Source organism: Lycorma delicatula, chromosome 3 (genome assembly GCF_047948215.1).
Source record: "Lycorma delicatula isolate Av1 chromosome 3, ASM4794821v1, whole genome shotgun sequence".
NCBI classification, from domain to species: domain Eukaryota; kingdom Metazoa; phylum Arthropoda; class Insecta; order Hemiptera; family Fulgoridae; genus Lycorma; species Lycorma delicatula.
Genome location: NC_134457.1, coordinates 105705038 through 105849216, shown reverse-complemented (window position 1 = coordinate 105849216; position 144179 = coordinate 105705038). Strand labels below are relative to the sequence as shown.

General features: G+C 29.7%; 3 protein-coding genes across 5 annotated transcripts in view; 2 read left to right on the top strand and 1 right to left on the bottom strand.

Moving 5' to 3' along the window:
• LOC142321182 (uncharacterized) overlaps positions 1-14435 on the top strand; it is an 18300-nt gene extending 3865 nt beyond the window's left edge. Inside the window, exons 2-4 of the mRNA XM_075359176.1 lie at positions 577-684; positions 9570-9683; positions 14283-14435. Coding sequence (XP_075215291.1) covers positions 586-684; positions 9570-9683; positions 14283-14435 — 366 coding nt within the window. The 5' untranslated portion in view covers positions 577-585. The remainder of the gene's footprint in view (positions 1-576; positions 685-9569; positions 9684-14282) is intronic.
• Positions 14436-33975: 19540 nt separating this feature from the next.
• Positions 33976-39159, top strand: LOC142320946 (putative salivary secreted peptide). Its single transcript, XM_075358931.1, has 3 exons — positions 33976-34057; positions 37827-38005; positions 38787-39159. The coding sequence occupies exons 2-3, from the start codon at positions 37827-37829 to the stop codon at positions 39082-39084; spliced, it is 477 nt and encodes a 158-aa protein (XP_075215046.1). The 5' UTR covers positions 33976-34057; the 3' UTR covers positions 39085-39159.
• A 3436-nt stretch (positions 39160-42595) lies between these two features.
• Positions 42596-129125, bottom strand: LOC142321844 (uncharacterized). 3 transcript variants are annotated; one of them, XM_075360297.1, is made up of 24 exons: positions 128807-129125; positions 125220-125573; positions 124157-124306; positions 118480-118702; positions 110853-112502; positions 104397-104919; positions 100167-100294; positions 96602-96819; positions 94015-94165; positions 88570-88788; positions 85506-85760; positions 84378-84487; positions 82917-83095; positions 82010-82169; positions 79955-80081; positions 77436-77680; positions 76243-76395; positions 71362-71532; positions 66537-66713; positions 53832-54011; positions 49949-50098; positions 47194-47425; positions 43617-43796; positions 42596-42829 (listed from the first exon to the last, which is right to left on the bottom strand). In XM_075360297.1, exons 1-24 carry the CDS (start codon positions 128879-128881, stop codon positions 42693-42695), a joined length of 6147 nt encoding a protein of 2048 aa, XP_075216412.1. In that variant the 5' UTR covers positions 128882-129125; the 3' UTR covers positions 42596-42692. The 3 variants fall into 3 exon arrangements, with proteins under 3 accessions (XP_075216412.1, XP_075216413.1, XP_075216414.1); XM_075360298.1 differs by lacking the exon at positions 53832-54011; XM_075360299.1 differs by lacking the exon at positions 110853-112502 and having other exon boundaries at positions 128807-129119.
• Between the last annotated feature and the right edge of the window lie 15054 nt (positions 129126-144179).

The window sequence follows — 144179 nt, the reverse complement described above, 5'->3', positions numbered from 1 at the left end:
TTTCCACAGGTGAAACCTCAAAAACTGGTTTGGTAGTTATTTTTTTTTTTTTAATGAAATCTTTGACAAAAAGATTAGTCTGCTTGACATAAAGAATGTCAACTAATTTATTTGTACATATAGAATATGTAATTAGAATATATGTAATTATTAGAATAATTTATAGGACATATAGAATAGAGAAACAATATGATACTACCGCTTCAGCAATAAATTAGAGTAAAAATGGAACTAGACTCGCATATGTTACAGTAACCCATCAACAAACACAATTAAATGGGTCAATTCATAATTCATCAGTGGCACTTTTCAGCAAAAAAGTGGATGACGAATTATTTCGTCAAGGAAATTTTTATCAGGGTAGTTATTTGATGAGTTATTTCATCAAAAACTATGAAGGGGTTAAATAATTTGTGTCTTCTTTTCTGTCTTTGATGGGTTGAAAGACCTTTTTTTTTAATATTTTTTTTAATTTACAATGGTATATTTAAGTTTGTCAGAATAAAAAAAGATATTTTATTGAATATTAATTAATTTCAACATTTTTGTAAGGTTTTTTTCATCTTATTTTTATAGAAATCTGAGATGTCATTAAATGATGACATTCCACCTCGGATTAATCTTAAAATTAATGATGTACACACTATAAAGGCAGAAGAAGAGAAGGAATTTTATCCATGTCATGTAAGTATTTATAATTATTGGATATTGTAACATACATGATGAGGTTGGACAGAACCCTGAAAAAGAAACTAAATTATGAAATATAGGTAATAGGAGTAACTAAAGTACACATGCATTTGACAATGAAAAATTCATAACTTATTTCTTTGCAATGGCGGCAGAAATATTCAGTAGTGAAGTAGAAGAATAAATCTATCTTTTCCTTGATGAATTTCTTTAATTCACAACTTCACCCATCTTGGGAGTGAAGAAATAATGAATATTTTTAATATCTCAATGTTCAAGGGAGCTAGGGCCTCGGTTAATGGCTTAAAACCTTCTCTGGGGTAACACATATGTATTCTGAAATTTGAAAGTAATCAGTCAGCTTCCTCTCACATGATGCATGAGCAAACAGACAAACTATATATATATTCCCAGTTTGAATTTTCAAAATCGGGTGATTGTTTTCTGATATAAGAGCACCTCCAAAAAAGTGGTCCAGGGACACCCCGTTTGTTAATAGTTCATAGTAATGATTGGGCTAGCCTCCCATGAGGTGTTCGTATACCTCACCATTCTAGCCTCACATGCATACCCCAAGGGAAGGTCATTATTGTTAAACAGAAAGAAATTGTTCAAAATTTAATATTACTCATTATTTTTGTAATATTTTCAGTCGACTGATATGATGCATTCAGTTCAACCTCACCTCACACAGTGATGACTCACAGTTCATTAATGATTGTGCTTCAACCGGAAAATCTCCACTGCTACAGATATATACTCATTTTTTTTTTTTTTGAGATTGAAAACATATCTAAAAACCTTCTCAGTTATGCTGAGAAATGTGGGTAAAAATTTGGTTGAAAGTGATTAAGGAGTTTTTTTGTTTATCCCAAACAAACGAAAACCCTCTGCCTCTTTATATAATAGTATAGATAGAGATAGGAAGTATTATCAGCAAGTACTGCTTTGTTAAAGTGAAGCTTAATTCTAAGAATATATATTAAATTAATTTTAATTTCACCCAAAAAGATTTTTAATTTGAAAAAAATTAACAGATTGCTGGCATGCAGAAATAAGAAAATGAGTGAAAAATCTCATACATAACCCAGCAACCCAGCAGCTGTTTTTAACATATGAATAGATGTTTTTAACATTTTTATGTATTCATTCAGAACAAATAAATTTTGCTGCTTTTGCAAAATAAATTCTAATTTTCTTATCATTAAACTTTAAAATCCAATATCTTCATTGTTTGCATACTATCTAATTCATAAATTATCTACAATGCTAACTTCACTCATCGTAAAGTTCTTGTTCAGCTATTATAATTATTATTACTGTACATCCATTCTCAACATTGAATATTTTCTCGATGTATGGAAAATAGCTGAAACCAATCAAACTAGGTAAACTACCTGATGGTATAACATCATATCGGCCGCTTAGTATGAGAAGTGTGCAGCAGTAACTGACCCGCTAGACACAATCAATGTAATAGATGTCATCTTATTAGAGTCGTGAAATGGACAGTTAAGGCCTGTCACTGTAATCTGTGCAGATGGGTGGTGTCTGCATAATTAGTTCATGTTGGATTTTGGAAATGAAATCTTACTGCTGGTTCATGGCAGTTTAATAATTTTTTGAAGTACTTCGTATATTTTTGCAATTGTCTTTGTTGTTAAGGCCTAATTTTCCATTTTTATTCTCAAGCAAAGGCCGGGTAATTGTATTTGGTAAGTTTTTAAATTTTTGCAAGAGGTAAATTTTTTAATTTATTTATTTATATTTAATTTAATAGAGAGGCATGAGACCGATGAATGCAAAATCATAAGTACATAAAAAAATAGAAACTAGTGTTTTTTTTTTTTGTTTTACATCGGAAGTGGGAAAACATGCCTAAACCAAACGCTCAGTAGCCTGTACATACTGGGTGTGAGGTTCACCGCCTACTGCAGTGGACTCGCTAAAAGCCCATTCCCTCAGGCAATGTGGTACTGGAACTGCTGTAAAGGCTCAACTTCAGCACTACGTGCATCACATGTACACCTCACATTCATAAAAATATTTACACACTACATTCACATGATATTTACAACTCAATATTTACTATACAAGTAGATTCTTAACTCCACACAGCTATGCTAGCCTTTAATGGCAGGAATGCATTTCATGGGAGCCATTGCTGATGGCAGTGTCGAGGCACACCTGTCACCTGCCCCCAAAGACTGGTGCCCAGCACTACCCTCAACTGACATCTTTGCTGCTCACCTCATCTTCTTCCTTTAGTAGTTTCTGGTGGAGCGCTCCACCAGAAACCACTGTGAACACATGGTCCAACTCTCACCGAACAAGAGCATCAACTGCATGACCCCCCAAGCGAGTCCAAACCATCACATGCCAATTCTTCCTTCCACCTGGGACACTTGAAAATGATGTGCTCCAATGTGTTAGTTTCTTCACAATACTTACATTGATCTGTACACCTCCTTCCAATCCTGCAGACGTAGAACCCAAATAACCCTTGGTCTATTGACCAATACAGCAGCTACTTCTGGGATCAAAATATACCTCTAATGTCCTTTTGGATTCTTCCACCTCCTTTTTTTTTTTTTCTACTATCCCCGATTGGATATCCAATTAAGTATACTCAGTCGGGGAGAGTGTCCTTTTACTCTCAAAGGAGGCGTCCCCCACCCGCCGGCTATACGTCCGGCACGGCAGGTTGGCCTCCCCGGTCTCGGATCTTTTGTTTTACATTGCCTGCCTCTAATCCCTCGCTTTAGAGCCAAGGTCCGGCTATGCCGTCCCCCAGCGCCTCAGCAGGGAACCGGTACTCGGTCTTTACGCCTTTGGCCTCTAATCGACAGCGCTGACCTCACAAAGAGCCTAGGCTCCCGCAGGAACGACCCCGCCGACCGGGACTTGGTCTTTTATTTTAACCCAAACTCAAACTCCCCTGGAGTTCACCCCCTTCTCAGGTACCCGCACACCAAGGCGTACAGGCCCTCCATGGAGTGACTGTCCGCCCTACCCTACTGTTTATACTCCCATTCTTCTGTCTTCATCCTCTTTGGCCCGCAGGACCTCCCCGGCGAACCTGCGGAACCATTCCCAGTTCTCATTGTTGTACCCCAAGCGGTTTATGAGATTTTCTGGTGTAAGACCATTAATTACTATTTGACCTCTGTTAACGGCCTATCTTGGACATATGAACAACGTATGTTCGGCATCGTCGTTCTCTGGACAATAGATGCACTGCGGGGTGGCTCTTTTCCCATCCTATACAGATACTGACCGAAAGAGCCGTGCCCCGACAGTAATTGTGTCATGTAAAAATTGACATCTCCAAGTCTATTGTTATTCCAGGTTTTAATATTAGGGATTAGGCGTCTGGTCCATTCTCCCACTCTGGACCCTGCCCACTCTTCTTGCCATTCTTGTTCTATAATCCCTTCCATCTCTTCTTTCGACATACCGCTGTGTCTGAGGGTTCTGGCTTTTATCTGAAGGTCTATGTGTAGGACCCCGGTCAGTACGCACAGCGCGTAATACGATACCGTACAGTAACTAGCAGCTACACGCAGCAATGCCAGTCTATGGACACTTCTCAACTTCTTTTTATTTCGCTGTATGTTCATTTCCGCCCCCCATATGGGAGCCGCATACAGTACCGCCGAAGTGATAGCCGCGGTTATCAATCTTCGAATAACCATTTTAGGCGAGCCGTGGTTTTGAAATAATCCTCTTAATCCCTTTACAGCAGGAGTAACTCTCCCACAAATCATATCAATATGCTTGCTGAACCTTAAACGTTTGTCCAGAAGTACCCCCAAGTATTTTGTTTCTTTTACTTCATCGATTCTCTGTTCTCTGATATTTAGATTCACACTTCTTAATGGTCTTCTACCCGAGAGGACCAGGTAACAGGATTTATTAGGAGCTATTTCTAATTTGTTATCCTCCATCCATTCATCTATTGTTCTAAGGGCTTGGTTTGCCTTGTTCTCCAGTTCATTTATATCTCTGTCTTCTACTAATATTGAGATATCATCCGCGTATCCTACTATCGATACCCCTTCGGGGTAGTTCAGCCTGAAGATTTTATCATAGAAAACATTCCATAAGGTTGGGCCAAGGACAGATCCCTGCGGCACCCCTCTGAATACCTGAAATATGGCTTTCCTTTCTAGGGTTTTGACCTCTATGAACCTATTTTGCAGATATTGATCTATCTGATTTACTAAGTATTTACTTATTCGCATGGCTTGAAGCGCCTCAATGATGGCTGTCCAGGGGACCGTACCAAATGCGTTTCTAACATCAAGCATTATGATCATGGGGATTTTTCTAGTCCTCCATGTACCGCTTCTGCAATTTAATGCCCAGTTTTTTACCTTCTCGACTGCGGTCACCGTGGACCATCCCTTTCTAAATCCGTATTGTTCCGGATGTAGACATTGTTTTTCCTCTATTTCCTCTCTAAGTCTATTTTCTAACAACCTTTCAACTACTTTTCCCATATTATTTATGAGCGTAATCGGTCTATATGCTGTGTTCTCTTGAATTTGTCCTGCCTTTGGGAGGAAGACTGTTCTTGCTTCCTTCCAGCATTCAGGGAAGCTTCTATTTTGTAGGCCGTAGCTGGCTACATCGACTATTTCCTAAGGTACGATTCTAGCTATTATCTTAATGATGGCCGCTTGGATGCCATCTGGGCCGGGGCTTTTCTTATTTTTTAATTTATTTATAGCTTCCATGACCTCTTTTTGTGTAAATCTTCCTCCCTGGCATTCTATCACCTCTCTATTATATTGCTCCTCCGTTCTGGGGAATAACTTTCTGATCTGCAACGCAGCTGTTTTGTTCATTCAGTGTCGGAGCTTGTCTCCCAAGCCGCTAGGTTACAATTTTGAAAGCCTTTCCCCACGGATCAGCATTCAACTCCTCGCATAGTTCTAACCATTTCCTTCTTTTGGCTTGCTTTATGAGGAAGTTAAGCGTCTTTCTCGCTTGCCTATATTGCTCTGTCGCAATGTTACATCCTATTTCCGAACCAACTCTAGCTCGCAACCTCTGGGCCGTCCTCTTGTGTCTTTGCATAATTCTACGCTGTTCCTCTATCTCCCTGGACCACCAGTAGACCATATTATGTTTAATATTATTTCTCCTCGGTATGTTCGCCATCTCTTCTTTAACTATATTTTGGAATATTTCAGGTGTTATCTGAGTACTATTTCTAATTCTATTTGCCGCATTATTAGCCACTCTATATATCTGTTGATCAGACAGTCTGATATTGTTATTTATCTGTCTTATTTCTGGCCGTTGCTCTCTGAAGTTAACAAAGATGGCTCTGTGATCGCTGGCTGTTTCGTCATTAAGAACCATGAAATCAGCTGCATCAGTGCGCATCCTTCCATCAATTATAACTAAATCCAGGACCGATTGATGCCCTCTTGCTTGGTAGGTGGCTGTTCCGTCATTAATACATGTCATTCCTGTCGCTGCCAGCAATTCCTCCAGGAGTTTTCCTCTAGCGTTCGAGGAGACCGCTCCAGCTAGAACAGTCCTGCAGTTAAAGTCTCCAAGGACTACAATTCTCTTCCGAGCTCGTATAATGACTTGTTGGAGGTCAAGGAGTCTGTTCTTAAGAGATTCCCTGCTGCAGTTAGGGCTGATATATACACCTATTATAATCTTATCGCTTACTTCAACAGCAATGAGTCCGTCACCTCTACCATACAGATCATAATCCACATTTCCAACGATCTTTCTAATTGCCACATCACCATTCCCATCGGTCAGCCACTGTTCTCTGGCCGCCGAATACACATTAGGTTCGGTGGCCACCAGGAAGTCCGCTTCATATCTAGCTGCTATTTCTATGCTCAAATGACTAGAGAGTAGGCTCCTGTTATTATTAACTAGTATTACTTTAGTCATGACCTTTGTTACAGCACGGGTTGCCGGTCCTATGTGAAGTGGCTCCACAGTCCAGGCATATGGTCGCCTCCTTGCAATCTTTAATTACATGGCCGGGTTTACCACAGTTGAAGCAGAGGTTTGAACGGTCCTGGCCTCTGCACTCTTCTGCTGTGACCGACATCCCAACATCGATAACATTTCTCTATATCCGTCCGGATGTAGGCCCTGCAACTCACCCACCCTACTCTCAGCCTTGCTGCAATTAATTTCGTTGCATTCCTTTGACTTGTGACCACCGTGGCATTTTTTGTGTTTCCAAATGCCTCCCTTAGTGATGTGACTTGAAAGTTTTCTCCTTGTCCTAGTACCTTCTCTACCGCTTCCCTGACCTCTCGCTCAGTAGTGTCGCCTAGCATGTCTTTTACATGAACGACTGTTCTGCGGTCTCCTTTTGTTCTTATATCCACCTGGAGATCCTCTGCTCTGTTCTTCAGCAGGGAGGAAAACTCCCCCGCCTTCTGCGCCCCACTAATTCAGACCTCTAGTTGTTGATCCCTTCCCTGTTTAATTGACAGTATTTCGCCAGCCTCCTCAACCTTAACCTTTTCTTTCATGGTTTTCAACAGATTGGCATAAGATTTACCGGGGGCCCTTACTACGACCGTTTTACTTCCAACGACCAGGGGGGTTCCCTTTCTTGTTGATACCGACCTCGACCTTGCCCTCCCTTGTTCGCTCAGGCTGGGGAGTAACATCCTCAGCAAGGTCTTACCCTTCCTCATCATGTATATTACTATTTTTCTCACTATGATGCCCGCTACACCACTGGGAACCACAAAGACAGCTGACTCCAGCTTACCTACAGCTCTTGGTAAGGCCTTTATAATATGAGATTATAATATCTCCTTCTCTAGAGTCATAGATTACCGTGTACCTAATTCCGGTATTTGTGATCTTTCCATCTTCGAGGATGGTGCAGTCTTGTAAGATCATTGCCCCAGGTGCCGTCCCAGCATACCGGCTGGATGGCTTTAATCCATTCAAATCGATGAAAAAACAGCTGTCATCTCCTGGTCTTAGATCTTTCTCCTGGGTCAGCCTGTTCATTGCCCAGGTTGACCATCGTGTGGGTAATCTGTCTATCAGTTGTTCATCTGTCATCTCTACATCTAGAATATAGAATATCTGACATCTCGTTCCTGCCATGACTTTCGGTTTGCGTACTTTGGTCAACTGTGTCTGGAGTCTCATCATTTATTCGTTGTAAATCTTTATAAATTTCTGTCAGCTCCCTCTCATGAGCCTTGATTGCCGTTACACTGGCCTTGCCAGTTAGTTGCCTAAGCTGTAATAGTGCATTACCCAGCCTGTACGTAACCTCCTTCAAATTAAGGGGGGCCTCCTCTTCTTCTGATGAGCCTGCTCTAGGCCGCTTGGCGGTTCTCCCCTCTACTGTCTTCCACTTTGCTTTTCCTTGATTTAATCCTGTAATGTCCTCTGGAGAGGCCTTATCTTCTATTGGAAGCGAGCTTCGGATTCGAAATCAGGGGTTGATTCCGAGTCCTATGATACCCCACGCGGGCGGGTGCCCCCAAAAAAATTTGGGGGGGAAGTAAAATGTATGTGTCCAAATCCGGGGTCAAAAATTTTGGGGGGGGGGTCAAAATATGAGGGGCGGTCAAAATATGAGGGGCGGTCAGAAGGTCAGAAATCTTTGGTTTCGGATAGATATTTGGGAATTTTGGTTCTATGGTAAAAACTATAGGAGATATGGAGGATAGGAGTTTGCCCGTGTAAAGTATCGCAAACACTTAGAAAAATTTCTACTAGTACACAGTAAAACTTCTGAAAATTTTACAAGTCCTTGTTTACTTGTATTTCAATGACGTCACGAACAAGCCAGAGCTTGTCGCTTGATTTGCAAAATTTGTCTCTATGTAAGTTAAATGTATATACTTAAACACTTAAAAAAGAAAAACTTATTCAAAGTACTTTTTAACTCACTCTGTCCGTGTAGTTGCATTTACTTACAATCCCACACCCCTTCGGTTCTTAACCGTTGTCCAAAAGGGCTGTAGCACTAAAAGTTCTCTACACTTTCCTCAAAATTTTGTATTTTCAAAAAAAAAAAAAAACCGAAACTCAAAAAACTTTGCACTTGTGTCCATTAACCATACCACTATAATTTCCGATGTCCGTATCCAGTAAAAAATCAAAAAAACCCAATCAAAAAGTAAAATATCGCGGAGCTAACAAACACGTCTGCACTCGGTGCCGTCCACAACTCTACTCTACTTCTTCCACCTCCTGCTATTCAATAAACATACGGGTCCTTGCCTTCTGTGATCCTATCCCTTTTTTCCTTGGCTATGAGGTCAAATGGTGGCATTGACGCCACCACTAGTGAAGCATCCAAGGAAACTGTCCTATATAATTGGGCTACCCTGATTGGCAACCTCCTATACTTGCTGTTCAGTCTGAAGGCCTCCCACCTTACCGCCATCACATACAATATTGTATGTGATAGCAGTAGTATCGGCTATGTATCCAACACCACCGTAGACGCTAATATCCTGCGCTTAGATGCCCTGGGACCTGCAAAATTGGCCAATAGCCTCATCAGTGTTGAGAACATTCGCTCCGCCTTCGTGGCCACCTAAAATAGATTTATCATTGTTTTTGTTAGCTTATTTTAAAAACCTTTGGAATCATTAGATAAAGATTCGTCAACCTTAACAGTATAATTAAAAAATAAATCTTGACTAAGAGTATTACAAATATTTTGTTCTTAAATATATCTTAATAATAAGGTAGATCTATGTTGTTTTTGAAGCTTATGGAAGTTTTTCTCAATAATTGTGTAAATTCTCAGTAGAGAACTGCTTCAAAAATTACATTTTTTATAAATATTTTTGGTACATGAGTATCAACAATATTGTTAATATGTTTCATTTTTTTGTTTTTTATTACAGCAAGTAGATTTACTACAGATGAAAGAGGAACTACTTTATATCGAAAAAGATCATTTAGCAATTGAAGACACCAACTTGAATAAGACAGAAAATTTAGAAGTTAAAAATGAAGTGGTAAGTAAGGATATTAGATTCTGCATACAGTGAAAACACCAATTGTCCAGATGAACCTTTGCAAGGCCAGATCTGGATAATTGGGTAAAAATTTACTTTAATAAGTTTTAATACATATATGTTTTTGCTAAATGAATTGAAAAAAGTTAAATTAAAAAAAACAGTATAATTAAGATCGATAAAAAAAAAATCCCTATTGAAGTGAAGATTTATTTGAAAAAATTGAAATTATAAGTTAAACACAGAGAGAGAATTAGAGGATCTTCTCGTGATTTGTGAACTCGTATATATTAATTATTTAGCAGGTTAAACTTTTTATAGTCCATTTTTTTCTCTCTGTACATAAATGTCTATATGTACGATATAATATTCTTTCAGCCTCTGTAAAGCACGGAATTAGAGAAACACTCTTGCCTCTAATTTCTTACTTCAATTTGCTTTCAGGCCTATGCTCATTCTCAGTGATAACTTTTATAAATTCTTTAACTATTCACAATTTATATAATAACCATTAGCTTTTTACATTGTGTAAAAATTGTTTGTTTAAAATAAAAATTAATAAAACAAATTTTAAACTTCTAAAAATATTCAAAATGTTTTTATGGATTTTTTATTTTTAACAAATATTTGTTCAGTCAATAATGAAAACGTATTACAATAATTATTAATTTATCATATCTTATCTTTGGATACAAACTTAATTTTAATAAAAGTGTCTCAATCAAATTCTGTTTGCAGATTTATAAGGCTGAATTCACGTTTTTGAATATATATATATATATATATATATTCAAAAAAAAAAAAATATATATATATAATTTTTTCAACTATTTCCAAATTATCTTCTAAACTAAATAATAGTTTAAAACTAAATAATATCCAAAATTATTATAAAATTGTCAGCAACATTCGAGAAACCTATTCGAGAAAATTCTATTTTTAAATGATTTAAAATCTTCATTAAATCTATCTTTAAATGATTATTTGTTTTTTATATCTTTTCTTTTACTTCCTCTTTTTTCTATTACTTCCTCCTCCCAAATCTTAAGAAATGGCTCATTGGACAAAGATTCATTTCTAATTATGCAAAGGTGAGGGAACTGCTTATTTCGCAGAGTTGGACAAATCACATCATACTGATAATATAAAAAGAGTTTGAAAATCTGGGTAAATGAATCAAATTGCAAGAGAATTAAGTTGAAAGTTAAAAAAAAATTCTTCAAAACCTTCCTGAACAACCGCCATATTTGTTTTAAATTGACTTATAAAATCAGTTTTCTCAGAATTAAATTTGTGATTAATGTGTTTGCAATTTTGTAATTTTTTGCAACATACACTTTGAGAAAATAAAGTGTATAATATATATATATATAAATAACAATTGTAGTATTCTATTAATAGTAAATTCATATAAAAATAAAATTAAATCAGTTTTGTTCTTTTTTGGCCTAATTTTGTCATATAATATTTGGATTTTTCTAAAATTTTTAGCAAGATAGATTTTAATGGTATTTACTACCAAAAATATTTATTTTTAGGATATGTGATTTGTATATAAGTGGTATTATTACTAAGTTCCAGTCAGAAACAAAAAAAAAAAAAAAACATTTATTGGAAATTAATTAGTTTGTAATATGATTTCTTTATCTTTTTTTTAAAGGAATCTGAGATCTTATTGAATGATGTTTCACCACTGGTTAATCTTAATATGAAAAGCAATGAACTTCGAATAAAAGATTTTCACACAGTGAAGACAAAAGATGGGATGGTATTTTATCCATGTCGTGTAAGTATTAGCTATTGTAACTATTGGCTATTGTAACAAACATGATTTGTTAATTTCATTACTGTCTATATATTTCAATGTGTTCGTTTTAAAAAAAAATGTTTGTAACTGTATTTAGTTCATTTTAATTAATATCGATTTATTGAGATGTTTGTGAATGATAAATGGTCAATGTGTGAGAGCAAAGTGTGTTTTTGAAATTCATTGATGACTGAAATATGTGAATTTTAACCTGTTGATGGAGTTGACATTTTAGTAAGCTTTGGGTGATTTGTTGTTAATTGTATTCAGTGTTCATGTTTTAATATTTATCAGGTAGGCAGTTTAAAGTGGACCTGGTACAGACTAAACATGGTTGTGACATAAAATCTGTAAATGAAAAGAAAATAATATAAAATCTAATTTTGTGATTACATTAGGAAGACTTAACATATCTACCATATTTTGACAAAAGATATCCGAAGTGATCACCCTGCACAGCTGATGCATCAATGCTAAAGTAATATTATTGAGAGTCACCTGATGCAAACTGTTGTCAATGACTTCAGTTTTTTATTATGAACATTTGCCTCCAGTTATTGATAGTGTAGGACTTGCAACTAGACAAATCGTCTTGTCAGAATTGCACTAGACAAATCGTGTTGACAAGGAAAACCACTGTTCTCGAAAATTATTGCACTGAAGCATGAATAGTTTACAACAGACAATAATAGATTAGAGCAGTAATATACACCTCCAATAATAGTGCTAATAGGAGCAGTGTAAAAGATAACACTCAAATACCTGTAGTTCAAGCTCTCTCAGTTTGGTTTTTAAGTTTCTTGCCCTGTGTGGAAATATATATATATAATAGTGTTTCTTGCATGCGCACCACTTCATCAGATTTATTTACAAGTTTTTTTAAATGTTTTTAATATATTGTTATAAGAGGACGCGAATTTAGAAGAATTAAAAAAATTATATATTTTTATTTTGTTTATTATAAAATTATACATTATAAATCATGTTTTCCAGTTTGATCATATATATATATATATATATATATATATATATATATATATATATATATATGTTGTATTTTTTTAATAAAAAATTCAACTTGAACAACCCAAGTACAGAATTATAAAGTAAATGAAATGACACTTACCTTATTTTTTATTCCAAAAGCACCTTTACAGGATCCTGCATCATCAGCTGTATATAATATATTTATATAAAATTACATATCAAACATAATAAAAAATTAAAATATTGTAAATAGTTAATTTTAATATTAAAATTTCAATGTAGTGAAAAAATCAAGAAATTAAATTTAAACAATACTAGGCAAAGTTTGGACATTTTTTTAGAGATTTTAAACATATAAATACAAAAGATTCCAACTTGATCAACTTTCAGACAGAATATTAAGATGACAATTATAAAGGCAGCAACAGATGGCAGCACATTTTTATATAAAAAAAAGAAATAATCATAATTTTTATAAATATCGTGATTTAAATCCACTCAGTAATGTAAATTGGCTTTCCAGGTTACATAGCGTAAATTTATTCTATTTATTATTTTTTTTAAACTTAAGTTGTTATTTATTGTAGAAGTAGTTATTTTATTTAACTAACTTGTTAAATAAATGTTTTTATTATATGATGTTTTTTATATATGATTGTAGTTTTAATTTTTTATTATGTTGGATATGTAATTTTATTTAATTGTATTATATAAAACTGATATGCAGGATCCCGCAAAAGTGCTTAGAATAAAAAATAAAATGTTATTTCATTTACTTTGTAATTCTTTACTTGGGTTGTTGATGTTGGTTTTTTATTATAAAAATACCATATATTGGTACAGAAGAATATGACGTTTTACTATAATCTACAGAGTGTCCAGTCTAAAAGTACAGCTTAAAATTAAGAGAACCAGTTAACATAACTTGGCAACTTTTTTTTAAATAAACATCAACTCTCGCAATGTTTTAATGTAAATTTGTCTACTTCAGTGTATGCACCTTTTGTTGCACTTCAGATGCCTGGAAAATAATCTAACTCCTGCCAGGTGTTTAAGAGCATCAGCTTCATTATTAGACCTACACCTTCAATTTTTTTATTTTAAATCGTCCAAATCTCAAACTTTCTTTTGTTACAACTTTTAATGAAATTTCAAGCAAAAAAGTTAGAGGAGTGATATCTGAGAGATCTAGCTGGCCATGCAGTCCGTACTTCATCAGATCTTACATCTGGGGAAGTGTTGTTCAGGAACATGGTAACATCTCAATATAATTGTGGTGGAGCACCATTTTGTTGGAAATGAATCTGGCAGGATCTGAGGAACCGGAAAATTCTGAAACAGGTCGACGTAAATCTGCCCTGTCACAGTGGGCTCCATGAAAATGATCAGTCTGATTACACCATTTTTTTTTCATCATAACTAGACATTGACTATGGGTGTGTCCCTTTCATTTTTGATTACTGCATGGGGTTTTAAGTACATTAAATTTGACAGAGTGTCTTTAACTATCCTGCACAAATGAAAAGTTGTCTCACCACTAAATAAGATATCTAACTATAAATAAGAGTTGTAACTTGTATTCTTGCAAACTGAGTGCTTATGGTAATGTTTTGAACAGTAGAAAGAGATATTTGCAGTCCATAACTAGGTCGCCTAATAAAGTTAATGGGACGGGCAGTGAATGCGTAGCTTACTTGATCCATAGCCTCATCACAACTGTAACCTTTGATGATTTCTGTCTCTTAAAGTCCCTGTACCTTTGAGGACGTTAAACTTTGACATAAAAGAATTGATATTCCATTCAGTTTGTACAAGCTGTTAAACATATGTACATGATTGAAACTCCATTAACTAAAGCATGCACTGAATGGTTTTTGTGGGATCCACATATTGATGGACTACAATCGCATTGGAGTCAGCTTGTCTGCACATCATACGCATATTCTACTGACTATTAAAAGTACCCTGAACAATTCTTGGAGATTTATGCTATCATTTGAGTACTAAGAAGTTAGGACTTATTTCCTAAATATAGGCCATTTGTTTTGGATACCTTTAGCCCAGACAATCTGTAAAGTTTCAGCTATGTGTATAGATATGCAGTAGGATAAGTAAAGTTTGTTATTACATTAAACTTTACTTGTGAATCATTAAAAAATATTCCAAACGATGTTTATTTTGAATATATGTTTAAAATATTCAGTTTTTTATCCATATTTTGCAACTTTTTACAAAATAGAATAATGTTATTGTAATGGAAATAATTTTGTATTAATTCATAATTACCTTTTAATTGTTGGTTTAATTTTACAGGTTATTATTGAAAAATTAACCATCAAAAGAAGTACCAAGAATAATTGTAAGAGTAGTGTAAATAATTCTAACTTTTGTCAAAAGTCTGTTATTCCAGAAAATAATTTAAAAACACAACTTATTAAGCATAACGAAGAGAAGAATTATGTTTGTACCATTTGTCCGAAGACTTTTAATCAAAGTTCTGAATTAAAATCACATTTAAACGTTCATACGAAAGAGAAAATTTATTATGTTTGCAAAATCTGCCATAAGGTTTTTAACAGTAATTTTAATTTAAAGCAACATCTTAACATTCATACAAAAGAGAAGAATTATATTTGTACATTTTGTCAAAAGTCATTTAATCACAAAAGCAGTTTAAAAAAACATCTTAATATTCATACAAAAGAGAAGAATTATATTTGTACATTTTGTCAAAAGTCATTTAATGACAAAAGCAGTTTAAAAAAACATCTTAATATTCATACAAAAGAGAAGAATTATATTTGTAACTTTTGTCAAAAGTCATTTAATCGCAAAAGCAATTTAGAAATACATCTTAATATTCATACAAAAGAGAAGAATTATATTTGTACATTTTGTCAAAAGTCATTTAATGACAAAAGCAGTTTAAAATTACATCTTAATATTCATACAAAAGAGAATAATTATATTTGTAACTTTTGTCAAAAGTCATTTAATCGGAAAGGCAGTTTAAAATTACATCTTAATATTCATACAAAAGAGAAGAATTATGTTTGTAACTTTTGTCAAAACTCATTTAATCGCAAATACAGTTTAAAATTACATCTTAATATTCATACAAAAGAGGAGAATTATGTTTGTAACTTTTGTCAAAAGTCATTTACTCGCAAAAGCAATTTAACAAAACATCTTAATATTCATACAAATGAGAAGAATTATATTTGTAACTTTTGTCAAAAGTCATTTAATCGCAAAAGCAATTTAGAAATACATCTTAATATTCATACAAAAGAGAATAATTATATTTGTAACTTTTGTCAAAAGTCATTTAATCAGAAAGCCAGTTTAAAATTACATCTTAATATTCATACAAAAGAGAAGAATTATATTTGTAACTTTTGTCAAAATTCATTTAATCAGAAAAGCAGTTTAAAATTACATCTTAATATTCATACAAAAGAGAATAATTATATTTGTAACTTTTGTCAAAAGTCATTTAAATACAAAACCAGTTTAAAAATGCATCTTAATATTCATACAAAAGAGAATAATTATGTTTGTAACTTTTGTCAAAATTCATTTAATCAGAAAAGCAGTTTAAAATTACATCTTAATATTCATACAAAAGAGAAGAATTATATTTGTAACTTTTGTCAAAAGTCATTTAATCGCAAAGACAGTTTAAAATTACATCTTAATATTCATACAAAAGAGAAAAATTAGTTTTGTAAATTCTGCGAAAAGGATTTTTATTGCCTTTCTAGTTTAAAGCGACATCTTAATATTCATAACTAATTTCAACTAATTCTTATGATGTTATTTGTACTTGCATACATGGTCTCACACTCACTACAGACGTTGTGATGTTTGTTGTAATTGATTGATGGGCACATATGACATCGCCTGTGTTTTTTCTGTAGCAATTCAGGTTCGATTTTTCCTTTTTTAATTTTTAATACATTTCTTATATTAAAGTCAGCGATGTTGGAAGTCTGGATTCTACAAGTCGTCGTCTCATATGAGTTAAGGCAAATGATTTCCTTAAATATGTGTCCATATTTTCAGGGCTTATTTTTCATGAACATTCAAAATGTGCATAGATCCTGAAAACTGATAAGCATCTTGTCTACAATTAGATACTTGGTGGGAGAATAATTCGACCGGCAATTTGAGATTAACATTTTAATTAATTTGAAAATATGAGCGGTTTTGTCACCATCTAGTATACTGGAGTGTACTTTAGTGCCGTTAAAACTAACAGAAATAAAAACCGCTGAAGGGACATGGTTTCCCTGAATATAACACTTCCAGTTCCATCACTTTCTGTAGATCCCTCACATCTTCTTTACTAGAATTAAATATACCAAATAAATACAGTAGTCCATTAAAGCTTTTAATTCAATATTATCAGTGTGATTAACAAAGGAAGTTGCGGAGCAGTAGTTTTAGTGATAATTTAGTAATTTTATGTTCTAATTAAAACAGTAATTCCCAATAATAAATTGAATTAATAGAGATGCAAGTTTTTAGCAGTTTCTTTTATTTGAGAAAGATGAGTCCTATTAACATTAGTTCAGTACTCCATTTATAACAATTTTTTTCATAGACAGACTTTCGTCTAATTTCCTTTTCAACAATTCATCTGATACACTCATCGCGTTTTTGTTTTTAATTTCACATACATTGTCAGGACTTTCTATGTCACATTCACTATCGCTATCATATTCACTAAATATAGATTTACTGTCCTACAGATCATCAGTTCATTAAGATATCTTCAATTTCATTTTCATTCAAGCTTTTACTACATTCACAAGAGGTACTTATACTCAGTAAACTCATAATTTGTTAAAAATGTAAAAAATACAATGACGATTTTATTACAAAAAAAAAGTAACATTGTTACTATCATCGGTTTGATTGTGAACTCTCGTAAAAAATAAACTAATAAGTTTTCATTGTACATGGCACTATAGCTGGCCTTGAAACACCCTTGAATAGAGTGGACAATGAAATCAGGGAAGTAGCAACTGTCATTGCAACATAGCCAACAAAAATATACCTCTCAGGTTAAAAATGACCAGATGACAGCAATGAGTTAAATGTGTATAAATTTGCAATTATTTTGAATTTATGCTTGTAAATTTACCAAAATATTTTTCAAAATATATAATATCAGAAAATGTAAAAAAAATTACATTTTTTTTTAACACCTAAAAAAATTAAGAATCTTTAAGATTAGATCATACTTTGTTGCTACTGGTATATTCTGATACATTCTTTAAGAAATTTTTTGATATATAATTTAAGAAATATATTTCAGCAATTACATTTAGCATTTCTATTTGAATCTTGCCCGATCTTTTGTAAAGGCAAAAAAATCTCTTCTTTACTATTTATTTTTTACACACAGAATCTTCCCTTTCTAACCCACCCTGATATATTTCCCAATTTGTTTATTGATGTGCTCTTCTCTTCTTTGTATTCTCTACAAGTTTTATAACATTTTAAAGGTTACTGAAAGGAGAGACATTGCACTGTAAATTTTGTGTCAAGGATGAATTGGGGCAGAGTGGCCATTCTGGCAGGATTTTTTTTGTCTTCCAAATATTGTCTGTAATAGATCATTGATTAATTAGCTAATAATCATAATTTAAAAAATTACACAGGTATTGGGTCCTCACCCGAATGCTTTATTATTTTTTTGAGATCAGATTATTCTTTATTTCTTGTTTATTCAGGGGACTTGAGTTTTCTAGTTTAGTTACTGGTTACAAATAGTTGAGCTTTTTTCTGGATTTTTTAGCAGATTCAACAGTTTTTCAAAATTATTGACTAAAATTTTACTATCGCAAAATAATATTTTTTATTAAATTTTATGTGTTCAATTTTTTATAAAATAAATTTCTTTATGAAATAGAGTATTTTATTGTAATAAAAAAATTAGTTTATTATATTTCAGTTTTAGAACTGATTATAATGTATAAATTGCGATTATTATGTGATGTTAAGAAATAATATTTTGTTCACAAAGTAAAAGATTTCAGAATTATATAGTCTGATTTTATAATATGTCTGTGAAATGAAAACTTTCACATCCACTTAAATATTTAAGTGGATTAAACTATATTTATATACTCTTATTATTTAAAAATTGTGTTTTTGAATATTTTCATATGTACATTCAAAGTTATTTATTTTTTTAATCAAATAAAGTTCTACAAAAAACGGATTGCTTTTTTATTTAAAATGTACATGATTCCTTTTCGTAAGAACAGTTGGTTGTATTATATTATGACCAGATGCATTTATCCTGTACCAGTTAGATAATTAAAACTAAATTAAAGCTATCCTCTTTGCCTGATCTACATTGTGAATCTGCATAGTCTTAACTTTTCCGTTTAATTTTTTTAGTGTCCCAGCCATGGGGGTTTAAATGTGGTGGCCTCACATCAAAAAGTAGATTATTATGAGGTTGTTTCATTTATAAAAATCTCATTTTTCTACATTTAATGGTATGTCATTGTTATAATGTTAGGCAATATGGACAATGTTAATGATAATTTTTTGCAGCATTTTTTTTTTTTTTTGTTTTAACTGATTTTCTCTCTCTCTTCTCCAGTCTATTTCTTTCCAGACCATCTTCTTTTTCTATTTTCCAACTCGTGATTGAAAATTAACTTTCTAAACAGATCTTGTTTTAAAAATGTTTCAACATGTCCTACGTCTTAGAGAACCTTTTTAATCGCTTCAGTCTAATTAATTTATTTTGTTTTTCTTTCTGCAGAAATCTATTATTTTTTTTAGTATTCTATTATTACTTTTTAAAAAGATGAGACAAAAGAAACAGTTGTGTACCCTTTTTAATTAAATTTTACTCTGGTTGGGTTTTTTTATAACTTTACTTGTTCCTATTCGGGTTAAGTTGTTTCGACTTTCTTTTACCTCTTTGTTTTTTACTCTAAATTACAGCCTCTCCTAGTTTAGATCCTTCTAGGTTCTTGTTTAAATCCTAACTAGGGTTTTTATAAAAGAACTCTTTACTGTTGTCTTCTTTATGGTGCTTTTGTGTACCCTTTTTAATTAAATTTTACTCTGTTAGATTTTCGTACAACTTTACTTGTTAAAAGTTCCTCTTCGGTTAAAATTGATTTTACTTTCTTCAACCTCTTTGTTTTTTACACTTAACGAGTTTTCTTTACCATGTAGTTTTTATTTTTTTTTTTACATATATATATAAACACACTTTACCACCAAATATCTGTAAGAAATCCAAAACAAATGTGTGTTATAAAGAAATCATAGTTAAACTCCCAATTAGATATTAAGAAAATTAACATACTTCCCCGAAAAATTTTGAAGTCTATTTCTAAGCATTTTATGAAAGAAATCCGTAAATTTCAAGGTAAGTTTTAGAGAGATTTAATAACAAAGCTACCCATTGTATTGGGTACCATGATTTTTCTTTCGGAAAATTTCGACACATCCGTCAGTTCCCAAAACCATCATCAGTTCAAAACTTTATATATATATTTCACTTCCTTGTGGACACATTAACTACCGGAATTTTGTGCCAGTCACTTTCAAATTGATTCATAAAATACAGGATGTCCCATATAAAACGCAACCCATCAATCACTCATCAATGAAATTTCAAAAGTCAAGCTTACTCCCTTACTCGTTACTGAAATGGACTCGTCCAACCTATGAACATCGCGGCGATGCAGTAGAACACTACCGATAGTAACAACAATGCAATCATAACGTTCAGTGTATTGCTAGAGACAAGATGGCACTCTTGGAAGAGGAAGACAAACACTGTTGGCTACAACATGACGGTGCGACATCGCACTACGCAGGTTCAACTTCTGATTTCGTCGTGGAATTCTTTGGTAATCGTGTTATCGGTCGAGGCTTGTGGCCACCATGATTTCCAGATTTGACTGCGGCGGATTTTTTTCTACGGGGTTACCTCAAAGAAAAAGCCTACAGCAACAAACCACGAACACTTGAACGATTGAAAGTCAATATCGAACAAGCTGTATTAAATATCCAGCCACAAACTTTGAAAAAAGTTGCAAGAAACGCCGTATAAAGAATTGAAGCTGGTATTCAAGAAGATTCGAATATTTATTCTAAATATAAGGTAATGGATGGTAATAATAAAAATTACATTTACATTTACACATGCCTTTTTATTATTTCAATACCTACCAAAATAAGGTTGGGTTGCGTTTTATACGGGACACTCTGTATATTGTAGACTGGCTTAACCGTGAAATACGGTGGTCGGGTAGATATGAAATTTAGAAATAACACTAATCATTACCTCCTTACGTACCATTCGTGGTTTCTATAATTTGCATCATAAAAGATGTGGCTCTGTTATTTTCTTTAGAACTGATGACTATTGAAGCCATCAGAGACTGCGCTATTATAAATTTTCCAGATCCTAACCGGGTATCGAATCCGGAACTTTTATTGTAGCAGGTAAGCAGCTGCTTCTCTAATAGCGTGGAGGTCATGCTGCATCTAAAAAAAAAATAATTTTATTTCTTTTTAATCCCTGATTTAATATTTAAACTAATATAATAATACTTAATAACAAGATTTTATGTGCGTGCGTGTCCGGGTCTGCATTTACATGTATTGTATGTTGAGCTTGATTACGTAATAAGTTGATTATTAGGTGTAATTAAATAAGCGTAAATTTTGTTATAGCTTTCTTGTATAGGTTAAATGGAAATTTATTCTCGTTCATATTTAATGTAATTATAAGTTCCGCAAGATTGATAATAACTTATTTGATATTAGACAACGTTTGATAAATGGACAACGTATAAAGCGAAAAAAATTTAAATGGAATAATATTGTTGTTTAAAAGTAACGGTAAAGATGTCGTGACATTCGTTGCCATAGTGGGGGATGACAGAGAAATATGTGTGTCCCGCAGTTGTGCTGTATAAGTGTACGGGAAAGTGTAGTACGTGTGTTCGTAGACTCAATTTGTAAGACTGTTACTGACTCGAGGGAACTTCATCCAGTTTACTTCTTTTTGTCGAGATATTACTGATTAAGGTGAGTTTTAATTACTTTTTTTTATTTTATTACAATTTTTGAAACAATAATTTGCAGATGTTTTTTTTCTTTTTATGTATGTATTCAAATAATTTATTAATTTAAAAATGTTACAACCCAGTTTACACTCATTAATTTTAAAAAAATAAATAAATAATTATTTATTGTGTTTAAATTTTCTTCGTAACATTTAAAAAAATATTTACCGTTAATTTTTTTAATTGAATTTTTCTGTTTTAAAATTTATTATGAGGCACAAAAAATCACGTTGACTGTATCAAACAACCTACTAACATGACGGTTCTGGTTTGACTCTACATGTAGAAGCAATTCTTACCGACCGTGATTTATTTGATTATTTATGCTTTTAAGAAGGAATTATGCATCACAAATATACACGAAAATTTTTTTTTCATTTTTAGACATTCGAAGCGCATTGATTTTGTAGAAAAACTGGCAGAAGAGTAGTATTTTAAATAGAATAGAATGTAACGAAATTCTCATTGGTCTTTCACTCAGGAAGACATTTTTAAACAATGAAGGGTTATTTGAGATCGGCCCATTAGATCCTGAGATTATCCATGATAAACTAGCTGTCTCTTCATATAACCTACATAATAGTGTAAATGAAATATAGATCGACAATTAATATGTAGACTGAAATCTTTTTTTATTATAAATTTTTCTTATGATTTTTAAATAATCTAACAGAAAAAATCACATTGGTAGTCGGTTCTATAACGATCGACTGTTGTACTGAAGATCCTGTGTTCGATTCAGAAATCGAGTTCGGCATGTTTAAATGATTATCATTTCATTTCGTTCATTACGTGCAACTCTAACGGCGCGAAATAAAGAAATTCCAAAAAAACTTTCTTGTGATCAACGGATCTTCGAAATTTTTTAAAAATTTAAGTAATATAATTCAACTACGTACTCGTTTTTTCAAGATAAAATTTTATATTCTTAATTGTTTATAAAACTAAAAACGATTTTTTCCCTTTAAATGAATTCTAAACGAAAAGGATACAGCGGTATTATTTCATTCGGTGGAACAACCGACTAGTATATTGAAGGTGCTCGGTGCTCTTGCACTGCAACCGCTGATTTCGTACTGAAGTACGACTCAACAGTGAAAACACGTTCATGTAGCGAAAACACCATCTTGTCTCTAGCAATACACTGAACGTTATGATTGCATTGTTGTTACTATCGGTAGTGTTCTACTGCATCGCCGCAATGTTCATAGGTTGGACGAGTCCATTTCAGTAACGAGTAAGGGAGTAAGCTTGACTTTTGAAATTTCATTGATGAGTGATTGATGGGTTGCGTTTTATATGGGACATCCTGTATTTTATGAATCAATTTGAAAGTGACTGGCACAAAATTCCGGTAGTTAATGTGTCCACAAGGAAGTGAAATATATATATAAAGTTTTGAACTGATGATGGTTTTGGGAACTGACGGATGTGTCGAAATTTTCCGAAAGAAAAATCATGGTACCCAATACAATGGGTAGCTTTGTTATTAAATCTCTCTAAAACTTACCTTGAAATTTACGGATTTCTTTCATAAAATGCTTAGAAATAGACTTCAAAATTTTTCGGGGAAATATGTTAATTTTCTTAATATCTAATTGGGAGTTTAACTATGATTTCTTTATAACACACATTTGTTTTGGATTTCTTACAGATATTTGGTGGTAAAGTGTGTTTATATATATATGTAAAAAAAAAATAAAAACTACATGGTAAAGAAAACTCGTTAAGTGTAAAAAACAAAGAGGTTGAAGAAAGTAAAAACAATTTTAACCGAAGAGGAACTTTTAACAAGTAAAGTTGTACGAAAATCTAACAGAGTAAAATTTAATTAAAAAGGGTACACAAAAGCACCATAAAGAAGACAACAGTAAAGAGTTCTTTTATAAAAACCCTAGTAGGATTTAAACAAGAACCTAGAAGGATCTAAACTAGGAGAGGCTGTAATTTAGAGTAAAAAACAAAGAGGTAAAAGAAAGTCGAAACAACTTAACCCGAATAGGAACAAGTAAAGTTATAAAAAAACCCAACCAGAGTAAAATTTAATTAAAAAGGGTACACAACTGTTTCTTTTGTCTCATCTTTTTAAAAAGTAATAATAGAATACTAAAAAAAATAATAGATTTCTGCAGAAAGAAAAACAAAATAAATTAATTAGACTGAAGCGATTAAAAAGGTTCTCTAAGACGTAGGACATGTTGAAACATTTTTAAAACAAGATCTGTTTAGAAAGTTAATTTTCAATCACGAGTTGGAAAATAGAAAAAGAAGATGGTCTGGAAAGAAATAGACTGGAGAAGAGAGAGAGAAAATCAGTTAAAACAAAAAAAAAAAAAAAATGCTGCAAAAAATTATCATTAACATTGTCCATATTGCCTAACATTATAACAATGACATACCATTAAATGTAGAAAAATGAGATTTTTATAAATGAAACAACCTCATAATAATCTACTTTTTGATGTGAGGCCACCACATTTAAACCCCCATGGCTGGGACACTAAAAAAATTAAACGGAAAAGTTAAGACTATGCAGATTGACAATGTAGATCAGGCAAAGAGGATAGCTTTAATTTAGTTTTAATTATCTAACTGGTACAGGATAAATGCATCTGGTCATAATATAATACAACCAACTGTTCTTACGAAAAGGAATCATGTACATTTTAAATAAAAAAGCAATCCGTTTTTTGTAGAACTTTATTTGATTAAAAAAATAAATAACTTTGAATGTACACATGAAAATATTCAAAAACACAATTTTTAAATAATAAGAGTATATAAATATAGTTTAATCCACTTAAATATTTAAGTGGATGTGAAAGTTTTCATTTCACAGACATATTATAAAATCAGACTATATAATTCTGAAATCTTTTACTTTGTGAACAAAATATTATTTCTTAACATCACATAATAATCGCAATTTATATATTATAATCCGTTCTAAAACTGAAATATAATAAACTAATTTTTTTATTACAATAAAATACTCTATTTCATAAAGAAATTTATTTTATAAAAAATTGAACACATATAAAATTTAATAAAAAATATTATTTTGGAAATAAAGAATAATCTGATCTCAAAAAAATAATAAAGCATCCGGGTGAGGACCCAATACCTGTGTAATTTTTTAAATTATGATTATTAGCTAATTAATCAATGATCTATTACAGACAATATTTGGAAGACAAAAAAAATCCTGCCAGAATGGCCACTCTGCCCCAATTCATCCTTGACACAAAATTTACAGTGCAATGTCTCTCCTTTCAGTAACCTTTAAAATGTTATAAAACTTGTAGAGAATACAAAGAAGAGAAGAGCACATCAATAAACAAATTGGGAAATATATCAGGGTGGGTTAGAAAGGGAAGATTCTGTGTGGAAAAAATAAATAGTAAAGAAGAGATTTTTTTGCCTTTACAAAAGATCGGGCAAGATTCAAATAGAAATGCTAAATGTAATTGCTGAAATATATTTCTTAAATTATATATCACAAAATTTCTTAAAGAATGTATCAGAATATACCAGTAGCAACAAAGTATGATCTAATCTTAAAGATTCTTAATTTTTTTAGGTGTTAAAAAAAAATGTAATTTTTTTTACATTTTCTGATATTATATATTTTGAAAAATATTTTGGTAAATTTACAAGCATAAATTCAAAATAATTGCAAATTTATACACATTTAACTCATTGCTGTCATCTGGTCATTTTTAACCTGAGAGGTATATTTTTGTTGGCTATGTTGCAATGACAGTTGCTACTTCCCTGATTTCATTGTCCACTCTATTCAAGGGTGTTTCAAGGCCAGCTATAGTGCCATGTACAATGAAAACTTATTAGTTTATTTTTTACGAGAGTTCACAATCAAACCGATGATAGTAACAATGTTACTTTTTTTTTGTAATAAAATCGTCATTGTATTTTTTACATTTTTAACAAATTATGAGTTTACTGAGTATAAGTACCTCTTGTGAATGTAGTAAAAGCTTGAATGAAAATGAAATTGAAGATATCTTAATGAACTGATGATCTGTAGGACAGTGAATCTATATTTAGTGAATATGATAGCGATAGTGAATGTGACATAGAAAGTCCTGACAATGTATGTGAAATTAAAAACAAAAACGCGATGAGTGTATCAGATGAATTGTTGAAAAGGAAATTAGACGAAAGTCTGTCTATGAAAAAAATTGTTATAAATGGAGTACTGAACTAATGTTATTAGGACTCATCTTTCTCAAATAAAAGAAACTGCTAAAAACTTGCATCTCTATTAATTCAATTTATTATTGGGAATTACTGTTTTAATTAGAACATAAAATTACTAAATTATCACTAAAACTACTGCTCCGCAACTTCCTTTGTTAATCACACTGATAATATTGAATTAAAAGCTTTAATGGACTACTGTATTTATTTGGTATATTTAATTCTAGTAAAGAAGATGTGAGGGATCTACAGAAAGTGATGGAACTGGAAGTGTTATATTCAGGGAAACCATGTCCCTTCAGCGGTTTTTATTTCTGTTAGTTTTAACGGCACTAAAGTACACTCCAGTATACTAGATGGTGACAAAACCGCTCATATTTTCAAATTAATTAAAATGTTAATCTCAAATTGCCGGTCGAATTATTCTCCCACCAAGTATCTAATTGTAGACAAGATGCTTATCAGTTTTCAGGATCTATGCACATTTTGAATGTTCATGAAAAATAAGCCCTGAAAATATGGACACATATTTAAGGAAATCATTTGCCTTAACTCATATGAGACGACGACTTGTAGAATCCAGACTTCCAACATCGCTGACTTTAATATAAGAAATGTATTAAAAATTAAAAAAGGAAAAATCGAACCTGAATTGCTACAGAAAAAACACAGGCGATGTCATATGTGCCCATCAATCAATTACAACAAACATCACAACGTCTGTAGTGAGTGTGAGACCATGTATGCAAGTACAAATAACATCATAAGAAATAGTTGAAATTAGTTATGAATATTAAGATATCGCTTTAAACTAGAAAGGCAATAAAAATCCTTTTCGCAGAATTTACAAAACTAATTTTTCTCTTTTGTATGAATATTAAGATGTAATTTTAAACTGTCTTTGCGATTAAATGACTTTTGACAAAAGTTACAAATATAATTCTTCTCTTTTGTATGAATATTAAGATGTAATTTTAAACTGCTTTTCTGATTAAATGAATTTTGACAAAAGTTACAAACATAATTATTCTCTTTTGTATGAATATTAAGATGCATTTTTAAACTGGTTTTGTAATTAAATGACTTTTGACAAAAGTTACAAATATAATTATTCTCTTTTGTATGAATATTAAGATGTATTTCTAAATTGCTTTTGCGATTAAATGACTTTTGACAAAAGTTACAAATATAATTATTCTCTTTTGTATGAATATTAAGATGTATTTCTAAATTGCTTTTGCGATTAAATGACTTTTGACAAAAGTTACAAATATAATTATTCTCTTTTGTATGAATATTAAGATGTATTTCTAAATTGCTTTTGCGATTAAATGACTTTTGACAAAAGTTACAAATATAATTCTTCTCTTTTGTATGAATATTAAGATGCATTTTTAAACTGGTTTTCTGATTAAATGACTTTTGACAAAAGTTACAAATATAATTATTCTCTTTTGTATGAATATTAAGATGTAATTTTAAACTGGCTTTCTGATTAAATGACTTTTGACAAAAGTTACAAATATAATTATTCTCTTTTGTATGAATATTAAGATGTATTTCTAAATTGCTTTTGCGATTAAATGACTTTTGACAAAAGTTACAAATATAATTCTTCTCTTTTGTATGAATATTAAGATGTTTTTTTAAACTGCTTTTGTGATTAAATGACTTTTGACAAAATGTACAAATATAATTCTTCTCTTTTGTATAAATGTTAAGATGTTGCTTTAAATTAAAATTACAGTTAAAAACCTTATGGCAGATTTTGCAAACATAATAAATTTTCTCTTTCGTATGAACGTTTAAATGTGATTTTAATTCAGAACTTTGATTAAAAGTCTTCTGACAAATGGTACAAACATAATTCTTCTCTTCGTTATGCTTAATAAGTTGTGTTTTTAAATTATTTTCTGGAATAACAGACTTTTGACAAAAGTTAGAATTATTTACACTACTCTTACAATTATTCTTGGTACTTCTTTTGATGGTTAATTTTTCAATAATAACCTGTAAAATTAAACCAACAATTAAAAGGTAATTATGAATTAATACAAAATTATTTCCATTACAATAACATTATTCTATTTTGTAAAAAGTCGCATAATATGGATAAAAAACTGAATATTTTAAACATATATTCAAAATAAACATCGTTTGGAATATTTTTTAATGATTCACAAGTAAAGTTTAATGTAATAACAAACTTTACTTATCCTATTGCATATCTATACACATAGCTGAAACTTTACAGATTGTCTGGGCTAAAGGTATCCAAAACAAATGGCCTATATTTAGGAAATAAGTCCTAACTTCTTAGTAGACTCAAATGATAGCATAAATCTCCAAGAATTGTTCAGGGTACTTTTAATAGTCAGCAGAATATGCGTATGATGTGCAGACAAGCTGACTCCAATGCGATTGTAGTCCATCAATATATGGATCCCACAAAAACCATTCAGTGCATGCTTTAGTTAATGGAGTTTCAATCATGTACATATGTTTAACAGCTTGTACAAACTGAATGGAATATCAATGGGCTGTGTTAATAGATTACTCATTTTAAAACTCTTGGCTTTGTATTTTGTTATTAATTATTTTTGAAAAACAGACACCTTATCAAGTAACGTCATTTCTTGGTAGCGATTACTGCAATTAAAAAAAAAAAATCTTTGTTGATTATTAATCTGAGTAACTGTGTATACTTATATGTATACTTATACATACTTATACTTAACTGTGTATACTTATACATACTTATATGTATGTTACGTTTTATCCTAAACAAGTACCTTGTGACAATTTGAAGTGTATTAAATTACTGTATATTACGTCAACACATAAATTTGTAAATTTGCTGTTTTCGTTTTTATTTTACGATACAGACTATCATATATCACTTTCAAACTGTTTCCTAAAAATAACTCGACCCAAAATCTCGGTCGAATTTGTTAACGGTCAAAATCAGATCATGAGGGTGGAAATGGGGTGGCTTTTTCGAAAAAAACAAAATTTCGCTATAACCTTCTTATTAAGTAAAATATCTATTAAGAGAAAGGCATAAAACCTCTCTAAGTAAAGTTTTTTGATATCACCAACCATTGGTTCAGGGGGGGGGGGGGGTGGAAAAATGGAGTTTTAAAGACTCCTCTAAACATTACCTAAAACTTTTGTCTGAAACAATTTTTGATACGACCAACCGTTACGGCAAGGGAAGACAAAAATGTTGCTGGACTTTTAAGATCGGGCTTGTTGTATGCTAAAACTTTTTCACATGCAACCATTGTCGTATTGAGTAAATTTCAAGTGTTTCTTAACTTTAAGATTCAATTTTTGTTATCCTCTACTTAGCACCGATGAAATCTACCTCCGCCTTCTGGCGTGCCGAAAGGGACTTTTTTGTTCGCTAGCAACGAAACCCATCAATAAAAATTTAAAAAACTTTTATCGAAGTAGTTGCAGTTTTTTTTTTATTGAAGCAAACAAGCGTTCATTCTTTGATAATACATTCAACATATTGTCGCCGTGTTCGTGGTTCGACAAGGATACTGAGAGACTAACAAACGTAAAAATGTCTTATAAATACAGTTAATTGCACTAAAAATATATAAAATAAAATAAATAACTGTAATAATAACAACAATAATAATAGATGTAATAATAATAATAATAATAAATATATATAACATACAAGATAGTAATTCAAATAAAAAGACAGAATTGATTTTATGATAATTATATTATAAATAAGTGTCATTAAATCATCTGATTGTGATCATTACACATCATGATGAAGTACAATGAAATGCGATAAATTGTATAACTTACGTTTTTTGGGAAGATCTTTAAATATTTTATATATACCAGTAATGATAATACTTCATTAAACGATTTTTAAAATAATACTTTGTAATAAAAATATGAATTAAAAAAATTAAACAAATAATTAATTATTAAAATATATCTAAGATATGGTGATTAACTTTGATTTTCCCATAGCATATATAAATAAATGTGATTTATGTATAATATATATATTTTGTTAAACTTATTCCGCTCTAATTACGATAAATTATTCGTATCAAAGCGATACGAATAATTTAATTTGCTAACACCGCTGAAGTTACATTTGTTGACACCGCACAGTCATTTGTGTTACTCATTGTTTTGCTGATCCCTTCAATAGGGAATTCAGGTACAATATAAGCTTAAATTTCACGATCGTTGGTACTGAGCTCTTCGGTCTATCTAGACTTTAATCATCCTAAGCAAAATTTTTTTTGTCTTCTCAAGTATAACACTCAAATAGAGGCACCGACCAAGAAAAAAGTCTGTGTGTGTATGCTTTTGCGTATATATATATATATTTACTGAAATTAATCTTTTTAAGATTCAGTAGATTAAATGTTATTTAAATCTTTACATTTAAAAATGTTAAGTTCGTTTTTGTACGCATCAAAAAATCAAAATGTTCTGCACCGATTGAGTTCAAATTTTAGCACGATATATAACCCACATCAAAGATTGTTTTTATCTATTTTTAGGATTCGAACTCGGAACCACCGGATTAAAGTCCGAGACTTTACCACTCGCGCCACGGAGGCCGGCAAACATATTCGTTAGGAGCCGAATAAAAACACGACTTACCAATATGGCGTTTTGTGTCAAACCAATTTTATACGGACTATAATTACTTTTAATACGCGAAACCCTTTGCAATGATTGAACATTAACTTAAACCTCTTCAAAAATTATTCCTTTTGAACTAAGCCACATTTTGATATCATTGTTTTTCTATAACACGGCTGGAATTCTTTTCGTTTAATGATAAGAAGCGACGTCGAAGACAATAAGACAATAACCGAATTCTCTTCCAAAGGACATAATACACCGCTATACTATTTCTAAATATTTCAAATTCGTGTAATTTTTTTACGAATCGCGTTTTTATCAACATTTCACCTTTTTCTCAATTGACCTGTGAGGTATTGTTTTCTTTGGAGAACGTAATTCATTAGTAGATTCATACTCGAGAATCACGTTGTACACTGAAGCAGCACAACTTCTACTTACGTTAGCAGTTTATTAATATCTGAAATCAACGCCGTTTGATTATTCTGTAATTTGTAAGCATTAATCTGCTTTTGTAAGCATTTAAAATGATGTGTTTTTTCGCACGACTTAAGGGCTTTTTTTCTTTCGCAGTCCACAAATCCTTATATATAAAAATGTTAAGTTCGATTGTGTACGCTTCAAAAACTCAAAATGTTCTGCACCGATTGAGCTCAATTTTAGCACAATATATAACCCGCACAAAAGATATTTTTCACATCAGTCACATACCCGCAACCGCGAAAACAGTTTTTTTAACGGTCAGCTGTGTACCAGTGACCGCGTCATCTGCCGGAAGCGAGGGGAACAATCGCCATACTAGCTAACGACAACCGCAGTCACATGTAAAACAATATCTATTCCCAATTACATTGTTTATTAACAAAAAAAAAAACGTATCCACTTGCATCTGATTCAGATTATTATGCAATCTGAATTAAATATTCACTTTAATCCAGGTACTTCTGTGAGATCGTGTCGTGATTGAGCTGCGCCTTTCACCAAATCGTAAGTAGAGGTTATGTTTTATATGAGAGAAGGTCAGAAAAAATATTAATTTTTTATAATTATTATTTAACTTTTTCATTTAACTAATATTTTACTTATTTATTTAAATTCATGTATTTAGTTAATATTATTAATTTTTAGCCACTTTTCAATACTGTCTGTCCTGTGTCTCATTGTTGTCGAGCTGCAGCTATGAGAACCATGAGAGAAAGGTGAAAAAAGTTTAAATAAATTTTTTTGGCCTTTTCAAAATGAAAGTTTTTCGTTATTAAACTTTTTGTTCTTTCTGTAATGCTGTGAGAGCCATAAGAGGTTATAATCGTATCCCTTCCTTGTATTCCAGTGAAAGCCTAAATAATGCCTTGCAGAAAATCGAATTTGGGCCGCCGCACTCGCCACACAGAAGGATCAAGAAGACGGCTTTCAAATATGACTGAGGAAGAGCGGGCATCCGTACGAGAGAGGAACAGACTAAGCACCATCCAGATACGTAACGTGGAACCGGCAGAAAGACAAGCAGCCAGGCTTGAGGATGCACGATTGCGAGCACGTCAGTCGTGTTCTGCAGCAACAGATTTGGTTCGTTCTCAACGGAATGAACGCGACAGGGTGAGGATAGCTGAAACACGAACCCAAAGAACAGCTGATCTGAATCTGCAATACAATCATCTTGCGTTCCAGTCCAATCCAGTTGTTGATTATAGTTCAAGTCGGCATGTTGTCATTGGCCAGATGAGTCATGTCTGTACCTAATGCCAGGTAGGCCACCACCAGAGCCATTGAAAACTCTACTTGTTGGATCTACCGCTGAATCGAAGTATTTCCTGTCGAACATCAGGAAATATAACTCTAGCTTCCAAATGACGTCATTTGGTGCGGAAATCGTGACGACTCAATTCATGCCAACTTTAAAAATCAAAGGGAAAATATATCACAAAGCGGGATATAATCCATTTCTAAAGAAATGTCAATATTATAAAAACTGGTGTAAAAGCCCGCAATTAAATAACATTATGTTTAGACATAATATTGGGAAGTAACGGATTTACTGTTTTATTTTTATTGGTACCATTCAGAAATCTTGCTGACCTTCTTATAAGATCCATTTCAATTCTAACTATGAATTTCAGGTTCATAACCGTTACGGACATTATGAATTTATGAAAGGAAAAAAGATGTTCCCTTAATAAAACAGATTATTGTTAAGGCCAGCAGGACGTAATACGGTATGAACAAGTCGATGCACACCTGAAGCTGTCCATTGCGGCGGCCCGCCTTGGAGGTTACAGATAAGCAAAGAAAAACCTTAATAATAATTGTTCGAAAATGATTATAATTAATTATTGCGAAATTATCCGATTATAAGAAGGAAGCAGCAATACAGGAGGTTATGACCACTCAAAAGCTACTTCGAAGCCAGAAAAATTGTGTCAGCCGATCACCGAAGTTTACATCCTATGTTCAGGTTGCTACGGCTCCTGCAGCTTCTTTTAAGTCAATGAACACTGCAGCCAAAGTACAGATTGAAAAAATCCCAGCTCAGGGATCTGTGAAAACAGAAATAATGATTTTGGAAAAGGAAGATTTAGGAAAAGCAACAATGGAGCCTCCGAAATCACGGAAGCCTTTAGGTGAGAGGGCAAGTAGTTCGGCCGTCCCACATGTTCTAGCAGTGAGTGCATCCAGTCTCAACTGTGATGTACTTCTGATCGCGTCATTTGATGTTGACAGCAAGATTTCCTCCACGATTTACGGTGAAGGATCTGAAGATTCCATCTACCTGGATTCAGATACTTTGGAATTAAACATCGAGACCTTCAGGATGATGGTAAAACGGAAGAAGAAAGGATAAACGGAATGGCCTAACGGATAACCTAGGCGATAATGGCAGAGAATTTTTTAAGAATTTTGATCAAAGGAGAATTTTTATTTCTTTTGTTTGATAGTGAATTTAGTTTTACAGGATCGATAACATTTTGTAAGAAATGGTTTGAAAGCTTAAGTGTATTTTAAGCGTTTTCAAAAAGTGTCAATTTTATACGGTTTTAAGTAACAAGGACCCTTTACACCCTTGTCATGTTGTCTTTCTTTTGGGGTTTTTATTACTCCCTGACAACTCTATTTCTGGGTGATCTATAATGACAAGACTAGCCTACTACTATGTCGCTCGTGCTATTAACGGAGAAGTAAAAGGATTTTTCTTTTTCTTCTTGATTTAGAAAGGGGCTAATGACCACAGCAGTCGATGCCCCTAAAACTTCGAAAAAAAAATTCACATATTTTCACATATCTTGAATGTTTTATTCAATTATAGATAATTAGGGTACTTTACGCGCGCTTTAAGATTTTTTTTGTGAATGAGATCATCATATAGACAGACAACATACGAGCAAGTTGGTTATTTCTTCAAATTTTTTATTTCAGTTAAAGTACTTGTAATTTAAGTAAAATAATAGTCTTATCTAATGTAATTAAAGTAATTCCGTAAATAATTTATTTTCCAAAGATAAAATTAATCATTTATAAACCGGGCATTAATAATTAAATTCACTTTACCACGGCAAACATACGACTAAGAAATAATTATTTCTCAAAACAGTTTTCCGGAACTTTTAATACACATTAAGGTAAAAATTATAATTTTTCATATGATAGCTTAAAAATTGCTGAAGTTAAGAATTAAAAGTAATTATTATTATTTTATTAATCATTCCAGTTGTATATGAAATAAAAGTTGGTTGATTACCTTTATTTTTTCAATCAAAATGATTTCTAATTTTATTTTAGCGATAAAATAAATAAATTTAACAAAATAATTTTATTTGATAACATATACGAAAGTAAAAATTATAATAACCCACCGGGTTGGTCTAGTGTTAAACTTGTCGTCAAAAATCAGCCGATTTCGAAGTTAAAGTTCTCAGGTTCAAATTCTAACAAGAGTAAGGCAAGCTTTAGGTGCTTTCATTCGCATTTGAACACTAGATCGTGGATACCGGTGTTCTTTGGCGGTTGGATTTCAATTAATCACACGTCTAGGGAATGGTTGGCCTGAAACTGTTCAAGACTGCACATTTAACGGTATAGTTACAATGTTGATGCGACTATTAATAAAAGTAAAAAAAAAGATTATAATAAATTTTTTTATAATCTTTTTTTTTACTTCAGTAAATTTTATTACTCATAATTAAAACTTTACTTTGCTCTTTACACAGAAGGAAAATGATTACTGAAAAGTGTGACTAGCTGAAAAATGAAAGAAAAAAACCTCTTTTTTCTTTCTTTTCTCTTTAGCCTCCGGAACCATCGAAAGGTATTACTTCAGAGGAAGAATGAGGATGATATGTATGAATGAAAATGAAATATAGTCTTGTACAGTTTCAGGTCAACCGATCTTGAGACGTGTGGTTAATTGATACCCAACCACCAAAGAACGACGAGTATTCAAATCCGTATAAAAGTAACTGACTGCCTTTACTAGGATTTGAAACATAGAACTCTTGACTTCGAAATCAGCTGTTTGCGCTGACGCAAACACTACTAGACCAACCCGGTAGGTTGAAAAAAAAACCTGAAACCAATTAATTTATCTAAACCAAATACCATAAAATTCAGATAAATAAATTTTATTTCTTTTTGACTGGAATTGTAGAAATCTTTTATATTTATGAAATTTTGAATTATTATTACATATAAATAATAGTCTGGCTCCAGTAATATACATAATCATTATTATTTTTTATTTGGAAAGTTGTCTACAAACATAAGAAGAAATTTTTTTGAGTGATTTTAGTAAATAAAATCTCTTCACTTGTGTGAAATTAAAAACATACTATTAAAGTATAGGACTGAAATGGTATAATACTTTAATTGCAACTAGTTATTGTTTAACCAACTGTTTTAAACCCGTAATAACATTTGCACTTCTCTCTAAAATAATATAAACAAAATCAGTAACCAAATTAACCGATGTCATCTTCAAAAAAAGCAGTTTTCAATTTCCAAATTCAGTCAATTTAAACACGTACATATATAAAAACACAAAATACTCAGATCAAAATAAGTCACTACAAAAAATAATAAAAATAAATATAAATACGCAGATAAAATATTTAGATCACAAATATACCATATTATGATTCTTCAGGTAAAAACAACTATTTTACCATATTATGATATTATTACTAAAAATAAATCAAAATACAAAACAATAACACACGTTTCGCCTTCAATGCGACGCTTTATCAAGATTATACATATATATTATATATTATAAATTAAATTTATATATAAATATTGCAAATATTATATAAAGTAGTTTCCTTTTAAATACAAAAGGAAAAAATAGTTACAACATAACTGACGAAACATAACACCAATCTCCGTAAAAGAACTATCACAACCACCAAAATGAATAGCTTGTTTTCCTTCTACAACTCATGTAAAGTTCGATAAATTTTAAAGATATTCTCTAATTCCTTCTAACATCCTTAAAAGTATTGAATGAAACGCTTATTTAATATCCAGAAAAATATTCTTACAACTCTTTCTAAGATTTAGTCGAGTACGGCCAATATGTCAACAGTCAAAACAGCGCGCAGTGATCGAATTTTTAACAGCAGAAAATCTAAATCCTACGAATATTTTTCAACGATTAAAAGCGGTTTACAGTAGTGAAACTGTTGACAGGGTACTGTAAATAGGTGGGCGTTGAAATTTCGCGAATGTGAAGCTGGTAAAGTGGCAATTGAGGACGACCTCGCAGCGAACGACCAGTTTCTGTGACTGACGAGAAACATCGAAAGTGGTGGACGATTTGCTTCAAAGTGACTGGCGAATCACCCAGCAACGCATCGATATTCAGTAAGGCATATCTAAAGAACGAGTTGGCTATATTATTGAGCAACTGGGTTTCCGTAAAATCTGTAAACGATGGTACCGTGCAAACTCTCCAATGGCTCTCCCCCCAGGATGACATATTCTGATATGGCATACATACACTGATGATGGCATACTCGCCGGATTTGGCTCCGTTCGACTTCCACTTCTTCCCTCAATTCAAGAAGGATCTCAAAGGTAATCATTACACCACCGACAATGAGGTGAAAGACGGTGTGGGTGCTTTGATCTGAGAATGGCCGCAGAATTTTTCGGTGACGGGAGTCAAAAACTTGTCACACGTTGGGGAAAGTGTACATAGGGATTATATTTAAAAATAAATACTGCATTTTGTAGCTAAGGTATTGTAATTTTATTCATATTTTATTTCATTCCAATATCTCTTTTTCATTCCCATGCTATGCATATATATGTCAAATTTATTAGCCGAACCTCGTGCAAAATTATTTTTCAACCAATAATAGTACACTGAATGTAAATTTAGTATTTTATTTACCGTCGAAAAAGATATTTACCGTCGATGATATATATGTTTACGCCTTGCATGAAAAAAATAGTGCTAAATACAAATGCTCTAAGCTATATTTTTAGAAATTTATCCAGGATGTAAAATTTTTTTCTGATTTATTTTAAACTTTATTACGAGAATTTAAAATAAGTGAAAATGTTTAAAATTATATAATTGTATTCTCATTCAAAAATTAAATTAATGAAAGAAACACATATACACCACAGCAAAGAATTAAAAAAAATATATATATATATTCAAATGAACTATATTATACAAAAGCATTGTCAATTTTAACTCAAACCGACAAAACTAATGGAAAGAATTGAGTCTCGCAGTTAACTGCAACATACTTATAAAAAATGGAGAAAAATAAAGAGACTTGTTTTAAAAAATGTCGATGACACTACGATGGCGGCACACAAAACTACACTTAATGCGTCGTATATGTGCAGATAAACGCTCTTGTTTGTTAAGAAAATATGCCAGACTTATTTTTTTACCAAACTTTAACGTAGAATATGAGTATGATTCCATTATTTCTAATTAATAATGGAAAAAAGGATAAACTTTGAGTTAAAATTAAAAAAAAAAAATATTTTTTTATCGTTAGCTGTAAATAAAATTTGTGAAGCCAGTTGTTGGATGAAAGTAAAAATATCATTGCGACTTTTATTTGATTAGAAACAAAGGTTTAAGAATTAATTGAAATGAAAATATTGATGTTTAAACAAAATTACTGTTATATGGCTGCAAATTTACTATTCTCCTTAAGACTTCCATTCTTACGGCAGCAGAAGCTCAAACCGATTGAATTCTTACTGATTTTTGGTTTAATTTAACTTTGTTAAATTCATTATAAATAAAACTGTTTTAAAATCGGTTGGACATACCTGTGTAAACAAAATGGAAAAGGTATCCATATAAAAAAAAAAAAAGTAATACAATTTAAGTATTGTATATATGTGTAATTGCAATTTTTATTTCAGATGGAGTTCACCAAAGCGATGACAGCAAACATAATACTTTTAATCGGATTTGCGGTAATGATTCCTTTGGCATTCGGTGAATATAAATTTCATCCCAAATTCCATCACCAACTCAGAGAAAATGGAAGCATAAATGGTACACATGATCTTTTTATCGGAAATCTAACCGAAGGAGATGTGTAAGTACAGGTGTTATCAACTTTGAAATATTTTCAAATCCTATAATATAAATAAAAGTTAAGAATTCTTTTTAGATACAATTAGAAATGCGTTTTCGATGCATGAGTTATCTCATCAGTTAAACTAATAATAAAACATTTGAAAACAATATTTAAAAAATTGTAATAACTTACTTTTCTAACAAAAATTTTTATTCATCATTAGTCATTCATCAGAAAAATTCCACTAACATTTAAAAAGTTTGTTTTTATTGCTTTTTTTAAGCAGTTATTACTACTCCCTCAATCTCCATGGAGCAGTTGTAACGTCTCTTCATATCATTTGAACTTACCTGGATTGATTCCGTATAAGGCATGGCATTTTTCAGGCTTTTAAATTTAATTTTCATCCATCAGCAACTATTATTATGCATCAGACTGTTGGTTTCTGTATAAATAAATATTTTAATTAACATTATTTATTATATTAACTGATGGGGACGCATAAAATGAACTTTTCGTGTTGTATTAAGTTTGTTGTGTAATTTTAAAGATAGATAATTACAAACATAAATAAATATGTATATAATTTGTGTGTGTGTGTGTGTGTGAGTTTGTGTTTGTGTGTAAAACATGCTGAATCCAAATAAGAAATGTGAAAGACATCTATAACGCTATAAAAAAGAAAACAATTACTTTTAAAATGAAATACATTTTATAGAAAAATTACTGTTTATGAACAATAACAATAATAGAATTAAAACCATATTAGAATTAAATATTTTTAACTTGTGTTTTCTAGATTACTATACCATAGTGGAATTGCTGCAGCTGAAAAAGGGAATGAAAGTTTTACTTATGATTTCCAATATCCGGCATACGGTTACAACAATTTAACAATTAGTTATTTAAAGGTCATCGATTTATTAGGCGAAGGTAGAAATGGATATCCGTCTTTGAAGGAAGGAGGAGTTGGATACAACTACACCGTCATCAGTTTTAAGTCAAACCGCAGTTATGGACTCAATTTTAATTTAACAATCTACGGAAATGTTAACCAGTTTAATAGAACGGTTCATCAAATTATTAGAAAACATTAACAACAAACAAGTCAAGTAAAAATGTATCGATTAGTAAAAATAATTTCATGAATAAATTTTGATGATATATACAAACATGTTTTCATTTCACTTATATTATTTTCTTACTAGAAACTACTTAATCTCTTTTTCCCAATCGAACTATAGTAACGTCCAGATTATCATATTGCCTCAGTAGAGTCAAATACTTCAATATAGATAGCACATATAATACATGGTTCCCCAAAGAAGGGTATATAATTTTTTGCATTTCATTCTAATAAAGTGTTTTTTGTTTTTTAAATTAATAGAAAACAACTAATGTTTTCTATTTAAAAGAATGAGTAAATTCATACTTTTCTTATTCATTAAATGAATAAGAAAATATATGCAACAATGAAAAAAAAATTAAGTTAAAAATTTATAAAATAAATATAAGATATAGTATTTTGACTTGGTTTGGGTGATTTTCTAGTAAATAGATATCGCCAAAAAATTTGATTTTCAGATTTCAATGAAAATATCGATTTTGGCAATCCCTGAATCCATTTTAACTAGTTTCGTTGTGATATATGTATGTAAATATGTACCTTGCATAACTCAAAACGATTTGATGTAGGATGTTGAAATTTTAGATTTAGGACTGTTGTAACAGCTAGTTGTGCACCTTCCTTTTTGATTGTAAAATCCAAAAATATTTGGAATTTTTTATTTTTTATTTACTGCAGTAACAAGCCCTCATTGAGAGTTTTTTTAACGATATATCATAAGTGGTACTTATTTTCATTGGTTCCAGAGTTATAGACAAATGAAATTATAATTAATGAAATATTTGGATCTTACAAGGGGAGGCACATTGGTTTGAATCTAACTCCATCAACTTTTTTAATTTAACTTTCTTTCTAATTTAAATATATTGACTGATTAATAATTATTAACATGTGATATTAAAAAAAAAAATTACAATAAATAATAATATTTAAATAACAATAAAAAAAGAAGAATATCAGACGTTATTTATGAAATAAAATTTTATGTACTTTTCATTTAAAAAAAAATGTGTATATGCAATTTAAACAGGAGTCAATTTTTACAAGGAAGTCATGTGATGTCCACAGCAGATTTTTTTGAAAAGTTAAGTAAATGTAAAAATCCATTTTGTTTGATAAATGTAAATTTTATATCCTCTATTATTAAGAATTTCTTTTATATTACAATGAAAATTAACATAAATTTTTAAATCAAGAAATATGCTTAATAAAATTTTTTTTTTACTTCATTGTAAAATAACCTTTAAACTTCATATTTAAATGGAGACAATATGAGCTATAAAATATGTGTTATGTGCTATAAGCAAATCAATTTTATAGATATTAAAAAAAAATCTATCTTACTATTTCATTATTCATTCCTGAATGAGATATTAAATTCTTCACTGTTCAGACAGTGATGACAATATATAATAAAATCTATCTTTAATAAGGTATACTATCTAAGGTACCGATAGCAAGCACCTAATTGACTAAAATTAGCCATTTTAACCTCAAATTAAATTTGTAATAAAAAAATTTATTACGGTTAACTTTTTTAAATAAATTAAGGGTCCAGCAGTTTCTAATCAAATTATAGGAACTGTTGATAAAATAATTAGAATTGCATGCTAATTACGTGAGATCCTTTCTTATGTGAGAATTTCTTGTTATTAACCATATATGAATCAATTTGTTTTAACACCACAAATTTATTTAAAAAATAAACTGAGTATTAACTTAAGTATAATGGCACCATTTAGAAGAACTTGAGTCACAATGCAATTGTTGAAATTTCATTTGAAAAGGAATTATTGTTTTCTAAATATAAATCTGTTTAAAAGCAACTACTTGTGCCACAGCAATTTCATTTTTTTAATAGACAGAGGTTCTGTTACATTAATAATATATATAAAATGACACTATTGTGCAAGAGAGATCTTGATAGTTGCATAAAGTGGTGCCTCTTTGTACTGCACTATTAAGTAGTGCCCTTTAAGTGGAGCACTCCCCTGTTTAGCCTTCGGGAATCACCGTCAGTTATTACTTCAGAGGATGAATGAGGATGGTATGTATGAGTGCAAGTGAAGTGTAGTCTTGTACAGTCTCAGATCGACCATTTCTGAGATATGATGTTAATTGAAACCCAACAATCAAAGAACACTGGTATCAACGATCTAGTATTCAAATCCATATAAAAGAAACTGCCTTTACTAGAATTTGAACGTTGGAACTCTCGACTTTGAAATCAGCTGATTTTCGAAGACGTGTTTACCACTAGACCAACCCAGAGGGTTAACTGGTACACCCCTACCACCATATAAGTTAACAAACCTGTAACTTGTTTAAAAAAATAAGGTTGTTAAAAAATGAAGAGAACAGTGCCTTAACAGATAAAAAACAAGTTAATTTGGTATGAGTTTGATTTTACATGCATTTTGAAGGTGTTCTAATTGCGATAATTACCTGGATCCTCAATTTATTTGAGGATCACAATATATTAATAAATGATCACAATTTATTAATAATTAAAAAGAAACTTATTATGATACTAGATAGATCTTGATGACTATTCTAATTTAAACTATTTTAAGAAGTCCTACCAATTTCATATCAAATAAGTTACTTGAAAAACTGAATTATTGTAAACTTTTTAATTTTGTGTTATTACAGTTAATTTTACAGCTAATTAACTGTTAAACAATTTCATTTTTAAACAGGAATTTTCAAAGTGGTTATACCAACTTTATATACACATATTTTTAAAGGAATAACTGCTATTTTCTTTAATTCCTTCCATTTCAATAACTGACCACAAAAAAAATGGCCAATTATCATGGTTGAGAGGACTATTACATGAAAATACAGCAGTGGTGTGTCATTTTATACAGAAACTGTTCTATAAAAAAGTGACACAAAATAAAAACTAACTTATTGATCATTCAAACTTCAGAATTAATAACTACTGAGATGCATAGAGATGTGATTGAACTAATACAAGTACATAAATAAATAATATCGCAAAACACATAAATAATGTATACTCACATATCACAAAGTTGTTTTGTTATTATGTAGGAATTAAAACCATAAATAATTAGACCATTTAATTTACTTAATAAAAAAATATTTATTAACTATTTATCTGTAAAATACAGTTACTATTCTATCTGTAAAAATACAAATGAAATAAACACAAGAAAATTTATGAAATATTTAAAAAAAATAGAAACATAACATCTGTTATATTGACATAAAAAATGTGAGAAAATCTCCACCAAAAGTGCTGGAAATTAAGAAGCATCATGATCAATACACAAAATCAGTTTCTAATTAAGTAATAGACTTCCACACATTAATTCATAAATACATGAAGTAGTAAGGATAATAGAAAAAAAACATGTTACAATGTTTTATAACAATGTTATCTTATAAGTTAGATAATGTACAGTGACAAAGTAGTGTAAGAAATATGGTGTGAAATTTTATTAAAATGAACAATGCTTTAATATATGAATATATTTATAAATCACAGGAGAAATCAATTAACAGATAAAATTAGGGATAGAAGAAACTCAGTAAACTAAATTATAAATAAAATTACTGGCCACTCATTGAATCATGAATTTTGTGTTTTAACCAGTCATTATACCGGGCAACTTTAGTATATACTCCTGGTTTATTTGTTCTGCCACAACCATGTCCCCAGCTTGTTATGCCCAATAATGTAAAACGATCTGTAAAAAAAAGATGATGCATTATGATATAAGCAATTTAATATTAAACTTTATATCGGGCTACAATCCAAATTACAAATAATTATTTGATAAAATATGTTTTGGAAAAAATTATTTTTTTGCTGGTTTAAAAAATATTTTTGAAGGAAATAAAATTCCTCCACTATCTCCATCAAATATTTATGTTTACAAATAGAAAATAACTACATCATGTCATCTCTACAAGATCATTAGGAGTTAGCATAAACTGTAGGCTTAGTGTATAAGACACCTGTACACCTCAGAAAATTGTAATGAAGTGAGATAAAAGTGAAAGTATTTTCAGTAAACATTTTTAGGCCAAGAAAAGTCATGCAATTAAATTAGAAGAGAATCACTAGACACAAATTGAAATAAGTACATGGCAAACAGTTGTATGAAATCAGAATAATAATAATACGTGATACAAAGCACTTTGTATACAAGATTTGTTTTTGTTAAAAAATGTCAGCCAGACAGCAGATTTTTTTTAGCTTTTACTTCTTTATGAAGCTGAAGAATTAGGTTAAAAATAATAAACTCTGAAACCAGGTGTCTTACTTTGTTAGCTAAACTAAAATCACAACTATTCTATTATTATAAGCTAAATTTAAATGAATTAAAATTTGCATCTGCATTAATTTAAATTCAATCATGATGAATAAAAAAAAAATTATAAATGTTCTTTATCAAAAAATTTATTTATTTAAACTTCTTCTTGAAGAATAACTGAAAAAACTCACAATAATAAAAAAGTGTTCTAGACTACCTTTAATGTTACAGATAAAAGGTCCTCCAGAATCTCCTTGACAGGAATCTGCTCCACCTTCAAGACTACCAGCACAAAACATTCCATTACTAATAGCATTTTTCCCATAAGTATAATCAGCTGAGCATTCATCAAGAGACAAAATTGGTACCCATGTAGCATGTAACTTTCGAGAGTATCCTGTTACCAATGACCATTCATCAATTTTGTTAGCATTTTAATAATTAAAGAAAAAATTAAACTACATGAATATTTAATAACAAAAACTAAATACAACTGGTAATATTCTGTTCAACAACTCCTAGACAATTGTTTATATGAAGAATGAATAAGCAGATAGTTTCTAGGAAATAATATCAAAGTCCCCATTTTTTTAGGAAGTTTGCTCTATATCTAATTCTCTTTCAATTATTTCTACTTTCATTATTTTTTAAAAGTATAAACTTTTGCAATGCCAAACTAAAACACAATTTGTAATAAATGTTTTTAATAAATTACTACAAAAATATTTTAGACATTGATAATTAGTTTATTATTAACATTGACAACAACTTTGGTATTCTACATATACAAAAGAATATCCCATATTAATGTACTTGAACATTATAAAATAAATAAATGCACAAAAGCATGTTATATATCAACCTAAGAGACAAAATTCAAATTCAATACATTTTTTTACTGCATCTTAAATATCTGTCTACTTAAGTAAAAAATTACCTGCTCATTACTGCTCCAGGGTGAGCAGCATCAGTTTCTGAAAATCTTAAAAAGAAAGTTATTAAAACTGTTTATTATAAAATTAGTTCAGTTTGTTGTAACAGTTTTTATTTTAAAATTATCATTGATGACTGTCATGGATAAAAAATTGGAATTTTTTTATTTTTGTCAGCCAGTAATTAATAAGAGTATTAATCAATAATTAAAAGTGGTTATTTGTTTTTTTTTAGAACCAATATTATTGCGAGGGAGTATACTTGAGGCCAGGCCTGAAGATTTCCATATGTCTCGGGAATGGTTGACCTGAGACTGTACAAGACAACACTTCATTTACATTCATACGTATCATCCTCATTTATCTTCTAAAGTAATACTTTATGGTGGTTCCAGAAGCTAAACAAAAAAGAATGAAGAAGACCTAAAGATTTACTAAAAGAAATCATAATATTCTTTAAAGAGGAGAAATCAATGAAGGATAAACAAAATATGATTTTTTTTTAGGATTCACCTGGTGCACATTTCTTGCAGTCTAATTTATTGTGAACATAGTTTCAGATTATGCTATGTAAAATATTAAATTTTCTTCTAAATATTTTAATGATACATGGTCACTGAATAAATCATTCTTCAATTGCAGCTATGAAGCTGCTAATGTGGAGGGAGGGATACTTGTGTCTTCTTTTACACTAAATTAGATTTATTTCATTATTTTCACACACACACAGTAGATTCATCATGTTTGGGACATAAACAAATTAGAGTTTAATTTCACTTTCATTTGGTGTCATTACTTTTGTCTTCATTGCACCTAATCTTAAATAAATATACTGTGTCATTGTTGAACTGCTTACATAAGAAGAGAGATGTAGCTTGGAATCAATCAGTGATTCTAACCTGTAATCATTGTCTGAAATATACATAAAGTCGAAAATCATTTTGCTCATGAATAAATAGTAAATTTTGATGAATATTAAAACTAGGAATTGATTATCCCAGTATTCCGATTTTCTCTTATAAAATAAGTAATTCCTTTTTATTATTCCCATGTGGCCTGTTTTTATTTGGTAGGAAGTAATAGTCTCATGTACATCTTAATTACTAATAATTTAGGTCTATTGAGAAAAATAAATGTTTTACCGAATGGGATTGCAAAATTAGTCCCTTTCCAGGCACTAAATGTTCTTGGCACATTGTTTGCAAACGTATACAGTACTGCTTAAAAATATTTTTATGTATGCTTCATTCTTTCTTTTTTCATTTTTAGCATCATTTATATTTATCTTTATTTTTCAAACACATTTTAATAAATAATCGTAATTAAAAATATCACATAACAAAAGATAATAATAAGAGTGCTCACCAATTAATCTGAAGTTGAGTTTCAATAAAATCTTAAACTTTTCATGAACTGTTATAATCTGCTATTAAATTACTTAAATTAAAAGAACTATTTTAAAACATTTTCAAAATCATAAGTTTTAAATTCATAGTTTTGATTTCATAAAAATAAAATTAAATATGCTATCTATTTAACAGTATTGTTATTGATTTAATTAACAATAAGCATTGTCATTTATCATCACTCATCATATTTTAGCTAAAACATTTTTAAACTATTATTCATGTAACTATTAAATTATTACTTCAATTTGTTGTGTTTATTTGTCTTTTTATTTCATTTTTTTGTCTGCCTTTAGATGGATTGAACATTTTTTTCTATTATCAGTGAATTTAAATGCATTTTGAACATAAATTAGTCCAGTGAAAGAAATATTAGCTGGAGAATGCTTTTTTTAGGATTCGCAACTGTACTAATTTTTGAAGAATTACTCAAATTCTTGCATTTATTAAAAAAAATGGATTATATTATTCATTACTTATATAAATGTTTCATAAGTTTTAATGATGACAATGATATTGTGTGATACATTTGTATTTTTGGAGAGATTATGAGGCTTAGCTTCCACCAAAAAGCATTTAATCATTAGTTTTATTCTGCAATAAACATAAAATAGAGTTCTTAGATTGGTCCAAATGCAGCCCCCCACACATATCTCATTAAAAAAACACGGACTTTACAAATCTTTGCATCAACAATGATCCACCAGGGTCTTGACTTCCAACCATAATGAACAAGAAGGGATCAATCAAGAGTAAGGAAGAAGAATAGATAGTAAGAAAGGGTAATCTATCTCAGCGTACGTCAAATAACCCATCAAGAGGAAACTCTTAAGATAACTTGCATACACTTTATGTCCATTCTGTTCATAGTTCCTTGGAATATTTTTATCTAAGATATTAGCAGTACCTTTACTAATCAACGTTTTTGAATTGACCAGCACAAATATAATTTTTTTTAAGTTATCAATTCTGCAACTTTAATTCAGATATGTAACAGCCACCTGAGATCATATTCAAGCCTAAAGGGACAATCTCACCTATCCCTAAATCTACACAGTGTGTAGAGATATCCAACTGATTTCCAGGGTATAAAGGGCTCAATAATGTTGATCATTGAACCAGACTCTTTGCATTGTTTTGTAAAGGTTGTCCACAATGATTTTAATGAACATTGTAGATCAGGTTGTATTGTTAATGTGGCATGCAGCTGTAAAATATTTAGATAGATAAAAAGATAAGATAAAATAGATAAAAAGTTACATCCAAAATGAGAGTTCTGAGGAAAATCAGTTATTTGTCATTTTTTCATACATAATTTTCTATGCATTTTTTAATTACTGTAGTAATAGGTGCTTTCTCAACACATATAAATTAGATAAAAAATATAGTCTTATACAATATAACAATGAAATACAATTACACTACTCATACAAAAATATGAGTAAGTATAATTTACCTGAACCAGGAGCACCATTTGATCCCCATCCAGATATTGTACAGTTGAGACCTGGGTTGTATAACGTTAAACTCGATGGTAGACATATAGGACGTACCCATGTATTCAACTTAAGTCCTTGGCCTTTTAATTTTATCAATGCTATATCATTATTTAAATGTGGTCCTTGATCAAACTCCTCGTGAACATATATTTCTTCTATATCAACTTCTTGCTCAGTCCCTTCAGAAGTCTGCACATATTGTTATAACATTTAAAATTATATCAAAATTAAAATATTATAAATTAATTATAATATATAATATACATTATATTAATGTTATAATTAATACATGGTATTAAATATTACATTATTTGTAAAATTAAATTTTTGATTTTTCTTTGACGTTTATGTGCTTTTGCAGAGATTTCTGTATCAGAGGTTTTTATATACATTTTTGATTAAAAACAAAAATCAAAATATCAAAATTATAAAGAGGTATTTTATCATTTATAGTTGTTGAAATTAAATGAACTGTTCAAGTGCTACTACAATTTATTGTCATATAATGAATGACTGTGTTTAGTGCAATAATTTGAATACATATTTTAAATATAAATTTCAATCACCTCATCGTCATACAGTTATCTGCTCTAAGGCAGGTCTGTTGGACCATGCCTGTCTGCTTTTTCAGTTTTACTGAAAACCTTTTAACTCCCAATTCCTTTTGGATCACTTATAATCAACCCCTTTTTTGCACCTTTTAGAACTTGATTTTAACACAATTTTAATAAATCCTTCTCTCATGATATGTCACAATCAGTTAGAGTTCCTATTCTGATTCACACTCCTTATTACTTCTTCATGTTTCACTTGTCCATTTAATCTTTTCCAATCTCTTGATGCCAACACTTCAATTGTCTCCAGCCTTTCTTTTTTTTTTCTCTCAGTATCCATGTTTCACATCTAACAGAAGTACACTTCAAATGAAACATTTCACAAGACACTTCTTCAAGTCTACCTCCATCTTACTACACAGTAACTTCATTCTGTTAATTGTTTCCTTAGCCATTGTTTTTTTTTTTGTTTTCTTTGGCTTTCATCTTTGCAATTTTTTACTAATTTTTAAATTAAATCTAGCCTATTGTTTCTTTATCCAATCATCAACATGTTCAGGTATTGCTTGCTCATGGCTATTTTTTATTATGAGTATTTTCTCAAACGTAAAAGTTTTAAATATGTTGCTCCTGATTTCTAATATTTGCACATTGTCTATGCTTGAAAATTATTATTTATTTTCCCTAATGCGGCCCCACTGTAGTTACATTTTAAAAATTATACTTATATATTCACAAATGTTCCTGAAAGCATTTTTTTAACTATTTAAAATCAGTTGTACAATTTTTTAATCCACAATATATTTTATTAACAACAATTATTATAAAAATTAGAATTAGATTTTTTAATTATTTTTTTAACCTTTTACTGTCTATTTTAAAAGCAATTTATTGGTTTTATATTAAGTGTTATATGTATTTTGAAAAAATGTATACATTTGTCCTCATGATCTTAAATAATATACGTATTATTTTTTATTTTGCATCTTTTATTGTTAATATATTTATGTTATTTATATTTAAATTGGCATTTATTAGTGCCTTATAATATAAATCATATATTTCCAGTTGCTATTTATGTTATTAAATTAAACACTTCTTTTAAATCAGCATTATCTGTCATATAACTTTTTGTAGTATTATCATAGTACAGTAAGTTGCATTTTTTGTTGTACAGATGTATTGATTTATTACTATTACCTAACTATTTTAAATTTATAAAAACTAAATGAAAATATGAAGACAGTAACAAAGTTTAATTACAAAGATAATTAAGATAAGACTCCTTCGGTGGCAAAGCAGGTGTGTCCCTTGCCTGCTTCATCTAAGGTTCTGTATTTATTTATGATTTAGAAATGGGGGAAAAATTGAAATAAACATTAAATAAAGAAACAATGACACTTAATAATTTTTAAAAGTTTCCATTACATAATAATAGTATAATAATCCTGGGTCATTCACATATTATAACAAAATGTATCAGTTATATACTAAATCTCCTTTTAGCCTAGATTTTGGTGTAATGTTGGAGGTGAAAATCAATATTTATTGATATTGCACATTTGTAGAAGTGTTGAGTGAAAATAAACTGTACTCTAAAAAACTGGATGACCAAGTCTTACAATTGAATATGGTTAAATGGATTTTATGGTGTTGGGAACTATAAAGTGAAGGTATTCATTAATGGAATGCTTTCAAAACTTGCCATACCATTTAGAACTGGTTATAATAGTACTGATGTCAAAAATTGTTCTCATTCATGACAGTATGTGCTCAAGCACTCTTCCTTCAAATGTAGAGTATTCAACAATTCCAAATAAAAATTTGTATTACTCTCTTAAATCCCAGACCATGCACTTAATGACTCATTTTCCCTTATCTCAAGAAGATACTAGATCTCAATGTTTAAAGAGTGTGAAGGATTGAAACTGACAAAACTGAACCAGGTGAAATATTAGTCGATTTTTGTAAAGAGATTATAAAAAAAAATTGTTTCTTATCAGAAAAAATTGTAACACTAAGCAAAAATTGGATTTGCAAATTTTTTTCTTCTTGTTTTGTATAATGTTCAACTAGATCTTATTTTTGAAATAAAAATTATTTTTACAAAAATAAAATGTAACTTCTTTCCACTAAAAAAATAAAAAGAATACATTACCTCTGAATCATGATCTCCAGCTCTAACAAAGTAAACATCTTTATTATAATCAACTACACAATGACCAGCAGAAAGGATGTGTAAAGATGAAATAACAACAGCACCACACCAATGAACAGATTTTATAGATGTTCTGATTCTTATACTTGCCTAATTACAACAAAGTATTATTTAATAGAACTGCTTGAAAAAAAAAATTGATTTATGAAGTATAATAAAAGTTAAAGACAAAATAATAAGTCCTAGATTTAAATAGCATAACAATCAGTTTCACTGTTATTTCATGAACAAGAAATGCAATTTATTACAGAAGGAAAAATCATTTTTATTCCAAAACTTGATAAAGTAAATGATTCAAACAAATACTATGGCATTTCATGCAATTTCTCGATCAATTTTAACTCTAGTAGTTGCATGTAAACTGTAACAGTAAATCAGAAAGCAATTATTGGGTTGATTTCTCTTTTTTCTGTAGCTATAAATACTGATAAATTCAAATAATTCAGGTATTATGAATTAATTCAGTATATAATTGAAACTACACATTTAGAGCATGAGTATACACGATACATTCATTCAATTTTCATATGAAAACTCATAGATCAGTTACAGAGCACCTTTCAGTGACACTTTTTTTACAATTACTTAATTTATTTTATCATACAATCAGTTTTATCATCATATCACAGTTTATATGTTATCACAGCAGTCTATTCTTTTTTAGTATAAATTTAAAAAAAAAATTGTAAAGAACAAAACCACATCATACGACTATGAAGTAGGTCCCCTCCAGAGATGAATTTGATGAGAAGATGAAGATGATAGACAGATGTGGTAGAGAAAAAGGTTGATGCAGACAGTGAAAAGAATTAAAAGATGATTTAGTTCAAACAACTGCATTGGTTGTGGTTGAAAAGATTAGACAAATTAAATGGTACAAGAATTGTTCATCTAATAAATCAGTAGATTTAGTAAGAAATGTGTAATAACGGTTTTTATACCTGGGTTATTCACGAAAAATCTTTACTGTTTCTAATTTGGTTACTTTCTTTTAGTTTTTTTTTTTTTTTTTTTTTTTTATAAATAACTGTTTCTGATTGTATAGAATACAATTTAGTTTATCTTTATGTTAATTATTTTTAATACAAATTTCTTATGAATTTACTTCAAAGTTACATATTTTGTATTTAACTGAAATATTATTAATTTATAACACTTTTTATAACTGTGATTTTTGTTTATACCTCTTTACACTAAATTAAATTGCTCATACATACAGTAAATAAAAAGCAAATTTTTCTAAGTTTTACACCATCTTTAAAAATAATTTTTTATTCCATGAAAATTATAAAAGATATTAATCGAACAGAAAATAATATGAAAATAAATATTAATAAAAAATTGATAGAAAATAATCTATTTTTATATTAATTAAAAAGGCAAAATAATAATAGCATTTTTATTGTTGGATGGACTGTGAATCCGATGTGACTATTACTCATGTGGTAGTCAGGTAACTGAAAGCTTAGTGACTGAAGTGTTAAGATTTTAAAATGATTATTAAACAAGTGTACAATGCATGGTATTTTATAAAAAATTCTTTTTTATACAATAAAAATGTTAATCAATCTGAGATATTCTGTGATGCACTATATATCTACAGGACTGAAGAATCAGTTTCTTTCTAGGATAGTTAAAAAAATTGTTAGATATTAAAGAGCATTTGTTAACTCCTCCTGTGAGCAGCTTAAGTTTGACTTAGATTCTACCACTCTTAAGTGGTTGAAGTATATAACTTAGTACAATCAATTTGGAGTTTAGGTAAAAGTTTCAATGGTCAGAGGAATACTTCAGAATGTCATTATTGCTTTTTGGAACTTTTTCATAAATACATCCTTCATTTAGGCTAGTTTACATATACGTCATTTAGGCTAGTTTTTATATTATATGTCAAATAAGGAATGGGGATATACATTACTAGATGGGCAACAAAAGTAATTTCTGAAATATTTACATAGAAGGATCAAGGAAAACTATGTAACAATCTTGTTCTGAGTAATATGGTAAATATAAATTTAATAAATAAAATGGAGAAACAATTATAGTCTACATTACAACATAATAATTAAAATTATATAAAGTAATATTAATGCAATTATTTGAAAATAATAAAAAATTAAATCAGAATAGAATAAAATAATAATTTTAAAGGTGGTATGTAAAAAAAAATATTTGATTGTATTATTTAAGTGCATGTTAAGTGAGGATGCAGAAAATTTAGATTTATTTAGTTATTGTTACTAACCACTCATCAATAGACGAATATTTTTCTTTTTTTGTAGAATGAAATCTTTAATTAAATTATAGATAAATTAATAATCTACCAACCAAGCAAATTAGTCATCAATTTATGGTAAGTAGTCTATGGGTACTAACTAAATAAAACCTACGCCTGATATCTCATGCATTCATATTAAATAAATGATCAAGTTACCTTCAAATGGTTTTTAAACATAAAAAAAACTCTGAGATTGTATATAAGCAGAGCCTACATTTGTCAATACTCATAACATGCTTATTTTAAACTTAATATCATTCTAAGTTGTTTATAAGATTTATATGTACTCTTATGAACTTATCTTTACTATTTTAATCCTAATTAATATTGCCAAATCCTGTTCTAATAGTTCTTAGAATAACAATTTTAACTTTGCTCATTTTGTACTGAATTTAAAAAATTGAGTTTTACAATAAAATTAAATTATGCAGTGAAAACTGAAGAAAGGATAAGACAGAATTATCTATTGCACTTTTTTTTTTGGAAGGTTTAGCGTGCTAAATTTACCTTATGTATTAGCAATATTGAAAACACTATTTTCAATAGTGTTAATTTTCAATAGTTAAAAAATATATTTTATCTATTCACAAAGTACAGATTCTATATTTTTATAATGTTTAAAAAACACATTTTAAATACCACTGCCTTTTTATCTAATATTTTAAAATAAATACATCAAAGGAGTGAGAATTGTCTAACCTTTTTATTTATTTTTCTGCTTTTCAGGAAGATTACAGTTTCAGGGTTTTACTCTATCGTCAGTTCCTTTTATTTACCAATATTCATTTACATTTTTTAAATCTGCTACATAAACATTTTTTTTTATATAAAACATTCTTGTAATATTTTTATTAATCATAACATATCAACTGGAGTCACTAACTCATTCATTGACCAACTATAAATACTTGTAATAGATACCAGTTAATAAGGATAACAAAATAGGTAGTGGTTATGATGGAAACAAATATCTTACTTGATGCACTGTAACAGTGTATCAATTTCCATCTCGATACGGTCAATCTGAGATTGAATTACATCTTACTGGATTAACTCTAAATTGGGTTTATAGCTAGCTTATTGTGTAGTAGTACAAGATCTAAAATGTTATTCATTAAAACTGTATTACTGGTTATCTCATAATAAAGTAGCTTGGATTCATTGGTTGAATCTTTCTTTAATATAATCAATTTGTAGAAATCTAAAATTCATTTATCCTGAATAGGATGGTTGTTTGTCTCATTAATATATGCTTGTAAGTAAAGATTTGGTTGAATCATTATGAAATATTGTGTTGATTAATTAAAGTTAATAAAATTATGTAAAACAGACAATTTTGTATCCTAAAAAAATTATACTACATTATATTACAGTATCTCAAAATAGCTGTAGCCCAATTACACTTTAGAATTTATTCGTGCTCTCTCAGTTTGAACAGTCCTGATACAATGATATTTACTGAACAGATCAACTTATTTTCACTTGTAACATTAGCATAATATCAAATAGAGAAAAACAAATTAGAATTATTAAAAGTAAACTTACCTGCCAAGGATAAGTGCCCTTCTGAATGTTATATCCTGCAACTACTTTAGCAGTAAAATCCAAACTTAAGAGGTCTAAATTTTCATCTAATGCTCCACAATCTTGAGGTAGATAATCATCAACTAAAGAGTTAGTATCCGAATGATGAGGAACAGGTTTGATTACTTTTATTTGCTGTTGCTGTTAAAGAAAGTTAGTAAAGCTTCTATATCAGTGTTTAGAGAATGAAATAATTTTCTATAAATGTATATACTTATTTGCTTCTCTAACTAAATATTTTGTGGCTAGATAGTGGAAAAAGTTAAGCATTGTAAAGGTTAACGGTGAATATGTTATAACTTTCATTTTGTGTTACTTAAGAGTTTTAAAAAAAATGGTACATAAATATCAGTAAATACTCATATAAAGAACCAATATAAAAATATATACTTTTAAGGTAAGGTTCCAAATGATACACAATCAAGTTAAGAATTCAATGTGATCAATCCAATAAACTAAGCAAGTGATGTGCACTGAGCAGTAATGAAAGCCAGACAATAACTAAGCTGAGTCAAGTGATGCAGTGATGCATTGCTGTAGGGGCAAGTGCAGTAAACTAGTGATTATAAACAGTGATTTAGTTGGAAAAATATTTACCAGAACTCACCTTATCAATTTAGCAGTACGGATTTGTACTGGGTGTCAACATTGTACACCCAATACAATGTTTTTCTGGCATATTGTTTCATCAGCTGAACATCTCCCCTTTCGCAGCCGTAACTTCACATATGAAACTAGATTAAACATACACATAGGAGGTCCAACACTGCTGAATGAAAGTAAGTCACTTGACCTTGAAATCATTAACAAATTTCTCTTTCCAGTGTGGATTTCATTGTATTGAAAGCTTGTTCACTTTTTGCTGCTGAGATGGGGATGGTTTGAACAGTCTTGATTAAACAATTTCTCTGGTCTCTATATATTCTAAAAGCATGTATGTATGTTGTTTAAATTATTCACAGGACTCCTGAAGAATTGTTTACTTTCAGTTTTTACAACTTTCTTATATTCATGCTTTTTTATGGTACTCCCCTGGCACTGAGTTGTACATAGATTCAAATATTTTGATTGTATGCTTGGTTGCGTTTGATCCTCCATCACGCTTGCATTTCTATTCTATAAGTATAATGATAAATCAGTTACTTTATAAAGAGCTTCTTATATCGCTCCAAGGTTTACCAATAATTCTATGGAACTTAACATATTTTCAAGACCTTGAAATTTTGTTTGTTCTTTGCTGTCTCTCTATTTGTCCTCTTTAATTTCACTAAAATGTTTGTTTACTGCACTGTATTTTTCTCAGACAGCTTTAACAGTTCTTTGAAATGATGCTACCCACCTATCGTAAATACTTTCCCAATTTTCTTAATTCTTCCAGTGAGGCAGCACAAATGTTTGATTTTTGAGAGATAATTAGTACAAAGAATACATTTTTTCTGTCGGAATCTGCCAATTCCAAACGATGGTTTAAAGAATGCTGAATTATTAAGTCGGGCGGTAGTTCTAAAAATTGTGCTGCCGCTCCAATTTTGTCTATTTATCATTGAGGAGGATCAAACCACGTTAAACCAACATGATACATGCTAATCCTCATTCATCCTGTTAGAGTTAAGATTTAGCAGAATTTCATCTGTAATAACATCTGCTGTAGTTGCATAAAGTTCCACCAAATCCCAAAAAAGGAAAACAACTTTATAAACATCTAAAAGGGTACATCATCTCAAACATATTACTAAAACACTAACTGCATATTTTACACTAACTGTGGTTGATTTGTCAATAATAATGCTGGATTTCCTTTCATTTTTTATTATTGTTTGTGCTATCTTATTTCTCATTTCATGTTAGATATAGTTAATAATATTAGCACAGCTAAATTTTGTATGCAGTATTCAATCCATATCATATCATTTAATTTTTGGAGTTTTAATCTGCTAGTAAATTTACAAAGGGTCAATCATTTTTGTAATTTTTGGAAATATTTTTTTTTGTAATTGTTCAAAATACTCGAACAGTTGTTTCTAAGTGTTTGGTATTCATGTTGTCCAATGAAATTTCAAAATGTTTTTTATTCAATCTTGATTTGACTGATACAACCTTTTTGTGAAATTTAGAATTTCTGTGTTCAACAATTCTTTTCTATAGACTCGTTTGGTGTTGAATATTATTTCCATTAGGAAGAATCCTATATCTACTCATTTACTAACTTAATTCCTGACCTTTATAAGATCTCAGGTATAATTTACTTTCCAACTTACATATATTGCAGCCTAATGCTTTGTGTTTAGCAAATAATCAACCGTTTTCTGATAAAAATACTGATACTGAGACTCATTCCAACAATCAGGAAAATCTTGCTTTTGGGGCCTGAACCTGTGATTTTCGTACTGCTGGTATAAGGCAAAGAATCACATGATCTATATTCTTTAATAAATCACTAATTAGGCTTGGCAGATATCATTAACTTTTTCCTCAGATTCTGTCCATGCTGCATTTATGGCTTCAACATATGGTATCTTCTGTAGTCTATTTCATCTGCTTTCCACTTGAATTATCAATACTTTTTATTACTTTCCTATATTCATCTTCAACTACATCTAAAACATGTTTGTTTGAATTAGCCATTTAAATAAACTCACGGTTCATCACTGGAAAATGATCACAAAATTACTTATAATTAACTGTTCAAAAACTGCTATAATGTACACAGCTCACATTACAATAACCACACAATCTGGTACTTTACCTTGGATGCACAGAGCAGGAATGCAGTATATGTGCTCATAGTGTATGATTGAGAAGAGGGTGGGATGATGTTATGTTGCTACTGGGTTGCCACATGTCAACCTGACTGTGGATAACAGTTCCATACTAATCCATTAGAGAATTCTCATCATAAATGTTAATAGCTTTGTAGCTATGTTTTGATGAAAAGCCAATTGGTTACTGAATGACAGAATAGTTTAGACAAATATTTTCCACAATGGTGTTCTGATGCATTCCGGTCCAACTAAACCACTGATTATAAACAAACCAGTGTTTTAGACAGCGGATTAAATTTAAAAACTCAGAGAATAGTTGTAAATACAAACCATCTGAATCTTTATCATTCAAGAGATTTGTTAATAACAAATGAATGAGTCAAGAAATAAGCTATTAACTAATATTTTACTGATTTTATAAATTCTGTCATAAATAAGAAGACGATGCAATAGTTTACACTATGTTTACGTTTATATCTAAATAAAAAGTAAACTATTGATATTTAATAAATTAACTATTTGCACTCAGTACCTTTTCCTTTTATTGGAAACAAATTCAAATATTCTAATGGTGTCAAAAACAACATATTGAATGAATAAACACATCAATTGAAATACACTATTTTGACCGTAAACTAAATGGGGTTCCTCATCAGTTCATAAGCACCATTAAAAACATCATTATTAAAATCACCAAGATAGGAACTGCATCATTGTTCTGAAGAAATATTCCCAAACCATATTTTCAACCATTTAAAATATGATTATTCTTCAAGTTATTTTAATAGAAAGTTAAACTAGATTTCATCACTTTTATTAATATGAAGTTTAATTATTATTTTATATGAAAAAGCATGACTTATTGATTAATGCAGAATCATATAAGTCTTCTAGAGTAGTTCACTGCACCCTTAGAGAGGAGAAATGAGATTGCAAATTACAACCTAATGGAGCAAAATCATGCATAAACATTACATGTGTTTTATATGAATATCCTGTAATCAGGAAATTGCACTATTCAAGGGTTTATTAACCCTTGTATGAAAAACTAGTACTGCAGATTTGAGTATAGGAAAGAAACTTTGTTGTTATGAGTTTAACACTGCAATCATTTATGCTGCTGAAACTATTGCTGGATCATTGATTAAATACAGAAGTGTTTATTTGTTTATAATCTTAATATATGTAAGAAAGTGAATATAATGTGTTAGTGCTATACCCTAGAAGAGTAAATTGTGTTATGTTTATTGTTTTGTAATTAATAAATACACACTTAAAATTCTGGCAGTTTTACTTATAATAATACTATGAGATTCTAAAACATAGAAAAGTAAACATATTTCTAAACATAGAAATACACACAGCTTTTGTATAAAATAGGAAAATTTAACAGTAGAAAGAAATCTTTCCTTAAGCAATTATGAGCAACTTATTTTTTCTTTTAAGAATATTATAAGATGGATCTGTGATTATTTATGAAAATGAATTATTTTCAGTTTTATTTGTATTTATTGACTGAGATGGTCAGAAGCTGACTGGATCTATAACGAGAGAAACACCATTACTCTGCCAAAGGATTGAGAATGATAATTTTGTATTGGAAGTTGAAAAAGCATAATCACAAATAACAGAAATTATAAAGACTTGTTCTTTTACAACATTAGATATTCTGTGGAATTTACAAACAGGCAAGTATCTATATTTTTTTGCAAATTATTCCAAATAGATCCCCTGGGATAATAATGAATGGGAACACAACTTAAAACTCATGGAACCCAAGTATAACCACATATATAATTTAATGAACCCAGAGGGCAGTGCACATACACAGAAGCCAGAACAATTAAAGAGTTCTGGGGAAGTACAAACTTGTGGAATAATCAGCAGTGAGGTGCAACAAGATACCATTTATTTTGTTTAGTGGTGTTCCATTGTTGGCAGCATATCACACAATCGTTCAACATAGATTCTCTTTGCTATTAAATACTTCTGGCCTTTGTTGATAAATTAATAACAAAAATATATGCCAGAAAATAATTCTGTTAAAATATATAAATTATGAAAGCAATTGTGGAATACTCTTTAAGTAAGCCCACATTAATATATAAATATCAATTTTTTTTTTAAGTAGCAGGGAATTTTCATAATAACTGAAATATTTAATACTGCAACTTTTTATTTAGAATATAGTGAAAGTATAAAAAAAATAAAAAAGTATAAATAAAGTATAAAAAAAAAGAAGATTCTGCATAACAAAAATATATATTTTTCAAAAAAAAAAATGATGAAAAATAATTAAAACAGAAAAAGTTTAAGATGAGATAAACAAAACCTTGAAAAGGTAGAAAGAAACAATAGTTCACAGTATAATGATAAATGAGATAAAGTAGTGAATGAAAATGAAAGAAACAGGAGACTAAAAGTTAATCAATGATAGAAAAAGGGCTTTAGAAAGGCAAAACATTTTTAAATTGCAATATTAAGTAACATATAACAGAAAAGAATAAGATAAAGTAAAAAGAAACTGTAAGGAAGAAATAAAATTTCTAATATTTTTTAAGAAATTAAAATTCAATTAACATTTAAGATATAAAAGGAGTGGAAATAGTCAGAATCATAAAAAGTAAGTAAGATATAAATGTATCAGATCCATTAGGAAATGGTAATCAATAGGTTTATTACCTGTATATGCTAAAAAAACTATCTGAAAATTGAAGGAAAGGTGACTGAAATATTACTGCTCTTCCTAGTCCAGTTTTTGAAATCACTGCATGGAAAGAGAAGTTATAATGCTGAGGTTTCTCAGTAGTAAATAACATACTAGTTCCAGTTTCGTGCCAGAATACTCACACTGCTATTTCAGTACATACCAGCTTATACTGTAGTAGTTTTCTAGTAGTAAATGAGGAATTCAATGATTATTACACTGAAATAAAACTTTAATTTTTTAAAACACTTTTTTATTCCAGAGAATTAAACAAAAAACTTTGTAAATGTATTTTCTATAATGTAAAGTTGAATTACTAACCTCTAATTACTAGTTAATTAAAAATTTTCTGAAAATACTGGAAATAAGTATTTATAAATTTCTCATTCACTTTTTTTTTGACTGTTTAAATGCTTCAAGAATGATTTTGAAAAAAGAGACATGTCTATGAAGGTATTCTGAGAAACAGAAGTAGAAAATCTTGTGCTATTTATACTGAAACAAAGAAATAAGTAAGATTCTACAACTGACTTTCTATTCTAACGGTACAGTAGATCTTGGAGAACTATTGTGCAGATACTTTTGTAGCCATAATGATGGACGACTGGAACAATGCTGTTAAGGGGTAAATATTGATGAAATTCATACTCTTTAGTAAAAACCTTTGACTAATGGAGCATACTACTCCAGTACTCCAGACAACAAGAATAAACTACCAGTAGCAACAGTGCAGCTAAGATGGGAAAGACACAATATTTTCCAAAAAACTCTTATGGGAAAAAAAGGAAAAGGTGGCAATTTATTCTAAAAAAAACATAACATTAAAAAATCTGATGTGAACACCACATGACTTCCTTGTACGCCTATTAAATTACATATATTTTTTACTTTTTTTAAACATATTTTTTTTTTGTTATTATTGAATTATTATTGTAAAAATTTTTTTACAATTGAAGGTTAATAATTATTAATAAATCAATATATTTAAATTAAAAAAAAAAGTAAAAGAAAAAGGAGAGAAATCTGATTCGAACCGATGTGCCTTTGTCCAAGATCCAAATATTTCATTAATCATAATTTTATTTGACTATAACTCTGGAACCAATGAAAATAAGTACCATTTATGATATATTGTTGAAAAGCTCTCAATGAGGGTTTATTACTGCAGTTAAGAAAAAGTAAAAAAATCCAACATTCTATGGCTAACCGTTTTTAAGTTATGCGAGATACATATGTACAGACGTTGCATCAAAACTAGTCAGAATGGACTCAGGGATGATCAAAATGGATATTTCTGATGAAATCTGAAAACCGAAATTTTTTGCGATTACAATACTTCCTTGTGCTTCATACAAAGAAGTAAAAATAAACATTATTTTTTACTTGGGGCCGCTCTTGAGCATGAGGGGAGTTGCTTTGGTGCGGAGAGGCTGTGGACACTCTGCTCTCGGTGCCTGAGGGCATTGCTCATGTTTTAAATGATTATGGCTGACGGTCGTGTGGGTAAGTGATAAGATGGTAAGTAGTTGAGTTGTGTGTGTGTGTGTGTGTGTTTTGTGTACTCTGGGTGAGATTGTGGAAATTTAATTAACTTATGTGTGTATTTTGGTGGATAAATTATGTCTTGTGGCCATGTCTTCTTGATTGTTGTGCGCTTGTCTTGTGTTAGCTTGATTATATGAATGTATAAATGTATGTGGTACATCTTAGTACCTGTAAGGTGTTCTTTTTTTCTGAATGTTTTTCTCTTTAGCTATTTATGGTGTGCAGTGTGTACACACCATACCAGTGGTCTGGTATGAATGATGTTTGCTTATGGAAAGTGAATGTGTGTGGGCGCTTACCCCCCTCCTGAATTGGTGCTTTATTAGTGATTTCCCAGGAGATGGGGTTGCCAGGGGTGGAGGTTTAGTCAATAGTGCGCAGGAATACATATGCATTTTCTGTACAGCTTGTGGAACCTGTTAGCGACTCCGACACTGCTTCGATGCCCATAAATGGGGTTCCTCCATCTCAAAAAAAAGGAGTTCTTGCAGTATACAAACTTCATTTGAATACCTATGTAAATTGTATAATCTTATATACCACGTATTTTAAGGACCATAATCTAAAAGTTATCTGTGATTTTACATAATACTCCTACCACTCGTAAAAATGTCATACCATTCTTAATAACAAAGACACAAACTTATTATTGTGGTCAAGTGGTTTACCACATTGGTAATCATCTTAACCATCTATGGTATTTTCAGTTAAATTATAAACAAAATATTTTCTTGAGTTATGTAATCTACTTAGTGAGTTTTATAGAAACTTTTTGGTTAATATAATAACTGATTACACTTTACCTTTTAATGAGAAATAGAATTTCAACCCTTCCTTGGGAGGGATGGCCCAGGGGTTATAACTCAAAAATTTTAAATGGTAACCCCCTTTGTGTGATTCATCATTTTAAAGGTCTTTAAAACAAGAGAAATGGGAAAAATAACAAGTTTATACCTACCTAAAATGCCAGCAGGATAAAGTTTGGATTTTGAAAAAGAATCGTTGATAATAATTTAAGAAATTTTTATCGCAAATAAAAAAATTAATTTATAAAAATTTGATTAAATGGATATTATCGAATGAATTTATTTAAAAAAAAAATTATTAACATAACTAACATTTACTTATATTTCATTTTAATAAATGCTCGAAATATCCTTCTTCTGTTGTTTGACAAAATGACGTCAGTTGTAAAAGGAAGATACTGTATTATTCAATGATTCTCTAGTGATATTTTGTGCTAATTCTCGAATTCTATTTTGTAAATCATTGATGTCTTGTAATCTAAGATCCGGCAGCTGATTTCTACAAGCATCTGCTTTTTAATATTTAAAATGATTTAAGATTTAAATGAATGATTAATGAATGATTAGTGATTTCCCAGGAGATGGGGTTGCCAGGGGTGGAGGTTTAGTCAATAGTGCGCAGGAATACATATGCATTTTCTGTACAGCTTGTGGAACCTGTTAGCGACTCCGACACTGCTTCGATGCCCATAAATGGGGTTCCTCCATCTCAAAAAAAAGGAGTTCTTGCAGTATACAAACTTCATTTGAATACCTATGTAAATTGTATAATCTTATATACCACGTATTTTAAGGACCATAATCTAAAAGTTATCTGTGATTTTACATAATACTCCTACCACTCGTAAAAATGTCATACCATTCTTAATAACAAAGACACAAACTTATTATTGTGGTCAAGTGGTTTACCACATTGGTAATCATCTTAACCATCTATGGTATTTTCAGTTAAATTATAAACAAAATATTTTCTTGAGTTATGTAATCTACTTAGTGAGTTTTATAGAAACTTTTTGGTTAATATAATAACTGATTACAACTGCCAGCTTTAAAGTTAAATTTTGCTGATTTTCATGGCAGAGTCTCTGTCTCTCTTCTGAAATATTCAGGTTCAAATGCTGATCAGGCCAGTCATTTTTAATGTGCAGAAATTAATTTCTTATAATGAATAAAAAGAATAAAGTATTTAAATTTAAAATTTAAATTTTTATTCAATTCATTTAATTTGAGTAATAATTAATTATTTTAAGACATAATTAAACTCATTACTCAATTAATTTTTATTAAAAGAATATACAGTTATAATCCTATAAGTAGGATATCCCATATACAAAGTAGGTCAAAAGTATGGAATCTCTTCAACAACTTTAAAACTGTTGTTGAGCGGTTTTAAGACCTCTCAACAAAGAGTTAACAGAATACTGAAACTTTTAGGTTAAGGGTTACCTTTTAATGAGAAATAGAATTTCAACCCTTCCTTGGGAGGGATGGCCCAGGGGTTATAACTCAAAAATTTTAAATGGTAACCCCCTTTGTGTGATTCATCATTTTAAAGGTCTTTAAAACAAGAGAAATGGGAAAAATAACAAGTTTATACCTACCTAAAATGCCAGCAGGATAAAGTTTGGATTTTGAAAAAGAATCGTTGATAATAATTTAAGAAATTTTTATCGCAAATAAAAAAATTAATTTATAAAAATTTGATTAAATGGATATTATCGAATGAATTTATTTAAAAAAAAAATTATTAACATAACTAACACTTACTTATATTTCATTTTAATAAATGCTCGAAATATCCTTCTTCTGTTGTTTGACAAAATGACGTCAGTTGTAAAAGGAAGATACTGTATTATTCAATGATTCTCTAGTGATATTTTGTGCTAATTCTCGAATTCTATTTTGTAAATCATTGATGTCTTGTAATCTAAGATCCGGCAGCTGATTTCTACAAGCATCTGCTTTTTAATATTTAAAATGATTTAAGATTTAAATGAATGATTAATGATAATTTAATACATTACTGCCGGGTTGCCTGGGAAAAATTAGCTGCAATTACCTTTAATTAAATATATTGTAATTAATTTATTTTAACGAATAGAAACTATATTTTTTTTTAAGTGAATTAAACGACATTTGAAAGAAAATGATGTGAAGAATGTAAAAAAAAAATTGTTGCCAGCTCTCTAAAAATGTACTAAATTATCATTAATCATTCAATTAAATCGAGTTTCATTTAAAAAAAACAGATACCTGTAGAAATCAGCTGCCAGATATTGTACTATTGAGGGTTGATTATGATAAACAATATTTTTTAAGTGGTGCAAAAGAAAGTAATCCAATGGTGACAAGTCAGGTGATCTCACTGGCAATTCTATTTGATACCATCAGCCAATCCATCTTCCAATAAAAATAAAATTTCAAGTACTTCAAAATTAAAATGAGGTGGGGTACCATCTTTTTCAATAAGTATGGGCTCTATCAATCATCCACCAACAATACCTGCCCATAGGTTTACTTTAAGTGGATACTATGTAAGTGTCTCATGATACCAACATGGATTATATCAGTTCATTATCAACAATTATGGTGATTTACATTGCCATTTAAAAAAAATGTGGCCTCATCACTAAAATCTATGTTGTTTAATAAATTAGGATCTGCACAAATATTGTTCATCATAATTTTGCTTAACTCAAGTCTTTGATCGTAGTCATCTTCATTAAGATCTTGTACCGATGTATTTTAAAGGGTTTGAAATTTTCATATTGTAATATTTGAATCACTTAATTTTGGCTAATGTTATGTTTTCATAGTGCTGTCTGAGTCGAGGAATTATGATTCTCAATAAGTTCTTGCATAATCTCTAACAGTTTATTATTATTTGTGGCAGATTTAGGCCTTCCTGGTTTTCTCCTATTATTAGTGCTATTTCTTCATCGTTTGATGGTTTTTGACACTGTACCTTTTGAAATAGGGTTATGATTATTAATGCTGCATTGAACAATTCACAAACTTTATTATACAACTTAACTCTGTCACCAAAAAGCCTCTTATCATTTAAAGTATGACCCTCTCCTCTTCACTAATGACATGTTGATAGCAATGTTGGCAGGTAGCACAGAAAAAATTAATTCAGTAAAAAACAGTTACAAAAAGGGGGAAAAATATAAATAAAAAAAGTGGCTTACAAATGTGGTAAATGTAAACAAAAAAATTGGCCAACCAATAAATTCTCATTAGAAACTAACCAGTGTAATAATGAAACACTCTAAATGGAATATTATACAACAATGAGAAAGCTTCATTTTTGCAACAACAGTAAGAGACCATCAATGATCAGCTGATCAGCATGATTCGGTGACAATATTTTTGTTATTTACTCATTAAATTGAAAGAAAAACAATTTTTTTATAAAGTTAGATCAAATTCTAGTTTAAATTCTTTTTATTTATTTGAACTTTAGTAATTTTCATTAGCTAAACTTTATCTTGCTGCCATTTTGGATACAGATATTGTACCAACTTTTTATTTATACCACTTTTTCTTGTATTAGAGAGATCTTCAAAATGATGTTATTGCACAAAGGTGTTACCATTTAAAATATTTGAGTTACAACCACTGGGCAACCCCCAAGAAGAGGTTGAAGTTCTATTTATTGTCAAAAGGTAAAATAGGTGACCAATACTTTATCCTGAAAGTTAAAGTATTCTACCTGGAATAGTTTTAAAATTGTTAAGGGGTTTCTATACTTTTGACTTACTCTGTATAATTAAACATACAGAATATACAGTATACATAATATAGGTAGAGGATATAGGATATATCTTCTATTTCCTTATACATAGCATATTATCTTATTTATAGGAGAAGGAAAACTGTACTTGACTGTAAACCTGTAGCTATTGCAATGAATAAATAAATCTATTCATTGCTTTCTTTGAAAGATTTAAAACAGATATTTAAAATTATCTCTTAAATGATTACTTTCCATTAGAGCTATTCGTGTGTCAGATTAATGAAGAGGATTAGTGATTGTCTTCCTTTGTGAAAGATTGACATCCAAGCTAGAAGTTAAATTTAATTCTTAAGGCTTCTTAATTGTCTGTAATGTCTAACACTCTGTTTTTATCTAATTAACAGCACATCCTGGCATGACAATTCAGGAATGTTTCTACTTATAGCATTCAACAGCAAATTTTTTGTTAATAGATGATAACTTTTAAGAGATTTGTAATGGTATTTGTCAATTGATAAAGAAATAGATTTTTTATTTATGAAAATAAACAAATATGATTTTAAACTTTTCTATATAACTTAAGAAACATGTATATCATTACTGTGATTAAAAGGACTCATTTATTTCAGAAAGTTACTGGTTAACAAGTTTTAGCTGCAAATCAATTATCCTCTGAACTTGAATCTTCAGTCAATACACTAAATTAAACATTATTTTTTATTTTACCATTAAAATTCACTTAAAATGTAACATTTGACATTTTTTACATATATAAAGAAACAGAACTATATTTATATTTGATTAAGATAAATTATTAAATAAATATAAAACTAATACAAATTAAATTATGTTTAAAAGCAATCTCTACATACTCATTCATATATTTATATCTAAGATTATGAATTCTCTATTGTAAGTGTATAAGTACAAAATATAATTATACACTAATATAGTTTTACATACTAAATAAAAAAGTACACTAAAGAGAATATTGGTCTTGTAATTACAATAATAAACATGTTTGGTATGGTTATTGTAAGTCAATTAAAATTAATTTTAAATAAATGAAGTAGTCTATTAATAATTGTATTTAACAAATATTTAAACCTTTCTATGCTTAGTGTCCTTTGAACAAATAACAGAAACATCTTCTTCATGTTTGCAATTACTCTGTCCCCATTTCTGATGAAGGCATTTGTCAATTCCCGTTTCACTGCCATTGCAATGAATCTGATCTAACCATATGATACCTTCACCAGGTCCAAATGCAGCTTCTTTTCTTACCTACAAAATGCAGAGAAAATAAAATGAAAACAGAAAATATTTATACTAGAATGTAATTAGTTCTAGATATACACAACTAACTAGTTCATTGAAGAAATTGTAATAAAAAAGAAAAGAAAATTAACATTTGAAATCCATTGTCAATAATTTCATAACCTTCAGTTCAACAATGAACATACAGTCAGCAGCAGTCAAGCATAATTCATCATGAATTTCTTTACCACTTGAAGTTAGATTAACTTTCAACATTCTATAAAATATTTATGCTCAATTAAACATATTTTAACTTTAATAACTCCTTAACAATGTCTCTACTGTCTACCGCTCTGTTTTTTCTAATTAACAATCTTGACATGACAATTCAGGGATCTAACAAATTATGAGTACACTCATTCCATGAATGTTTTTAAAATTTGTACATATTCTATACAGTGCATGATTTCATTTTACCTCATTTTTAATTATAATTTCACAATAAATTAATGAACAGAATATTCAGAGTAAAAATGTAAAATGCAAGCACTTCAGCAGCATAGGGATACACATAGCATCTGGTTAGTAAAAGGGACTATTCAGCTATCATACTACAAGGAATTTTGGAAACAAGGATTAAAAGAAGAAAATATGTTAGAAGCATATTATCTTAAAACTGACCAATACCTTTAAAACATATCTGTATTTATTTGTAATTAACTTAGTTACTTTGGATCTTACTGCATTTGGTATGCCTGGGTTCCCAAGCATAAAAGTTGTGAAAATTGAATTTTGTTTAAAATTTCACTTTCACAATAGTCTTCTCCTACCTACTCTTAATCATCACTCAAAATATCATCATCATACCTTGAGTTTTATTGAGATGAAACATTTTTCCAGCCACAATTTTTTAATTTTTCTAGTCAAAGGGTTATAGTCTGTTCTATGCAAAACACAGACAGGACATAAGTTTATATTTGAATCTCTTCAGCAATTTCTATATGACAGATGTGCATTAAAATGCAGCACACAAACTCCTCTCATTAACATTCCTCACTGCTTATTTTTTGTTGCTCTTTGGGATTTTTCAGGAGGTTGCAGTAAGCATCAGCTATTATTATGTCAGGGTGATAAATGTGATTAAAAACTTTCTTATTTGACACAAAGGAACTATATAACTGAAAACAGCTCACACTTGGCAAGATTTGGAAATTATACATTCTAAACTAACATTTAAAAAATAAGTGTTTTGACTGTGGTCTGGTAAATACTTGTCATATGGATCTAACTGACATAGCGTGTTATGCTATCAAAATGCAGTGAAATACATTCAAATTCAACATTCTTTACTTTGACAGACTACAGAAATATTTCACTGAATATGAATTAAGATTGTTGATATTTTACTTGATTTCACACTCTTCAATTTCCAGAATGCTACTTACAGAGACTTTTCTGGTATTGCAGTAAAATTAGGTAATGACTGATGCAGTTTATCATCTTGGCCAAGATCCTTGAATTTTTATTAGCCTCCTATCTTGACTTTAAAAATGCTCATTAAATTCTATGGTTGTCTGATACACTAAATGTAGGTTGCTAATTTAAGTAGAATAACTTTTTTGATCTTTTGAACTTTCTATACTAATATATAAAACATTTTGCAAAGTTATACATCATGAGTTTTCTAAAATTAAATGCATTGTTTACATATGAAATCATAATAACTGACATTGAAAATACCACTCAAATAAGCACATAGCCTAAGTCAGATGACTTCCAAAAACAAAAAAAAATATGATTTAAAAATAAGAAATACTTTTTTGAATGCTAATACCATTGTTAACAAAAATTTTAGTTTATTCTGGTAGTATGCAGACAGAATAATTTGGTGAATAACCCCCAACTGCTGTCATTATTGTTACACTTACTATTTTAACATTTTTCAGTTTACAAGCCTCAATTTTTGAAAATAACTGTAAAATTACTTTTATGATGATGGCTATTACAATATTTTGAGATAAAGATTATTGTTTTTTTTTTCTAGAAAATATTTTACAATTTATTTGGAAAATTCATATTGTCTAGTACTTATATGTAAAATGTGCAATCAAAGAAATATGTGATTAAACCAAAGAAAATTAATTAACATAAGAAGAAACATAATTAGTAGAAAGAACAAAGAAAACATAAACAAAATTAACAGAAGAAACAGATGTCTGCACAGCAATACTGCTGTAAAGTCACTGCTTGCCACCAAGCAGTGACTTTACTCATGTGGGCATGAACTGGCATAATGAGTATTGAATGCAGTAGGGTCTGCATGATACTCTTTTTTTTGATTACATGTGTGGGCAGATCTGCAATTTCGCTATGAACTGAAAGGTCCATAAGGGATAACATATCAAATTATATATCAAATTCAACAAAACAACACTGAGATCTTGAAATCATCCAACAGGCCAATGGGAATGAAATATGATCAGGGTAGGGTTTTTGAATGGTTTTTGCATTTCAAGAGAAGAATAATATCATTGAAGTTTATGTTCATTATTTTTCTCTAAATTTTCAAATCTGCACAAAACTTTGCAAAAAAATTATCATTAAGAATTCGACTGTTGACGCTGAATTCTGCTGTAGCATTTTCGGGCCCTTGATATTTGGTAGCAAATAATCTAAACTCTAGCATGAGAGAAATTTGGAGATCCAGTATTACTTCTTAGATGGCTTACAAAATGTGTGAGCCTTTTAGCTGCAACATGATGATGACATTCCTTTTACATTCATAGGTTTGGTCTCCCTGTGATTTCTTCTTTCTTATAATAATCTCAAGCTGAAACTGAAAGGTTGCCCTTTAGATATTATTTAGGAGATTTAGTTGTTTAGAGTTGTAGAAGGTTCACATTTAAAGAACAGGGTTTACTTAGAGTATTGAATCAATGGGAAGATTGTTAGGAGTGTTGTACCATTTCACAAAGTGACTACTTTAAAGTGGATGATGCCAAACAGATTTAATCAGGTACTTTTTATAAGAGGCCTATTCAGAATGACTAATTCGCATGATATATTTTGTGATCATGCAGGAATATTAAAGTGGTTGTAAAACTGCATATAATCCAATCTATATGTGAATTACAGTTTAATTAATTTGTTCTATTCTAGTACTGAGTGACTTCATATCACAATTATTTTAAATGAGATCCACAACCAGGCTTTTGAATACACAGTTTATTATATTAAACTTCATAAAACTATTGAATAAACATTTGGGAACAAAAAGTTTATGGATGGACATAAAAATGCCAAAAAATGAACTGATTTTCTATAAAATGTGCAAATGAGGAATGCTCTTTTAGATATTAGTTTATGAAATAACTGGGAGGATTTATTATTCTACCCTGAAGCATCACTAAAAAACATTACAAGAAACACCACCCTGAAATATTTTGGACCTTCCTTTAAGTGGGAGCTGAATAATCTGATAGAATCTGAATAGAAATTGCTTTAGGTGAACCTTTCAGATTGCCATCGTTGTCACCTTTCAGCTTGTGTTTATGTGCAAGTCTGAAGATAATTACTATATTAGCATATTTACAATAGCTATTTAATATAATTTGTAAAAAAAAAATGGTTCTTGTGTTTTGATTTACCTAATTTTATCTTAAATTGCTTGTTTTCAAAATTTTGGTATCGAGGTTGAAACATTCAGTGGCAGCCAGGGGTGATTACAATTTAAATTCTACCCATATGTAGAAGTTAAATTAGGGTATATGTAAATTTATCTTGGTCATGACATTCTACAGAAGTAGAATTTAAAAGTCAATTTGAATATTTTAAGAAAAAATTTCTTAAATTTAGTTAATAATTGATCATTTATTTAATAATTTAATAAACTATGATTGATAAATAATTTTAAACTTTTTAATAGTTTATAAAAAGGGTTTGAATTAATTTTCATTGAAATAATCCTTGTTTTTTGCATTTTAAGATGTTTCTCTAAGACATCAACTTCTATGGCCATTGTTCATTAATAAATAAAAACCAATTGCAAGCAGGGAAATTGTTGATATGAAAAACCAATTTATTCAACATCTTTTAGATTATTTTAATTTTTTCTTCTGAATGTGAAAGAAATATAATTATGGCCAATAATTGTAATGTAAATTACTTTTCAACATTCTCAGTAGAATACAGATTATGACTACAGTAGAATAATAGCCAATTACAACTAGCAGAAGATTGTCAAAGGTAGATTACATTTTTATTTATTTATTGAATTGATTGATACATTGACTATTACTTATATATTACACTTATTTAATATATCTATTTGTTGAAAAAACAGTGAACTTATATTTTCATTTATATTTAGTAAGGATTGAGATTCTAGATGAAAAACAGAATTTGCTTGTTACAACTCAATGGTTCTAAAATACTTGGATGCTTAGAGAGTAGCAGTCTAGAGAGTGAAGAATGTAAAATAAGAATAAAGTGCTGATGACCGACTATTACTTTGGTAAACTGATTCTTTAGGAAAATGTTTGCTCTTGGCTTTATTAGTAACTAACCAACAAAAATCTATTAGCAGCTAACAAGCAAAATGATAAATTAAAAATTTATCTAAAAAATTGTTTTATTTTTGTTAATAAACATTGGAATATTAAAGAACGGAACTTACCTCTGCATCTCCTTTGTAACCAAGAGAATTACACACAACAGCAGCTTCATCAGTACCAAAATCATCATCACATACAGTACCCCAAATACCAAACCTTCTCACTTCAAGTCTTCCAGCTATAGTATTTCCATTGCTTTTTTCATCACCAACTAATCTCACTTCTACATTCATCTTTTATGTAAAACAAAAGCCAATAATAATATTAAATCAATAAAATCCACAAATTAAAAAAAAAAAATGATTGACAAGTTTTTTAAAAACCTTTTCTTAAAATATATAATTCATTTGTCATCATAACTCACCTAAGAAGTTCAATGGATATTCACAAATTTGATATTTCTATTCTACTTGTATCTTAAGTCGTCTTTAATTCAAACTTCAAAACTTCATCAACCAACCTAAGTTCAACATCTTTCTATAACACCACATTTCAAAAAGTATCTGTTCAAAGCTTTTCAGGCTTTCTGCTTCCAGTGTTTTACAACCACTAAACAGTATTCTCTAAACAATTACTTTTAAAATAACTAATTCCTATAAATATAGCCAATCCATTTTGTACAAAAAAAAATTCTCCTTGCTAATATTAAATTGCTTCTGATGCTTTCTTTATTTACATTGATGTCTTAGAATCCTTGTTTGTTGAATAAAATAATTCTTACATATGTATAAGAATGTCTGTGGATGTATTTATGTTCTTCTGTATTATTTAATTTAAAATTTCCTTTCTCCTTGTCTTGTTTCATTGACTTTATTTAAAACTTAATAAAATTAGTAAAAATTTAATTAATTGGGCTTTACTTAAATAAATTTCATTTTTATTCTAGCATTAAATTCATAACATTCAGCATTTCTTTATGATGAAGAAATAATGAAGTTAAAAATAAAAAAATCAACAAATCTTAACCATTTTATTTCTTCTTTAATTATTATTTTTCTTCAAAAGTTTTCCCCAGAATACTCTCATTTTTTTCTTTCTATACTTTCTATAAACAGAGACAGACTACAGTAATATTGTCTCACGTCTCTCTATTTAATAGCTTGTCTCCTTTCTATATAGCAAACTTAAAAAATATGAATTGTTATCATAGCTACTTAATTTTAACAAAATTATAAACAGCTCTTCTTTCTGAAACTGAATTGGTCTTTTAAAAAGCATTTAAATTGGCTAAATATTTCTAGGAGATGTTAAAATGTAGTGAGGTGCAACTATCACACTACATTATAAGATCTCATCCAAATATTTAGACAATTTAGTTTAAGATCAATTTAGTGTATAAGACCAACATCTTACACATATCTGTTCCAGTGTCGCTTGCAATTGCAAATTACTGTATTTTTATTGAAAGCTGAGGAAACAATTTTGTGTAACATGCATACTAAGTTTAATTTTAGTTTAAATTTAACTAAGTTTATTTAACTTTTAGTTAAAAAAATCATTGATAATGCTTTTGATTTTAAAAAAATACCTTAAAGTCAGTATTTATAATCAGTAGAATAGTATGAATGCTATTCGTATTAGAGAAGGAATGAAGTAATTTTGCAATGCATTCTTCATTGAACTAAATGTGGTTGCATTATACTGAAATGCAGCTGGTATTCCAATAAGTGGCACCTTCTGTTTGCCATAGAGACCATTCTGTGGAACCTTTGATGTTATGTAGATATATAGAACATCATTTCTCTTAGAGAATGCAACTCTAACTAGTGCCCTTGTACTTCATATGCTTAACATGCTTCATAGCCACGAAAAAGACTGAGGGTTGATAGTGAAAGCAACAGATTAATGCATTCCTTTATATGAAACAATGATTTATGTAAGCTGCTTTAACTCAACAAAGAAGGTATTAAGGAAAAGATCAAATATTCCCTACAAAATCAAACCAAATTAATGTATACATATGGTATATTTGTTAGTTACACATCGTGTGTTTATATATCTGTTAGATGTAAAACATTTGTTTCATGTTTTGTGTATTTGTTACATGCATGTGTTCTTATCAACATTGACTTTTCATGTCAAGATTTAAAAATAAGACTGATTTCAAACAAGTCAGGCCAATTTTTTACTATTACTGTTAATTAATTTTTTTGTTATCACAATATACCACATTCAATATAGTATAATGATAAGGTTAATATACTATAATGGTAGCTGTACAACATTCAATATAATTTATACTGATATATTGCTTTATTATTCAATATTATTTAAATCAACAAATTCTCATTTAAAAGTAAATATTAAAAATATATTCTCACTTATTTGATTTATTAATTACTAGCAGGTATACTAGGTTTCACTTAAATGATGGTCACGTACAACCATTATTCATAGAAGCACTAAATATTGACCCCAGAAAAATTATTAGCCCAAATTAACACAAAATATAATTTTTATAATGCACAGGAAGATTGTGTGAAAATTAATTGACGATGGAATGCTCCCCCCCCCCCATAAATATTTCACGTTTAAACAAAATTTATTTCAATCATGATTTATGACTAACTTCTCTTGTAAATTCTATTAAAATTGTTGAAAAGTTTGCAAATTTGAATAATGCAGCATTTTAGATTTTAATGAGTAAATCTAGGAGTATGAGAAAGTTTACAGGAGTACAAGTTTAGTTCAAAATTTAACATTTTTTGAAGTAATGATATATACTTCTGGTCCCACAGAATCAGATTCCAAAGTTGATAGATGTGTGTGTGGTTAATGTTTTTCTTATAATCATACTTTATTTTTATCCATACATAATTAATTTATTACCATGAAGGGTAAAAAAGATTGGTTTTATGAGAGCTGATGCAATGACTACATAGCCTATGAACCCAGAAAAGAGTAACCTTTCCCACAATGTTTTAAACTGATATGAATTTTTCATATTGGTTTTGTATTTCTTGAGATTAGACCAGAAAAACAAATAACTCGTGTCTTTATTCAGGGTTTGGCAGAAATAACTCTCCAATTTGAAATGTAAATAAAATAGACATTGCAACAAAATGATTAAAAATTAAAATATTCTGAAAGAACATAGTTTACCATTTATTTTCACGTATTTATTTTATTAATTTTTAAAAATTATGTCGTTCATGTGTCGACCTTCACTATCAATACAGGTCTTTAACCTCTCCCTGAAATTCCGCATTACTTTTCTTGCCATTTGCAATGGTATTGCAGTGATTTGTTGATGAATGGCAGTTTTTAAATGAACTAGGGTTTTGGCTTCTGTTTAAAGATTTCAGCCTTTAGATGTTCCCAGAAAAAAAAATCACATTCTGCAAGATCAGGAGACTGTACAGGCCATAGAATGTCTCCTTGTGAAATAAGATGTCTAGGAAACATTTCTCTGAGGAAATTCATTGATTGCTTTGCTGTATGAGCAGTGGCCGCATCTTTTTGAAACCATAAATTTCATCTTGATTTCAGAATTCATTAAGTCTTGGTGGCAAGAAGCCGTGTAACATTTTTACATAATGTTCAAAAATTACTGTAACTGATTGCCTTTCTTCCTCAAAAACGTATTACCCTATTATTCCAAATTCAGTAACTGCGCACCAAACTAACATGGCCAGAGTGCAGAGAGTGCTTATGAAGTTGTAGGGCATTATTTTTTGCCCAGTATCGAAAGTTTTGTTTGTTAACACAACTCAATAAATGAAAATGGGTTTTGTCACTTGACAGCACAATGGAGTGGAACATTTTCCAGAATAGCCTGGCAAGAAGCAATATAACTAATTCAGTCACAATCATTTAGCTGCTGCATGACCATCTTCTTGTAAGAATGAAGCTTTAAGTTGGTGTGTAAAATTCTCCGAACAGTCCGATCAGAGATTTGTAATGCAGCAGCATATTTAAGAGCTGAGCGATGTGATGACTGTGTAACTGCTTGTCTCACTGCTTCAATATTTTCAGGTATTCAAATGCTTTGTGGACTACCTGGTGGTTTCTTCTTCAAAGGTGAACCAGTAGCTCTAAAATTGGACACTCATAACTGAATTGTCTTTTTATAGGGTACTACAGCGTGTCAATCTAGCTGAAAGCATGGACAAAATAATCATTGCATGTTGATAACAGAACCACCATTTTAAAAATAAGTTTCAATAATGAAAGCACAATCTTCACCACTCCATGCCATGGTTTTAACTGAAATGGCAAGAAATCTGCTACAGAATGGTGTGCCGACACCATGGTGTGTATTATTAGTGGTCCACCAGCAGCAGTGGAAAATCAGCAGTTATTTCTGCTACTTTCTGCTAGTTATTTCTGTACAATAGAATGGATTTTTTAAAGAAGAAAGTTTCATTGATGATACCTCCATAAAAATGGTTTTTCTTTCTAGAAAGCTGAATTTTTTAAAATTACTTTTCATTAAAAAATAATATAATAATTATTTTTTATTTTTATTACAATCATGTAATTTTCAGGTAAAAGTTCAATAATATAAAAATTTTCATGTAAAAGTTCAATATTATATAAGAAGAATTCAAATGAAGGTGTACCTCAGAAAATAGTTCTTAAGAAATTAAAATGTAAAAATATCTTCCCGTTCTTTCCTGCTTAAGGTAAATATTCACTGATTTTAATAAAAAGTAATTTTTAATAATATATTATAACAAGAAGGGTAAATATAAATTACAACTTCAGCAAATTGTAACTCTACAAATCAGACATTCACTTTCAAAGATGTATTTGTTAATAATATTATTAGATTGAGAAAAACTGCAAATACTAGGATTTTTCCTAAATACTCCATTGAATAACTAACCTAACAGTATTTTTATAATCCTAATCTATATCATTGGAGTAGATATCTTATGAATAATTAAATTAAAAAAATGTAGAATAAAAATCACTGGTTTAAATTTACAAAAAAAACATACATTACATCTATGTGAATCCTCATCAACTTTCATACTACAGTCAGGTATTCCATCACAAAGAAAGGCAACAGGAATGCATTCTTTTGAACCTTGACATTGCCAGTAACTAGGTGGACATACTTCCCCAGGCACTTGACATACAACACCTACGACCTGTACAAATGAAAAATTCTTGTATTCAGAATTTATTATTGTATTTAAAAAAATACTAAATATAAACTAGCACTATCAGTTGCAACTTATTGTAAAAAGTTTTATATTGTATACTTAACTATATAAGAAGTTAAATCAATTTTGGAATTCCTGTAGAAATATTTTCAGTTGAAATTATGCTATTCAATAAATTCAGTAAATATATAAGAGATAAACAAATATAACTATTGGTTTTAACACAGATAATGAACTATGCTAAACAATTTTTGAAATTAGGATACAAGATAATGCTCAAAAATCATTTACAAATATTTATATTTAAAAGTTTTAGAAAAGTTTTTTAAATTTAAACCTTAAAAACTAATTGTGAACTGTTTTTTGAGCATAGCCTTTACTTATTTCCCTTCCTTGTAGTTTCAGTGGCCAAACACGCACATGCACACTCACACGCATGTGCACACACACACACACACATACACAAATTCTAGATGAATTTTATGTAGTGTATAGCTAGTCTGAGCACAAGGTAAGGTTCCAATCGGAGATAGTTCCCTGCAGTTTCATAATGTTCTACACTTCCTTTTCCTTATCCTTCATCTCTTCCTCCTTGGTTAGATACAAAGGAAATTGTATCACTCTGCTCCATCTGTGATATCATGGTAGCATCTCTAGAAGTAGCTGCTCTAACAAGGGCAGATACTTCTCTTTTGGGACTCATACTGAAGTAACTAGCTGAGGAATTGCCTGAAGTCTGAGTCTCCTAATTGATGATTATACAGTAAACCAAACTGGTGGCTGAGGTGCTTCTAGGATAAAGCCAGATCTCTTATGCCAACTAAATTGTAAAATTTAGTATATAATTTGTTAAATACATATAGATAACTACTTAAATGTAAATTTTTTTAGTACCAGTAAACTATTAATAGACATCAGGATTTGCTATTATTATCTAAATTAGTACATTATAAATTTAAAATCAATTAACTTGATACTTCTAAAGTCTTACATATCTTTAAGCTATTTGATTCTTTAATAATTACCTCCTCAGGATTGCAGTCATGGACACCCCATCCATTAAAGTCGCACTCTCGAATGGATGTTTCGTTTCCACGACAATGAAGATCATCAACTAGGAATAAAGGAGTGCTGTCAGTACTGTTAGAAAAAAATGCTGAATGCAATTTTACTTCTGATGCTCCAAGAGAAAATCCAGCTTCTCGACATACAACATCTGCATCCCTCATTCCAAACATATCATCACAGATAACTCCCCAGTGCCCAAGTACTAGAAAAAAAGTTATGTAAAATTTTAGTTTTTCAAACCATTTTATGAATTTTAACACTTTTGACAAATAATTAAATAATTACCAAAATAACTAAACAATCTGGGTATTCTAAGACAAAATTCATTTAACAAAAGATAATAGTGAGTCAGTAGTAGAAGTTTTTATTACACTATCTTATTTTCACTGAACTGATGTAATTTATAAAATAAATAATTACATTTATAAAATAAATTATATCAATTACATCTATTAATATGAATAAAACTGAATTATCCTTAAATAAGCAACACTTTTTCTTTGAATATAGATATAGTTACAAATATTAGCACATACATAAATTCACTCCTTACTACAGTAATGAAGTTTATATGAGCATTTAGTGTACAATTTACAGTATTTGTGGTTGAATTAAACTTTTTTTTCATAAAACTTTAACATCATCAAAATTTTGTAAGAAGTGCATCTCTTCTATTAAAAATTGGGATACTAATCTCATTAATGTCCCAGCTCTTTGTCAAAGAAAAGGCTATTATTGTTTATTATTATTATTTATATTTATTAATGGTATTTTCTCCAATGCTTACAGCGTGTAAATGGTGTTTTATACATAACCAGTTACAAAAAAATGTAATCAGTGGAAATCCAACTCTGACATAAGCTTATGACCTTTTACATTTTTTTTTAAATTTACTTTTCAGTTTCAAAGAAATGTAAATAGTGTCTTTTAGTGATTGCAGCAGTTGGTGGTAAAAATTCAGTACAAAGAGAGAACAATGAAAAAATTTTCATATTTGATTAAACTTATGGCTATTGTTTGCTCTTGGCTCACTCAGGAGCTTCCATTGTGATAAGTTGTTCTTTGTTTTTACTGCATAACTCCACACTCAAAATTCATCACCAGTTATGATGTGCTGGAAGAATACTGGGTCATTAATGCCTTATTCATCATTTCCTCAGCAATTTCTAAATAATTTTTGACCATAATTAAAAATTGGGATAAATTTTGTTGTTATTTGTCTCATGTAAAAAAAATTAATGATTCTTTTTTAGTAAATCACACCAACCTTGTTAGTAACAACTGCCCTAAAAATGATTTGATGATCAGCTATGATTTTTTACTTTACATCTGTCATTTTGTTATTGGCCACTGATGTGCTTGATATTCCTAATGTAATCATCATCTTCAACTTATTCATGACCATCACGGAAACATTTATACATTGATAAACTGATTATTAATGAATGCTAGGAAACTTTCTGGAAACCTTTGTGCTGTTTTTCCTACGTTAGAGCTCTTAATGTTATTTTTTGGAGTAAACGAATAAGGTTATTATTCATAAGTCTGATGCCTACACTTTAATTTTTGGTTATATAGTATTACACAATCACCAAACAGAATAAAATACAACTTACTCAATTGGTTGTCGGAGTAAATATATATCTAATTTGGTTTCACTATACATAAATATCAAGTACAGGCACACTCATAAAAAAAGTTTTTCATCTGACACTTCTAAATACGAAAATTATAAAATTGTTTTTATTAGACATTGAATGCTGTTTAATCTCTGTATAATTTGCAGAATATCTTTAATAAAAATAAAATAAATAAAATAAATATAAATAAAAATAATTTATAATTTTATAATTATTTTATATAAATAAAATAAATAAAATTAAATCAGTTTGATTTCCTCTATTAAGTCTAAAACTTGTCAATTATCAGTAGTTTTATGGAACTGTATAAATATAATTAATTATGTAATTAAGACAATAAAATTTATCCTAAATCATAAGAATAAATTCTTGCAGTATTAATATCTTTTATACAAAAAGGTTTTCTTGACAAAAAATTGTATTCAAATGTGAAAGTTAAAGCAAGTTGATTATATATTTTTAAAACTTTCAATTTCTTATCATCAAGTATTAATTCAACAAATTAAAGTAGTTATTTTGTTAAGAGTAAATTTAGGATAGTATATATTTGACTTAATGTTTCATTTGTATAATTTATTTATTTTTTTTATTGTAAGATTTCTTATAGATAAGCATATGTATTAGAGCTAAACAAGTTTTCATAACTATTAAGATATAAAAACTTAACATTAATACAGTATTGTACACAATCAGGACTTAACTGTTCTTTTAACAATTAAGTTGTTGATTTTCTAAATGACATCAAACAAGCACACTTAAGAATTTTTGTTAATGTCACTACTATAAAGATACTCTTGGTAGCAAGTAATATTTAAAAACCCTCTTAATTATAATACCTTTAACTTCAACTCTCCCTTCATTAGGTGTCTTTCCTCCAACAAGTCGTATTTCAAAGCCATCATCAATTGTAACACAGTTTCTTTCATCAGATCGATCTCCGCAATCATTATGTCCATCACAAACCTAAAAATATTTCATATTGGTTGTTATGATCATGTCATTTTTATTTTTAGCTTATAATATTTTAATTATAAGAAATAAGAATACATAAACTATCTCATAGTTTCCATTCCTAGGCTACCCACTGAGATGCAAATTAAAAATTAATCTTTTTGTCATATTACGAGACTGCATTATTTTCTATAAAAAAGCTGTTATTAATGTTTAATATTATACAAAAATGAATGGCAGAAACATTTTTTACAAAAAATTACTGTTCTGGTTTTCACTTGAAAATGGTTAAGCTGTCAATCTAATTCACAAGTAAGTTTTTGATCATCCATAAGTAAAAAATATTTGTGTTTTAACAACAGTAAATATTTGAATTATCTACCTACTTTTACTCACTAAAACAGCTTTAAATATACAATCTAAACCAAAGTTTTATTACCCAGATGAAGAAAAATGATGCAAGCTTCTCCTCAGTGCATAGTGTATTTGAATAACTATTGAAATAGTGTATTGAGAAACAGTGAGTTCAGGAAAGATCACCAATTCAAGTTGTTTTAAACATTCTTTGCCACTTGTTTTATAATAGAAATCTTACAACTTCTAAGAATGGATTTTGTATTTTTACTTAAATATGAGATTAACAAACATATAGAATGAAATTTGAATTAATTGACAGAAAAATGAGCACTGACTAAAATTTCTGTTGTTTGCAGTAAGCCAATACTGTAAATAAATTTGAAATAATTAATTAACTTTCTTAATAAAGTGGTTATAGTGGTTTGACAAAGAAAATATAAAAAGGTTTTTGTGCCAATAAGTAAATTTGGTATTATAAATCTACTACTAACATTCCATATAAAACTGCATATGTAATAACTGCTTACATAAGCAAGTGTTTTGACTTCTTCAAATTTGTAAAATACTGCAAAAGGAAAACAAAAACATTTCATAAAATTATTCATCACTGTTTATTAAGCAGTAAAATATAGAACTATATACAACATGGGTGGTTTCAATAACGTAGAATCAAAGATTCCTTAATATAGTTTAAAATTTCTAGATTACATAGATGTATAAAAAAATGTTTTTGGTCACATTTAATTTCTACACACTTCTAATGCAGTTCTGCTTCAGCAATAGGGATGAATTCTCTGTCTTGATTTTTACCAATGATTTTTCTTTTAGTACATATGTGTAGGTTTTGCATTTTTTGATCAAAATACACTTACAAGCTAATGTGTTGAACTTAATACAAAATCTGATAGTTTAATAAATAATTCTTTTATAATTTAGTTACAAATTAAAACTGTAAAATACATATTCTTAATTTACTTTGAAGTAAAAAATGTTTCATTTATGGTTTTTTAAAAACGAAAAAAAAAATGACAGCCATGTCTTTATTTTAAACATTTAATGAAATAAGAATGAAATACATGAAATATATGGGTCTAATATGTACACATAAATGAAAAAAAAAAGAATCAAAATAATTTTTCAGTAATAATCTTTGGCGTAAAAGTTTTTATTTGTTTAAAAATTATGTTAGTAAAGTAAGAGATTCTTATTTATACATATCTTTTATCAATTTTCAAGTATTACTCATGATTAAAGATACTACATCAAAGATTATTACTGGAAAATTATTTTGATTTTTTTCCATTTATGTGTACATAACAATAAGACTCATATATGTCATGTATATCATCTTTATTTCATTAAATGTTTAAAATAAAAACATGGTTGTCATTGTTTTCAGTTTTTAAAAGAAAAGCATAAATGAAACATTAAACAATCCTTGAAACATTTCAAGGATAACTTCAACCATTAATTCTTAATGAACACCTGGCTATCTGAAACTGTTGGCCTGAGAAGATTAACCAATGGTTGTAATTAGAATTACTGCCCTTTAAAGTAAGAATAATCTCAAAAAAGGTACTCACAAGTGAATTATTAACACATTTGTTATTTTCACATAAGAACATTTTGCTACAGTCAACAGACAAAGCAGTCAGTTCATAATACTCCCAGTCTTTGTTTGCAGTAAGATGTCCAGACTTACCAATATTGCTGTCACTCAATATGCAGCTTTCATTTCTCAAACTGTAAAATGGAAGAGCATCTATTAAATTTCATAAAAAATGAAAATTAACTAAATGAAAAGAAAAATTAATATTAAAAACTAATTAATTAACGGTATAATAGTTTTACTGATATTAAGTTTGTTTATCAGTATGAAAAAATAGTAGTTAGAACATCTTAAAATAGTTTACTTTCAAAATACATGCAATTGTGCTGCAATAAGATATTTTCATAAACAATATGCCTTATTCATCAATGGAGTTGCGTGATATTGTATTTAATGGTATCTTCAGTGAAATAATTAGGAAACCTCTCCAGTGGGTAGTCAAATACCACACTTGATTCTGTTATTTGTCTATTTAATAAACTGTTAAATCCCAACAGATTGAATCCCAGATTGAATGTTCTATTTCATCATATACGAAAAGGTTTTCTAAAAACTTTAAGATAGATGCTATTAACAACAATAATGATACCTGCAACTTCACTGATAAAGAAGTGCACTACTGGCCTCAAAAAAAATCATATCGAAGCACAAATTTACATATTTGCATTTTGAAAGAGTTGTTATTATTATCATTTTAATTTTAATAAATTTGCTTGTGCAATGTTGCTAAATTAATTAGAAACATTACAAAAGTTAAATTTTTTCAGATCTTTATTCTAATATTTTATATTTATTACAATTTTCTTCTAATATTGTCAAAATCAAACAAAACAAAAATACATTTGCTTAAATTTTTTTTAGGAAAATAAAATTTTACTCACTTGAAAGAAAATGAATGGCAGACAAAGCCTTTTGACAATAAACATTTTGATGCACAGTTATCTGCACTCATATGAAGCCATTTTTCACGATCATGACCTTGAAGTTTTGATGAAACATGATGGGTAAATTTTTTCAAACTCTTAGTGCATTTAACTTCATCTAATCCATTTTTACAATCCTATTGATGAAAAATACATTTATTCAGGTTAAAATAAAATTATATTTTTTGAAATTTAGATTAGAAGTATAAAAAAAATTAAATTATGGCAAGATTTAGGACAAAAGAGAATGAAGAAGTCTAACACTGAATAACTCCCTACTTGTTAATTTAAAAAGATAGTAGAAGAAAAAGAAGTTAATCAACAGGCTCCACTACAAAGTTTGAAGGCTATTTTTTAACTGTCAGAAAAGTTTAATATAATCATAAGTGTCCATATTATTGACTGTCAGTTTATTAATGTTTTTTTATTTTTCTCATTTGTTAAAGCATATATAAAAGTAAATATAAAAAACAAGATAGAGACACACTTGCATACATAACAAATTCATTGATGAAACAAGATTCAAAGAAAATGTTTTGTAACTTTAAAGAAGCTGAAGCATTACTCACAATAAGTAGCTTTCAGTACAGAAAAATCATCTTATACATACAGAACACAGTAAAAAAAACAACAAAAAAAACAATGCTTTAAGAGTACATTAACTAACTACAATGATTTCATAAAACTAATATGGACAAACAGGATGCAGCTTATAAAATACAACCCACATAAAAGTAAATCTATAATTTAAATTTGTCAGTCATCTTATGGTAACAAATTAAAAACTTAGCAATGCTAACAATTAACCTAGATTTACAAAAAAAGAAACAAAATTAAGTCTTAATGGTTTTTTACTATTGTAATCAATACAAACAACAAAAACATTGATTCATTAAATATAAAAAAGACAGTTGAAATCAAATGTATAAATTATTCACATTTTAAATATATGTCTTTCTGAGTCAATCAAATGTCAAGAATAACATCTGTTGAAATTACTGTTAGTGTTAATTGTATTGTTACTTTTATAATAGAAGTTATCATTTTTATTTATTTTTAACAATGGTAACCACTTAGGCTAATAAAAGAAAAATTTTTTTAATAAATATAACATCACATTAATATAATTTTATTATTCTATGATTTCTTTGTTACAAAAAGTAAAGAAAATTAGAATTTATCAGCAGGAAAATCTTTGGCTAATGAAGTGTACTAAATCTGAGTTACTACTATGATATCTTCAAAATAAAGAAGTTTCACTGTATTAACAGTAAAGTAAATGTCTTTAAAAATTATTGAATGATTCGTAATTAAAAAAATCAATCTGTAAATAAATTTTACAGTTTAAAAATAATCTACTGAAAAATAAGCATTAGGGCTACAGATAAAAGAAACTAAGAATAGTACTGATAAACTTACAGTCTGTCCATCACACACCCAGGAAGATGGAATACATTCATTCAAACCACACGTGAAGTGGTTTTCATCACATTTAAAAACATCTTCATTAATTGATTTTCCAATATTACCTAAATATAAAATACATTATTAGAATACAAAAATAAAAAGAAAACCTGAATTATCTGAATTTGATAAACTTATACTTAAATATATTTTCCTAATGTGTACGTTGCAATCTGTTCAACTAGTGAACAATAAGCAATCCCTGCACAATCTAATGAGATAAGAGTGATATGTATGACATGTAAATGAGGTGTAGACTTGTATAAACTCAGGCTGACCATTCCTGATACGTGTGGTGAATTGAACCTCAACCATCAAAATAAACTGATATTCAGTGACTAGTATTCAAAAAAAGCAACTAACTTTTACTAGGGTTATACTGAGCACATAAATATGTGCTCAAATAATTTTCATCAGCGTCTTCTGAATTGTAATCTATTTTGTAGTTATTTGTTATATTTTGAATCTTCATGAATTTACTTCAACATTATTTTATATATTTATATTTAAAATAATTAATGTGGGCTCAATTGCATTTATCACTCACATTTTTTATTTTATAATTAATTGTGTACTTTGTGATGCTCTTTATTTAATATCAATTTGTTATTATAGTACTTGGACATCCGTAGAGTTAGTGGCAATAATAAATTTTTATCTAGCAAATATATCATCAGTATATTTCATTGCATTATCCTGACTGTTGTGTACTGTCATGCACAATTTTTTTAAAAAGTTTTGAAAATAATGTCAGAATACCGACTAAACTGTAATTACTTCCTCCATGTAATTTCTCCTTTCTGGTCTTCCTTCCAGATTTACGTAATCTGAAACCTAACTATTTTTTTTTTTTTTTTTTAATTTCTTAGGTCGTAGCCACTTTTTTATTATAGCCAATCATCCTACAAAAAATTTTGATCTGATGTGTATTATGTTGGAGAAGAATATGATTTACCATAACAAACAAATACACACAGCATGACCATTACAATTCATGTGTCATCACCAGAAGAAAACAAAACTTCTTTCTATATGTTGCAAAAATTATTACATGTGATAAAAAAAAAAAAAAAAAATTATTACCTGAACAAAGAGGAATGTCACAGTACTCTTTCTTTATTCCAGTAGCAGTACGTACGAAACACCATGGTTTACTATCTGTTCCATCAACATTACGACAATAATTATGTTTAGTTAATAAGTTCTTTCTTTGTGATTCTGAAATTCTAAACTGCAAAGCAGGTAAAACAATATCATTATCCCAACCAAGGCATGCTGTTCCTGTTTCTGTGACATTAGCTGGTCCGGTGTAGGTCTCTCCACTATTTATTATACAACCTATGATTAAAAAAAAAATAAAATAAATAGATAAAAATTACATTAATTAAGGTACAGATAATAAATAATCAGAAATTAGAATTTAGCAATTCATTAACTATTAAACTAAGACAACATTAAAAAAATATAGATAAGTGACTAAGAGAGAATGCCATTCTAGGAAACTAAGGATGTCATGAATAAAAATAATTTTTAAGTGTTATGTTTCATCATGCTGTTCAATGAATAAGAATAATTATTATAAATGCACAATTATTTTAATATAGAAAAGCTATCTGAAATCAGTACTGTAAAGAAATAAAGAACAGTTGCAGAAATGTATTCATACGAAGAAAAGTAATTTAACCATTAGCTTGTTTCTACATGAATAAGTAGATAAATATCTCTGCTAAAGAGCTGCTAACCAGCAGCAGCAGCAGTGATGAATATCTGCTAAAGAGCTGCTGATGATAGAGCTAAGTCATGTGAAGTAGAAATTAAAATACTGCCCTATAAGTAACTACAGTATTATAAGTGGTACTCAATTCCAATAATTAATGAAAAATAATGACCATGATTTAAAAGAATATAAAAAATAAATGAAATGGCTAAAAAATGAAAAAAAACTGCAAACCTTGTTTACAAAAAAATATATAAATAAAGAATTATAAATATATATTTTGCATTTTGAATTTTAAACATAATCATTAGTAGATAAAAACTGGAAAGAGTAAAACATAACATGTAACACAAAAACGAGTATAACATAAAAATGTAAAGTACATAACTATAGTACAGAAAAATTTAAATAAAAGCATAAAAAATGTGTTTGTATATGTATCTAGATGCCAAAACCATAATGGTTGTAGTGATTTGCATGAGTCACAAACCATTTTAAAAAAACAGACAGCTATCCTCAAAAATAACATGCATATGTCTTCTTCACTGGACCAAACAGGCAGCTGCATGTCAGCTAGCCAAACTTAACAAGTGTGGGTGATATCCAGATTTATATGTAACACATTTAATCGGTTGACCTCAGGGGCTGAATGTAGTGTGAATATCAATACTTTCAGAAGAAGCATTCTGATTGGAGAATTGTACCTTGTGTGCTTTACATGAGTCACAGCTTTAAGAAAAGTTGGGATCGGTAAGTTTATGTGCTCTTTACATAGTGAGACAATGTATTATACAGAGTATTCTGGGACATATTCGCCGAACTTCAAGTACTAATTCAGGACACCAAAATGAGCAAAAAAGTTTCACATCCAAATTTTGCAAAAGTCCAATTTTGCTTTGTTTTCCTTCTGGATGCCATTTCATGATTTTCAATAAAAAAATTATTTCTCAGGAATGGTAAACCTACTTTAAATAAATTTGGCAAATATAAGACTAGTGTCTTGTTCTACAAAATAAAAACATTTTCAAAATGTCATCTTCAAAAATTTTAAAATGGCAGCCATTTTAATTTTTTATTCTTCAATATCCTTGTAATTATTTGTTTGATCAAATTTTTACTTATTGCAAAATCTATTAAGCATTCTATTTTGAACAAAATGACACCTCATTTGTAAAAATCTGTTGACAAATCAAATTACTGCAGACACTTAACCCGGCACTACGCTTGCACACTGTAGTGCAAAGTGATAATTTTTATTAATTACTATTATTATTAATAATTTTTATTACATTTACTGGAATAATAAAAACAGGCAAAAAATTATCAGCTTGCATTATGGTGCACAAGCGTAGTGCCAGGTTAATTGTCTACAACCCATCGACTTGGTCTAGTGGTGAACGGCTTCTTTCCAAATCAGCTGATTTGGTGGTCAAGAGTACCAGCGTTCTAGTGAAGTCAGCTATTTTTACACGAATTTGAATATTAGATCGTGGATACCAGTGTTCTTTGGTGGTTGGATACCACATTTCAGGAATTGTTGAACTGAGACTGTACAAGACTACACTTCATTTACTCTCATACATATCATCCTCTGAAAGGTAATTACTGGATGCTAAACAGGAAAAAGAAAGGTTAAATGTCTGCAATAACTCGATTGTTTGTCAATGGATATTTAAAAATGAGGTGTCATTTGTTCGAAATAAAATGCTTAATAATCTTTATAATAAGTAAGATTTTGATCAAACAAATAATTAAAAGATATTGAAGGCTAAAAAATTAAGATGGTTGCCATTTGGAATTTTGAAGGTGACGTTTTCAAAATTTTTTATTTTGTATAATAAGAACTAGTCATAGATCTGCCAAATTTAATTAAAGTAAGTTTACCTGTTTCTGAGAAATAACGTTTTTGTTAAAAATCACAAAAAGCTCTTAGTGCTCTCTTCTTTTAGATTTTCTTTAGAGCTCTGTTCTAATTGTGGGTGAACAGTACTTATAAACACATTTATGTATGTTAGTGTATAGGATAAGAGAAAAGTATAACAGAAACTTCCTGAAACACTCTATATACTAGACACAAGAATTTGTAGGTGAAAATATTGTAGGCTTATTCATTATTATAAACACACTTTATTCTTTACTAATGTTAATCAGCTGTTCTTTTGTTTCGATAAAATGCTATTTTCCTATGATGTACAATTTTAGATTCAATAAGCAATAGTATTGAAATCTATTATCTAAACTATCTATGAACACTGTTTAACTAACTTTCTCTGGTCTTCCACAAGGATTTTCACAACTTAATTAAGTATAACTTTTAGATATGAAATGAAAATGAAAAATAAACTAAAATGTGAAATTACTGTCTTCATATTTTCATAAATAAAAATTTAACGGCATCTGTAATTTATGATTCGTAAGAGAGAAATGTACCTATTTTATCAGCTTTCCTTTCACACACATAAGGATGTTTACTGCTCATTATGCCACAATCTTCAGCATCCCAGAAGAAATATTCAGCATCACATAGTGAAGTTTCTTTGTTATCTTTCTGATCTGATGAACCAGGACATGGAAACTGATGTTTTGCAACTATACAAAGACCTCTACCGGTCTGAGTTTTAGGAGGATGCCCTTTTATCTGGCCCCATCCTGAAGATATTTAACAAAAAAGAAGAAAACAATTAAATATATGCACTTGCTACATAAAGAAATTATTTTATAAACTAATTATTTACTTATATGTAAATAAGTCAGGAATATTTGATGTAACAAATTTAAATAAAAGTATTTATGTGGTAAATGCCTTAAATTTTATTGCTTATGAAATACATATAATCAATGAACAACTGGAGCAGTTATGTTAGAAATATACTTAGTTTAGTTTCTGATGAAATACTAGTTTTCACCTCTCCATTTTTCCTCTAATTTTATTAGATGAAAAATACTTGGCTTTTCTCTGACCAATTTTTATTGAGTAAGGGTATACTTCATAGTTGAATGCTGAATAAAAAAATATGTATAATGTGATCAATGTCTTTTTTCTTCAGCCTATATTTTAATTTATTACAATCAATATTCCCTGGACAACCAACTCCATGTCCATGCAAGTTACATCTACGCACACATCCATGTGGGCTACACATGGTACTCGTACTTCGGTACTTTCACTTATATTGGCTTATGCGGCAATGGTATTGCTCAGGAGCTCACCTTGTGGAGTATAGTTAGTGATGGTCCCAAGCTGTCTAGCTGGTCGCAGTTGTGTCACTTGGTTTTGCTGTTTGCAGCAGGAGCAGGAGGTATGACTGTGATCAGATTTTGCCGACTTTGAGCTGAATGAGGAGGGGGAGTATTTAAGCCCCTTCTGGTACAGTGGAAACTGGATTGGGGCTAGGCAGATATGTTCTTGCTCTGCCGAAGTTTTGCACCATTCAACGTGAGTCAGTCACTTCAGCTCTTGGCAGGATATCCCATGGGTAAGAGTATTGGAGCCCTTATTCTTACTTGTGAAACCTGGGATATCGGTATAGTGGGTCAGGCAGTAATTGACTTCCAGGTCCAAAACTTACAGGTTAAATCTGTGGAAGGCAGTTGACTAATGGATTCTAGGCAGGATCAGTGATCCAGGGTATTCCCAACTGCTTCTTTACCCGCACCTTATGAAATCTTGACAGGCTTTTTTTTAATATGTGGAATTTTCTAAATCTACATATTCTGTAACAGACCAAAATTTTACCAAAGAGTAGAGTAATGATGCCAAAATTCTTAGTTATAAAGAGGTGTGGAGGGATTCACTAAGATCAGTCTTTCATTATAACTTAAGGGATCCCGGGAAGCTACAGAAGGACCAGTAAATGAGGCAAAAATATCTGATATGGACAACAAATGACTTTCTTGTACGCCTATTAAATTACGTTTACACAATTTTAAAAAGAAAAGTACATAAAATTTTACTTCATTAAAAACTTTTGATATTTTTTCTTTCTTTTGTTATTATTGAATTATTATTAATAGTAACATTTTTTTACAATGAGAAGTTAACAGTTATTAATAAATCAATATATTTATTAATAAATCAATGTATTTAAATTTAAAAAAAAGTAAAAAAAAAGGAGTGAAATCTGATTCGAACTGATGTGCCTTCCTCTAAGATTCAAATATTTCATTTATTAAAATTTTATTTGGTTATAACTCTGGAACCAATGAAAATAAGTACTACTTATGATATATCACTGAAAAGCTCTCAATGAGGGCTTATTACTGCAGTTAAGAAAAAGCCCAAAATATAGATTATTTTGGATTTTGGGCACTTTTGGTTCAGTCAAAATGGGAGGTGCACAACTAGATGTTACAACAATCCTAAATCCAAAATTTCAACATTCTACGGCTAATCGTTTTAGAGTTATGTGAGATACATACATATGTACAGATGTTGAGCCGAAACTAGTCAAAATGGATTCGGGGAAGGTCAAATGGATATTTCCATTGAAATCTGGAAACTAAAATTTTTTGTGATCACAATACTTCCTCTACTTCATACAAGGAAGTAAAAAGACTGCTGAAGTTCACTTATGCATGATTTACAAATGGTAGCTATATGCATACCACCCAGTCATCATCACCTAAGAAATATGTACCTGCCTGAGTTTAATTGGAGAGAGGAATATTTATTTAATCTAATAGGGCAACTGCCTGCTTCTGTCATCTGTATAGGAGATTTCAATACTCATAGTCACCTTTGGGGCTCTAGGTATTTAGACCACAGAAGCAAATCAGTTGAAGGTTTCCTAACAAACTAAGGTCTAGTATTGTAGTACTGAATATTGGTTCAAGAACTTCTTTAACACCAGGGATGGTTCTTCATTCTCCACTGATTTAGATTTTGCCAGCATTGCCATAATGCATAAATTAGATTGGAAAGTTGTTGAAAATTTACATAGAAGTGATCACTTTCCAATTGCGGTGCCATTAAATACACCCATCAAATTGTATCCCATAAATAAGAGATAGGTTCTTGGCAAAGCTGACCAGAATAACTTCACTAATAATGCAAGTACCCAGAATTTAATTGGTTGATATCAAAAGCGTTGTTGAATGTGTGACAAATGTCATAGCTGCTGCAGTATCAAGATACATTCCTCAAACCTCAGGGATGATGTAGTGACTGCCTGTTCCTTGGTGGACTGATGCAAAGGTATGAAGAAGAAGAAGAAGAAGAAGAAAAGGGCTTTTAAAATCTTCACGAAAAGTCCAACACAAGAAAATCTAATTAAATTTAAAAAATGCAAGGCTATTGCCAGAAGAATAATTTTGATTGAAAAAAGGAACCACCTGGCAGAGTTGTATTTCCTCAACAGCAAGACAGCCTGCTTTGGCAGATGTATGGAACAAGGTAAAAGTGATAGCCGGTGGATGATCCTACCATCAGGTTACCTTTGTGAAGGATGGGGAAAAGCTTCTTGACGTGCCTTTGGACGTAGGTGAAAAGTTTGCGAGTCAATATGAAGTTGTCAGTACGATGGAAAAATTATCTTGATGATTTCATAAACAATAAAGCTGAAACCGAAAATTATATTGATTTACACTCAATAGTTACTGCTCAGGAAGTTGGAAAATGGTATACCTCAAGGATACCACAAAAGGACCTTTTTCACAATTACAGTGAACAAGCTAATTTCCACTATACCATCTGATACTGGAAGAAGTTTATATATGGATGACCTAACAATTATCTAAGCTAGCAGTCAACTTGCAATGGTTAAATACAAGCTACAGATGGTGATTAACAAGCTCGTTGAAATACAAAGTATGATGGATTCTCATTCTCAATTGAGAAAATATGTTGTGTGCATTTTGGAAGAAAAGATTAGATTTGATTTAGGTACTAGACTCACTTCATCTTATATGCTAATAAAATAACAGAGACCAATATGTGGAAGTTGTGACATACCTCACACTGAAAGATATAATAGAAAAATGCACATTGTACAGAGATCTCAGAATGAGACTAAAGTTACTGGAAATTTGGCAAGCAAGATATTTTATAGTGATAAAAGAGTAAAGAAAGTTCTTGAGTTTTTAAAGCTAAGTGGTCTGTTAGAGTGACTATGATATTAACAACTATATGTTAATGTCAAAAGGTCTAATCATTGAATCATTTTGTGTGTTCTGAATTTTTTTTAAAGGACTAATGAACTTATTTTAAGGAAGTGTTCTTAACAATTGTGGGGTTCTACAAGTAAGGATGCTTGTTTTGACATTTCTTTAGAAATAAATGTTTTTAACTGGCTGTGGTCCTTACACATTTGTCAACTTGTGCTCTATTGGGGTTTTTAATGTTCTACGATAAAGTCTGTTTTCAGGATAGTCTGTTTAACAAGCCTGGTCTTTTGACCTGGTAGCTTTTTTAATCAGGTTAGGAAAATTTTAGCTTGCGACAAGGGCTAATAAAAGTCAATGCCTGGTATAAAAAAAAAAGAATAATAAAAATTATTACTAAAGAAGAAATATGTAGAACCTAATAATGTTATTTTTCTAATTTAGATTAAAGAATAAACATTATTTTTAACTTATTATTGTTTATTAGTATTATTAATATTTTTATATCAAAATTTGTAAAAAAAGATTTTCTAGTGTTCATTATACATCCAGCTCCTTTGGAAAACAGAATGTAAGGCTGAATATAACTTTCATTTCATTGGGCTAGGTGTACTGATATAAACTATATCTAGTTCAGCGAAAAGAAAAAAAAAACATTGGAAAACTTATTCACTCCTAATATGATTTAGTAGAACTGACATGAGTATTGGTTATTTTTGGGAATGCCAAGCCATTTTTAGGGTTGACTTTAACTTGTGACAGATTTTCTATCATGGTTAAGGTAACATATGTACATGTCAACATATGCAAATGAATGAGATATTAATGTAACCTAAAGACATGTGAATAACTTACCTGAAAAGTGCAGCAACAAAGAAAAATGATAAGTTTCACAGGTCAAAGCATTTCGATGGAAAACTATTTTGAAACTTAATTCCCAGAACTAATTGCACTACAAGTAAATTATTTGTTTTCCTTAAAATCTCTCATTCAGCACAAATCTTTTCTGGGTCAAGTACTTCTGTTAAAATAATTGAACTTTAGTAATTTAAAATATGTTAATATCAATATTAAGTGCTATCACTTAGTTAAGCTCTTGTCTAAAAAAATATTACTTATAATTCCATGCAAATAACATTCCATTCAAAGCAATGTTACAAATGCCTGTTACTGAGTTTATGTCTTAATTATTGTTAAAGTTCAAAGATATATGGAATAAGAATCTTCTAAATATTAATGACATATACCTTGTTAAAGTTACTGAAACAGTGGTTACATTAATGTAGTACTACTACAACTTTCTTAAAATATCGCATGAAAAAAAGAGCGAGAGAATGTTATAATATTTTTTTGAAAAGTTGTAATATTTTAAATATTGTACTTTTGTTAAAGCTGTCAGTGAATGCTTATAGTAAACTTAGTGAAATCTGTTCCATGGATCTTTAAGTTAGTGGACCACGGCGATTACCATATCTGCCCGACAGGTTTCATTAAGCATTAAAATGAAACAATGACCCTTATAGAAATATGATAAATTGTTTTACATTGGATATTCTATTTCACTATAAAATATTGATTTTTTGCATGAGAATATAGAATTTAATTTTTGTATTATATAGAAACCTGCAAGTCTGACTGGAATTAATATCTTATTATGATTATTTTATATAAATATATTATTTACAATAATACAAACATGTGCACACACATACACAACACAAAGATTCACATTCACCTACAGCAACTGAATTACATACTAAAGAAAAAAATACCCACCGGGCCACCAGTTATGATACTGCAATGAATCAGCAGATCCTTCCCAAAACCATAAAGATCTTCCAAGTAGAGACACACCAACACCAGCAGTCATGACACTGGATGCTATTTTTTGGCTTAATAACCATTCTGATATAAAATCATTTTCTTTCTATCAGTAGAAAAAAGTAGATAAAAAGACAATACTAAATTAAAAATACAAAAGTTAATAATTTAATTAAAATTGAGAAATATTAAACCAGCTACTTCAAAATTAATCAAGATTTTTCCTCCAGAGGCCTTCGTAAGTTAGTTATCTTTATAATTTGGCATATTGGCCTTTGGAAAAAAGTCATTAATCTGAAAGTGAGTCATTAATAAAAATGTTATCATGTTGTCATATTGATGTTTAACTAATTTAATCAAAACTGTATGTTAGATAATAGAGCAAGCAATTCTGAAATAAACTGTAGTCAGATTAGTTAATTGGACTACATCTAATTATTCTCTAGAAATTTGAGTAATTATTTAAATTTAATATTTTTAACAGGAGCCAGGCAAAAAGATTTTCAACAGATATGGTGTAATCCTAGACTGTACTGACCAATTTAATTTTTTCATTTTAAAAATTTAAAATTACTCATCTTCAATGTGGAAATATGTGCGTAGATCTTTTCAGAGCTCTTACATATGTCCTTCATCTGTTTTTCTTTTTTTTAGTTTCCTCCTTTATTGATCGAGCTACTATTGGCAACTCCAATTATGGAACCATTTATAATAGCTCTAAAAATATCTTAAAGAACAATTTTGTATTTTTGAAAGTAAATCTTTTAGAAAACATTATTTTATCTCAGAATTATAATTTGTACAAACATTTCTTCTGTTGGCGTAATAAATTATCAGATAAAATAAGTTTATTTTACATCTTACTTATTCCTAAAGCTAAGATTTTAACAGTACACAAATAATTTTTTATAAAATATTTCTGAAAAAAATAATTTTTTTAATCAAACAATTAAATGTAAATATCAGTAAGTGATAAAAGTAAGTTGTTCTCATTATTTTATTAAAAATTCTTTTCTATTTTGTAAAATATTACTAATCCTTTCCAATCATTCTTTATTATGTTCCATCTATTATAAAAAAAACTTTTTTTTTAAATTCTACATAAGATGGTGAATTGGTTTATTTAGAATGTGATGGTTCCATTCACTGGGAACATTTCAAGGGGCAGTGCTATGTAAATTGAAATATGTAACGATAAAATGGGAAAAACCAAAACCATACTTAATAAACTATTTCCTGTAGATAAATGTCATTAAATAATTTTGGCTGTCAATCAATTAATATTTTTTAATGACTAATTATATTCATTTAAAATTGAAATTGTTTTTTTATGTAAAAAAAAAAACAAAACTGATGTCAGTGTCTTCTGTAAAAGCCAATTTATCCTAGTAGCCCTGATGACCTGACCAGTACGTTTCATTATGTTGGTTGAAGGAAAATTTATTAATGAGAAAAGTATGTTTTTGTTCCTGCATTGGTGCAAATTAGATATAATGTTATATCAATACATGATAAGATATCAAAACTGAGAGTGATAAGAAAATTTGTACAGACATGATCCATTAACCATAGGTAACCAATTCATGATACTCATGAATCCAGAAACAGTAAGAGATATCAAGGACTTATTGATTGCTTCAGAACTGATTGCTCAGAAGTAAATAAAGCATTTATTAGCTGAAATTAATGTGCAAGATATAAAATTCATCTGGCCTTAAAAGTGGTTAACTTTTTTTCTTACTGAATAAAAATTAGAATATGCATTAGGTTCCTAACTGAAAAAGGAAATTATAATAATTATATATAATTATTAATTATATAAGGAAATTATTGTAACTTTAAACATTCTGATTTTAATAATAAATTTTTACTATTTAACATTAAGCTTTTTTTAATATTATAATCAGTAATTATCAATAACAATTTATAAGAAAAGTTAGAATTGCTATATTGAAAGTTTGTTTATTATAAACGTATATTTATTTGATTAATAAAGTTTTAGTGTAAAACTAAAATTGAAATATTGCATCATAAAAACAAAAAAATTCATAAATAGTGTTGTACACATTTATTTACCTAACTTACTGGAATTAGATTTCATTACCTTTCATTGTAAGAGATAAGTGAATACTTGTTAATTTATTTTATTAAGTAATATTATTTCAAGAAACATTAGACAATTCTTTAGAATTAGGTTGTGATTATATCACTGTAATGTTTACTTATATATTTTACTGTTAATATTGACAGTATAGTTGGCTGTATTTAAAAAGTATGCTTATCTTTACAATTGACAGATTGTTCATTCTAATGTACGGACAATTAACAAATAATGGTAATTTGTGGTGGATTATCTGGAATTAAGGCGAGCTTTATCTTTGAAGATAATAATGAAGTAAAATAGAAAAAAAATTGTCCAGCAAAGTTTATGAAGCACACTAATATGAAGATACTTAATAAGGTAATAAATAGTATGGTGTAATATAATAAGCAATAAAGTTATAAACATAGTAGTAGTTTTTACTTAACCATTGATAATTACCTGTGAATTGATATCGAATAAATGTCCACCTTTTATTTGGCAATGAGCAAGTGCTTCTCCTTGACTAAAACCAATTGAATCATCTTTTCTATCTTCTTTTGGTACGACTAATGCATAACATTTACCATCAAAAGATGCTTCACCCGGATGGCAGTATGATAATCTATTACTATAGCAACGGATCCATACACTATTCCGTTCTGGATCACAGGTATTGTCTATAAATTCAGATCCACTTATGAAGAAATGTTATGTTACAATAAAAATGACATAATCTAAATGGAAAAAAAAATTTAAATACTAATCTAGTGTAGCTAAAATTTTGTTTTTTTGATATGAATTTTGTTTTTCATGCAATATAATAAATTATATAGTTATTTATAGTAGAATTATATGAGGATAACAAGATCTCTATTGCATTTCAGTCAACATGCTAATGAATGAATTATGGAAGCTCAGTGATTATGAAAAATGTGTTTTTTGTGAATATCTTTTAATTTATGAATGACACTGTTATGAATAAACATAAAAAAGAAATATATAAAATAATCATACTTCTTCATAGCAAATAACATAATACTATTACAGTGTTAACATCATGAAGTAACTTCACTAATATATGGTCAAAGAAATTACTTGGAAACTCATTGTTTTGGTGGTAATGGGGTTTGAGATATCGAGTAAATTTAATCAGTTGGAATAATATTTCAGACCGATAGTGTACACTGAACCAGTCAATCAGGAGTCTTCCATCACTACACTCCACAAACTTCAAATAAAACCAAATGCCATGAAAAAATAAGAAAAAGAAGATAAAGGAGAAAACTCTCAATTGAGAGGAGTTCACCTGTTTTATCATGTCTGACTGCTCTTGATTTATGCCAACTATGAGCAAGCTAAGGTGTCTCATTTTAGAATCACTTAAAAGGTTGAACTTTCTACTTCAGTCTGGCTTTTTATTCTAGCTGACAAGGATGTGGATATGAATTGAACCTGGTATGGTAAGGATAGAGCTTCAGCTTAATGAGTTGATATTCCATCCATCAAGATCTACAGAAAGAGAATAGCCATTTCCAGGTACAGCATGTTTAGTTATGATGGTTGCTGGGATACTGTTGATATTATTCCTGATAAATGATAAAGAATCTACCTACAGGGAATATAAGATAAATTAGCAGTATCATAAAGAAAAAAGATTATTAGCTTGTAGATAAGATAGAACCTACAATAATGGCAATTTAAATTATCATATGATGAAGTTTTGTGGGCCATGATGAACTCTGGCTATATTTATTTATCTTTGGCTTGAATAAGAGACTGATTGCCCAAATTAGTAGTGTAGCTAATTATTAAGACCATTTTTTTTTAATGAAGTAATTTTGAGTAGATATGTGTTAGAGAGAAGCAGGCTTTTGAGATGAATATATTGGCACTGGAAGCAAAAAGCAACTGCAAGCTGAGTTATTCAGATTTCTGAAGGTGATTACTTGGAGATAATGAGAATTTTCCATGACTTTCTAGAAAGAAAACATATCCTGTCATCTATTGAAAAAGGTAAGCATTAGTGTTCCTTTTCTGTGAAGTAATGCAGTGCTTAATGGTGGTTCTGTCGGGTTGAAGCAAACAAAGGTTGCTGGTATTTTATTGTAATATGGAATATGCAGACTTCCTGCTATTCAGCAGGATGTCAACCTACCTCATATGGCTAACCCAGTAATTCACTGCAAAATGACTTCTTTCTGGGATAATAATATTCAAGGTGTCCCTTTCTTTCCATAAAACCAATAGCAAAACAATTTTATGTCTAATTTATTTGTCCATGGTTACATATAAACAGAGTTTTATTACGATTTATGTACCACCATGAGACATACAAGTAGACTATTTTTTTTTGCTGCTGTGGTTATAAGTGGAGATCTAGAGAGTGCTCAGAAAAAAAATGCTGAAAACATTTATTGATTTTGGAACATAAGGTGTATTTTAGAACAGATAGGATTTTAACGGGTGCAACTATTAGATTATACCAGTAAAGATGGCAGAAGGATTTAAACTGCTGAATTTACAAAAAAAAAGAAGTTATACGTAAAAATTAAAATATCTATGGGTGGATTGTAATTTAATAGTTAATTATTAATAATTTATTATTTTATTTATCAATTATTTACTTCCTGTTTTAGAAAAAGTACAATAATGCAAATATCATATTAATTTCTGCAATTATTTCTGAGTGAAACAGATAAAGTATCTCTTATTTATCGTCATTACTTTAACAGCATAGAAAATGAGAAATCTGATTTAATGATTTCTGTTTGGAAAGATAAAATTTAAATTTTTATACAAACCAAGAGTGGATAAAAATTTGAAACTTGGTATACTTATTTATAAAAGAATCCTTTAACACATGAAAAAATTTTAAATTTGATTTTTTAAAATCATCCAGCATATTTTGTGTAACAAAAATGAGCTTCAGTTTCAATGAGTACTTTTCAAAAAGAAAAAGTCTTTATAAATCTTTGGATCAATGATAATTTGTCTATAATATTAAGAAATTGTCACTCTGGAAATTTATAAATTTTTTCATTATTATGACAAATGAAAATTTAATCTCATATTAAAAATTCATTCACAGCTGCAATACAGTTTTTACTAAATGTTATGGATCATCAGCTGTAGGCTTGTATGGTAGAATGTACGGCAACATAACTCTTTTCATAATGTGGCTTTGCATTAATCACTGTCTTCTCTTGATCGTTTAAGATATTTGATAAATTTTAAGTAGTCTTAAATAGATGTTACAAGAAGTTCATTCACTGAACTTAATAGAAGTTCAGTGAAGTTTAGTAATAGAAGTTCATTCACTTCTACAACTAAAGTAGAAATTATAAAAAATTACTTGACTTTTCAAATTAAAAAACTGTCATCTGTTTTTTATGATAGTACTTACAAATGAGGATGAAAAAAGTTACTTTATGGATAGTTTAATCAGAAATAGTTTCAGCTTCCCACAATGTCTTCATCTTCATAGGCATGTCCTTTCTTATATAGGCATTATCGTTCATGCACAAGTTTGATTTCCATTGGTATTCAACAAAACAGTAAATTTATAAATCTGTAAAATTACATTTTTTCCAAAAGAAAATTATATGGCATAGTATGTGGAATTAAAAAACTGAATTTTAAAAAGAAAAATTCTAATCTATCAGGTGATCTTTTGGCATTATTTTCAACTGACAAAATATAGAGTTGTCCATTTTCGGAGTCTTCATCAAATAAGAAACAAAAAAGTCTGTCTTGAGAACAATAAATATCACAGTGCTAAATCTATTGTCAAAATAGAATTTAAAACAACCTTTTAAATAATTAGCCAAATTTCAGGAAAAAAGGGGAAGCTTTCATCTCCTATTACGCAGTGAGGTAAGTATAATTCTGGATATCACTTTTAACAAAGTGATGTCCTTAAAAATTTTGTGATAAAAAGAGAGAAAATGTGATGATTATAGCCAAACTATATTCAAAGGATTAAGATCATTAAAAAAGAAAAATGATTCTCTGCAATAAATTTTACCTTTTTCAATCTGGCAATCAATTAGAGAATGCTCTTTTCCAGTACAAGTTACTTTATCTGCAGCAATTGATTTTAAGGCAACAATGTCACCTTCAGAAGGTCGGCCCTGCCATGTTAGTTCAGCACCTCTATGAAAAGTAAAATTAACTATTACAAAATAATTTGAACACAAAAAAGCAGTATCATGTTATGTAACAGTTTGAAAATTAAAACATTAAATTCAATCTCTCCATGAATATGGCTTTTCTTAGATACTAGTTAAATTGTATTTATATACACATACATGTACTGCATAAATATACACCAACTAATATTGGTATCAAGTTATTTGTGCTAAATATTGTAAGATCAATTGTTACAAAACTGCAACTTTAGGAGTACAATTACCGTATTTATTCGAGTACCCCCCGCCCCCGAATAAGCTCCGCACCACGATTTTCCGGACTGAAAATCTAAAAATAAAAATTGAGTATATACCGTATTTTAAAGTGCAACAGATATGATAAAAAAATACGTAAATATGAAAGTATTAAGAAAGTAAAGCATTTAATTCGTTCATTTAAATAACAATATTAATATTAAATTAATAATTAATTACCGTAGGTACTAGTTTAGTTCAGAATCAGTAGGCCAATAAAATGAAAAGAAAGTATCATGTAGAAAAGGATAATTTCAATACGCTTTTTAATGTGGGATTTTATTTTTAATTAATCACTGTCACTGTCAATGTCTGTAGAAGAGTTACCAGTAGTCTCCACGTCGCTCTGCCAAAGGTGATCGTCTTCACTACCATCAAGTTCATTAGATATTCTGCATTTTTTTAAACTTTTCGTTACTGATTCCGTGGAAATACCTTCCCAAGCATCTTTTATCCAAACACAAATCTGGTTAAAATCTGGGCGTTTGATTCTTCCTGTAGGCGTGAGAAAGAAATTTTCATCAGCCATCCATTTACTGTACAGTTGTTTTAATGCAGATTTGAACGGTTTATTAATGCAGACATCTAGTGGTTGCAATAAAAATGTGAATCCGCCTGGAATTATTACTTGGTCTGTCATACCCTTTTTTAAAATTTCTTTCACTTTATCAGTAGTATGCCCCCGATAGTAATAGATAGTTCCATTACTAGCATACCGGTATTTTTTTATTAAGTAAATCTAATGATCGCTTTTGCCATACACACCTGATCCAATCTAAAATTAAGGTTTCGTCCATCCTACCTGATTCCTGTGTTCTGATAATAACTCCATTCATCTGTACGGAGGAAGACTTTTTCTTTTAAAAACAATGGATGGAGGTAATTTTGATCCATCAGAAGTAATGAAAAGTATAACACTACACCTTTGTTTTTCATTACCACTATTGCGAATCGTAACACTTTTTTCACCTTTTTTGTTTACGATTTTGTCAAATGGCATTTCAAAATACACGGGGGTTTGATCAGCATTTCCTATTTGAGAAGGCAAATAGCCTTTATATTTTCTGAGATTTGTTATATATTTGTGAAAATGTAATATTTTTTGTTCATAAGCGTCTGGAAGTCGTTGATAAACGGTCGTCTTTTGTCTTATTGACAAATCATTTAGTGCAAAAAATCGTGTTATCCATCCACGGCTTGCTTTAAAATCAACTTTAGTCAGTGATTTAGCGATTTCATGAGCATATGATTGACACATTTCTGTCGTGACAGCACAACCGCATTTCCTTTTTTCCCCAACAAAGTCAAACAATTTTTTTTCTATGTCTGTGTATTTTGGTTTTAAGCCACGAAAAGCCCTTTTATTACCAGTGCCTTTCACCAGAAGTTGTTTCTTCTTACGCCAGTCTCGAATGTAGCTTTCATCTACGTCAAATTTTCTTCCTGCCGCCCGATTTCCAATTTTTTCAGCCTCTTCTATAACGCGCAGTTTTTCATTTACTGTAAAAGATCGTAGACGCTGTCCTTTTTTACTCAATTTAATGCCGTAATTAAAATAAATCACCGTATTAAACTTTACAATATAAACTAATGAGATAAAATGCACATAACCGTTCACATATACAAACAGTACAATGACAATGGCGAATTCACAAGACGACGATGGGTAACTGATACTATAACTGCAGTGTCATTAGAACCGGATGCAGCCTATACAGAATGAATCAGTTTTATAAAAATACCGTAACTTCGTTCCTATCGATAATATGAACAGGATGGAATAATTAAAGATGTATTCTGTACAAGCGGCATCCGGTATTGATAAACGAAAGCCTAATGTAACTATATTTATGTGATTGAATTTAGGTACTTCTAATGAAACGTTTACTTTACATAAATTATCCAGGCTAAAGGCTATGTTTCAAGTAAGCCCCGCCCCTTATTTATTCTCTCCAATTTCAAGAAAAAAAGTGCGGGGGTACTTGAATAAATACAGTATATTTATTAATAAATTAATCAATCATCAAATGGAAAATTACACAAAACTCACCAGTTAAGAAAGATGTCAACTTGAGTTTTTTTTTGTAATTTTCATGTTATTACTGAATTAATAATGTATGAAAGTATGATTAAAAATTTGACTGATATTATTCTCCGGACTGAAAGGCATCTCTCTACTAGATATTAGAAGGATTGAAGAATTCTCTTCAATCCCTTTATTTTTTGATTCATTTATTAGTGATAATTATTGATATTATTGATACATATATATATATATATTTTTTTTTTTAATAGTGCATTAAAATTTGGCTAACTTGTGAACAGTAAGCAACCTTATTACCAATGAATTGAGGATGATTTGTATAACAAAGCTGATATGCAATGACAAAATTATCTCTATACCTACCCAGTAGGTATAAATACATTAATATTTTATATATATATATATATATATAATTAAACATGTTGTTCAGTATGTTCCTGTTTAAAAGTGCTAACAAAAATCACCAATGAATGGACCAAAATTGCAAGCTTAATAAAAACTTCCTAATTACATATTGAAAACATTTTTAAAAAATTTGTTAATCATAGCTACATATAACATTTTTAAACTAAGTGTAACACAGCTTATTTTTAAATAAGTAATATTTAAGTTTTTATTTTATGCACACTTAGTTTATTGTAAATGGTGCTGAAGTTGGATTTATTTCTATAAATTATATTATGTTTCATTTTATTTTCATATGTTTTTGCTTATAATCTTCTAAGCTGACTGGGCGTTCTTAATTTTGTTTTGTTTTAGGTTACTTAAATAATGCCATGCATGAATGTTTTGATATGACAATCTGCAATAAGCCATATTTCATTACCAATTATGGTGAAGCAAAAAAAATTCTTTCTTTCTCTTTTTTTGGCATTCAAAAATGCACATAGAGAATAACAGAAACTTTTGATTTTCTGTCTATCACTCAAAAATTTCTAGGACCTAACACCCATTTTATGGTAGTCTACAATTCTGTGCATGTTCTATGTCCAATATCTGGAAATTCTATGAATTGAATATTTTTCATGAATCTCTGATTTTTGGAACTACATAGTATTCACTTGCTCACAATAAACTCATCTGTCTTCCATTTCTATTTTTTTTTTCAATAATGTTTGTGCAGTATTCATTGAAGTTACAATGGTGTTGACTTCCCTTTTTTCACTCTTTAATGTAGGCTCATAATTTGACAGTATATAATCCTTTTGGTCTAAGAAACTGAATCAGGGGTTGGATTGTTTATATCATTCACAGTTGTGGAAAAGCAACCCACAAGGTTGGTATAGTAGTAAACTCGTCAAATCAGCTTGAAGTTGAGAGTTCTAAGGTTTGAATCTAGTAAAAGATAGTTACTTTTATATGGATCTGAATATTAGATTATGGATATTGGTGTTCTTTGGTGGTTGGGTTTCAATTAACCATACATCTCAGGAGTGGTCAACCTGAGACTGTACAAGACTACACTTCACTCACATTCATAGATATCATCCTCTGAAGTAATACTTTACGATGGTTCTGGAGGCTAAACAGAAAAAAAGTCATGGAAAATCAAAGAATAACCATTGCTAAGTAGTCGATAACTTATATATAAACTATAACCATTGTGTATGCATCTTCTAATTTATTGTGTTCAATAATGTTTTATTTGTCACCATTCTTTAATTTTGATAAAATTAATTAATTAATTACTGTCTGTATATTTTGTACAAAATTATTATGTAAAAGATTATAACAAAAAAAAAAAAAAAAACTAATGTATGAAACTTACCTCTCATAACCAAGCTGTTTACACACAACATTAGCTTCTTGAATAGACCAGCTATTTTCTTTATCACAAACAATACCCCAGCCAGGTGAAGTAGTTTGTAATTCTAAAAATCCTTCATGTGGCTTTGTACCTCCCCTAAGTCTAACATACTGTCTGCTAACAGGAGCTTTTGTAATTGGCATATGTCCAATGTATGAGAGAGATGTAAGTTTTGACTGTACTGATTCTAGTGAATCAACTTCTCCTATTCCTTCTTCATCAAGTGGAGTAGGAGTAGTTGTTGTAGTTGTGGTAGTAGTAGTTGTAATATTATTAACTATATAGTGTCCTGGTAAACGAGGATGCCTGAAATTTGGACCCCTTGATTTTGTGTCGCCTGAATGATTATAAACTGGTTGAAATGATTTTGTATCCTCTGCATCTGAATCACCAGGTAAATGTTTATTTTGAAATGATTTTTGTTCCCTAGTTAAATCTATGTTCTCTACTAGAGAGTCTGGGCCAACAGTTGAACTACTAGTACCTGAAAGAGACAGAAAACATAAGATAAAATATAGAAAAGTAATATTTAATAATTTTCTCTTATAAATTAATTTATGCAAATTAAAAACCTAAATAAAAATCAGATTTTTTGTTTTTATCCAACTATTCCTCATTAAAACATTTTAATCCTTGATATTGGTTCTATTTAACTTATTGTTGAGCTACTAATTGATGTTATTGCTGTACTATTTAACTGATGTCGGCAGATAATTATTTCAGTGACAGTAATCTCCTGTCACTGAACTTATAGAGTGTATAATCACTCTATTATACAGAGTGATTCATACGAAACTTAGGATTTTCTTAATTAATTCATTAGAACAGCTGTCCATTTGGAAATGTTTCATTTATATACCAAGCTGGCAAATAAACAAACTACTTGTTATTTATTGATTGCAACCATGTTATCATTGTTTCAGAACAATAATTGATAACATGATTTAAGGTTACTTTGTAATTTGCATTTTTTTCAAGAAATTATGCCTACCAGGATATCCCAATTTAATCTCACCTAAGTTTTCTTTCAAAATTAATGCTCCATCAAATGGTCAGGAACATGGAAGATGTTTTCAAGTGTCTTGAAATGGACATTTTCAGCATTTGATGCAAAGGTAATCTTCCATTCATACTGTATATTTCAAAACCAGCTAAATGTTTGTAGCATCCATCATTTTTAAAGTAGAGTAAGGAAATTTTGAATGAGTTTTATATGAACCAACCAGTAGAATTAGTAAGTTTGTATTTTCACTTATGTTAATTGTTGAGTGGTGTACTAACTATGTTACTGAACTGATATATTTATTTAAAGATCTCTTAGTTCTATTTCTCAGTCATTCTTCCGATAGGTACTAACTAGTCTTCTGATTTTATCTTCCTTAGCCAAACTTTAAAGTAAAAGAAACTGTGATTCTTGGGTGTAGTCATGTTTTTATTCTGTTGATAATAATTACATTTAGTTTTTTGTTGTGTGAGTGATTTATTATCACTGAAATTTTACAAGAGAGAAAACTGTTTTATTTATATCTGATATAATTTCTTTAAAGCTTGGGAACATAAAATTAGATTTGATCCTGCCAGAAAATCTGTCTTTTATAAAGATATTCAAGAAAACAAAATAGCAGATGGAAGATGGAATAATGTCTGAATTATTTAACAAAAAAAAAAAAAAAAAACAAAAATAAGAATTTGTCTGTATCTTTTTGTAAATCCATGTATCAACTTCATACATCATACATAAAAAAAAATATATATTTTCTACCACTAGAAAAATAATTATTTTACTATCACTCAAAAGAATCACAACTGTTGTAAAATGTTTATTTTAAAATTATTTTTATAATTTGAATAGTGGTACCATAGATTCTTTTGATCAGACATAAAATTTGAAAACATTTTTTTGCATTATCAACATATGTAATTTTGTTTGGATTAATTTAGTGTATGTGTAAATCTTATATCACCTAGATGTTTTGAATTCATGAATTTTATGAGCTGTGGAAAAATTTCCATTGCCTTAAATATCTTTCTACATGTATCCTATTTTTATGAAATGATTTGCAAAGGTTAATTCAGTTTTTTTACCAGCATGACAAATATGTTATCTTTATGATCTCATTATAAAATTTTAATTTGTTTTGTCAATACAATCATGTTTAATTATGATATTCAATAAATTTAATGTGGAAAGAAAATTCTAGACAAAGAACTTGTCTCTTGTCTTAAAAATGGATGGCATTAACAAAACAATGCCATCTCTGAAGAAGGAACTAAATGAATAATTAACTCCAAAATGCCTTTTAAAAGAACAATTTACAGATAATTTGAAAGTGAATTATTAATAATTTGGAATATTGATTCTGATGCATTATGTAAAAAATACTGTAGGCATTGAGTCTAATCACTGTAATAGTTTTACCTTTTCTAAATTAATATAAATATATAATTTTTTATGAAGTGCTCCTGTGTATTATATAAAGCTTTTCATTAAGCAAACCTTTCTGAAATTGTTCTCCAGGATCAAATTTAATCGAACTCTTTTATTAAATTCTGATATGTAAGCACATGTGTTACCCACTTTTAGTTTCTTTATTTTTTTTTAATTCTGTATTGTTTATTTATAAGATATCTTCAATTATTTTGAATAGTAACTGAGTGTGAATTTATAAAATCGGTTTTTGTGTCAACATTTTTTAAGAAAGAAACTTTACTACAAAGAAATTTTCCTGAACTTTCTTCTCGAAAAACATTACTTGGCATGATTTATTTGGTTCATTATTGGTAAACCTTATTATCATTAATTTTATTCATGTATAAACCACTAAAAAATGTTTAAAAAAAAAGAAAAAACAACTAGCAGTGTGGTCAAGCAGTAGAACTGCTGCTTAAACTGAACTGTTTTTCAAAACTGTTGTAGAACTGTTTTTCTAACTATTTAGGATAAATGCTAATAACAGTAATTATATCTTCAATAATGATGAATTATAATATTATAATCTCTAATCATATTAGAGATTGATTTTTTTTTGTCTTCAGTCATTTGATTGGTTTAATGCAGCTCTCCAAGATTCCCTATCTAGTGCTAGTCGTTTCATTTCAGTATACCCCCTACATCCTACATCCCTAACAATTTGTTTTACATATTCCAAACATTGCCTGCCTGCACAATTTTTTCCTTCTACCTGTCCCTCCAGAATTAAAGTGACTATTCCCGGATGCCTTAATATGTGGCCTCTAAGTCTGCCTCTTCTTTTAACTATATTTTTCCAAATGGTTCTTTCTTCATCAATTTGCCACAACACATCTTCATTTGTCACTTTATCCACCCACTTGATTTTTAACATTCTCCTATAGTACCACATTTCAAAAGCTTCTAATCTTTTCTTCTTAGGTGCTCCGATCGTACAAGTTTCACTTCCATATAAAGCTACGCTCCAAACATATACTTTCAAAAATCTTTTCCTGACATTTAAATTAATTTTTGATGTAAAGAAATTATATTTCTGACTGAAGGCTCGTTTCACTTGTGCTATTCAGCATTTTATATTGCTCCTATTTCGTCCATATTTAGTAATCCTACTTCCCAAATAACAAAATTCTTCTACCTATGGAGGTAGAAAGGATTATGGAATCTTTTCTCTTCCTAATTTTACATTCAGTGGTACATCTTCGTTATTTCTATTACATTTCATTACTTTCGTTTTGTACTTGTTTATTTTCATGCGTAGGACTTCATCCACGCCGTTCATTGTTTCTTTTAAATCTTTTTTACTCTCAGCTAGAATTACTATATTATCAGCAAATCATAGCATCTTTATGTTTTCACCTTGTTCTGTTATACTCCGGATCTAAATTGTTCTTTAACATCATTAACTGCTAGTCCTATGTAAAGATTAAAAAGTAACCGGGGTAGGGAACATCCTTGACAGACTCCCTTTTTTATTATGGCTTTTTTTCTTACGTTCTTCAATTATTACTGTTGCTGTTTGGTTCCTGTAAATGTTAGCAATTGTTCTTCTATATCTGTATTTGAACCATAATTTTTTTAAATTGGTGAACATTTTATTCCAGTCTACGTTATCAAATTCCTTTTCTCGGTATATAAATGCCAAGTATGTTGGTTTGTTTTTCTTTAATCTTTCTTCTACTATTAATCTGAGTCCTAAAATTGCTTCCCTTGTCCCTATCCTTTTTCTGAAACCAAATTGGTCTTCTCCTAAAACTTCTTCCACTCTCCTTTTAATTCTTCTGTACAGAATTCTAGTTAAGACTTTTGATGCATGACTAATTACGCTAATTGTTTTGTATTCTTCACATTTATCTGCTCCTGCTTTCTTTGATATCATGATTATAACACACTTTTTGAAGTCTGATGGAACTTCCCCTTTTTTGTAAATATTACACACCAGTTTGTATAATCTATCAATCGCTATTCTATAGGTATTCCATCTATTCCAGGAGCTTTTCTCCCATTCAAATCTTTTAATGCTCTCTTCAATTCAGACCTCAGTATTGTTTCTCCCCTTTCATCCTCTTCGACTTCCTCTTCTTCCTCTATTACACCATTTTCTAATTTATATCCTTCGTATTACTTTTCAATGTATTCCACCCACCTATCGACTTTACCTTTCGTATTATAAATTGGTGTACCATCTTTGTTTAACAAATTGGATTTTAAATTATGTACCCCAAAATTTTCCTTAACTTTCCTGTATGCTCCGTCTATTTTACCAATGTTCATTTCTCTTTCCACTTCTGAACACTTTTCTTTTATCCACTCTTCTTTTGCTAGGTTGCACTTATTGTTTATAGTATTTCTTAATTGTTGATAGTTCCTTTTACTTCCTTCATCACTAGCATTCTTATATTTTCTACTTCATCCATTAGCTGCAATATATCCTTTGACATCCAAGGTTTTCTACCAGTTCTCTTTGTTCCACCTAGTTTGCTTCTGCTGATTTAAGAATTTTCTTTTTAACATTCTTCCATTCTTCTTCTACATTTTCTACCTTATCTTTTTTACTCAGACCTCTTGTGATGTCCTCCTCAAAATTTTCTTTATCTCCTCTTCCTCAAGCTTCTTTAAATTCCACCGATTCATCTGCCACCTTTTCTTCAGGATTTTAAACCCCAATCTACATTTCATTATCACTAAATTATGGTTGCTATCAATGTCTGCACCAGGGTAAGCTTTGCAGCTGACGAATTGATTTCTAAATCTTTGATTAACCATGTTATAATCTATCTGATACCTTGCAGTATCATCTGGCTTTTTCCATATGTATATTCTTCTATTATGATTTTTAAAGTGGGTGTTTTCATCCAGTATTATTAAGTTTTCATCCCTTTTACATGTTAAATTGCTTTGTCAATTTTTTTATATACACTCTACCTTATCATCATCATGGGTGCTTGTAGGCATATAGACGTTAATAGTCGTTGATTTAGGTTTTGATTTTATCCTTATTACAATGAATCTATCGCTATGAATTTTGAAATATTTTACTTTCTTCCCTGTCTTCTAGTTCATTATGAAACGTAGTCCTGCCTGCCCATTTTTTGAAGCTGAGTTAATTATTCTATAATCACATGACCAAAAGTCGTTTTCCTCTTCCCACCGAACCTCTCTAATTCCTACATCTACATTTATTCCATTTCCCTCTTTAAATTTTCTAACACACCAACCTTTTTTAGGCTTTTAACATTACACACTCCGACTTGTAGAATGTTATTTTTTAATTTTCTGGTGATCCCTTTCTTAGTAGTCCCCACCCAGAGATCCGAACGGAGGGACTAGTTTACCTGTATTTTACCAAGGAAAATGCAGAGAGCTACATTTTCTTGGAAAAAAGCAACTGTAGTTTTCCATTGTTTTCAGCTGCAGAAAACAAGTACGCAGAGGATTGAGTGATGTTGACATGGCCATTTAAGTCGCTCTGACCTACGCCCTTAACAACTACTGAAAGAACTGTTACCCTCTTTCAGGAATCATTCCTTACTCTGGCTCTCAGCAGATATCTCCGATATGGTTGCACCTTTGGTCCAGCTACTCTGTATTACTAAGCACTGATGGTAAGTCCCCTTACCATCAGCAAGGTCTCATGATTCATAGTGGGAGATTGATTGAATTATATATAGTATTAAAAAAATAATGTGAAAGTATATTTCCTAGCATTTAGAAAGTGAGTTGTAGTTTTTATTATATTGTAAATTATAAACATTGTAACATTATTTTGTTGCTGTTGTATTAATCTGATGTTTATATGTAACTTACAATGATGGAGTGATGTAATGGTTTCAGTATAAATGTATTTAATTAAAAAAATGTAATGTATAACTTGATGAATACAAATAAATTTGTCAAAAATATGAAGAGTACAACACATTTACAAGTAATGATGAATAGAATTTACTCACTTATTATCCAGGTAGGCCAATTCTGAGTTTCTTGTCTTGTTTGGTCCTCCCTTTCATCATGGTGATAACTGCCTTCATTATCATTCTTATTGTGATCACCACTGAAACCACTTTGAGTACAGTCTACTGCAGAAGGCCAATCACATGTTGAAATAGCTGGGTTAAACAATGTTCCTGGTCCACAATTTTGAATAAATGTTCTTCCATGGTCACAATTTAAAAATTTTTCACAGAATTCAGGATGGGGTAATAATCCACTAAATTCAGATGGGCACTTAATAACTTTGCGATTATTTATTTCTGTGGGTTGATTAAACAAATCAGGGTTTTGAGGAGGATATCCATTAGGATTTTGTTCTTGTGAAGGATTTAAAAATTGATTATAATTGGGAGCAGTATTTGTGTTACCACCAACTTGTCTAGGATTCTGATTTGTAGTGATTTGAAAATTATTTTGATCATATGCTTGTGGATTATTTGAAGGTGGGCTATAGTTAGGATTGTATTGATTAATGGAAGGGTATCCTTTATTAGGATTTTGCCCTGGTGGAGGTTTTAAAAAGTGATTATAATTGGGAGTATTTGTGTTGGGAAAGACCTGTCTAGGATTTTCATTAGTAGAAGGTCCTTGAAAGTATTTATTTTCATTATATACTGGTGGATTGTTTGAAGGTGGGTTGTAATTAGGATAATGCTGATTAATAGGGCTATAAGAGTTCACTCCTCTAAGATTATTATTTTGATTTTGAAAGTAAGTTAAATTTATTTGTTGTTTTGGAGGAAAATGGTTACTCAAGGAATAGGGGTTGTAACTGCTTTGAAAATATGGTACGTTAGGTGATGATTGAACAGTAGGATTTATGTTAGTATGAGAATGGATGTTTGTATTACTTGGTAGCTGCTGACTTGGCTGATAAACTGGTTCAAAATTAGTGCTTACAGTAATGTGAGGATCAGCTGGCTGAATCAAAGGAGGTAAAGTATGATTGTAACCTGAAAAAGAATTTACATTTGATTCTGAAACATATGGCCTGTTAATGGGTGTATGTATTTGAGAATTAAATCCCTGTAGATCAGTTTTATTGAAACAAACTATTTTCTTAAAATTATTTTGTATGGAAATTGTTTGATGCTGAGGACTTTGACTGTTTTGAAATTGGTTAACTGGATTGTTGTTACTACTTTGAGGGTTTTGATAATGATGATTGTGATTGTGAGGAAGGTGTTGATGATAACTTTGAGGTTGATCCTGATGGTGGTAATGATGTTGATGTTGGTGGTGTTGATGGTGGGAATTATGATGATTTGGAGGACTGAAATCAGTTTGGTAATTATCATGAATATTTTGATTATTAGTGTTTGTTTGATAAGGAGAAGGGGAAGGATTATTAATTAATTGTGGATTTTCTTCATGAACTTCCATACAAATAATATCTTGTGTAGAATAATTTGGAGGTGGTTGAACGACTGAAGATTGAGGGTAAGTTGGAATGTTCTGATTGATACCACCATTAAATGGAGGTTGCACACCTGCATGATTAGGACTATAAAGAGTCCTTGAATCTGTAGTTTGTCCCCGATATTGTTCAAAATACTGCCTTGGTTTATCTGATCTTTTTATATTTCCTGGTTTACCACTCTGATTTCCATCTGCCACAAATGAAAACTTTGTAAAATTAAGCAATTAAAAATCATAAATAAATATTATTTTTCTCCTAAGTATAAAGTAGATAAATATATTGAAAGTATTCATTAAACGTAATGCATAAGTTTACAACAAATATTTACAGTAAATAATATAGTTTATAGGAAATTATAAATTAAAAAAATAAAAGGCATTGTAGAAAATGTTGGAGTTAGGGCTATAGAATTTCATAACAAAAGAACAGTAAAATTACACTGGTATACAAAATTTGATTTATTTTTTGTCCCAGAAGTGAAAATGAGTCAATCTAATAGCATATTTATGCACTGAATTCAAATATGGTTTTAGAATTGGTCTATTACGTAAGGATTTTTAGAGACTAATATTTTAACATCTCTCTTTACGGTCCAGCAATAGTCAGCTAGAATGCTTGGACCCCATTTGACCTTTTTTAAAATTTGCTTTTCTATATCTGAAATATCCTGATGGAACTGTTCACCATTTTCATCGCTGACTGCTCCTAGATTCGGTGGGAATTCTTCCCACTGAATGCAAACCCAAGAAATGAATCTTCAGTGACATGTTGCATCCCATGATTTTATAAAATTTTAAAAGATCATCCACTATTTCTTTGTAATTTTCAGATTTATGGTTTCCTAAGAAGTTCTGGCAAATACTCTTAAAAACTTCCATGCAGCTTTCTCCAGCTCATTTAACTACTATCAAAGTTGTCATCTTTAAATAAATCTCTAATTTGAGGTCCTACAAAGATTCCTTCTTTGAGTTTTGCTTCACTGAATTTTGGACAATTATTTTTTAAGAAAGTGAATCCAAGCCTACTTCAATCCATTGCTTTCATGAAATTTTGCATAAGCTCCAGCTTTATGCAAATAAACTTTATAAGGTAAATAAAATTTTTTTGATACAAGTGGTGCATTAATAACATTATTCTTTCCTGGAGTTAATGCTATTTGGTTTGGTCACTCTTTCTGTATGTAATGATTTTTTCGACCTCTGCTGTCCAACTTGCAAAAAAAACAACATTTGGTGAAACCAAGTTGAAGACCTAGCAACAGATCAATTAGTTTCAAGTCACCACAGATATTCTACTGAAATTCTTCATACTTTATTTTACCTAGCAGAAGTTTCATGTTCATGTAAGTTTCTTTCAGATCTATAGTCTAGGCTAGTGGTACTAATGGAAACTCATTCCTAATGTGCAGAAGTACAGTTTTCAGACTAGCTTTAGACGAATCAATAAACAAATGCCAATCCTCTGTTATGTATTCATGATCAAATGATTCCATTACAGACAAAACATTATTACAAAAAAGTTCATCTTTAAATACAAAGAAATTCTTGAAATCATTATGCCTATTTCTAAAAACACATACTTTTGTTTTGTGGTGTAGGAGGTTCCAACCTTTAATCGTAAGTCTAAAAGTTCTGCCTCCTTTTTTGATAAATTCAGATCTCGTACAATGACCTCAAGGTAACTGAGGTCCCCTTGTGCTAGTAAATATGATTCACCAGACGAACACACAAAGCTTCATAGTTTGGATCAACCTTTACATCAACATTATTTTCTACCAAATCTTTGTGTTGTTGATCATCACTAAGATGATATTTTCTGGTGGTTTAGGCACAGGCAGTTCTTCACTATGAGCCAGACCTTAGGGTATGAAATAGTATGCTTTGATTTTGAACTAATACCTGCAATATTAGTCGGACAAAAGTAACAATTGGTGGCATCTTTTCCTGCCAAATCATTGGAACAGCAAAATTCATTTGGCGAGAACCCTTTGAGCAGCTTGTAATGAGTCTGTCACAAGTAGCACAACCAATGTGAAGGGCCCAGTGTTTGTCTTGGTCACCAATTGCAGCAGCCAAAATAAAACTCATAGTATTTTTTGATGAGAGGAGTAAAACTGTATTTCTGAAATTGAAATATTATGTTACCTCACCATAAATGTAGCAAAATCTGTCCAGGGAGCTTTACACAGTTTCAAGGCATTTTGCAAAATCACACAATATACATACATTATAAAAAATATTCACTACATGTCTTGAATTCAAAAGATGAAATGCAAATTTAGAATATGTTGTAACAGAAACGTTTATAATGAACTTTATTATATCAGCACATACACATGAAAGATATCAACAGAATGAATACTGAACACAGACTGCCTATGGCTTGAACCAGTAACTCAGAAGTAATCAAAACAGATGTTGCTTGTGATATCACTTTGACAAACAATGATGACTAAGTCTGTAAAAAACAGTTTTCTAACTCATTTTAGAATTGCATCATCCAGCAGTTATGACTAATTGTATTGCTCTATGCCAACAAACTACAGATACAACTTCTGAATGTAAGTTAATGCCATCTGGAATGTAAAAATATGTACAATATTACTTTTTCAATTCACACTTTTCAACATACATAGTTTGTCCAACGGAAAAGGTGACTGACTGAGTCTTTGTGTAACTAGCACAAAGACTCAGTAAGAGTCTTACTATTACTGAATAATGAAAAAATTCATTCTCTGAATGAATATGTTCGTTATATAAAATGACATATTTGAACTTTTTACCACAAAAAATGTAAAGGCGCTAGCATCTTTTGTTTAGTTGTAATGACATAACATGTAATGTTACTTTTTGAGTGTCAGATGAAAAAACAACAATGGAACAATGTGCTAACATTAAATTTTGTTGTAAGTTTGGTAAAAGTGCTACAGAAACTTTTGAAGTGATTCAGACTGTCTATGGTAGTCAGGCAATAAGCTGTAAGAGCATTTTCAAGTGGTTTGCAAGATTTTGTGACAGCAGAAACAGCATTGGAAATGATCCATAATCAGGTCCATCAATAACAGTTCAAATTGAAAAAACATTTAAAAGTGAAATTCTTTGAACTAATCATTGTGTATCTGTGGGACTCATTGAAGAACTCACTGGTGTTCTGAAATCCACTGTCCATCTTATTTAAAAAAAAAAAAAATTAGGAAAACGAAAGGTCTGTGCTCACTTTGTACCATACAAACTGACTGTTGATTAAAATGATTACAGATTGGAGCACTGCAAAGATATGAAAAGAATGGCTGATATGGGTCCAGACGTCATGTCAAGAATCGTAACTGGTTAAGAAACATGGTGCTTTCAATATGAGACATTCACAAAGCATCAGAGCTCGGAATCGAAGAGTCCACTAGAACCCAAACCGAAGAAAATGTGAATTCAGAAGAGCCGAATCAAGACTTTACTCACCGTTTTCTTTGATTCCAAAGGAATTAATCAAGCAACTGTACCAGAATTCAAGAATTTGTATCAGAAGGTCACATGGTGAATGGTAACTATTACTTCGGCATTATGAATTGTATATGGACCAGGATTCTTTGAGTTTGATCCAAATACCAGGAGCAAGGGACATTGTCTTTTTTGCATGACAATGCACTGAACTCAAGTGCAAGATTGTACATGATTTTTTGGCTAAAAAAAGTATTGTGGTGCTTGATCATCTCCCATATACATGTGATTTGGCTCCATGCAACTTCTGGCTATTCCCGAAACTAAAATTGGCAGTGAAAGGAAGGAATTTCGACACAATTTCAGATATTCAGAAGGCTTCGACTGTGATTTTGAAGGCGATTACTATGAATGAATATCATAATTGCTTCAAACAATTTTATAATCGTTTCCATAATTGTACTGACTCACAAGGAATCTATTTAGAATAAAAAATAATGAAAATTAAAAATAAATCATGTCTTTTTATTTCGCATCAGCTACCTTTTAACACTGGACAGACTGTGTATTATTTTGAATTTCTGTGAAAAATACTTTAATATGAGAATGATATATCAGGCTAAATATATTTATGTAGGCTGATACGAGTATCATCTTGCTATAAAAATCCAATGCTAGTTAACAATGACAAAAGCCACTATCAAACTGAAATAACAAAAAGGAATGGTCAAAATTAATCTCTTTTGCTAAGAAGATAAGGCTCATAGATAAAGAATTATAAATTATAAAATTATAAAAAGTTATAAAATAAAGTTTAAAGTTGTTAAAAATGTAATCTACTTTTAAGGTGATGGATTGTGGTTTTTTTTATATCAGGCAATAAAAAGTCCAAAATGATTAAATTCAACTGATAAATATAAATAAAAAAAAAATGTTAGTATAATGAAAAAAAATTGTTTCTTTGATTAGATTTTGAAACATGTTTACAATAACTAAACTAATTCTATTTAATCATTTCAAAAAAGAAAACATATTATTATCAAGTAATTATTTTTTTGAATCAATGAATAAGAAATTCTTAGGTATTTAGAAATGTATTCAAAAAGATACAGTCCAAGAAGTAATGCTTTTCTTATTGCATTATTTCACAAATATTATTACTTATTACAATATAACATTATTAAGTTTATTTTGTAGATTTATGAATTTTATTAGGTGCTCTGGCACATAAGATGTATTTTACTTTCCCGTCTAGAGCTATAGCTCTAGAAGGAAAAGTATTATTATCGGTTCAATTTGGTCATGTGTGGTTTTTGTCGTATCTTGATGTTTTGACAGCAAAGGAACCCAAAAAATTGGATGGAAATTTTCCAGAAGTTTGTACAGTATGTAAGTGTGTGTGTTTTCAGTGTCTCACTCTAAATCACCTTACATCCCAATTGAGATGGGCCAATTTTGACTAAACTTGGTTAGATTACTTCAATGGACGCTGATGCCAATAAATATTCAAATCAACAGGTCAAGGGGGTGAGGGTGTAGAGCAAAGTCACTCTCAGTATCTTGAGATTTTGGCTAATTAAAGTCATATTTTTCTTAGGCACTTTTGTTAACGATTAAAAAATAACAATATTTGCAAAAATAATAATTTTTGCAAAATCACACCTCCACCCCAAAAACTTCTGCTGTGTGATATGCTATGCTCTGACGTCACAGGTGAGCAGTAGAATTAACTAAATTAATAGTATTTAAAGTGTAAAAAGGTAACATGGTCTGGCTGAGTTTCTGAAATTACATTAGTTTGGTTAGTGCAGACTGTTACCGATAGTATCGCCACACCTGTGCAAATTAAGTATGGTATGTGTGAGCACTTTAGTTAGAATGATTGAATTAAATAAACGTAAAAATATTTTATCTAAATAAAATGATATATATTTTTAATTAAGTTGTGTGTGTAAGCCGTGCATCAAAAACAACCCACTCACATGATAGGAAAGTCCTTTGTGTTGTCAGATTTTTTAATATATTTTTGTATTCCCTTATACACACTGTAAAAATCTTGTTAAAAATGATCTGCTTGTTTTTCTTGTATGGCATTGGTAATAATTTATTTTATAAATACCAGTTTTATTACAATTACCATTTACAGCTTACTATTATTAGGTATTAAATATTTTATAACATAGCTGTTAGGTTTACATGCCATATTTATACGTATATTTAATATGTCTTTATTACGTATATTTCTTACTAATTTTTTTGTTTTATTAATGTATTTAAGTTTTAAGTATTTTTTTTTCATTTTAAAATTGTTTTATTAATTTTATATTCATATTATGTATAATGAATATAAATTAATTGTAACAATTTTGTTTGCTACTTGTTATATCTGCTGCGTTTCTACATTCAGATATATTTGCTTTATGAATTAACTGTGTTGTGATATGTTCCTTCTTTTTTGGGACCATGAGAAGTAAAATATATTTATATATATATATTACAAATTTGATACTTTTTAATTGCATTCACCATTACAAGGATGAAACTCAAAATAGTGACATAATAAAAAAGTGATATGTAAGTAGCAGGTAGGCTATCTTCTGATAGTCCATATAAAAAAATTGGATCTAGAACCTACAGAAAATCAGTCAACTTCTCTACCAACTGCTCAATAAAAACTTATATTTTTAATATAAATAACACAAATACAGTTGACAACATAACTCATAATACTACCTGAAAGGTTAGGAGCATTATTGTTGATTACAGGAACCGGACTGTAGTTTCCAGTTGATTCTAGACACTTTACTTTATCTGGGAAATCACACTGTAATGTTTCAGGATTGAATAAAGTTCCTGGGGAACATACTTGGAGAATACCTCGACCTTTCCAGCAGTTGTAAAACCGTCTGCAGTCTCCAAGGTATGGAAATTGCCCAGTTGCTTTGTTTGGACATGGCTGAAAAAATTATAAAATTATTTGCAATAAAAATAAAACAGAGTATATATGACTCATGTGCATTTTTATTTATGCTATATTTATGTAATTTTTATTTTGTGCTAAAATATTCAGTAATTAAAATTAGTATTCTGATACTTAAAATTTAGGAACAATTTATTTCTGAACCTTTAATTCAAAACTGATAAATTTGTTTCAAATTTTGTAGTATACATTCTACCAATTTTTTCATCTCTTATTTCCTTTGACATCTTACCAGTGTGCTTTGATGCTCACCAGATGTTTGATGCTTTAGTTTAAACAACATATGATTTTTATGAAATCATTAGAATTGTTTATAATAAGATGTTTATCAGAAGTACTTAATACATGGATATTAACTTTACCAGTTATCTACTGCAACTGCAGTAGTACGTTCTATATAATCCAAAATTAAATTTATTTTGATAGTTTGAAATTAACAACATTTTGCAGTTTATCTGTGAGCTATTCACATTAACCAGCTAGTTCATAGAAATCAGCACTGCTTAAGAAAAGAAAACTCAAGAAAAAATGTTCTTTAACTTGCCTAGTTTTGATCTTGTTTTATTTATCAAAATCAGAAGATCCTGAAATTCTATAAATCTTGAGTTCTTAAACATTCTATTTTGATGAGTATTAAAATATACTTCTATTTCTCTTACTGAATCTTTTAAAAATTTAAAGTTCTAGTCTAACAAAACTAATTATAATAATTATTAAACCAATATTTAATAAATTTGGAATCTTATTAATTCAAACTTATTACAATACCTCATAATTTATTGTCAGCCTCATTTAAATATAAATTCACTCTCATTTAAATATAAAATGAAAAAGTAGCTTTTATCTATGAGTAAATCTGACTGTCTGCATAGATAATAATAAATATTTACACATTGTATAAAGTACATTTTATTGCAATTGAACCGTAAAAACTTTTTTAAATGTGTTTCCTTTTTAAAAAAAGCTTTTTTGTAATGGTCTATATATTTTTTCTCTGCTCTCACTTCTAAGTAATTATATTTAATTTATATAAGAATAATTAAACTTAAAGTTGGAATTTGGAAGTAATTTCACTTTCTAATTAGATAAAACATATGAAATACTTCTTTTGAGTGGTTAATTGATTTTGGTTTACTTATATTTGTTTTGATCCTTTTCTTTGTTTCTACATTAAAGAATAATTCATTTTAAAATTGGAATTTGGGGCTAATTTAATTTTATTAAGTATAGATAATTATACTTTATTTTATAGAACTTAATTTTGCTAAGAACTGTATTTTTATTACATTTAATGTTGATTTAATCATACATCAAACACGAAAAAGAATACAGTCCTCAATAATGTAATTTTTTATTACTTCAACAAAACCTCTTGTTTAAAATACAAGTATTAATTTAATGTTTAAATGCTATAATTTAATTATAAATGTTTAAATTAATACATGTTGTTAGAAATAGCATCACTGTCAAATCAGTAAAATAAATAAGTTGTTCAGCAATCAAATAGATAGATAGAAATATCTGTTTTAATATTACTTCTTGTTATTTGTAGTTGCTAATTTCATCATGATGTAATTGTTTTCTTGTATGAATATTAAGTGTAAATACATTATATTTGTGTTCTAACAGTATCTTGTTTCACTTATAATTTTAAATTTACAAACCTGGCAGGAATGTGTTAGCACCTATTAGTATATCAATATCAATACAGTCCATATTTTATTGAATTTTTACACCAACCTCAAACACATGTATTAATTCATGTTTGAGATGGTAAAAAAGAATTATATTCTTTGATGCTATATAATAGAGGCTAGGTACTTATAATAACAGTTTTATTTAGTTGTATGTAAAAATATGTATATCCAAAGGTTATTGATTACCAATCCCAGCTTGATTGATTTTATATGAGTGCTTGATAACACTTTAAGAGCAGAGTGGTTGAAGGCATACAAAATCACACAATGCAATGGAAGAAGCAGTAGGAAGAGCTATTTCCTGACTACCTGACCCAAAATGAAAAGTTATTTTATTTTTCAAGAACACAAAACAGTAGTCCCTCTGATCAATTGTCATTAAGGCTTCTACAGGTATAGAAATAAGTTTTTTCTGTATTTATTTATTTAACTATGTATTGTAAAATTGTAAATAAATATTTTTACAATAGAGTTTAAAATGAACTGCATAACTTAACCAATGTAGTCAGGAGGAAAGATATGCAATTAATTGTGTTGGATTTTTTGTTTTTATAAAATAGTTTTATTATCTTACTTGGATCTGAAACAAAATATATCAGTAATGAAATTTGTAATATGTTTTCTCTTTAATTGGACATAATCTACCATAATCTAATGTTTCCTACAGCACAGTAAAATATCTTTAGAAAGAAATGTATGGATTTTGAAGTATACATAATAATCATTTTCCGCATAAAAAAATGTAGGATAATGCAGATGGTCAAATTTAAAAAAGGTATTCATGTCATTCTTCTGCAACTATGATAATTTATGCTAAGTTATAAAAAATTATGGGTGATGAAAGTAATTTTATTTGTAATCAGTATTTTTTCTGATATTTTATATATCTTCATTTCATTTCTGACATTCTCTATCAAAATATTAAAAGAAAACTAAAAAAATGTTGCCTTCTTGATGACTTTATGAACTAACTTGCTTATTTCACATTAAATGCATAAGACAATAACTAATAATCCTGTGTGGGGTTGCCTGTCCCCCCATCAGAAGCATCCCAGGTGGCAGATAGGGGAATGCTTGGTAGATATGCTGGGTTGGTGGGAAAAAAATACCACCCACAGACCAAACAAGGCAGTGCTAGTTTGTGTTTTAGCTGCCTCAAAACATGATAAACTAAGGTAGCACCAATCATGCTAATAGGTGAATGGCTGCACGTTAGAGTTGTGATTCATGGCCTCAGACACCATTACACACCCTATTGTAATTGTATGTCCCAGCTATAGTATGCAAAGGTTCTGCTGCAGTGGTCTGACATTTCCCTGGTACTTGTGGGGTTTAAATGGAAATTAGCAAAGAAACATATCTCAGGTTTGAGGGACAGTTTAAAAACCGATGAGTTTTATTGGCTAGTGAGCACACACTTCAGCGCTAGGAGTGGTACATTCTCAGCCACAGATCTTTCAATCTGCAGTTCAAGCTTCATCCCATGATTATCATGGAAAGCTCCCAGATCTTACTTTCCACTACTAATATCATCAGATAGCCCAAAGAAGAGCTGTATTCCTCGAGGTGTTGGTGTATAGATTGAACTGATTGGTCAGGATTCATTAAATAGCAACATTCTACCATGGACGTCGATGGTAACATGGAAGAAGACATAATGAATTTCACTTCCTACATCACATTTGGTGCAGTGCAGTTCATTCCAAGGGAGGTGGTTGGACACCTAGAATCTTGGTACCACGGTGGAATGCAGAGATCATTGATGCAATAAGTGCAAAAAGAAGATCTCTTAATTGAGATATATATATATATATATATATATAGACCAACTGATTATAATAAAGTTACTTTTAAGTATCTTTGAGCTGCCGCTTTAAAGAAAATATTAGATGCCAAAACTATCAACCTGGGAGAAATACAGTCACAGATGTATGAAGGAAAATCCTAACAATTGCAGGCAAATCAGTTAGTTCCCTTGCATATATAAAACAAAAAGGGGAATTAATCTGCAATGCAGAAGAAATTGCTAATGCTCTAGATATATGTACGCCCACTGGATTCCATACATTGGACATTAGTCCATTTATCCAAACTTCATTGCGGTGCTTTAGATGCAGAGATTTGGACACACTGTGGCACACTGTATGAAGAAACAGTTGTGTGTGTGTGTGTGTGTGTGTGTGTGTGTGTGTGTATGTGTGTGTGAATGAATGATCCATCCCCAAGGCACCAGAATCCTTTGTGTTCAACATTAAGGCCTCTAGGAAGATGGAAAAAAGCAAGAAAGGATGGCCTAAGGGTAAACTTAGGTGATAGAAATTAAGAAGTTAGTCGTTATTTGTGTTTGATATAATTATTGATTTAATGTTTTAATCTATTCTGATATTTTTGACAACATTTTGTTAGAAATGGATTGTATGGTTTAAGCGCTTTTAAGTGGCAAGAACCCTTTACACCCTTATGTTTCTTTGGTGTTTCTAAAACCTTTGATAAGTGTATTTATTTGATGATCTATTTTGAAAAAATTCATCTTCTGATTACATTGTTAGTGTAATGCTTTTATCAAAGAAGTACTTTCTTTCTTTTGTTTGACTGCAAAGGGGCTAATCTAATGACCACACTAGTTGATGTTCCTAAAAAAAAAAGAAATAATTTGTTTGGATAAAAGATAGTGCACAGTTACAACGTGATAAAGCACCTCTGGAAAGCAATTTCTGGTATGGTGTTTAGGTCCTTCAGCGATTCTGTCTTTATCTTTTCAATGTTGGCAAAACAGCTTAGGAAATAGGAAGAAGTCACAGTGGGCCATGTCCGGCGAATATGGAGGCTGAGGCATCATAATGGTGTTGTTTTTGGCTAAAAATTCATGAACAAGCAGTAAGCGTGAGCAGGTGCATTATCGTGATGAAATTGCCATGAATTATTTCACCACAAATCCTCGTGTTTCCTTTGGATTGCTTCATGCAAATGGCGTGAAGCAGGTAGTAATCCTTGTCAACTCTCTGGTAGTAATTCGATGATTGTCATTAAATATTTTCTTTACTTATTCGATGTCATTGGTTGTTGATGTGCTTGACATCCAGGGCCTCATCATCTTCAACATCTTCTAGGCCCTCTTGGAAATGTTTGTACCATTTGTAAACATTTCTTTTATTTGTAGAAGAATCGCCAAAAGCAACATTCAACATTTCCAATGTAATGCTGCACTTTATTCCATTTTTAAAGGAAAATTTAATGCAATTTCTTTAATCCATTTTTCCACAAGTTAAAAATCTCCAACATACCAAAACACGTGTAACTTTTTCTACAGCCAGCAATAAACTAAGCATCCAATATGGCTACCAATGTAAACATATGTTAGGGACAAGTGTACCAACACAACAAAAAAAAAATCGACAATTGGACTTATACAGCCTGGGAAATTAAAAAAATTCTGTGTATTTTTTTTATCAAACCTTTTATTATATATATATTTTTTTAGTAAAGAAGTGTTCATATTATCTAGTGCTGTCTTGATGCAACATCATACTGTAAAGAACATTATAGTAAAGTTAAAAGAAATAAATCGAATGATTAAAAGTAATTTTACATTCTTATAAACAATAATGAGCCCTAACATGTGAATGCTATGTACTGCTTATGATTGATCAAGATAATAATATTTAAATTAGTTGTCATATTTACTCAAATAATTATATTATACTTAATGAATAAAACAAATAATTTTGCTTACCTGTGAAGGTATCCATCCATTAGGAGTCCAGTTATTATCTTCAGGATCACTTTCTGGAAAACTCCATATTTTCCGTGAATTTGGATTTGTTTGCTCTAATTTTGCATTAGGAAATGAAGTAGGCTGAGTAACTGTCTTGAAACTTGAGCCCTTTATTCAAGAAGAATGTAATATACTTAAAAACATAAATGACCAAATACATATATTACAAATGTTATATACCATGGGGTCTTTCATAAATTATGTACGCATAGGGTTATGATATTTTTAAACCTTTTCTCCAGTTCATAATATGAGTGTTTACATCAAGAGTAAAATTAAAAGTAAGGAACAAAGAACAATTTTTTCTTTGAATCATTTAAAAATTTGTCATAATATTGTATAACAAATAATAAAATAAATATATTATTAATACATTATAATGAATTTAATATAAGTAATGTATAGATATTTATATTTTTTAGTTAGTTAAAAAAAATACTTATTAATTTTTTTTTGCATTTTTGGAAGTAAATAATTTAGAAGAGAAAATAATTTTTAATTTATTTTTCCATTTTATTTATCCAATTTATTAGGAGTTGTTTTTTTTAAATGTAAAAAAGAAATCTTTTTGAATAAATAATACTCCTGACATGTAGGATTAATATGTTTTTTTAAACCTTTAAAACAGGGAAATCTTAAAATAATAGAAATATTTTTTAATAAAAATACATCTATGTCCTTTATTTGTTTTTAACATAAAAATTGAAATGTAGCAAAGTAAATTTTTTTCTTGATTACACTGGAGTTTATAAATCCCCTAAGAAGAAATTTAATACCTTATCTATTTTTGACAATTTTTAACGAATATGTAATCACTTTGAAATATTGGATACATTTTATCTATCATATAATATTGTTAATTTTAAAGTATTTGGTAAAAAATAGATTTAATGTGATTTTACTTTGATTTGATTTTTACATCTGTGCATGTATTGAACATTAGCTTTCAATTTTTCTGAAGTAATTAAAAATACACTGAGAGTTATGAGTTAAAGGATACAATGTGTTTAATTTTTCTTACTTGTGATTGTATCTCTCTAATAGGCTTCCAGTTGCTATCTTCAGGATTGCTTTCTGGAAAAGTCCATGGTTTCTGTGGAATTGGATTTGTTTGTTCTACGTTTGCATTATGAAGTGAAGAAGGCTGATTAATTGTTTTCACACCTAATCCCTTTACTTGATGATTATTTTTTAAATAAGGTAAAATAGGTATCCTTTGATTGCTTGATCTTTCAACTTTTTCCTGTTCAGTTGGCCATAATAATAATTCTCTTCTCATAGGAGGTTTTGTTACAGCTTGGCTGTTTTCTGTTGGTTGAACCAAAGATTCTTTTTTAGTTGGTGGTTTGGTGACAATTTTACTTGGATCAAATATCTAAAAAAAAGGATACATATATGCATTAATTTTTGTTTGCATTAATTAATTACTATATACCCCTAACATAATAAATGAGTAAAAGAATGTATGATTAGTTTATGAGGTGGGGATACATTTTGTACTGAAATCAAATAATATTGAGTAGAGGGGTTGAGTGCCACAGAAAGGAGAGGAAAAGAAACTGAGAATATTTACAAATTACACCCTATGTAAAATGAATGAGCGAGAAGTAGGATTTCAGTATTTTATACTGGTTATAAACTAATAATTGCAAATTCTTTTTTAAAAATCATAAAAGGAGTTATATGTGGATCAAGCCAGAAGATGTCAGAAAAAAATATACTGGTTATGAGAACTTTTGAAACAAAAAATTTGTGAATTTTTTATTTCCTAGTTATTATTACACATTTCCATTTACAAATAATTAATACATTGATGAGACTAAGTAATAATAATCTAATGAACCAGTTTAAGCTCTTGTATTTATATGATAAGATCATTATTATCAATTTATTGACAAAATCAATTTATATCCCCCCTCCTTATTTGACATATTTTGTACTTAAATCAGAGGCTAGTGAATGATTTCTTCCAGAACAGGAACATGTTTGTAGAGATACATCCCAACATCTTTCCCTTTGGCTATTCTTACTGACACATTTCTATAAATAAAGTAATTTGTCTATAGAATTTAATCCTTTATCAAGTCAAACATTTTTACAGATCCCTAAAACTTATGATAATTTGCATAGTTTTTTGTGATAATAATCCCAACTTTTTAAGATAATTTTTACCATAACTTTATTAGAATATGTGACAGAAAGGAGGGCAACAAGAACATTAATATGAAGGTAGGGGAAAATAAAGTAACAGTAGTTAATATATTTTTTCTTATTTAAGAATAAAAATTATAAAGGGTGGATAAAATAAAGTACATATCAACATTATACATATCTGTTGATGTAGATGTAGATTTTTCCACTTGAGCTTTCACACAGAAAACAAGTCTGTTAGTACCAAATACAAATTTAAGAATTAGGAAGATATTTAAAACAAAAGAAACTGAATGAAGTGTATTGAAGAGTGATGTTACAAAAAAATGTTGAGAATTAGGTGGGTCAATAAATTTCAAAATGAAGGTCTGAAAATGAAGAAATGGAGAGAAATTTGTAGCAGAAACTTGTAAAGTGATGATCGAGGTTGATAGAACATATATCAAGATCTTCGGTTAATGCCTTAATCAGTTAATTTTTTAATAGTGGGAGATAAGTAGAAGTTAAAAAACTGTAGAGAAAGGCAAGGAGTGGAATGTGTAACATATTAAAAAAAGATACATATTAATATTTTTTTTTTCAATAATATATTATACATTTTTACATATTATTATTTGTTTGTTTGTCTATCTGTCTGTCTGTATATAATTACATCATGTGAGAATCAACCAGTTGATTGCTTTCAAATTTGCAAGTTACATTTGTATTATCACAGGTAAGGTTTTAAGCCATAGTCTGGAGTCCCCCCCCCCTTGAGGATGAAGTCAATTAAAGATATTCATTAAACAAGAAAATAAAATAGTAGTAAAAAGAAGAAAAATAGTAGTATTTACTACTATTCTGTCTTTTATGATTTATTTTCTTTTTCAGGTTTCTTTAAAATCTGAATACTTTAATTATTATTTATTAGTATTATGCTCACAATCATGAGTGTAATGAACACCCCTTACAAGGAAAACGTTCACTTCACTTACCCTGACCAGCTGGTGTGTGTATATATAATAGAATCATAGACTCTTAATGTTAGAAATTAACTGGAATTATAAAAACTATTAAAAAATTAATATTGTAAACAATTAGTTCCATTTTCAATGTAAAATTAACTTGTAATGAGTTAAGAGATAATAAATTATAAAGTAAGTGAAGAGCAAGATACTAAAAATTTTAATTTACAATAACAATGTGTAGTCAAAAATATTAAACCATCAACAAAACATTTTTCATACTTCAAATGAAATTTGTAATAACTTTGTATGTATATGTCACATTTTGGAGTGACTTATATATAACTCATATGTCAGGTTCCTCAGAACTTCATGGTTATGATGCTTGACATATACAATGGTCCTAAAAGTTGTTAAAGCTGTAGTTTTATATTTTATTTTATTCTTTATGACACCATCTTTGGTATAGTATGATTCCTGAACAACCAATATTTCAGAATGAACACTATTTTTTTATATACATTAGTCTTATTTTGCTGAATAATATTTGCTTTTTAAGATCTAAACCATTAAATTTTTTGACAACTTAGTTACCTTTCTAAGCAATTACTATTATACAATTTATTCCTTAAATATTAAATACGGACTAAAGTGAATATGTTGTATAAAACACTAGCATATAAATTCAGTTAATATAACTTAATATGAACTATTTGCAAAAATTACAAATTGAAGAAAGTATATATGACGTTATTACAAGAACATTATGAATTGGAAGCAAAAAATATATTGTTAGAACAGTTATATTACAGCAGTTGGGTAACATTTTAGGTTGTTAAGGCAGCTACAGATAACATAAAACAATATTCAAAATATTTGGGTGTAACCTCAAAAACTGAATTTTGTATTTTATATATATATATATATATATATATATATATATATAATATATGATTCTAAAATTTTAGAATTCTGAAATGGAATTACACCAATATTTTGGGTCAAGGTATATGAAAGTGGTATGTCTTACCTTATTGTTTTGGTGAATTATTTTGAAATAATATATTTTTTTATATACATGTTGTTCATTTTGAATTCTACCCTTTTCTCTTTTTTTGTAATTAGAAACCCATGAATCTTATTTGACCTTAAGAATTTATACTAAAAAGGGTAACTACCATAACTATATTTTGGTTAGGATTAACATAAAAATAAATCAACTATTAGTGCTTGTATAAAAATAAAATTAATGACATTGATCATAAGTGCAATTAAACAATTTACCTTTTACCATATTTGAGAAATTTTGAAATTTCATTTTACTGAATAATTATGATTAACTTTTGTACTCTGGTATTTCTAAGCATTGTACAACTGACATTATTTGTAATAATTAAAACTATGTTTTGCTAAGTACTTAAAACATTAACTATATACCAGGTATTAAACTGCTACAATAATAGTAATAATAATAAGATAATAAATTATTTATTAAATTTGTAAACATACTTACAGCTAAGTAGTTGGGTAAATTCACTAAAAAAATTAATAAAATAAAAGTAAAACAAAATGAATTCATAATAAACATTTTCACTAACTTATGTGTTTTTTAAAATTCACAATAGACTCTTTCAGATATTTTCTTTACATTATTATAACATAATAGATGTTTCTAACACAAAACTCCACAAATAAGAAAACTTTGGTACAAAAAGATGTAATGTGATGTTTCTTTTCACTGATTACAATTTTTATTTAGATCACACATCATAAGCTGCGTAACAATGTTATCTTAGTTCAAGGAATACTGAGTTTAAAGTTCATATAATTCAAACATATTATTATCCTCATATTTTATTGTGGTTTTAATTAAGTAATTAAAGTACTTATAGATTTAACATGAATTAGTTAAATGAAAGGTTTCTTTCTTAGTAAAGAACTTTATACAAAAAAAAAAAAAATCAAGAACAGCTAATGAGAACATAAAATTTCATGCGCTAATCTTTATGTTGTTAAAATACTAATCTACTCAGCCAACTCTTAAACTGCATCAAGAAGAGGATGCAGCTTCTAAATAAATTGATCTTGAACTCAATTTAAAGCAATTCATTTATAAATGAGTCACAAGTTATGATTTAAAGTATAAAGAAATAATATAATTCTGAAGTATATGATGATGCAATGATGAATAGTATCATTTTAATTAAAAACTTCAAATTATTATCAAATTTTATGCTGTCTGGGTTTTTTTTTGGATTATACGATTTGTTTTTGTTAATTACTGGCCAAAATTCTCAGTATTGCATGAATAATCAGTTTTTATATATTTTCAAGTAAACAATTTCTGTAATAAATGTAATAATTAACCAGAAAAGAAATTTTTTTCATATTTTAAGTCATGAAGTTATTATAATATAGATTTTTTTTTTAAATTTTGCTGTAGTTTTTATAAATAATTAATGTAACTAATTTCCCAGACTACTGGCATGTAAAATTTTATGTAAAATATTAAAAAGGCTGATGGTCTGTCAAATTAATCAATTAAACTAAACTAATTAAAAACTTTGCAATATATGTTCAGCTTCCTTTTGTAAAACAACATTCCAAAGGCATCTATTTATTCTTTTCCTTTCTACTTTTCCTATTACTCATGTTCAGTTATAATAAAGTGCTGCAATTTACAAACAGTTTGAAAATAATCTTTTTAATTCCTAGATGTTTGATACTAGCAATCATTTTTCTGCATAAGAAAGCTCTCCTTGATTGTGCCTATCTGCTTTTGATCTATATCTTATTTATTAGTCTTTTGTTAGCTTACTTCCTAGGAAACAAAAGTCTGTAAATTCTAGTATATTATGTTTTAATTGTCCTATTGCCCATTGTCTTATTACTTGTCACATTTCATTACCTTTGTTTCAGTTTTATTGATTTTCAAAATGAATTTCTCTTCTAGTAGCAAAAAAACCATGCCCTTTAGAATTTTTTTATTTACTTTCAGTTTCTGCTAAAGAATGTCATTGATGAATCTTTAATATCTCTATTTTATCTTTCAGATACTTACTAAATTTATCCATAAGTTGTTTGTTATATCTGTTTATTTATATGCAAGTTCAAAACCAATGGAGACATTCTTTTCATTCTCAATCGAACCTAGTCTGGTTTCATCTTTTACTCTTTATCACGACTACCTGTTTTGTACATATTCCCTAAAAGCCTTCTTCCCCTACATTTCAGCTCAATTTTTCTTGAAATTTTACATATTTTCCATTCTACTTAAATGGCTTCTGCAGATGCATCAATGCCATTCATAAATATTCTTGAGCCTGCCTTCTAAGATTATTGTGAGGGCCAGAATGGACTGCTTTGTGTCTATACTTTTTCTGAAACTCAACTTATCTTTATCTATTATACTTTCTACTGTACTTGTAAACTACCTTAGTGAGAATATTTGATGCACAAGTTGTAAGACTGAAGTGAAGTGGTTCTTACATTCATCTGTTACTTTCTTTGGCATAATAACAATTACACCACTTTCAAAATCTGTAGATTCTTCTCCAGTTTCATAAGCTTACACAATTAAGCTATGGTCAATTCACTTATTCTTCACAAAAATATTCTGTTATTATATCAACCAATCCTCATTCCAGTTCAAGTCTTTTAGAGCTCTTTCAAACTATAATCTTATAATAAATAGGATCTCTGAAATCTCCATCAAATTTGTTTTTCTTATTCAAAATCTCCTCTGATACTTTTTCCCTCTATATGTTTCTAGTAAATATTAGCTCATTCTGATCTCCCTCACAATTGATTTCTATCTGCATCTCTTGTACTAATACAGCTTCATTTTTCCAAAATTATTTCTTAATTTTCAAAACCTACCTTTCCAGTAATACTTTTTTTTACTTTATTATTTCTCAACATCAACAAATTTTCCTTCGATGTTCTATTAATTTTATTTAAATAGAACCTATACCTAGTAGTTTTATGCAGTCATCAAAAAATTGTTATACTTTTTACTGATACATTTACCATCAAGTCTAATACACATCTTGATGTCAATGGTTTTCCACTTTTCTTTGTAAAGTATTTTTCCCTACATTAAATTTCCCTAACTTAAATTATTCCTTGATGTTTTTAAATTTATTCATTAATTATCAACTGAATATAATTCCACTTTTACTGATTAAAACAGTCATATGTTTCATTAATACCAAAATAAAGTAGCATTAGGCTGAGTTGTTTAAAATTTAATTTCTCATTATTCACTTTTAGTATATGAGGCAACCAACCCATCCTAGAGCTTATGGAAGTTAGATTCCTTATATTAATCAATGTTAGCTCCAGTAAAAGGATTTCTTTAAAAAATTTGTTTGGCTGAAATAAAATTTAAATTTAATTTTACGTTTTTACCCCATTCAAGAAAGAAAAATTGAATGTTGATGCGATATCATTAGGTTTTCAATCACTCTTTTTTCAAGTTAAAGTTTTTTAATTTATAATTTCTTTCTTCTGAAAATTCCAAGCTGTTTTATTTAATTATTGTAAAGTGGAATTAAAAGGATGAAAGATGATTTAGAATACTGAATTCATCTCGTAAAAACTAAGACATTAGAAATCTTTCTTACCTTTGTAAAATGCCTCTTCTGAGCATCTGGATACTCTTTGTTATTGTAAGCCAGGGTTTTCAAAAATTTTATGCTTACTTTTTTTTGAATGTGTAATGAACAATGATTATATTCTAGAAGACGACTCCACTCCACTTTCTCCACCGTTTTATCGATCTAATGTTTTCTTTTGAAAATCTATTCCATTAAAAAACCAATGCATATGAATAATTTTATCACTAATTATAACAAAAATAACAATAAACAAAACTACTCATTTAATATTTTTCACTAGTTTTAGTTTTAGTGATGACTAGATATTGAAGCTTTAGTTTTATTTTTTGTTTAGAAGAAATCCTATTGTGCTATGTTGGTTTTATATTTATTGGTTATAATCCTAGAATATGATAGTAATTTTTGATTTTCGGTTGATATTGGATTCGAAACCTAAGTAAAAAATTTGAGTTCATTAGAGAAAATCAAGAAAAACAACTTTTTATTCTTTTTTATGTTATGTTTTACTCATTCCTAGAAATATGACTGTCTTAAATAATTTGATCAGTATTTAATTATAATTTTTAGACCATAAACTTATAACAACTTATAATGTAGTGATAAAAATGTTCGCATATAAAGAAAGGAACAGATGTCTTGAAAAAATTACATTTTCCCTATTTTTTTGGAAACTGTGTTAAAAATATTACAAACTGTTATAAAATATTTTATAGTGAAAATAATGATAAAGTGTTGTTAAAATTTTGAATAAATTATGAAAATATTCAAAATTTCTACGGAGTAATTACAACGTATATGAATTTTAAACTTACTTCGAGATGATAAACCAATAAAATAAAATCCATTATGACACCTGAAAAACTGCTAAGATAACTTTCCTAATCTCATTCTGACGATGATAAATTGTTCTTTAACATCAACTATAGCTAAGCGTTTAACTGTATTAGAAGCGTAGCATCCTTTAACCGCTTAACTTATTTTATAAAAAATAAAAATTTGTATTTAATAAATAAGAAGAATCTCTTTAGAAGAATCTAAACAAATTAAGAATTTTTTTATTACATTCAAAGAAAGCATTTCGGGCCGTTTTACCAGCCGTGTGAAAGGTAACTGTGAAGTTAAACATCGGTCATTGACCTCCCAATGGTCTCGCCACCTCTAAAGGCAATGCTTTTACCTATTCACCAGTCACAGTAAATCATTTTATTAAGTGCAATCAGAGCAGCCTAACAAAAGTTTTTGTTAGCCTCAAAATAATGTAAGTTCTGTTTGTTGATTGATTATTTTTTAATAGTTGTGACAGCCATCCCTCAGGTCTACAGTAATTATCTTTAATTAAAGATACATTGATACAATATATTATCATCACTTTATAATAATATATTTAAACGATGAATTAATTGCAGATATTTTCCTGTTATCTGAGGAAACTTCAACTAAAAACCACAGTATGTTTAAAATTTTTCTTATTATTATGAAGGGCGCCTGAAATGTATGTATACCGGGACGTAACGGGAGAATAAAACATCGTACAAAGTAACTGTAATAATATTTTACTGTCGTCTGTTTCTAAAGATGAAACTGTAGATCAAAAATACAATAAGTAGATGGGGAATAAAATTTTGTACTTCAGAAGCTGTTAAAGTAAATACTGAAGTGAAACTCACAATTGTTGTCTGGTTTCTGGGACTGATGAGCAACACCCAAAGGTGGTGGATTAATCGATTCAAAATTATCGTTGCATTACACTACAACGCATTGCCATGCAGTTGCATATTGAAAGAACAAGTAGGATATTGTTCCACGACTAGGCGACCTTATCGCATTGGTTATCACGCAAACTCACAGGAAAGAACAAACTTACAGAAAACATTGTGAACAGCTTGTGATGAGGGAGATTACCTCTTTTAAATATCACGGGAGATGAAACTTGGATGCATGATTATGATCCAGAGGAATGACGGCAGAAGCATAGAATACCGGCACTATAGTATGTACAGTTAAAAAAATTCATACAAACCCTCTTCAAAGAAATTCTCTTGGCAATGTTGTGCAAGTCCAAACACGTGTACATGACTCACTACATGGAAGACGGATCAAGTGTAAATTTTGACTGGAACCGGTTAGCATTATGAAACATTTTTGTAATGATATGGGTATTGAACCAATCAAAACACTAACCAATTAGAGGCGAATATTGTTTAATGAAACACCTGTTTTTTTACTTTAAATTTAATCCGATATATATATATTCGAATATAAATTAGCAAGCAGAGGTTAATTTGAAAGTACACGAATAGTTAACTTTATTATTAATATGTTTATAATATTAATATTATTATTAATATGAACTCAGAATCTTTTTATCACCCACCGTTTTTGAAAAAGTTTTAAATTTTAATTAAGGATTTTTTCATTTTCAACATATATTTAGTATTTTAAGCTCCTATACTGTATTTTATTAGCTCATTCTTTGTTGCTTAATTCTGTTAACATAATTTGTAAGCTATAAATAATCAATACTAGAAAAAAATAATTAAATCATATCATAGTCACATAGTATGACATCATATCTAATACTGAAGAGTGAGCCTTCATGGACAAGATTAATCATGCAGGTCAAAACAAGTAGCTGAAAACACAGCTGTGTTGTTTGTATTAAGCAATGGATTTAGGAATGAATTAATTTTGTTCACTCTTATTGCTGTCTTAGTTTGTTAACGGTGCAGTGTCATAATGCCTCGAAATTGTGTAAATGATATGGATGCATTTTGTTATGTTTATAAAATCAAATAGAAAAAACAACCTTTAATTAAAAAAGCATATCATTTGTAATTACAGTGCAAAATTGGTGATCAGTATAAGACCTGGACTCCTCATATAGTATACACTAATTGTTCTGTATATTTAAGAGGATAGCTGAAAGGTACACGGAAGGCTTTGCCATTTGGTGTACCTATGGTTCGGCGTGAACCAAAAGATCATGTAACCGATTGTTAATTTTGTTTAACAAGTGTGTCTGGAATTTCTAAAAAAATCTAAACATACTGTAAAATATCCTTCATTGTAATCGGCAATCAGGCCTGTACCTCACAGTGAAATTATTCCAATTCCTGAGCGACCTGTGAGTGTGTGTTTCGAAAGCAGCGATGAAGAATCAGGCAGTACTGAAGAAGACCACAATGATTTTGAATTATCTTCCAGTAAGCCATATATTTTATCACAAGGTGAATTTAAATGACTTGGTTAGGGATTTAAATTTATAAAAAAATGAAGCTGAACTGTTAGGATCAAGAGTGCAAGGTTGGAATTTATTTCAAAAAAATACAAAAATTTCGGGCTTTGGAAGTCGACAAAAAGAACTTTCCTCAGTACTTTATTGATGAAAATTATTTAGTTTATTGCACAAATATTGATGAGCTTATGTTGTACTTAGAAGTAGTTCATAAACCTGACGACTGGCGCCTTTTCATAGATTCGTCCTAGTATAGTTTAAAAGTGGTTCTACTACACAATTATAAAAAATATTCTTCGATACCAATCGCTTATGGCATTAATTTGAAAGAGACATACGATGTGATGAAAGACGTTCTTGAGAAAATAAATAAAAAAAAAACATAGCTGGAACGGAAAGATTTGAAAGTTATAGTTATTTTGTTAGGCATGCAGTTAGGCTATACAAAGTACATTTGTTTTCTTTGCAAATGGGACAGCCGTGCTAGGGATAAACATTATGTTACCAAAGAGTGGAAGAAACGAGACAACTTAACTCCAAATGGGAAAAATATTATCATGAGCCCTTAGTTGAACCCAAAAAAAATATTTTTACCCCATCACCATATCAAGCTAGGACTAATGAAAAACTTTGTAAAAGTAATGAAGAAGGATAGTCCCGGATTTTTATACATCAGGCAGAAATTTACGAATGTAAGTGAAGGAATATTTGCTGGTCCTCAAATAAGAGAGTTGGTCAAAGATGATGTATTTAACTCAAAGTTAAATAACGTAGAAAGTGCATCTTGGCTTCATTTAAAGAGGTTTGTAAATTTTTCTCGGCAAACAAAAATCTGTCAATTACCAAGATATTGTTAATCATCTTTTTACTTCGTTCAGAGTTATGGGACGTAATAAGTATTTGGAAATAAATTTCCTCCACTCACGTTAGATTTCTTCCCGGACAACCTTCGATACGTAACTGACGAACACGATGAACGTTTCCACCAAGATATTTCGGTTATGGAAAGCCGCTATAAAGAGAAATGGATTACTAACAAGTTAGCGAATTACTGTTGGACATTAATTCGGCATGTGTCTGAGACTATTTATAAAAGAAAAGCATCAGCGAAATCATTCTAACACAGGTATGGCCATGAGAAATTATAAATTTTACAGATTTCAACTATTTTCCCTTAATTTTTTTTGAAACGTAATAAATTTAAAGCTAACAGTGTTAGAAAAATTGAATTTACAGATCTGTAATATAGGGAAAAAACCGTTCAAGAAATGGTATCACACTTGGAGAAACATTAAAAAAATATATTTTTTTGTGTATCAGTATTATTATCTTATACTTCCAAATTCATATCATAAATAGTAAACTAATAGATAAATTATGCCAATTAGGTTCTTATCTAGTTTAGTGAGCTTAGGTTATGTTTGATTAGATTACGTTGATTCCGTGTAATGACGAATTGCGCACCTTTATCAACATAGCATAACCAGTAGGGGTCCCGTATAACCTTTTAACAGTAACCTTAATTTTAGTACCTCAATTTTCAATTAACTCAGCGTCAAATAATGGGCAGGCAGGAGTAGGTTTCGTGATGAACAAGAAGATAGGGAGGAGAGTGAAGTATTTCAAGACGCATAGCGATATTGTCATTGTAGTAAGGATAAAATCAAAACCTAAACCGACAACGATTGTTAACGTCTATATGCCTACAAGCGCTCATGATGATGATGAGGTAGAATGTGCATACGAAGAGATTGATGAAGCAATTAAACACGTAAAAGGAGATGTAAATTTAATAATAGTTGGAGATTGGAATGCAAGCATTGGAAAAGGCAAGGAAGGAAATATAGTGGGTGAATACGGGCTGGGCAAAGGAATAAAAGAGGGGACCGACTTATAGAGTTTTGCACGAAGTATAATTTAGTAATTGCCAACACCCAATTTAAAAATCATAAAATAGAAGAATATACACTTGGAAAAAGCCAGGCGATACTGCAAGGTATCAGATAGATTATATCATGGTTAAGCAAAGATTTAGAAATCAACTCGTGGACTGCAAAACTTACCCTGGAGCAGACATTGATAGCGAACATAATTTGGTGATAATGAAATGTAGATTGGGGTTTAAAAACCTGAAGAAAAGGTGTCAGATGAATCGGTGGAATTTAGAGAAGCTTGAGGAAGAGGAGGTAAAGAAGATTTTGAGGAGGACATCACAAGAGGTCTGAGTAAAAAAGATAAGGTAGAAAATGTAGAAGAAGAATGGAAGAATGTTAAAAAGAAAATTCTTAAATCAGCAGAAGCAAACTTAGGCGGAATAAAGAGAACTGGTAGAAAACCTTGGGTTTCAGACGATATATTGCAGCTGATGGATGAACGTAGAAAATATAAGAATGCTAGTGATGAAGAAAGTAAAAGGAACTATCGGCAATTAGGAAATGCTATAAACAGGAAGTGCAAACTGGCGAAAGAAGAGTGGATTAGAGAAAAGTGTTCAGAAGTGGAAAGAGAAATGAACATTGGTAAAATAGACGGAGCATACAGGAAAGTTAAGGAAAATTTTGGGGTACATAAATTAAAATCTAATAATGTGTTAAACAAAGATGGTACACCAATATATAATACGAAAGGTAAAGTCGATAGATGGGTGGAATATATTGAAGAGTTATATGGAGGAAATGAATTAGAAAATGGTGTTATAGAGAAAGACTAGGAAGTTGAGGAGGATGAAATGGGAAAAACAATACTGAGATCTGAATTTAAGAGAGCATTAAAAGATTAAAATGGCAGAAAGGCTCCTGGAATAGACGGAATACCTGTAGAATTACTGCGCAGTGCAGGTGAGGAAGCGATTGATAGATTATACAAACTGGTGTGTAATATTTATGAAAAAGGGGAATTTCTGTCAGACTTCAAAAAAAGTGTTATAGTAATGATACCAAAGAAAGCAGGGACAGATAAATGTGTAGAATACTGAACAATTAACTAGTCATGCATCAAAAATCTTAACTAGAATTCTATAGAGAAGAATTGAGAGGAGAGTGGAAGAAGTGTTAGGAGAAGACCAATTTGGTTTCAGGAAAAGTATAGGGACAAGGGAAGCAATTTTAGGCCTCAAATTAATAGTAGAAGGAAGATTAAAGAAAAACAAACCAACATACTTGGCGTTTATAGACCTAGAAAAGGCATTCGATAACGTAGATTGGAATAAAATGTTCACCGATTTAAAAAAAATTAGGGTTCAAATACAGAGATAGAAGAACAATTGCTAACATGTACAGGAACCAAACAGCAACAGTAACAATTGAAGAACATAAGAAAGAAGCCGTAATAAGAAAGGGAGTCCAACAAGGATGTTCCCTATCTCCGTTACTTTTTAATCTTTACATGGAACTAGCAGTTAATGATGTTAAATAACAATTTAGATTCGGAGTAACAGTACAAGGTGAAAAGATAAAGATGCTACGATTTGCTGATGATATAGTAATTCTAGCCGAGAGTAAAAAGGATTTAGAAGAAACTATGAACGGCATAGATGAAGTCCTACACAAGAACTATCGCATGAAAATAAACAAGAACAAAACAAAAGTAATGAAATGTAGTAAAAATAACAAAGATGGACCACTGAATGTGAAAATAGGAGGGTAAAAGATTATGGAGGAAGAAGAATTTTGTTATTTGGGAAGTAGAATTACTAAAGATGGACAAAGCAGGAGCGATATAAAATGCCGAATAACACAAGCTAAACGAGCCTTCAGTAAGAAATATAATTTGTTTACATCAAAAATTAATTTAAATGTCAGGAAAAGATTTTTGAAAGTGTATGTTTGGAGTGTCGCTTTATATGTCCAAGTTGTGTCGCTTTAGAGTGTCGCTTTATATGTTATATGTCCAAGTGAAACTTGGACAATCGGAGTATCTGAGAAGAAAAGATTAGAAGCTTATGAAATGTGGTGCTATAGCAGAATGTTAAAAATCAGATGGGTGGATAAAGTGACAAATGAATAGGTATTGCGACAAATAGATGAAGAAAGAAGCATTTGGAAAAATATAGTTAAAAAACGAGACAGACTTATAGGCCACATACTAAGGCATCCTGGAATAGTCGCATTAATATTGGAACGACAGGTAGAAGGGAATAATTGTGTAGGCAGGCCACGTTTGGAATATGTAAAACAAATTGTTAGGGATGTAGGATGTAGAGGGTATACTGAAATAAAACAACTAGCACTAAATAGGGAATCTTGGAGAGCTGCATCAAACCAGTCAAATGACTGATGACAAAAAAAAATTTCAAACTGATGCTTGTTAAATTATAAAATAATTATAAAAAAATGTTAATGGAATATACAAGATATTTATAATCTATTAATAGAAAGTTAGGTTAAGTTAAGTTTAATGTTAAATAATGGTAATGTCATAGGCGAGTTGAAAAATCAGGCTTATTGCAATGCGGTGGCTAATTGGAGAATGAAGTACAATATATTTGCATTATTGCTTGTACTACTACATATAAATTATTTATGTAATCTAACCAAACTTAACCTAAATAGTTGACCAGAAAATGGTAAGTACTTTTTATTTGACATCCCACACTCGTAAGCCTGAAAAAATTGCTTGTCTTGTTATATTCAACCTCTCTCAATTAACAAGCTTTGTATTTGTTGTAAAAAGTCAAATGCCTGTACAAACTTAGAGCAACATCATGCTGGATGACTTTTCTATCCCCTCTACATATCACTTCATCCTTTGTGTTAGTGACTTGGTGTGCTCCTTGTGTAACTGTTTCAGTTATGGTACATTATTTTGACACCTTCAACTCCTTACCAGAATTTAATTTTCTACAAAATGATTGTACTTTTGCACCTTTCTGAGCATCTACATGCACATATATTTTGATATATGTGCATATTTTGATAACTGAAATAATACATAACAGTTTCATGCAGCACAGATTATAAAATTTAAGGAAATTCTGAGGAGTATGCAAGAATTGTGAATGTTTGTCCACACAGTCCTTTATTATTAACTCACCGGGTTGGTCTAGTGGTGAATGCATCTTCCTAAATAAGCTGATTTGGAAGTCGAGAGTTCCTGCATTCAAGTCCTAGTAAAGGCAGTTACTTTTATATGGATTTGAATACTAGATTGTGGATACTGGTGTTCTTTGGAGGTTGGGTTTTAATTAACCACACAACTCAGGAGAGGTCGAACTGAGACTGCAAGACTACACTTCATTTACATTCATACATATTATCCTCATTATCCGCTGAAGAAATACTTGAACGGTAATTCCTAGATGCTAAACAGGAAGAAAAGAGTCCTTTATTATTGGACCTTACATACTTGATGACCATCATTTTGTCTCTTCTCCTCTCTATGTATTCAGTACAATGTAAACGTCCTATCATTCATTCTGTTTTCATTGTAAACTTTACTAATCATATGATTGATTTTGCTTTATTACATATTACATATGTTTTCATAAAAACAAGTTGAAAAAGGTTTTATTTAGCCAGTGAGCCATTCAGTTTACACTAATGTATTTTTAGTAATAAATAAAAATGTAAACAAACCTTGATTCAATTTCAGCTGTGCCTTACCAATGAATAAATGAAAATATTCTCTTGGGGTTTATATGGAAAGTAAAGAGGAATAAAAGTAAAAGTGGAAAGTAAAGAGGAATTGTATGCTCAAATTCAACTTATTTTCCAAACAACATATTGTAACAAACTTATTACAGTTATATGGTAATTTTCATGACTGATTAGAGTGTAGAGGAAGTGAGATTAATAAACTTTATATATCTGATAACTTTATGTTGCAGCTACAAACTGGGAATATATTTTATTTTTTAATAAAAAAATAAACAGAAAATTCAGAATTTTTTCATCTTGTAATGCATTATCAATTTTTACATAAGAAGGTGTCAGTAATTATTTAGAATGTATTTGTGTTAGTAATACTACTAATTTTGTATGTAAATGCTGTGCATTGTTTCTGACTTTAAGGTTTTGTGTAGATTTGAAGTCATAAGCTAGTTCTAATTATTACAGCCATAATATTAACTACAACCACTCCACTTTCAATTTGCACCAAACAAAAGTAGTATTCCGTATTGTGTTTTTTAAGTGTGAAGGTGTGTCAAGGGTTGAAATCTAGACTTTCAGTGTAATACTGGGCAATGTTTTAAAGAATAGATTATCTGAGTAAATGGAAGAATTCAAAAATGGTTTCACTAATGTTGTACAAGAAGGAGGTGGATGCAGAAAAATGGATCTACAATGGAATTTTACCAAGAGGATTAAAAGGAATGGTTCATTGCAGTGAAGTGTGTATTGAAAAGTTGAAGCTTGTAATTTGAAGCTAATGTAAAAAAAACCTGTTAAAAGGCAATGTTTTGTTGCAAGATAATGTCTCTTCACATACTGCTGCCCTTGCAGTTACTTTCCAGAAAATGAAATTTGAGCTTCTGTATCATCCTTTTTGACGTGATCTTTTTTTTTAGACTTAGTTGTCTGGCCCACTCAAAGAAACAGTTTGAGGCCGTAGATTCACCTTTAACTGAGAACTGAAGGAAGAGCATCCATGGTTTGTTGCTCAATCAAAAATATTTTTTCTGAGGTCTTAAAGAAGCTTGTGGCAATGGTGGAAAAAATGCATTGAAAACTAAGGGGTTAGGAGTTATGTTGAAAAATAAGTTTGCTTTTATTGAAATAAGGTACATAAAAGTTACGTAAGGTTTATCTACATTGTGGATATTATTGATATATATCTATATACACGAGGGACATTCAATAATTAAAGAGACAAATTAATGTAGAAAAAAGCTGTGTATTTTTACAAAATGAGACTTTTACTACTTCTCAACATAATCCCCACTAATTATTAATACTAATATTAATACACTTGTCCCAACAGTGAACTAGTTTTTTTATACCTGATGCAAAGAAGTCTCTGTCTTGTATGAGCCACTTTCCCACAAATTCTTTGACTTCCTCATTGTTGCTGAACTTTTTTCCATGTAATGCCTCCTTGAGTGGACCAAACAAAAATCTGAGGGAGCCAAATCTGGACTGTAGGGAGGATGTGATAGTGTCTCCCACCCCATTTTTCCAATGGTTTCTTGGGTCAACTGAGTGGTGTGAGGGCGAGCATTGTTGTGAACCAATATCATGCTTTTTCTTTGAGATCCACGATGTTTTTCTCTTGTTGCTGGCTTTATTTTTTTCATCAGCATGTCTGAGTAATAGACACTGTTTACTGTATGGTGACTATCCAAATAATCACAAAAAACGACATCTTGGGTATCCCAAAAGACGGTCAACATGACCTTTCCCACTGATTCTTGCATTCTGAATTTCTTTCGGACAGGTGAGCTGGTGTGCTTCCATTCCATGCTTTGTTTTTTGGACTCTGGTTCAAAATGATGAACCCAAGTTTCATCACACATTAAAATCTTGTTTAGAAAATGGTCACCTTCTCTTTCATAGTGTTCTTTCAAGTCTGTACATATTTTGAGTCTTGTTTCCTTGTGGTCTCGCGTTAACTCTTTCAGGACCCATCTTGCACTTGTTTTGCTGTACTTGAGCTTGTTACTGATAATGTTATGAACTATGCCAGCACTTACTGTAACCGTTTTTGCTATATATTCAACTGCAGTGCGTTGGTCTTCATGAATAATGTTGTCAATGCAGGTTTCAAGCAAAGAAATTGACAATTCAACTGGCTGGCAGGATGTTGCTCGTTAGTCACTGAGGTTTGACTATTTTTGAACTGTTCTACCAACTTATAAAAATTTCTGCAGTTCGAACAACTTTCATCATACTGTAAAATCATTTGAGAAAAGATTTTAGCCAGTTTTTCACCTTCAGAAAGCAAAAAAACATCACTGAACGTTGTTCAACTAATGTGGAAACTTCAAGCAGACACGCCTTCCTTAAATGCAATATTGAGGTTATAAATAAAACAGTTTTTATCAGTCAGCTGTTCTCAGTTCATCCCAGTGATACCAACCTAAAGTCATGAAAGTACAAAACTCCTCTTACAATCTGTTTATTTCTACATCAGTCGGTCTCTTTAAATATTGAATGTCTCTCTAATTATTGAATGATATTGTTATTATCATTTTATTTTCAGATTATTTCATCCATATTTTCTAGATTGTTATATTGTAACTTTAAACAAAATTCAGGGATCTCTATTGAAGAAGCAGTTCTTTCTGCTGTTGGTGTAATGTATTTTTCTGCACTTTACTTATTATAGACTGTACATTATATGTCATCTATCTTGAGAATCTGTATGAAAATTTGCGTAACTTGTGTATCATTAGTTTATAGAAAGATAGTTCTTTTATATTAATTTAGGTTATTTATTTATGATCTACTTGTTAACTTTTAAAATTTTTCTTTATTATGGCAATTTTAACTATATTAATAAAAACTGGTTTTCTTAAAAAACATCTGTAGGAGTGTTCAACCTGAGAATGTTCAAGACTACATGTTTATCTGTACATTTACACTTACATTTCACTATGTCTACAGGTATGTCAGGCTTGGCAAGCCAGTAGCAGTTTTTATTAACAATACCTCATCTTTGTTAAATATAATGGGCCACAACGTGGCTGGAGCATATATTATTACTTGGATATTTTCCAAGTTAATTTTGAATTCAGTGTGTCTGGCTGATATTAAAAAAAAATTAGGTTATATACACGCACACGCATGCATGCACACACACACCTTGTGTGTCATTGATTCTCTGTCAGTATTAACAAATGACTTACAGATATAATGTTTATTAAACAAAAGTTTTTGATCTGGAAGTATTTTTTGATCGTTGGTTCATCCTCAGTTTACTTTTTTTATTATAGTTTGTGAGTATGTGAGAAGTCTTGCAAAAATAAAGAAAATAGATTTTTTTCATGAAAAATCATTTTAATTTCTTAATATAATCCTCTTTCAAGCAAATACATACATATACATTTAGTTAAATGGTGAGCAAATTTTTTGATTCTATCCTTACTGTATGATTAT

Bases quoted from the DNA above. Each gene is read 5' to 3' on its own strand.
- LOC142320946 (XM_075358931.1), top strand. From the start codon at position 37,827: ATGGAGTTCACCAAAGCGATGACAGCAAACATAATACTTTTAATCGGA. The intron at 38,006-38,786 runs GTAAGTACAGGT...TGTGTTTTCTAG, and splicing joins AATCTAACCGAAGGAGATGT to ATTACTATACCATAGTGGAA.
- LOC142321844 (XM_075360297.1), bottom strand. From the start codon at position 128,881: ATGTTTATTATGAATTCATTTTGTTTTACTTTTATTTTATTAATTTTT. The intron at 118,703-124,156 runs GTAAGCAAAATT...TAATTTTTTCAG, and splicing joins ATGGATGGATACCTTCACAG to CCATGTCCAAACAAAGCAAC. The intron at 100,295-104,396 runs GTAAGTTTCATA...TACTTTTCATAG, and splicing joins AAACAGCTTGGTTATGAGAG to AGGTGCTGAACTAACATGGC.